The following is a 140908-nucleotide window of genomic DNA, read 5'->3' as shown; positions in this document are numbered from 1 at the left end:
CCATTTATATAAAGTTTTAAAACAGGCATACCGAAACAGTAGCTAAGTGGTAAAACTATTATCAAAAGCAAGTAAATTATTTTCATAAAAATCAAGATAGAGGCAAGAAGGAAAGATATTATGATAAGGAAGGGGCACATAAAGGAATTTAGGAGGCTGGCAATGGCCTATTTTTGACCTAGAGAATATATACATGGGTGCCTAATTTATAAGTATTTATTAAACTGTATGTGTTTCTTGGCTGAAAGCAGCAAATATGAGAAAGATGTTTACCTATGTTTTATTGACTATGCAAAGGCATTTGATTATGTGGATTGTAAAAAATTATGGATAGCATTACGAAGAATGGGAATTCTAGAGCACTCAATTGTGCTCATGTGGAAACTTTACATAGTCCAATGGGTAGTCACTCAAAGAGAACAAGGGGATACTGTGTGGTTTAAAATCAGGAAAGGTGTGCTTCAGGGTTGTGTCCTTTCACCATATTCATTTGATCTGTATGCTGAGGAAATAATCCAAGAAACTGGACTATATGAAGAAGAATGCAGCATCGGGAGTGGAGGAGGACTCATTAACAACCTGCGATGTGCAGATGACACATTGCTTGTTGAAAGTGAAGAGGACTTGAAGCACTTATTGAAGAAAATCAAACACTACAGGCTTCATTATGGATTACACCTTAACATTAAGAAAACAAAAATCCTCATAACTAGACCAATAACCAACATCATGATAAATGGAGAAAAGATTGAAGTTGTTAAGGGCTTCATTTTACTTGGATCCACAATCAACACCCCAGAAAGCAGCAGTGAAGAAATAAAACAACACATTGGGTTGAGCAAATCTGCTGCAAAAGGCCTCTTTAAAGTGTTAAAAAGCAAAGATGTCACTTTAAGGACTAAGGTGTACCTGACCCAAGCCATGGTGTTTTCAATCACCTCATATGCATACAAAACCTGGACAACAAAGAAGACCTATGGTAGTGTAGTGCTTAAGTGCTGTGACTGCTGATCAAAACGTCGGCAGTATCCCACTTTGAAATGTGGCGTCTGGGATCTTAAATGCTAACAAGCGGCCATCTAAGATGCATCAATTGGTCTCAACCCACCTGGATCAAAGGAGAATGAAGAACACCAAGGTCACATGATAACTAAGAGCCCAAGAGACAGAAAGGGCCACGTGAACCAGAGACCTACATCATCCTGAGACCAGAAGAACTAGATGGTGCCCAGCCACAACCGATGACTGCCCTGACAGGGAGCACAATAGAGAACCCCTGAGGGAGCAGGAGATCAGTGGGATGCAGACCCCAAATTCTCACAAAAAGACCATACTTAATGGTCTGACTGAGACTAGAGGAATCCCGGCGGTCATGGTCCCCAAACCTTCTGTTGGCCCAGGACAGGAACCATTCCCGAAGACAACTTATCAGACATGAAAGGGACTGGACAGTGGGTAGGAGAGAGATGCTCATGAAGAGTGAGCTATTTGTATCAGGTGGACAGTTGAGACTGTGTTGGCATCTCCTGTCTGGAGGGGGGATGGGAGGATAGAGAGAGTTGGAAGCTGGCAAAATTGTCACGAAAGGAGAGACTGGAAGGGCTGACTCATTAGGGGGAGAGCAAGTGGGAGTACGGAGTAAGGTGTATATAAACTTATATGTGACAGTTTGACTTGATTTGTAAACGTTCACTTGAAGCTCGAGAAAAGTTAATAAAAAAAAAAAAAGATCGGCAGTTTGAATCCACCAGGAGCTCCTTGGAAACCCTATGGGGCAGTTCTACTCTGCTTATAGGGTCGCTATGAGTTGGAATCGACTCGACGGCAAGGGGTTTTTTTTGTTTGTTTTTTAAGAAGAATTGATGCCTTTGAATTATGGTGTTGGCAAAGAATATTGAATATACCATGGACTGGCAGAAGAAAGAACAGTTCTGTGTTGGAAAAAGTACAGCCTTGCTCCTTAGAAATAAGGATGGCAAGACTTCATGTCACATACTTTGGATATGTTATCAGGGAGCACCAGTCCCTGGACAAGGACATCATGCTTGGTAAAGTAATAAAAACAAAATAAAACCATTACCATCGAGTCGATTTCAACTCATAGCAACCCTATAGGAAACAGTAGTGCTGCCCCACAGGGTTTCCAAGGACAGCCTGGTCGATTTGAACGGCCGACTTTTGGTTAGCAGCCATAGCTAACCAAGTAGTAGGTGAGCTAAAACAGGAAGATCCTCAACGATATGGACTGACACAGTGGCTGCAATGGTGGCCTCAACTGAGAGGAGGGCACAGGACCAGGCAGTGTTTCATTCTGTTGTGCATTAAGTCATTGTGAGTCAGAACCAACTCGATGGCACCTACCAAAAACAACAGCATATCACGAAAATGGCTCACATGGTTGTAGAGGCTGGAAAGTCCCAAGTTCATGGTCAGGCTGCAGGCTTCTTCTGACTCATGTAGCTGCAGGAGCTGGTGAAGACAAGATCAGCAGGTCAGACAGCAGGCCTCTGGCTCACAGGCTGCCAAGGTCGATGATCCCAAGATTGACAGTAACCTGCTATCTCAAGTCCCAAGAACCAGAGGTCAGATGAACAGGAGCCAGCTGCAGGATACAGAATAAGCCAAACCCTGCCAGCTTTGCCAGAAAGTCCATCTATATTATAATCCTTCAATTGATTGACTGCTCTGATCATTAAGGTTGTATGTCAACTTGGCTGGGCCATGATTCTCAGTGATTTGGCAGTTATGATGTAGTTTGGCAGTCGTATAATGATGTAATCACTTCCATTATGAGATCTGATATAATGCGAACACCTCCTTGATGGGATCTGCTGTGAATAGTCAATCGGTTGAAAGGGAGTTTCCTTGGGATGTGGCCTGCATCCAATATAGGTGGAATTTCTGGCAAACTCAGGGCTTTTGCTTGCTCTGGATCCTGCAGCTGGCTCCTGTTTGTCTGACCTCCAGTTCTCGGGACTTGAGCTAGCAGCTTACCTGTCATCTTGCCTGCTGATCTTGGGATTCATCATTCTCCGCAGCTTGAGAGCCAGGGGCCTGTTGTCTGACCTGCTGATCTTGGGTTTGCCAGCCCTGGCAGCTATGTGAGTCAAGATAAGCCTCCAGCCTGACCCAAGAACTTGGGACTTTCCAGACTCTATAACTGCGTGAGCCATTTCCCTGATATAAATCTCTACGTGCATATATTTATGCACTTTATGGGTTTTGCTTCTCTACAGAACCCAGCCTAAGACAGCTGCTCATAACATCTCATCATGGAGGTGATCACATCACCACATAGCTGCTAAAAACTACATCACCACCGCCAAGCCATTTGAGAATCATGGCCCAGCCAAGTTGACACACAACCTTAACCATCACAGTCCAACCCTTGTTACCTTGGCACCTGTACATATCTCTAAATAAAAACAATTATAAAGTCATACTTTTGCCTAACATGATACAACTAAAACACTTACAACCAAAAATGCAGTAGCCCTGTTTATATCTTGTATTTTACGAGTGAAGAAAACAAAAATATTTGATGCACACTGTTATGGGTTGAATTGTGTCCCCCAAAAATGTGCATCAACTTAGCTAGGCGATGATTTCCAGTGTTGTGTGATTGTCCACCATTTTGTCATCTGATGTGATTTTTCTACATGTTGTAAATCCTGATGATAATGAGGCCTGATTAGAGGCAGTTATGTTAATAAGGCAGGACTCAACTACAAGATTGGGTTGTGCCTTAAGTCAATCTCTTTTGAGATATAAAAGAAGGGAGTAAAGAGACACGGGGACTTCATACCACCAAGAAACAAGACCCAGGAGAATAACACCTCCTTTGGACCGGGGTCCCTGTGCTGAGAAGCTCCTTGACCAGGAAGATTGATGACAAGGACTTACCCCCAGAGCCAACAGAGAGAGAAAGCCTTCCTTTGGAGCTGGCACCCTGAATTCAGACTCCTAGCCTCCTAGACTGTGAGAGAATAAATTTCTCTGTGTTAAAGCCATCCACTTTGGTATTTCTATTATAGTGGCGTTAGATGACTAAGACACACACATACAAAGAAAAAACACAACAATTACAGTTCTCATTTCTACAACTGGTCACATGGTCATAATTGGTATTTAGAACTACCTTCTTCCATCACCCATTCCACATTCCCTTTACCCTCAGCAAGCACTTCAGCTGGTTGTGGTTCTTTGCCTGGTGGGTGACCCAAACCTTGATTTCTGAAGGTCTGCGCCATTAGTAGTCATGTTGGAATTGGATTGCTGTAGTTTTCCATTCACTTTAATCACAGGGCATGGTGGTACAAAGAGATGTCCTAAGGAATCTCCTGTATTCCATTTTCTTCTTTACCTCCATTATGTAATATCAATCCAATTTCCTCTTGGTAATCAGGATAAATCACACCAGCCAATACAGTAACACCCTTCCTTGCCTGTTGATCCGGAGGCATGAGGAGCCCAAAGTGGCCAGGTGGCATTCTTAACTTCCAGTTTGATGGGATCAGTGATGTGTCTCCTGGTGGGAGAATTCCCCCCTTTGGAACTAAGATTTCTAGACCTGTAGAGAATAGGGTTGTGGGAACAGGAAGATAACTTTTTTTTTAGTTGGTCACTAGGGGTAACAGTGAGTGGTGCCACTCGAATTTCCACTCCTTGATTCCTGGGAATGAATCCTGGCTATGAGAAAAATACCACTATATATTGGATGCCAGTTTAGAGCATATACAGCCTCCTGGAGAATGCTGCCTCAACCCTGCAAGGTATTGCTACCTAGCTGGCACTGTAATTGTGTTTTTAGAAGGCCATTCCATTGTTCTATCAAGTCAGCTGCTGTGAAATGAGTCTCTTGATCCAAGGCAATGCTGTGTGGGATACAATGACGGTGGATAAAGCATTATGTAAGTCCATGGATGGTAGTTTTGGCAGAAGCATCGAGTGCAGGGAAGGCAAATCCATATCCAGGGTGTCTATTCCAGTAAGAACAAAATGCTGCCCTTTCCATGATGGAAGTGGTCCAATGTACTCGACCTGCTACCAGGCTGCTGGCTGATCACCTCAAGGAATGGTGCCATATCAGGAACTCAGTGTTGGTCTCTGCTGCTGACAGATTGGTCACTCAGCAGTGGCTGCAGCCAAGTCATCCTTGGTGACTGGAAGTCCATGTTGCTGACCCCATGCATAACTTCCATCCCTGCCACAAGGGCCACTTTGTTCATGAGCCCATTGAGCAATGACAAGAGTGGCTGGGGAAAGAGGATGACTGGTTTCCACAAAACGTGCCATCCCTTCCACTTGATTGTTAAAATCCTCCTTTGCTGAGGTCACCCTTTGGTGAGCATTCACATGAGACACAAATGTCTTCATGTCTTTGGCCCAGTCATAGAGATCTATCCACATCCCTCTTCCCCATACCTCCTTGTCTCCAATTTTCCAATCATGTTTTTTCCAAGCCCCTGACCATCCAACCAAATCATTGGCCACAGCCCATGAATCAATAGACAGTCACACATCAGGCCATTTCTCCTTCCAAGCAAAGTGAACAACCAGGTGCACTGCTCGAAGTTCTGTCCATTGGGAGGATTTCCCTTCACTACTGTCCTTCAGGGAGATCCTGGAAAGGAGCTGTACTTCTGCTGCTGTCCACTTATAGGTGGTGCCTGCATATCACACAGAACCATCTGTAAACCAGGTACGAGTTTTCTCTTCCTCAGTGCAGTGTGATGATCACTTTTTTGTGGCTTTCTCACTATGGTCTTTTAACTCCCACCCAAGTGATTGGGTGGGAGGGTACAAGTATGGTAATTGTGGCCCACCAAGAGGATTGATCAGTTTTGCCATCCCTCTGGGCTTGAAATGAGCCATCCCAGAGATGGGAAAGAGAAGATCCCACACCACCAGGGAAGAACAGCCAAGAGTAGAGTGTATCCTTTGGACCTGGGATCCCTGCTCTGAAAATCTCCTGGAAACAGAAAACTGAGAGAGAGAGCTGTAAGACACTGGAGACAGAGAAACGGTGGCAGAGAAGTGGCAGCAGGAGAGACTAGCATGAGAGACCAGCAGGAGACAGTGTGGTGGACTTCCCTGCCCACAGAGCTAGAAAGCTGAGTGTCTTTGGGTAGGAGGCTTGATGGCAGAGTAGGGTATCTGCAGGAACTTATCAGCAGAGCTAAAAGAGCTTTGTAATACTTGCCTGAGTAGGGCAGAGGGCGAGGGCCAGGGAAAGGCCTGCCTGTGAGCATGGCTGAGAACAGCCTGTCCTGATGGAAGAACTGTATCCTGGGAATTCCTAAACCTGAGTTATAACCTTACTTCCCTAATAAACCCCATAATCATGAGTATAGTCTGTTAATTCTGTGTGGCCATTGCAATGAATTATCAAACCCAGCAGAGAAGTAGAGAGTGCTGTGGGAGGGACGGTTGGTGTGAGAATTGGCTAAGATGGTGGAGAGAGGAGGCATATCTGACCTCCACCTCATAGGAATCAGCCTTGTGCTGTTGGTCTTGAGTCTCTTTCCCTCTTGTGAAGTAAGAGAATGTCAGACTCCACCCCCATGCCATTTTTACACTCAGTCAAATGATTGTAAGGAACTCCCCAAGAGGCCATAGGTGCAGCCTGAGAGATGGAAGGTAATGTGACAGGAGTAGAGACCATGAGCATTTGGGCCACTTCCTCATGCAAATTACATTTGCCTTCAGGTCCTGCTCGGGCCCAATCTTGTATATACCACTTCCATTTAATGATAGAGTGCTGCTGTGCATGTTCAACTTTATGACTCTGTGAGTCAGACAAAACCCAGTTCATCATGGGCAGCTCAGGCTGCATGGTGACTTGATGGCCCATGGTTAAGCGTTCAGTTTCTACTAAGGCCCAGTAACAAGCCAAAAGCTGTTTCTCAAAAGGAGAGTAGTTATCTGCAGAGGATGGTAGGGCTTTGCTCCAAAATCCTAAGGGTCTACGCTGTGACTTGCCATTAGGGGTCTGCCAAAGACTCCAAACAGCATCTCTATCTGCCACTGACACTTCAAGCACCACTGAATCAGCCAGATCATATGGCCCAAGTGGCAGAGTGGCTTGCACAGCAGTCTGAGTCTGTTGTAGAACCTTCTCTCAGTCTGAGCCCCACTCAGAACTAGCAGCTTTTCAAGTCACTTAATAAATAGGACAGAGTAGCTCACCCAAATGAGGGATATGATGCCTCCAAAACCCAAAGATGCCCACCACACATTATGCTTCCTGTTTAGTTGTGGGACACAGCAGATGAAATAACTTATCCTTCACTTCAGAAGGAATATCTTGACATGCCCTACACCACTGGACCCCCAGAAATTTCAGTGAGGTGGAAGGCCCCTAAATTTTTGTCAGATTTATTTTCCAGCCTAGGGTCACTATGAATCAGAATCGACTCAATGGAAACTGGTTAGCACACAAATGTTTTACCAATAAGTCCAGAGTCATTGACACTTCTTCTTTACTAGGTCCAGTCCGCCTAGTGTCATCAGTGCAATGGACCAGCGTGATGTCTTGTGGAAGGCAAAGGCAATTGCAGACTAAATTACGACACAGGGCTGGAGAGTTGATATAGCTTTGAGGTAGCTCAGTAAAGGTGTATTGCTGGCCTTACCAGCTGAAGGCAAATGCTTCTGGTGGTCGTTCAAAGCAGGTATGGAGAAAAAGACATTACCCAGGTTAATAGCTATATATCAGGTGATCAAATAACAGGAGATGTATTAATTTGCCCAAGCTATGAAACCACATCTGGAACAGCAGCTGCAATGGGAGTCACCACCTGGTTAAGTTTTCTATAACCCAGTGTCATTCTCCAAGATCTGCCTATTTTTTGCACAGCCCAAATAGGTGAGTTGAATGGGGATGTGGTGGGAATCACCACCCCTGCACCCTTCAAGTCCTTGACGGTGGTGATAATCTCTGCAATCCCCCAGGAATGCAGTTTTGCTTTTGGTTTACTATTTTCCTGGGTAGGGGCAGTTCTAATGGCTTCCAGTTGGCTTTTCCCACCATAATAGCCCCTTTGCCACTTGTCAGGAATCTAATGTGGGGGTTCTGCCAGTTGCTGAGTATATCTATTCTAATTATACATTCTGGAACTGGGAAAATTACTACAGGATGAGTTCAGAGACCCACTGGACCCACCGTGAGCCAAACCCGGGCTAAGATTCCATTAATAATCTGACCTCCATACACCCCTACCCTGACTGGTGGGCCACAGTGATGTTTTGGGTCTCCTGGAATTAGTGTCAATTCAGAGCCAGAATCCAGTAATCACTGAAAAGTGTGACTATTTCCTTTTCCCCAGTGAGCAGTCACTCATAAAAGGCTGTAGATCCCTTTGGGAAAGCCTGGGGAAAAGATCAACAGTATAAATTTTTGGCAGCTTAGTGCGGTCCTTCTTCAAGGGGATTCGCCCTCCCCTTCATTCAAGGGATTGTGGGTCTGTACACCGGCTCAAGTCTGGGATCTGAATAAGGGACCAGGACTCTCTATTCTGGTGATTCAAGTTAGACTTCCCTTCACTTGACCTAGAATTCTTCCGCTTGTAGAGATCAATTAAATATTTAGTAGATTTCCAATCTATTTCACCCCTAGGGACACCATGACTAAGTAGCCATAAGTCCATACAAGTCAGACAGTTCTGATGACTGCTTCGACTGTGCTGTCCATGGCAGTAACCATGCCCACATTATCTTTATTTAGTGTTGCATTTGGCCCTTACCACCACAGGATCCAATCAGCCCCATCATAGTTAGGTGTCTTAATTTAGGGAGGGCAGTTCCCACTGTCAAATATGACTTACATAAAATAGCAATCACAGCAGTCTTCAAGGATGCTGGGGCTCCCTTCATGAATTTGACCCTCTGGTGTATCCTCTGGGCACTCCATGTGTGGGTCTGTGGGTCTAACCTGATAAATCCACTTTAACATGCCAATTTTGCTAAGCCTTTGGATCCTTCTACAGTATACCAAGGCAGGTCTGGCACGTCAACTTGATTTAGTGTGGGCCACCGCATAATTCATGCTTCCATGACCCAACCAGATAAACTATTAGATCCTTTCCTAACCTCTCAAGCTGAAACATTGAATGAATGATCTGTGCTTAGTGGGGCCATATCAATAAACTCAGACTAATAATTTTTTTTTTAATACAACTTTATGTTTCCACACCCTTAATAGCCATTCCCACACATATTCCCTAGGTTTCTGTTTGTACATGTTAGAAAATTCAAGCAGTTCTTTTGGAGTATAGAGAACCTCCTGCTGGGTCAAGCTTTGTAATTCACCTTTTGGTGTTCACTAGGATTTAAGTCTAGTTATAGGTCTAGAAGCAAAAATGGGTCGTGGGGATGTGTTCTGAGAACATTCAGCAATGTCTTGTAAGGCATCTACCTCAGGAGATGCCCCACGCAGTGAAGATGCCTCCCCAGGCTTCAGCTCAGACAAAAGGCCTTCAGACACAACTGGGTTAATCTCATCACATGGGGGTGAAGGGGCTAATGGTTTTACTCTCGAGGGTAGCTTAGCACACAAAGATGGAGTATTCTCTTCAGATTGGAGTGAGAGGGCTGGTTCTGTTTGCAGGAGTGACTTGACAGAATTTAGGGGCTCAGAGCCCACAGCTTCCTGATTATCTGCCCATATGTCCCCATCTCAAGTTTCAGGATCCCATTTCCTACCAATCAATGCCTTCGCTTTAACTTCAGACACCATTCAATGTTGGGAATTCAACTGACGTCGTAATTCAGACACTGTTACGATAAGATTCTGGGTGTGGCTTTTGGCAATATCAGCTCTGCTACTACAAGAAATAAGGCTTTCTTTCAAGGCACAAGTGGAAACTTTGAAGTCGTTTATATGGTGCTTGACCTATGACTCCGAAGCCCTGAGCTCATCTCTTTATTTCACCACTTTCTCTAGTGAAAGTAGGACCAACAAATCACCTTTATTATACTTCTCATTCTGACAAAATTGTAAAAAGGTATCAAACACGCCTTGCCTCTCACCAATACCTGATCTATTGGTGGTGATATTGTGGTTATTTCTATTGCCTTCTCATGCCATGGATTAGCAGTGCCCTCTTTATTACTGGAAGCAGAGTCGTTAACACCTTTCAAACTAACCAGACTCGAGAACTGTTATAGATTGAATTGTGTCCCCCCAAAAATGTGTGTCAACTTGGCTAGTTCATGATTCCCAGTATTGTGTAATTGTCCACCATTTTATCATCTGATATGATTTTCCTATGTGTTGTAAATCCTGTCTCTATGATGTTAATGAGGTAGGATTAGTGGCAGTTATGTTAATGAGGCAGGATTCAATCTACAAGATTAGGTTGTGTCTTGAGCCAACATCTTTTGAGATATAAAAGAAAAGTTAGAAGAGAGACAGAGGTACCTTATACCACCAAGAAATAAGAGCCAGGAGAATAGCATATTCTTTGACCCGGGTCGCTGCACTGAGAAGCTTCTCAACCAGAGAGATTGATGACAGCAACCTCCCCCCAGAGCCAACAGAGAAAGGAAGACTTCCCCTGGAACTGTCACTCTGAATTCAGGCTTCTAGCCTTCTAGACTCTGAAAGAATGAATTTCTCTTCATTAAAGCCATCCACTTGTGGTATTTCTGTTATAGCAGCACTAGATAACTAAGACAAGAACCAATTTAGAAAACACATCCTTGCACTTTTGTTTCTCTAGAACCACTCTTGGAACCAAAATGCCTTAGCTGGGTTCCCTAGAGAAGAAAAACCAGTGAAGCATATACATATACATATAGAGAGAGAGAGATAGAGAGAGATTTATATCAAAGAAATGGCTCACAAGATTGTAAAGGCTGGAAAGCTCCAAATCTGTGTGTCAGGCTTGAAGTTTTCCTGACTCACATAGCTGCAGGAGCCGGCAAACCCAAGATCAGCAGGTCAGACAGCAGGCCTCTGGCTCACAGGCTGTGGAGGCTGAAAAAGCCCAGGATCGACAGTAACCAGCTAGCTCAAGCCCCTAGAAATGGAGGTCAGATGAATAGGAGCCAGCTGCAGGTTCTAGAGTGGCAAAAGCCCACGAGCTTTGCCAGAAAGCCCACCTATATTGGATGCATGCTATACCCCAAGAAAACGCCCCCTTAACTGACTGGCTGCACATAACAGATCTCATCATGCAGGTAATTACATTATATCAGATCTCATCACGGAGGTGATTGCATTACAACAGATCTCACCAAGGAGGCGATCAGATCACCACAGAGCTGCAAAACTATATCACAACTGCCAGACCACTTGAGAATCATGGCCCAGCCAAGTTGCCACACAACCTCAACCACCACAATGATAAACAGAGAAAATACTGAAGCTGTCAAGGATTTCATTTTACTTGGATCCATAATCAACATCCATGGAAGCAGCAGTCAAGAAACCAAACACCGTATTGCATTGGGCAAGTTTGCTGCAGAAGACCTCTCTAAAATGTTAAAAAGCAAAGATGTTACTTTGAAGACTAAGGTACACCTGACCCAAGCCGTGGTATTTTCAATCTCCTCATATGCATCCAAAAGCTGGACAATGAATAAGGAGGACCAAAGAAGAATTGACACTTTTGAATTGTGGTGTTGGTGAAGAATATTGAATATACCATGGACTGCCAGAAGAACGAACACATCTGTCTTAGAGCAAGTACAACCAGAATGCTACTTAGAAGCAAGGATGGCTGTCTCACTTACTTTGGACACGTTATCAGGAGGGACCAATCCCCGGAGAAGGACATCATGCTTGGTCATGTAGAGGGTCAGCAAAAAAGAGGAAAACCCTCAATGAGAGGGACTGACACAATGGCTGTAGCAATGGGCTCAAACACAGCAACAATTGCAAGGATGGCGCAGGGCCAGGCAGTGTTTTGTTCTATTGTACATAGGGCCGCTATGAGTCAGAAAATGCTCAACTGCCCCTAACAACAACAACAACGACACGTGTATGTACATATATACATTACTATGTGTATGTTTTTAATTAAAAATCCATTGGTGAATACTTTCATACACTGCTGGTAGAAGTAAACAACAGTGTGTCCTCTTAGGGAGAAATTTGGAAATTTAAAGGTTTAAAATATGCATATGCAGAAATTCAGTGCCTGGAGGACTAAGAGTGCCGGGGAAACCCTGACCTAAACATCCTCTCTTCTTTCCCCTCAGGAAGATCCACATTATGAGCCTGGAAGAGAAAGGAAGCTGCCATTCCAATACCAAGCACAACGAGGAAAAAAGGGTGTAGGTAGGAAGCCCCTGAATTTAAACCTGGACCTCTGTATCCCTGATCAAATGCAATACTCAAAAAACAATTGCTCTTGTTGTGTGAGGTAATTCCAACTCACAGTGACCCCATGTGACAGAGTAGGGTTGCCTCATAAGGTTTCCTAGGTCGTAATCTTTAACAGGAGCAAATCACCAGGTCTTTTCTCCCATGGAGCAACTGGTAGGTTTGAACCGGCAACCTTTGCGTTAGCAGCATAGCACTTAACCATCGTACCACCAGGGCTCCTTCAAAAACAGTTTGTGTTTTCTAATAAGTAGGTTTCAATTCTGAGCTTTTAAGGCAGTGAGTCAAGTAATTACTTCTGGCCTGCCACCACCTGGCAGGACTGCGCCACTGCGCGTGGCCACCCTTTTACCGTGCCCCACCTCCGTTCCCCGCCCTCCTCACCTTTCCCAGCAGCTTCCACCCCTACACACCCGGCCACTGTTATGCCTGGAACCAGTGTAGGATAGCCCCTCAGTTCTGGGCTGAAGGCACTGGCTTGGAAATCCTCGATGTTTGCCACCAGAATGTTGTTTAGACCCCTTAAGTGATGTAAGTCCCAAAATAATTGTCCGGCCATTTAGAATCATTGGATATTAGGATCATGGTTAGCAGGTGATTGTGACTCCTGAAAACTAAAAGCTCTCAGACCCCTCCTCAGTCCTGTCAGAATTTCTAGGTTAAATCTGTATTTTTAACAAGGTCCCTGAGTAATTCTGACACAGTCAGGCTGGGTAAAAGCTGATTCAGTGTGCCTCTCCATAGCAAACTTTACATGAAAGCAATTAATGAAAAGAACTTCTGAAACACAGAGTTCATTAATGACAGGACCACGACTCGTGCCACATGGGAGAAGCTGCCTGAGAAAAGGAAACAGTCTAGGAAGATGGTGACCAGGGTGACTGAAGAAAAGTTTCTAGTAAGTAGAAGGGTCAGGAAAGCCATTCTGTATTTGACAGTAAAACCAGGAGCCAGGCAATCGATTTGAACCAGGGAATCTCTCAATCTATAGTCAAATGCTCTACCCCTGAGCCTAACACAGACTCCTCCTCAGCCTACTTCACCTATGTTGCCACACCCAGGGATTCCATACCAAGAAAAAACCCACTGCTGTCAAGTCGATTCCGACTCACAGTGACCCTACAAGACAGGGTAGAATTGTCCCATAAGGTTTCCAAGGAGCAGCTGGTGGATTCAAACTGCTGACATTTTGGTTAGCAGCTGAGCTCTTAACCACTATGCCACCAGGGCTCCAGGGATTCCATACCAAAAACAAAAAAACCTCCCATCGAGTCGATTTATAACAACTCTATAAGACAGAGTAGAACTGCCCCAGAGGGTTTCCAAGGAGTGGCTGGTGGATTCGAACAGCTGACCTTTTAGTTAGCAGCCAAACTCTTAAACACTGTGCCACCAGGGATTGCATAATACACTACAAATTCTATTAATTCTTACTCAGCCTACGAAGTAGGAGACTCACCACAAACTGACCCTCTTCTGGCCATGAATTCACCTTTCCACTCCCCAGAGATGCCTTACTTGCCTAATAGGCAGTTTTCCATCCTGCAGACCCAACCTGAACCCCAGCCTTCTCTCATCAGTAGCAGGTAGGGGCAGGGCAGAGGCAAGGTGTAGGAAGCATGGCTGTATTAGCGATTTCTGCAATAATGTTCCATGAAAAATCACCCCCAAATTCAGCTGCAACAACAATAAGCATTTGTTCTCATCCTCCTAAAAGTCAGCAGCTTAGATGCCCAACAGGCTGGGCTGGTGGCTGCTTCAAATCGTGAACCCATCTGGGCTGGGCTGTCTCTCTGGGTCAGGCTCAGGTCTGCTCCAGGTATAATCATTCTGGGGCCTAAGATGGGAGCATAGCAGCCAACTGGGGAAGCTTTTCTCATGGCAATGGCAGAAACGTAAAAGGCAAGCCCAGTTGTGCAGGTAGATTTCCTGCCTCTGCTTGAGCCACAGGTGCTAACATCCCACAGGTCGCAGAGGCCCCAGGCCAAGACCTGCGTCAAGGATGAGGGGTATATTCCATCTTTAATGGGAGAATCTGAATAGTTTCATGGCAAAGGACACAGATACAGGAATGGGTGAAAAACTGGGGCCAACAAGTCAATCTGACATGACCTTTCTCTCAGTCATGAGCATTCACGTCTCTCTCACATGCAACATATACTCACCTCTGTCCTAGGCCCCCAAAGCCTGACTCAATCAGAAAAAGTCCAGGATCTTGTGACCCACATTAAATCCAGCTGAGGCCCCTCTGGATCCAGAGACCTATGAACTAACAAGATGAATTATCTGCTCCTCGTTGTTGTGTTGTTAGGTGCCATCAAGGCGGTTCCAACTTATAGCGACCCCATGTACCACAGAACAAAACACTGCCCGGTCCTGCACCATGCTCACAATCGTATGCTTGAGCCCGTTGTTGCAGCTACTGTCAATCCATCCCCTTAAAAGTCTTCTTCTCTTTCGCTGACCCTCTACTTTACCAAGCATGATGTCCTTCTCCAGGGACTGATCCCTCCTGACAACATGTCCAAAGTATGTGAGACACAGTCTCGCCATCCTTGCTTCTGTGGAGCATTCTGGTTGTACTTTCTCCATGATAGATTTGTTCACTCTTTCAACAGTCCATGGTATATTTCAATATTCTTTGCCCACACAACAATTCCAATGTGTCAATTCTTCTTCAGTCTTCCTTATTCATTGTCCAGCTTTCTCATGCCTATGATGCAAATTGAAAACATCACGGCTTGGGTCAGGTGCACCTTAGTCTTCAAGGTGACATCTTTGCCTTTCAAACCTTTAAAGAGGTCTTTTGCAGTAGATTTGCCCAATGCAATGATTCTTTTGATTTCCTGACTGCTGCTTCCATGGGTGTTGATTGTGGATACAAGTAAAATGAAATCCTTGACGATTTCCATATTTTTACTGTTTATCATGATTTTTTTTTTTTATGATGTTGCTCATTGGTTCAGTTGTGAGGATTTTTGTTTTCTTTATGTTGAGGTGTAATCCATACTGAAAGGCTATGGTCTTTGAATTTCATCAGTAAGTTCTTCAAGTCCTCTTCACTTTCAGCAAGCAAGGTTGTGTCATCTGCATAACGCAAGTTGTTAATGAGTCTTCCTCCAATCCTGATGCCCGTTTTTCTTCATAAAGTCCAGCTTCTCAGATTATTTGCTCAGTATACAGGTTGTATAAGCATGGTGAAAAGATACAACCCTGAAGCACACCTTTCCTGACTTTAAACCACCGCACTACCTCCTTGTTCTGTCCAAATAAGTGCCTCTTGATCTATGTACAGGTTCCTCATGAGCACAGTTAAGTGTGTTTTAGGCTTTTGTTAGAGCAAGACTCCTTTCCAGATATTGATTTTTTTATCTGCCATCTTATCCACGATAATGCTGCATAACAAACTACTCCAGAACTCAGTGGCGCACATGATCAGCATTTATTCTCATGCTCATGATTCTGCAGGTTGAGTCCAGCCAGGGCTGGGCTGGGTGGCTCAGCCTCAAGCTACAGGTCTTACCAGCCTTGGCTTCTCACTGGGGGCTGGACTCAGGGTCAGTTCATGTGTGTCCATCCCAGACCCCCGGATGAAGGGGCGGCTGCTTATAGGATAAGCTCCCCTCATGGTGGTGGCGGAAGTGCCAAAGGGCAAGCCCATCTTGAGAGTAGGTTTCAGGCCTCTGCTTAAACCTTACCTGCTAATATCCCATTGGCCAAGGCAGTTCACGCTGTGAGCAGCTATCAATTGACTCAGCTGCAAATTTACCCTTCTATGCCTGCTCTGCCACAATGGAGTGGGTTCTGTAAGTGTTTCTCCTTTACAGGATCATGATGTTAGCCTTTGTCAGTAGAGGATTGTCTTAGTTATATAGTGTTGCTGTAACAGAAATACCACAAGTGGATGGCTTTAACGAACGGAAATTTATTCTCTTACAGTCTAGGTAGCTAGAAGTCTGCCTTCAGGGTGCCAGCTCCAGGGGAAGACTTTCTGTCTCTGTCAGCTCTGGGAAAAGGTCCTTGTCATCAATCTTCCCCAGTTGAAGAGCTTCTCAGCACAGGGACCCCAGGCCGAAAGGACATGCACCCCTGGCTCTGCTTTCTTGGTGGTATGAGGTCCCCATGTCTCTCTGCTCGCTTCTATTTTATATCTCAAAGGAGATTGACTCAAAATACAATCTAATCTTGTAGATTGAGTCCTGCCTCATTAACATAACTGCCTCTAACCCTGCCTCATTAACATAATAGAGGTAGGATTTACAACATACAGGAAAATCACATCAGATGACAAAATGGTGGACAATCACACCATACTGGAAGTCATGGCCTAACCAAGTTGACACACATTTTAGGGGGACACAATTCAATTAATGACAAGGGTGATGAAGGGACATTGCGGGGGGCGAGGAGTTTCCTCCTCTCAGTTCCTCTTCACGGTTTTGCTTTTCTTCCTGTTGCATGGTTGGTTGGGGGTGGGGGGAGGTGTACACCTCAGGCACAGGCACAGGCCCAGAGAGTGAAGCCTCTGGGTGACCTTGCAGCCCTACCAGGCTGGTGACCACCTTTGCATTGCCCCCTGGCGTGGACACTGTGTGCTACAGACCTCACACCACAGCAGCACCCACCTTCCCCTACATCCCCCTACCAGCCTCAGCTGACCTCACGCCAGACCACTCACCCCATGTAGACACTGCAGGCTCCAGGCCTCACACCTGCAAAGGGCTCACCCCTAGGGTATTCTTTGGAATTTTCTTTAATCCTTATAGTTACTACCCTTTCACAGCTTAATCATTCTCAATATTAAACTTCCCTAGTTTAAATTAGTGTGTGGCTTCTGACTCCTGATTGGTCCAGACTGATACCTATGGCCCAGCCCAGAGTAAAGGAGTTGGGGGACACACTCACCTCTAGGGGAGAAACTAAAGTCACAGCAAAAGGTACAGTTATGGGAGGGTGAAGAACCGGGGCCAAAAAGTCCATCTACCATACCTCAACATGCCAGATGGAGAAGTCACCTCAGAAAAGGGAAGTCTAGTAAGATGGTGATTAGGGTGACTGAAGACATTTCTATTAAGTAGGATGCTAGATCTGTATTTGGCAGCAAAACAGAAACAGAGAGCTAAGGGGGCACCTGAATTCGAACCAGGGACTGCTGGATCTGCAGTCAAATGCTCTACCCCTGAGCTACACCCGTTGTCCGGTAGGGGTTCCTCCTTAGCCTGTTTCACCTGTGTCGCCACACCCAGGAATTCCATACTGCACTGTAAACTCTATTCATTTCTTTTCAGCTTATGGAGGCCAGCCAACTCACTGTAAGCTGACCCATCTGTGGCCGTGAGTTTACTCTTCCATTCCTCAGAGACCCCTCACTTGTCTAATAGGCACTTTCCCACCCTGTAGCCCCAAGCTGAACTCCAGCCGCCCCTCCCATCACCAGCGCCTGAAGGCAGGGAAGCACCAGGTTTGAGAATAAGGTTTTACAGCTGGGACCCTCCCTGCACCTTCCTCTTCACCCTCCTCCCTCAGCACCATCTCCTCGGACCCACCCTGGCTGCCGGCTTGTCTCACATCACACTCTGCGCTCCTCTTCCCTCTTTCCCTGCTCTGGTCCGTTGCTTTAAGTGGTCTGCTAGGGGCTTGGCTGAATCCAGGAAAACAGCGCCGGAAAGGCTGCCTACATTTTGCATGCAGCACAGCAGAGGGAGACAGGACTGGGCATGAAGCTGGGCTGTTGGGGGCATGTGTGCAGAGCCGGGTTTTGCTCAGGTCTGACCCCGTGCTCCCACTCTCTCCGGAAATCCACACCAGCAACTCAGCCCAACCCTGTGGGTGCAGCTTTTCTTCCGAAAATCCATTAGCTAACTGGATTTTTAACTTTTTCTTCCTGGAGGCCAACTTTAAATTCTTGGAGAAAACTCACTGTAGTCTCATTTGTCCTAAAACCCATAGGAGGAAAAGGATTCCAGCCCTGAGCCTGAATGTGGACCCAGATATCTGGCTTGGGGTCTCAGTAGCAGTGCAGCTCTTTTTATGTGACGAGGGGGCCCAGCTGATGCTCAAAGCCTCAATCAACTAAAAAGGTAAGTGGTACTCCCTGTTGGTGCCCTCACCAAGCCCAAGGGTGGGGTCTGAGGTAAGAGGAAGGAGGTCTTAGAGAGAAAAGAGGCCGTGATCCAACCGGAAGGCCTGCCAGCTCCTTGGACTTGCAGAAGCAAAGAGTAGCTGGAGTCTCCGGTGTGGTGTTGAGAGTGAAGTGCTAACTGAGCAATGTTGAGGTCTGAGGAGGGGTAGCTCAGGAGTGGAGTACTTGACGGCAGATGACAAGGTCCTTGATTCAAATTCAGGCCCACCCTGTTTACCATCCACTTTCGCTCACAAAATATGGTGAGAAAGTAAAAACGAGTTCAGAGGGAGAAAACAAAACTCTGCTCAGATAACATCAGGCAGGAATAAAGCTACCCACAAAGTTAACAGTCAGTATTCCTCCAGAAATACTGCAGCTGTGAAACGGCCTAACAACCCCTTCTTCCAGAGACTGTCTCCTTACTCGTCGAGAATCTGTGTTCTCAGAAATCCTCGCGCTCAGGAATCTTGCTCATTGAGGTTGTTATCACTAAGGATGGAACCTCCCGTTCTTGCTTGGAGGAGCCAGAGAAACTGCTTCGATTTGCAACCTGTCTGCAAAACTTCAGAAAATGCTGGGCACAGCATTCTCTATCTAAGTTCGTAGTTTCCAAGGAAACTAGGTGAGGTCCACCTTGCAGTCCAGACCTGATGTCAATTCCTTTAGTGATCAGCTCTGCCTGGCTTTGAGCTTCATTTAATTTCACCTAAGCTCCACCCTTCCCCCAAATCCTATTGCTTTGTTTGATGAAACACTGGAGGGTTCCTTGGTGTGTGGGCTCCCTCATTGCAATCTGTTAATAAACATGAATTTGTCACAGGCTTCTTTAAGGGGATGGGTCTTAGGCTGACTAGGCTAGGGCAGTGATTCTACATTACCATCTCATCTTCTGCTGGCTTCACAAGATCGAATCTTTCTGCATACGGAGAGAAAGCAGAGCCCCAAGCCATCTTCTGGTCTCCTACTGCCATACTGCCAGCAAGGGCTCTGGGGACTTTGCCCCATTCACATTCAGCCTTCTGCTGGGATTTAACTTTTTGTTATTTTTTTCTTATTCTCTAAAAAAAAAAAAAAAAAAAAAAACTTCCCTCTAGCCTGTGTCTCCTTTTCCCCCTTCCTTTCATAGGTACTCTTCAAGAAGGTGAGATAGAGGTCAGCAAACTATGGCCTATGGGCTAAATCCAGCCAACTTACTGTGTTTACAAATACACCATTATTAGAACACAAGCTTACTCATTCATTAACTTACCGTCTGTGGCACAACAATGACAGAGATTTGTTGATCTGAAACTTTTGGGATGGGGTCCAGCCATGTTTGTCTTAACAAGTCCTCTGATGATTCCGATTCACCCTAAAATTGAGAGCCACCAGTCTAGAGTAGACCTCAGAGAACAAGCAGTGTGACTGTGGTCCGGCTTTAAATCCCAGTGCTCCCCACCAGCTATGGCTGTTACTGGCACTGGTGCGAGAATTGTAAACCCTTCTTGGGTGTGTCAGTACCTGAGTTTTCCTGCAAGTGGAGCAAAAGGAAGTAGATGTTTCACAAAATGGGCCTACTGATCTATAAGGACCTTGTTCCTTACCCCAGATTGTATCTGCATTTTAAGAAGTTCCCAGGATTATTCCTAAGTATGTGAAATATGAAGCCTGGACCAATGGACTGGCCACTGACTAATGGTGTTCCATATTAGCATTTCCATGTGGTACTTGAGCTGTGTGGCACACCCATGCTGTGCTAAGTCCAGTGTAGTACCCCAGATGGTCCTGAGCTGTGAAATTCTATTCCAATGGCTCCAGGTATCTAGCCTTTACATTTTTTTGAATTGATGAAAAATAGCAACAGAAGGAAGACAAGTCATTGGTTTGGTAACTTATCCCTGAACCCAAAGTCAGCAGGCATGGACTCAGGTCCTGGTCCTATCAATAAGGAGCTGTGGGTGCTCGAGCTGACCGTTAATCTTGAATTCTCTTTCAAATGCTTACTGTGAAGGGCAGAGTAGTGACTCTGAAGCCCCTTCCAGCTACAAGTGTCAGTGTCAGTGCTTTTCCAGAAAGAGCACAAGGCAACTACAGGGAAGGGAACCTGTGGCTTATTTTGCATCAGGAAGATAAAATTGTAGTGAGGCCAGCTTGGCAGCTTCCAGGAGGCCTGAGGTGAAGGAACATCTGGCAAAAATTTATAGGAAGGCTGGGTGTGGCTGCACAGGTAAAAGGTATTACTTAGGCTACTGCCTATGTCAGGGGGTATAGCTCAGGGGTAGAGCATTTGACTGCAGATCAAGAGGTCCCTGGTTCAAATCCAGGTGCCCCCTGCTTTCCTTGAACTTTTGGCCACTGGAGCTGGTACTGAACACTCAGCTCCTGTTGCCAACACTGAATCTCAGGATACTGGACCTTCTCACATTTGAGCAAGTGTGTTTAAGAACCCAGTCACTGAGCACCACAGCCCCAGAAGTTCCTTCAACTCTTTTTATTTCACTTAGCAAGGGTCTCGTTCTATAAAATCTGGTTTAGTTTTATCTTTTCTACTTGTTTTCATGCCAAGTCAGTATGCTGTTATATATTTAACAACTGGCTCTTCAAGGGGAAAAAGCCCTGCTTTGTAGCATTTTCCAATTTCCAAGATGTAAATAATCCCACCATGGCCAATTTCAAGCTAAAAACATGAGATCACTGGATATGAAGTTGGGCCAAGGCAGCTGCAGCACACCACTTCCCCTAATTGGTCTCCCGTATAGAGGCAGGGGCTCACTGAACCCTGCTGTATCCTCACAATGCTTACTGACATCAGAGCAGTGACTCTCACCCACCCTCCCACCAATGGAATCACTCATTCACTCCAGACACGGGAAAGACAGAGCTGAGAAGAGCCACCTATGGTATGCAAAACAGTTAAATAAAGTAATAATGATCAAGTGGGTGATAAGGATAGCTGAACCAAAAAAAAAAAAAAAAAAGGTGCTATTTTAAATGGAAAGACTTCTGTTACCAGTTACACTAATCTAAAACTCCTCTTACCTCCAAACACCTAGAAATGCAAGACAAAATATAACAAATACCATTTATAGGTCTAGTTGAGCTCTCATAGCATGAAGGCTATCTCTGGTGGAGGAAGAGGGCGAGAATGAATTAAAAACTGGAGAGGTAAATTTGTACTGACGTTGGGAATGCCCTTGATGGTGATGGTGAGATAACCTACATGCTTGAGTTTTAATACTCATGTAGGTACAGGAGATTGGGTCTTGGAACTGAGATCTCCCTCCTCCCATATAAAGGTAAAACTCTTAGTGAAAGAGTGAGCTAGAAAAATTGCATCCACCAGCACAAGAAGACAAGTGGCCTTTCTCTTTCCAGGAATCTCCCCTGAGAATTCATAACCACAGACCTACCCTTACATTTTCCAAAAAAAAGTCATTCCCATCAAGTTGATGCCAACTCATAGCGACCCAAGAGGACAAAGCAGAGCTGCCCCACAAGGTTTCCAAGGCTGTAATCTTTATGGAAGCAGACTGTCATATTTTTCTCCCTCAGGGCAGCTGGTGGGTTAGAACTGCCAACCTTTAGGGTATCAGCTGAGTGCTTAACCACTGCACAACCAGGGCTCCTTTTACACTTGCTAGGTTTTTGAATTTACAATACCTGCATGGTTCGGAAACTCCCCAAGCTGAAAAAATAACATAAAAACTGTGCCTAGGCTAACAATGATACTGCAGTATCCAGAAGACGCAAGCATAAACTCTGAAGGGCACACTCTCAAACCAGGCTGCACAGAATTCCCACTGAAAAAATTCTACCTAAGATGGGCTCACAATTCAAAACAACGAATGTGTGAGGAATCGGTCTACCATGAGTGAAAATCGGCAGATGAGATAAAAAATGTCAGATAACACAAAGGCCCAGTGTCAGTTAATTGGGGAAAAGATAGTTTTTTTAACAAATGGTGCTGGCATAACTGGATATCCATTTGCAAAAAAATGAAACAGGACCCATACCTCACACCATGCACAAAAACTAACTCCAAGTGGATCAAAGACCTAAACATAAAGACTAAAACGATAAAGATCATGGAAGAAAAAATAGGGACAACCTTAGGAGCCCTAATACAAGGCATAAACAGAATACAAAACATTACTAAAAATGACGAAGAGAAACCAGATAACTGGGAGCTCCTAAAAATCAAACACCTATGCTCATCTAAAGACTTCACCAAAAGAGTAAAAAGACCACCTACAGACTGGGAAAGAATTTTCAGCTACGACATCTCCGACCAGCGCCTGATCTCTAAAATCTATATGATTCTGTCAAAACTCAACCACAAAAAGACAAACAACCCCATCAAGAAGTGGGCAAAGGATATGAACACGCACTTCACTAAAGAAGATATTCAGGCAGCTAACAGATACATGAGAAAATGCTCTCGATCATTAGCCACTAGAGAAATGCAAATTAAAACTACGATGAGATTCCATCTCACTCCAACAGGGCTGGCATTAATCCAAAAAACACAAAATAATAAATGTTGGAGAGGCTGCGGAGAGATTGGAACTCTTATACACTGCTGGTGGGAATGTAAAATGGTACAACCACTTTGGAAATCTATCTGGCGTTATCTTAAACAGTTAGAAATTGAACTACCATACAACCCAGAAATCCCACTCCTCGGAATATACCCTAGAAAAATAAGAGCCTTCACACGAACAGATATATGCACACCCATGTTTATTGCAGCTCTGTTTACAATAGCAAAAAGCTGGAAGCAACCAGGGTGTCCATCACCGGCTGAATGGTTAAATAAATTGTGGTATATTTACACAATGGAATCCTACGCATCGATAAAGAACAGTGATGAATCTGTGAAACATTTCATAACACGGAGGAACCTGGAAGGCATTATGCTGAGTGAAATTAGTCAGAGGCAAAAGGACAAATATTGTATAAGACCACCATTATAATATCTTGAGAAATAGTATAAACTGAGAAGAACACATACTTTTGTAGTTATGAGGGGGGGAGGGAGGGAGGGTGGGAGAGGGTTATTTACTGATTAGTTAGTAGATAAGAACTATTTTAGGTGAAGGGAAGGGCAATACTCAATACACGGAAGGTCAGCTCAACTGGACTGGACCAAAAGCAAAGAAGTTTCCTGGATAAACGGAATGCTTCAAAGGTCAGCGGAGCAAGGGCGGGGGTTTGGGGACTATGGCTTAAGGAAACTTCTAAGTCAATTGGCAAAATAATACTATTATGAAAACATTCTGCATCCCACTTTGAAATGTGGCATCTGGGGTCTTAAATGCTAACAAGCGGCCATCTAGATGCATCAGTTGGTCTCAACCCACCTGGAGCAAAGGAGAATGAAGAACAAGCACACCAAGGTCACACGACAACTACGAGCCCAAGAGACAGAAAGGGCCACGTGAACCAGAGTCTTACATCGTCCTGAGACCAGAAGAACTAGATGGTGCCCGGCCACAACCGATGACTGCCCTGACAGGGAGCACAATAGAGAACCCCTGAGGGAGCAGGAGATCAGTGGGATGCAGACCCCAAATTCTCACAAAAAGACCAAACTTAATGGTCTGACTGAGACTACAGGAATCTCGGCGGTCATGGTCCCCAAACCTTCTGTTGGCCCAGGACAGGAACCATTCCCAGAGACAACTCATCAGACATGGAAGGGACTGGACAACGGGTTGGAGAGAGATGCTGATGAAGAGTTAGCTACTCTTATCAGGTGGACACTTGAGACCATGTTGGCATCTCCTGTCTGGAGGGGGGTTGGGAGGGTAGAGAGGTTTGGAAGCTGGCAAAATTGTCATGAAAGGAGAGACTGGAAGGGCTGACTCATTAGGGGGAGAGTAAGCGGGAGTATGGAGTAAGGTGTATATAAGCTTATATGTGACAGACTGACTTAATTTGTAAACGTTCACTTAAAGCTCAATAAAAATTATTAAAAAAAGGTCAGATAACAGAATTATCAGATACTATATAGTTAAAATTATTAAACATAAGTAATTAAAATGAGAACATGTGATTTTTAAAAAGATAAAGCAGATTCACAAATAGCTTCTAGAATAAGAATACGATAATTGAAACATAAAATTTATTTGATAGATTAAACAGCAGATGACATAAAGCTGAAGATTTAAAAGTGAAATAGAATATAAATCTTAAAAAATTACTTAGAATGAAGCACAAAGTCCAAAAAAAAAAAGTTTAAATATAAAGGAATGGTTAAAAGAGATGGAAAATGGAATAAAAGGGCCCAATTCATGTCAAATATAAATCCCACAAGGAGAAAGTATAATGGGGAAGAGGCAATATTAAAAGACATAATGGCTGAGAATTTTCCAGACTTGTACAAATGTACGCATTATACCTCAGATTTAGGAATCATGAGAACCAACAAAAATAAATAAAAATAATCCACAATGAGGCACATTATAGACAGAGATGATCTTAAAAGCCTGTGAAGACAAAACACAAATCGGGTACAAGAATCAGACCGACAGTAGACTTTAAGCAGCAACAATGAAAGTTGAAAGACAATGTAATAAAATATTAAAAGTGTGAAAGAAAATAACTATAACCTAGAATTGTCCATTCAGCTGAACTATCATCCAGGGAAGAGTTGACGCCTTTGAATTGTGGTGTTGGCGAAGAATACTGAATATACCATGGACTGCCAGAAGAATGAACAAATTTATCTTGGAAGAAGTACAACCAGAATGTCCTTTAGAAGCCAGGATGGCAAGACTGTGTCTCACATACTTTGGACATGTTGTCAGGAGGGATCAGTCCCTGGAGAAGGACATCAAGCTTGGTAGAGGATCAGTGAAAAGGAGGAAGACCCTCAACAAAATGAACTGACACAGTGGCTGCAACAATGGGCTCAAGCACAGCGACAACTGCCAGGATAGTGGAGGACCGGGCCGCGTTTCACTCTGCTTCGCACAGGGCTGCTGTGAGTTGGAACCTACTCCACGGCACCTCACAACATCATCATCCAGGACTGAGAACAAAGTAAGACATTTTCATATGAACAAAAGCATTCACTTTTAACACATCCTTGCTTAAAGAACTTTTAAAAGTTGTACTTCAGGAAGCACACTGAACGCAGAAGAGAAAGAGGGAAGAAGAGAATCACGGCCACAGACACTGGTGAGCGCCTCGGTGAACTTACAGAAGCATCACTATTACCAGCTGCCGCGGAGTCAGCTCTAACTCACGGTGATCTCATGTGCAATAAACAAAAACCGCTCAGTCCTGTGCCACCTTCATCATCACTGGCATGTCTAGGGCCATTGTCGGGGCTGTCGCGTCAGTCCACCTCACTGAGGGTTCCCTTCGTTTTCACTGACCTTCTACCAAACACAATGTCCTTTTCTAACAATTGGTCTTTCCAGATGACATGTCCAAAGTGAGCTCAGTCGCACCATTCTTGTTCCTAAGGCGCATTCTGGTTGTATTTCTTCTAAGACTGATTTGTTCGTTTTTCTGGCCGTTTCCATGGTATGTTCAATATTCTTCACCACCACCACAATTCAAATGCATCAATTCTTCCTCTGTCTTCCTTTATCATTGTCCAGCTTTCACATGCACATGGGGTGGCTGAAAAATATCATGGCTTGAGTCTGGCACACCTGAGTCATCAAAGCGATATCTTTGCTTTTTAAAACTTTAAAGAGGTCTTTTGCCGCAGATTTGCCCAATTCAACGAAGGGATCATTTGATTTCTTGACTGCTGCTTCCATGGGCATTTATTGTTGAGCCAAGCAGAATGAAATCATCAACAACTTTAATCTTTTTCTCCATTTATCATAATGTTGTTTATTGGTCCAGTTGTGAGGACTTTATTTTCTTCATGTTCAGGCATAATCCATACTGAAGGCTGTGGTCTTGGACCTTCATCAGTAAGTGCTTCAAGTCATCTTCACTTTCAGCAAGCAAGGTTGTATTATCTAAATGTCACAGGTTGTTAATCAGGCTTCCTCCAATCCTGATGCCAAGTTCTTCTGCATAGTCTGGCTTCTCAGATTATTTGTTCAGCGTACAGACTGAAGAAGTAAGGTGAAAGGATACAACCCTGACGCTCACCTTTTCGGATTTTAAAGCATGAAGGAAGTATCCACTTGTTCCGTTCGAAAGAACGCTTCTTGATCTATGTACAGGTACCACATGAGCACAATTAAGTGTTCTGGAATCCCCATTCTTCACAATGTTATCCATTATTTATTATGATACACACAGTAGAATGCTTACAAAGAGAAAAAGAAAAAAAAGCAAAACACTGGAAGCTATCTTTTTTAAAAGGCACTTAAAAAGACTCACACATTTGAAAATTAAAAAGTACTTTTAAATATCCTCATGATGGAAAAAGAAATCACAGTGAAAACTAGAAAATATTTTCACTTGGAGGAGCAGACAGCACAATTTACATTTACAGCAAGCTAGTTAACTCATTTGGGGAAACTGTAGCTGGCTACTTCACCCAAAGGTAACTAACAGAATAGCCAAATGGGCAAAAGCCGATTATGATGAAAGTGAAATAAATGAAAATCAATTTGCTGAACAAGCTAGTCATTGAATTATTGAGAACTTTAAAAAAAAAAATGTTCCATCTCCACTCCTACCTTTGTCCCTGTTCAAAACCACCAAATAAACACCTTAAACCTAACTAAGAACAGTTCTTCACAACCACATCACAATGCAGATGCAGGATGGTACAGGAACAGGGGAGGTTTGGGGGTGGGGAGAAGGCTGGAGGTCTCTCCATAATTTGGAGAAGTCCCCATTCAGCAAATTGTTTGACAAGTTGGTTGTCATGGATTGAACTGTGTCCCCAAAAAATATCTGCCACCTTGGCTAGATGATTCCTAGTACTGTGTAATTGTCCATCTGATGTGATTTTCCTAGGTGTTGTAAATCCTATCTCTAGGATGTTAATAAAATGGGATTAGTGGCAGTTAATCCACAATTTATGCCAATCTCTTTTGAGATATAAAAGAAGCAAGAGGAGAGACATGGTAACCTCATACTCCCAAGAAAGCAGCGCCAGGAGCTAAGCGTGTCCTTTGGACCCAGGGCTCCTGCATGGGGAAGCTCCTAGACTACAGGGAGATACATGACAAGGACCTTTCTCCAGAACCGAGAGCCTTACCTTAGAGCTGGTGCTCTGAATTTGGATTTCTAAGCCTCCTAAACTGTGAGAGAATAAATTTCTTTTTGTTAAAGCCATCAACTTGTGGTATTTCTGTTACAGCAGCACTAGATAACTAAGACACTGGTCATTTCATCGAGCTTGATGTTGATGAGTTGCTTTAGGCGCAGATGGCCCAGAGTCTACAAAGTGGCCCAAGCCTAGTCAGCAAGGGGGAGGTTGAGTCAGAGGAACCAAGCATGTTGAAATAAGTGTGTCTTTCTGCTATGTAAATACTGCTTTTTTTTTTCTTTTTAAGTTAAAGAACAGCAAAGTTTAGCGATCTTGGAACTGAGAGTGGTGTGTGGGCAGCAGCAGAGAGAAGGGACTTTACCGGGATGGAGACTTGAAGCAAGAAGATAGGACACCAGACCCGAAGCAAGCACAGGCAAGGACTTACCAAAAGTTACTATAATAGGAATGTTTATATCAGATGCTAAACTTTACATTTCTCTCTTCCAGGTCTTAAAGCCTTGTGATATCCTCAAACGCTCCTTCAGTCCGCTATACGCACATCTGTCTGGGTCAGCAGTGCCTCGGGGGTATGAAGGAAGGGGCAATGCCCGGGTGATGGAAAGTAGTCTCCCTCACACCTTTCCTTTGGGGGCCGCTCCAAAGGGTGTCAGTATGGTACCCTAGAGTTCCGGGGCTGACCAGCAAAGCGCTGGTAGGGCCCTGACATGCCAGAGGAGGAGGACCTCCGGGGTGCGGTGCGGAGACGCGAAGCAGGGCTCTCTCGGGGCAGGCGTCCACACTGAGGTTCAGAACTTGGCGCAGCGCTTATCCCGCCAGACCCCCGCTTCCTGCCGTCCAGACTCTGTATCCGCCTCCCACCGCGCCCACCTTCTCGGAGGGGTTCTAACAGGTGTCCCCTGCAGACAGGAAAGGGAGGCTTGTCCTGCTCGGGCGGGGTCCTCTGCCCGAGGCTCACCTGCCAACCGGCAACTCCCACAGCCCACCACCACCGACCCGCACCTGCGTGGAGGCGCACGTCTACTGGAGCGCCCTCAGCCGGCCAGAAGCTGTGGGGGCCACCGCAGGGCACAGAGCAGAAGTAACCACGCGCGGGCATGTGCAGGTAGGTGCTACGGGGAAAAGGCAGACCTGAGCGCGAGCGGGGAACACCCCACCCCACAGACGCCCCCACCCCCGGAACGCTCACCCCGGGGTGCCCCACCCCCGGGACACCCACGCCGAAGGGGCCACACGCTCTCGGTCCGAGCGTTCCCACCCTCACCGAGGCGCTGGAATATACTGAGACAAAAACGTGTGAGTGACTGCGTGCGTGAGGGAGGAAGGGGGCCGCGCAGCCGCAGGCTTGGGCGCCGCCCCCGCGCGGATAAACGCAGCTTCTGCGCGGCTGCGGAGTCACCGGGTCGAGTCTAATTAACCGGCCCGCGCGGTCGCGAAGCAGCCGCCAGGCCCCCGCCCCGCCCCTGGGGCTGTCGACGCCGAGCCCTCTGGGAGTTGTGGTTCATCTCCTCTTGGGCCGGCCCCGCCCCCGCCCAGTGCCCTGGGAGGGCGCCGCGGTGCCCTATGGGAGTTGTAGTCCTCCGCTCTCGGCCCCTCCCTGCTGCAAGAGGCTGGGTGGAGCCTTCTGGGAGGTGTAGTCCTCTGACCTTATCCCCGACCGCCGAGTTGGCGCCGCTGGGCCCCCTGAAAGGTGTTCCCCGCCCTAAGCCCACACCCACCCTTTACTCCGGCCCCTTTCTTTTCTTCCACCATTCTCCCCCATCCCCTCTTCCTGCCCTTGCCCCCCCACAAGCCCCGCCCCCTGTGCCGCGGTGCCTTCTGGGAGTTGCAGTTCCCCGCCCGCCTGGCCCGGGGCGCGGCGCGGGGCGGGCCCACCACTCCCTGGGATGCGGGACGCGGGGGCGGGGAGGAGGAGAAGGAGCTTCCGCCCATCACGCCGGAAGCTACATCCGCCGAGGAGTGGGCGGGAGGCCGAGCCCGGGCATGGCGCGCCAGGTGAGGCGGGGCCGGCGATCCCGGACGCGCGGAGGGACTGACGGGTGCTCTGCGGCGCGCAGCTCGTGGCCCCGAGACCCAGGCCCTCGGAAGGCCCCCGCCCCCCTTCCCACGCGCCGACAGCGATCCTTTTTCCTCTCCGGGTCCTTTCCCGGACTTACGCTTCGTCCTTCCCAATCACAAGTTCCCGGGCCGGGGACGGGGAGCAGCAGCGAAAGGGTGACCGAGTTTTCGTCTCCAGGGACCCGGGGTCAGCAGGGTGGCCCCGGGGGGTGTAGGGGGAACCAGCGGCAGTAGAGGGGCCCGGGGGCAGCGGGGGGGGGGCGGGGGACAAGGCCTGATAGACCGGAAGGGACCTGGAAAGGTGGGGGGCCTGTGGGCCCTTGCGGTTTTTGTGCCGGGATTAGAGGCAGAGCGGAGGGCGTTGGAGGGGTCAACATAGCAGCAGTGAGTTGAGCAGTTCTGGATCAGCCCAGATCAGCACTGGGGAGGGGGGCTGGAGGGCCCAGACCTCCATCCAGTGGGATTCCCCTCGCTCCCTCGCAGACTTTTCCCTTTTCCCACATTCCTGGGCAGAGGCAGACGGCCCGAATGCCAGCCCTGGCCTCCGTCAGCCCATGGGCGTTTTATAAGAGCTGTGTCCCAGAACCCTGGTGGTGTAGTGGTTAAGTGCTGCAGCTGCTAACCAAAGGGTCAGCAGTTCAAACCTGCCAGACGTTCCTTGCAAACTCTATGGGGAAGTATTACTCTGTACTGTAGGGTCGCTATGAGTCGGAATGGACTCGACGGCACTGGGTTTGGTTTTTTGGTTTGTGTCCCAGAATAGTTGTCAGGGTGCCCAGAGGCCAGGGACCTGGAAGTCATCTCTCAGGATGCTTGAGGGAACTGAGTACGTTTAGCCTGGAGTTGAAGACCTGAGACGGGGGGGCTTGGGGGGGATGGATGGATGAAGGTGAAGGAGCCTGTCCTGTGCCTCAAGGATGAGGGTCTGTGGACAGGTGTGGCCACAGTCACACGTTGAGGCTCTCACTGTGTCCCTGTTTGTGCTGACATTACCTGTGTACTCCTTGTGATACCCCTAGGAGACAGGTGGTCAGAAGCCCCCGTGGGTTCAGAGGCTTGGCCAGGGCACCTGAATCCAGGACTTCACCCTGAGCTCTCCCCAGCCTGAGTGCTGAGAACCTCCTAACCGCAGACTGGGCTAGCGGACGACCAGTGGCTGGGGTGGCGAGGTACCCTAGAACCAAGGCATTCAACTAAAAATTGAGAAATATCACAGAGGTGGCACAGGACTTCGTGTTGGGTGGGAGCAGCACCAAAGGTCTGCTGCAGTGGCTCCTTTGGGTTCTGGTTCTGTGGCCTGGGAAGCCCAGGACCAACCTTGTCAGGAGCCATGGGGTTCTCATTTCCAGAACGCCTAAAGTCAACAACCTAAAGCGTGCCAGAATCACTGGGAAGTCTGAAAATACAGATTCCTGGGCTCGGACATCCTGGGAGCACACCAGACTTGATATTGATTTACTAGATCTCCAGCAGGACAGGAAACCAGCGCTGAGCAGCTTTTCAGCTGAGGACAGACAACATTTGTCCCCAATTTACTGAAAAAGGAGCTCTGGTGGCATAGTGGTTAAGAGCTCTACCACTAACCAAAAGGTCAGCAGTTCAAATTCACCAGCTGCTCTGTGGAAACCCTACAGGGCAGTTCTGCTCTGTTCTCTAGAATTGCTGTGAGCTAGAGTCACCTTGATGGCAACGGGTCTGGTTTTGGTTTTTTACTGAAGAAAGTGCTGCCTGCTGCAGACCCCTCGTTAAAGGTAGCTCTTCATGGAGAATAAAGCTTGGTTGTGCTGGGTTCTTGCTCCCCACCCCCTGCCCAAGGCCAGGAATATCCTGCCTAGAGGTGGTTGTGGGGGCATTTCTGTGTACTCAGGACCCCCTTCCATTACCATCTTTAAACAACTGTTAGATTTGCAGTTTTTACTAAAGGGTTACTGGGAATGGTAATGTTTGTTGCAAATACCTCTGTGATCCATTCCTGCAGACTTGACTTGGTAAAAAAAAAAATTTTTAAAGCTGGTGTTTAATGGCTCACTTGTAGTCACAGCCACACGCAGTGTGAGGACACCAAACCTCAGTTTGAGGCCTGAGTCTCACGCATGGCTCAGAGGTGGAGATGGGAAGAACAACGTAGAAATACTACTGCTTGATTCTTGATGTTTTATATTCGCTGTAAAGCATGGATTTTTTTTTTTTTTTTTGTCTTTCTTACCAGTGTTGTTTGTAAACTTACTTTTTAAGCCATGGTGCTAGGGCTTCAGGTCTTTGTATTTTCAAAGGGGACTTTGCTTGTGAACGCTGATGAGTCTCTGCCCTGGCGAATCTAGGGCTGGCTGGGGTCCCAGGCTGCCGGGCGCACAGGGCTGTCTCCTGCAGACCCCTGCCACCCCCTCTCTGCTCCTCCCACCCCAGCCTCTCCCAGCGGGTCCCCAGGTAGAGGGGATGGAGCCAGCCGACCCCGAGCTGTGCCCGCAGGTTCGCATAACTTTCAAGGACGTGGCTGTGCGGTTCTCACAGGATGAGTGGCGGCTCCTGGAGGAGGGACAGAGGGTCTTCTACCAAGATGTGATGCAGGAGAACTACTCAGCGCTGGCCTCGCTGGGTAAGGGCCAAGGTGCTGGGCAGGGTGGCCCCTCACAGTCCACACACACCGCGTGGCCCCAGCCCCAGGAAGTAGCTGGGAGACTGCATTCTAGGTCCTTAGTGTGTCCGTCTACAGTGGATGCTGCGCGGAGGCTGCTCTGAGGGCTCCAGGCTGAGCAGGCAGCTGCGCTGTCTTCTAGGTCGTGGGGGTCATGAGCGCATTCGGTGAGGGCGAAGCTCAGAGTTGACAGACTCGCCAAATTCTAAGCAGGAAGATCTCGGGTCTGACAGCGCGCTGATCTGAGCCTGGGTTATCACACTTGCACCTCCGTGTAATGTGCGTACCACGTGTAATGCATGCACCGTATGCAACATGTGTGGCACGTGTAACATGTATACCATGTGTTAACACGTAAAATGTGTTGTACATGCAATGTGTGTTATGTGCAACGTGTGTCATCTGTAACATGTCACATATGACATACTACATGTAACGTGGAGTGTAAATAGTATGTGTTACATGTCTCTCGTAAATTATATAACATGCCACGTGTAATGTTACATGTGACAGTGCACCACGTAATGTGTGCCACATGTAACACGTCTCGTAATATATGTGCCACGTGTAATGTGTTACATGTAACATGTTTCGTAATGTGTGTGCCATGTGTAATGTGTGTAATGTGTTACACGTAACACGTGCACCACATGATGTGTGCCACATGCAACACGTGATGTGTGTTATGTGTAATGTGTGCAATGTGTTACATGTAATACATGCTCTACATGTGTTATGTGCAATGCGTGTTGTCTGTAACATGTCACGTGACATCACGTGATATGGGTAACGTGTGATGTAAGTAGTATGTGTGTTACGTGGAACTCACGCTGTATATAACACATAACATGTAACACATGTAATGTGTTACACGTAACATTTGTACCATGTGCGTGCCACATGGAGCACATGTCATGTGTGTGCCACATGGGTGTAATGTGTTACACCTAACATGTGCACCACATAATGTGTGCCACGTGTAACACGTCTCTTGTATGCCATGTATAATGTGTGTAACGTGAATGTGTGCCACGTGTAACACGTCTCTTGTATGCCATGTATAATGTGTGTAACATACACGTAACACGTGTCTCATGTAATGTGTGCGCTGTGTGCAATGTGTTACACGTAACACATGCAGCACATAATGTGTGCCACATGTAACACGTCTCATGTAATGTGTGCCACGTGTAACGTGCACACGTGTCGTATGCACCATATGTCGCATGAAGTGCATGTAACGTGTGTTCCGTGTAGCATTGTGCCACATGTCACATGGGCCCTGTGGCACCTGCATGGGCCTGGTGGGAGGGAGGTGGGGACCAGCTTCCACTCCCAGGGTGACAGTCCCCTCATTCCTCATCCAGGAGCTGCTGAGCTGCTCCCACTGTCTGCTTTCCTGTCACCTACGGAGCCAGAAGGAACCATGGGGGGTGGGAGCCATGCTGATGAGGAGCAGGAGTCCCATGGCCAGGGAGGCTCCTCAGGTAAGTCATCTGCAGAGGCACATCCCTTTGGGTGTCACAGCCTCCTATGTGGTCCTCAGCCGTCTGGCTCCTCGGTGACACTATGACCACGATCCTGCTTGACCCAGCCTTTCCACCTTGCCCCGCTGCACCCACAGCCCCTCCAGTACTCACCACACACCCCTCCCCACTGGGAGCCCATTACAGTGCCGTCTGTTTCACTGAGAAGTGCCGGAGGAGCCCAGGGTCGCCTTGGAAAGCATCCTTGGCCTCAGGTTCACCTGCCACCAGCCCATAGCTCATCTCCTGGCTGCCTGTGCAGAGCAGCCCCCCACATGGTGCCCTTCCCCCAAGCCAACACGCAGGCCTACAGTAGGGGGCATGACAGTGGACGAGGGCCCCGCAACCTGGGGTGGGGGCATGGAGGAGGCAGCCCGCCCTTCCCCCTCCACCACCACCACCCCCACTTACCCTGGCCAAGCCCCCGACGGGTCCCATCTCAAGGGACAGCAGCTCCTCCCTGGCTGCTCCTGCATCAGGGGCCTCCGTGAGGGGCTGGACAGGTGCGGGGCCTGATGGTGAGCCTGCTGTTCTGCAGGAGGAGTGACAAGGTGCAGTCTACCCCTGTCCGCCCTGGTACAGCTGGTGAAGGAGATCCCAGAGTTCCTCTTCCGGGAAGTCCCAGGCACTGACAGCCCCGAGGGTGGCAAGGCCAGTGTGGACAGCGTGCGGGCGAGCCCAGCAGGTGAGTCAGTCAGCGCCACTGTTTCTGTTCTGAAGGTCATGTTTTCTTGATGTTAAGAAGCGGAAGTACAGTTGGAGTGAGTGAGGTTTTACTTCTTTCACTTGTCAGCGTGGAGGACTTAGGGTTGGTCTCCTGGTCATGCAGCCTTCTGGCTGTGCGTGTAGTCTTTGAAACTTTGCTGTTGTCAGCATCTCCACGAGCCTGACTCACTGAGCCAAACTCCAAGCTGGGCTGGGGGGAGGGCCCCAGGAGATGTGGACGGGACAGCCTGTGGGTACCATTAGACCAGAGGAAGCAGGAGAGGATCTTAACCATCGCTCCACAGGGTGGGCCTGGGACAAGCCCTTGGGAGCTGGCCTACCACATGCCCACAGTCGCGGACATTGGGAGCTAGAGGGGCCTGTCCCATGTTGGGGGCTAGACTCGGGTCAGCTTCCCAGGGTCACTCATCTTTTCCTGCAGCAGAACCTCCTGGCGGACCAGGGTCTACAGGGAAGGAAAGCCTGGGGGTCCTGGGCAGCAAACCCTGGGTGCCCTTGTGCAGCCCCAACAGGGGGCAGAGCCACTGGAGCCAGGAGAGGGAGGCCCTGGAGCCAGGTGAGCATACTTGTAGGGGGCGTGGGAGAGAACACCCTGAACCCACCCCTAGCAGGGCTGCTCAGCTCAGGATAGACAAGCACTCTGAGTCAGGAAAGGGGGGCGAGGAGGATGTGAGGTGTGTTTCCCAGAGCCCCTGTCTGCTCTCACCAGGCCCCAGGGCCGAGTTCACAGTGAAAAGTGACTGTAGAGAATTCTCCAGAAGCTTTGGATGGTTTGCACCATGTAGAACCTGTTCCCAGTCACAGTGCAGTTCATGTAGACTGATAACCAAGCAAAACCCAGGTGGACAGAAATCCATCATGGAAGTGTGGAGCCACTCACGGGTCAAAGAGGGAACCAAGGATGTTAGAAACGCTTAGAGCAGAACGAGAAGGAAACGCCATCTCAGTGGGAGCAGCAGTAGCACACAAAGGGAAAGTCGCATTCCGATCACAGCACTGACAAATAGGGAGCAGGGTCTCATCATCATTTAAATGCACATCCACACCCAGGCTTATAGGGTGCCATACCAAAGTCAATCGAGTTCAGGTTTTTAAGGGGGTAGCATAATTATGAGGGTACAAGAACTGCTGCTTCAGTTCTCTTTGGCCAGAGCTCACCCCATGTAACACCCAAAAGCCCCAAACCAGACAAATCTAAGATTGCACAGTGTGGCTCAATGGGGTGTGGCCACATACCTACGCTCGTGTTGTAAACAGGAAAGCATTAGTCTGGGTACATCCAGTGGGGATTTGCCGTTTTGTTACACGTTAAAATAAGGTCTAGGCCCCAGGAGCTCAGATTGAATTCTTAGGGACCGCTGACGTTCTTAACTGGTGTTGCTGAGGCTTGGATGTGCTGAATCAGAGTTGTACCCCCCAGCCATCCCCACCCCCCCTAATACTGCACTAAGCCATCCTCAGCCGTCCCCATGCCCCCCAGGACTGTGCTGACCTCGCCCCACATGCCCCAGGACTGCACTGACCTCCCCCGACATACCCCAGGACTGTGCTGAGACGGCCCTATGGCCCCAGGACTGCTCTGAGCCAGTCCTATGGCCCCCAGGACTGTGCCGACCTCACCCCTCACGCCCCAGGACTTCGCTGACCTCATCCCACACACCCTACAGGACTGCACTGACCTCACCCCACATGCCCCAGGACTGTGCTGGCCTCGCCTGACACACCCCAGGATTGTGCTGAGCTGGCCCCATGGCCCCAGGACTGCTCTGAGCCAGTCCCATGGCCCCCAGGACTGTACTGACCTTGCCCCACATGCCCCAGGACTGCACTGACCTCACCCCACATGCCCTACAGGACTTTCTGCTGGGAGCAGCCCCCTGCAGGGCCTCATCGACTGCCTGAGAGAAATCCTCGTGCCAGGCCCCCAGCATCCCAAAGTGCCCCCAAGCAGACTGCGCCCCCACCCCACCCTGAGCAGTTGGAGGCTCACCCGGCTAGAGCCAGCACCCAGGAGGCCCGCCCCAGAAGGTGAGTCCCAGACCTGTCAGGTCAGGGCTCCCAAAGCCCCTGAGAGGCTCTTGTTGCCTCTTGCAGACTGGCCTGCTTCAGAATGTATTCCTGAAAGACAGTCACCACCGTGGCAGTGTTCCAGGTCTTAGCATCATCTCTGAAGCCTGGTGGCTTTCTTAAGGAGAAAAAAACATAGCTAGCTAGAGAAAGAATGCTCAGAATCAGAGAAGGGTGCTTTCTCTATTTTGTCCAGGTTTGTTATGTGCTCTTTACTCTTCTCCATGTGGGGGCTCTGGGGAGAAAGCTGTGGACTTGGTGTGTCTGTTGACACTAGGTGACATGGTGTGGGAGGCAGGCCTGGCTCCCAGGCCGGACACTGACCAGCTGGGCAGATGCTGAGGGACTTTGTCAGACGGGGTTAGGGTCCCCACCTCCTGGGCTGCTGTGAGGGTTAAGTACAGTAAAGTTTGTAAAAGCTCCACTGGAGACAGGGCCCCTCACACCCAGGGCCCATTAAGGTCCCTGGGAGCTAGGAGGAGCAACTGATCGGCCTCGAGAGGGCACTGCTATATCTTTTTCCTCGTTTTCCCATGCACTTCTGGGAGGTACGTAGACAGGCATTTTTAGTCAAGCGCGAACCAGGCAGTGGCTGGTGCAGGACTGAATGAGTTGCTCGAAGACCGAAGTTCCAGATTCTGGCCCTGCTGAAACGGCTTGCTGTTGGAGTTTGTTGCAAGGCTGGGACAGGGGGGTCCCAGATGATGGCTTGTCCCTTTTTCCTCAGTGAAGGTGGAGGCAGCTCCAGGGGCCTGCGCCCTCCAGGGTCAGCTGGGCCACCTAAAGGAGACTCCAGGGGCCTCAGGAACAGGGCAGCCACCGCAGCAGGAAGAGCCAATGGCCTGGGAACAAGGTTCTGGAGGTAAAGGCCACGGGGACCCTGCGGCCCTCCTGCTTAGAGGGAGCTGAGCATGGGCACAGACAGCGGCCATGCTGCCGCACATCAGTCAGCCACCAGATGAGGCCTCCAGGCCTCCCCACGGGGCTTGGACCATTGCAGACCTCTCCCCTCTGCCATGGTCCTGGGTTCCCCACCCACCCCGGAACTGCCCCCCAGCCCTTTCATCCTGTCCAAGAGTCCTCTGCTCTCCACTCATCCTGGAGGGTGCAGGACCCTGGAGCTGCCTCCAGGGATCCATGACTTGGGAAAAGACTGGGGTCTGCTCCCACTGACTGGACTCACAGACCCTCCCCTGGTGGGACCCACACTCCCTGGACAGGTTCTGCTTCCGCAGAGGGAGAGGACAGCCCCCTGTCGTCCTTCCCTGTCAGTTCTTCTTCCATGTCAGCCACTCCCCCAACCCCACCCCCTCCAGGCCCCTGCCCTGTGGCCCTGACATCCTAAGGACGTTTGCTCCCAAAAAGCAGGTACTCAGATATGGTGTCTCCTTCCCGCCCCCTCAGGCCTGCAGGTGCAGCTCTTTCAGCCTCTCTGTGAGGCTGAGAGCAGGTCAGAGCCCCCCAGAGGAGGGTGTCTTGCCTGGTGATCCCTGCAGAAGGCCCGCTGGGGCAACCCACCTGGGTGAGCCGGGGCACTGACAGATCCCTCTTGTTCCAGCCAGCAGGGCCTCAAGCTCCCCTCTGGAAGCCCTAGAGGCCTGTCTGAAGGGCATTCCTCTGAGTGTGTCATCACCCCCCGAGCCATCCACCGCCCCTTGGTCTTGGAGCCCCCAGCAAGGACCCCCGGGGTCTCCAAAGCCCAAGCTGAGGCCCCACGAATTACACAGCACAGGTAAGCTGTGGGGTCAAGGTGGCATTGGTCCCTTGTGAACAGTTGGGGGATGTGCCAAGTACAGTGGCCACACTTCTCCTTTTGCCAGGTGTTCTGAGGTCCAAGAGCCCTGCCTGGGGCCCAGGTGTGCCCCCACCCCCAGACAGTTCTCAGCTTGGCACCTCCTCCCTTAAAAGCCTAGTCCCTTGGATCTTACCAGGCGAGCTGGGGTTTCAGTGGGTTAGCTCAGCACTAGCTTTCACCACAGACAGCAGTGAGGGGAGATTGGTGGTTGGTGCTTTGCCCCGCCAGCCTGCGGGGTTTCCATGATACCAACACGGCTGTCTTCCCACAGAGATGACCATGGGGCCTCTTCTTCCTCTGGGCCTGCAGGGTCCTGTCAGAGACCACCCTGCCTGCCACCCAATCCTCTGTGGCAGCGCTGACAGTTCCTCCTCGCCCAGCAGCACTGATGGGGACCTGGATTTCCGGAGTCCTGAGGGAAGCCAGAGGCACCGCCCCAGAAGAGGTGAGCTGGGCTGGCTCAGGTGGTTCGGCGTGGGAAAAGCTGGCCCTTGTTCCTCCCTGCTTCCCTGGTCAGCGCCCAGACCTGGAAGCGGATTGAGTAGGGCAGAAGCAGGAGCAGATGCAGGAATTGTTCAGGAGGTGAGGGATTGGGGGCAGAGGATATCGTCCAACCTCCCTTAGAAGGGTAAGGAGGGATCTCTTTTAGTGTCCAGTTCTTCCCTGTCCCAACCACAGAGAAGAGTGTCTGCACCCTCACTGCCCTCCAGCTTCAAAAAACGTGACACAGTCCAAGTAAAAGCATCTTAGGGACTGGGGACCTCACATCTGCCCTCAGGGAACTGCTGGTGACCTTACGTTGGCCCTTGGGGGCTGTAGGTGGCCTTGAGTCTTCCTCAGAGAGGCTGTTACGACTTCGCATCTGCCTTCAGGGGCCTGCAGGTGACCTCACGTCTGCCCTCATGAGGCCTGCAGGTGACCTCGCATTTCCCCTCGGGGACCTGTAGGTGACCTCACATCTCCCCTCAGGAGCCTGCAGGTGACCTCACGTCTGCCCTCAGGGGGCCTGTAGGTTACCTAGTGTCTGCCCTCAGGCGGCCTGCAGGTGACCTCACGTCTGCCCGCAGGGGGCCTGTAAGTGACCTCAAGTCTGCCCTCAGGCAGTTTGTAAGTGACCTCGAGTCTGCCCTCAGGCGGTCTGTAAGTGACCTCGAGTCTGCCCTCAGGCGGCCTGCAGGTGACCTCACGTCTGCCCGCAGGGGGCCTGTAAGTGACCTCAAGTCTGCCCTCAGGCAGTTTGTAAGTGACCTTGAGCCTGCCCTCAGGCGGTCTGTAAGTGACCTCAAGTCTGCCCTCAGGCAGTCTGTAAGTGACCTCGAGTCTGCCCTCAGGCAGTCTGTAAGTGACCTTGAGCCTGCCCTCAGGCGGTCTGTAAGTGACCTCGAGTCTGCCCTCAGGCGGTCTGTAAGTGACCTCGAGTCTGCCCTCAGGCGGTCTGTAAGTGACCTCGAGTCTGCCCTCAGGCGGTCTGCAGGTGACGTCACGTCTGCCTTCAGGGTCTATAGGTGACCTCATGTCTGCCCTCAGGGGCCTATAGGTGACCTTGAGTCCTCCCTCAGAGAGGCCGTCAGTGACCTTGTGTCTGCCCTCAGTCCTGAGCAATTGTTTATCGCAGTTTGTGGTAGAGCTCTCTGGAGTCATGTGGGACTGTCATGGCCCTTCTTGGCTGCCTTTTTTTCCCCCATCCAGTGCTTAAGAGCTACAGCTGCTAACTAAAAAGTCAGCAGTTTGAATCCACCCACTGCTCCGTGGAAACTATGGGACAGTTCTTCTCTGTGCTGTAGGATCACTATGAGTTGGAATCGACTCAGCGGCAGTGGGTTTGGTTTTGGCCTGGCCTGGCCTGGCCTGCAGACCCCTGACCTCCTTGATGAATATGAGTCCTGGACCTAGACTCAGCAGGTCCCGTACCCCAGGCAGCCAATTCCTTGTGTCCCACTAGTGTTTAGTCCCCATGGGTGTGGGACTTTCCCCCCAAATGCAAATGACTTTTCTTTCTACCTCGTACCTTTCAATGGGTAATATAATCACTTGAAGGAGTCCTGGTGGCGCAGTGGTTAAGTGCTAGGCTGCTAACCAAAAGGTCAGCAGTTCAAACCCAGCAGCCACTGACCTTTTGGTTATCCCCTCGCTCAGGGCAGCATCTGTGCAGCCATTTCAGTCTCACGTCCAGCCATGACCTGATCTTGACATCTCTGTGTTTTGTCTTCGTGATGTGCTGATAGCAGCCACCTGGCATTTTTTGTATGGAGTAGGCACTTCTTTTTAATGTGTCCTCTGTGGGTAGACTTTGCTTTCTAAGGAAGGTAGGCTATGGGAGATGGCACCCTAGTTTTTGGAAGCTTCTGGCCCAGCACCCAGCTTCCTCTGTGCACCAGCATTTGGCAGTGTCCCCTGAGGACACCTCCAGTTCCCACTTGGCCATAGAGCCACACGAGGCAGCCAGAGGGTCTGGTGCTTTCTCGTTTCCCTCCCACTGCCTGGACCTGAAATCACCTGACGACTTCAGGAAAGGAAACAGTATATCACTCATCCAGGAGGGGCCTTTGCGTCTAAACTTTTAGTCCCCCTAGTTCTTTTTCTTCTGTTAGAGGTGCAGACTTTGTGATTTGTGTGTGTTTTCTTGTTGTTGCCACCTCGGTGCTGCCTACATGGCCTGCTTCGTCCCACCAGCATGTGGGTCCTGTTTTTGGTGACAGTCCTTAAAGGTGAAGGAGACTGTGTGCACTCCACCCTGAGACCTTACTGTGGGCTGGTGGGGGTATCACCATCAGAGGAGGTAGCTGAGCACGGCCAAGAAGGCGTCTGTGTACTCACTGGTGCAGGAAGATCCATGCAGAGTCTGGACAGGTCCTAGGTCAGCATACCTAGGCCAGCCAGGCAGGGCTGCCCTAGAACAGGGTGCCACGGGATGCTCAGTGGCCCAGACATGGCCCTCAGGGCTGCAGATTCTGACACTGGGACTGAGCAAGCTTGACCTTTCCAGGAAGCCCACTGGGAAGCTCCCTGCCCCAAGGCCTGGAAAGACACCACAGAGAGAGGCCACAGCCCACTTGCCCTTGGCCCTCAGGTGCAGAGCCCAGGACCCGGACAGCACCCGAGGAAGGTAAGCTGCAGCCGCACAGGCATCTGGGACCAGACACTGCTTCCTGGCGGCTGTGGACTCAGTCCCACATTTCAGGGTTAGCGATGGGATGGAGACAGACCTGGTGCCATGCAGCCCCAGAGCTCAGATACCTGTGCCCAGTGATGGGTAAAGCCCGGTGGAGCTCCCAGCCCTCCAGTCCTGAGCCAGCTGTGTCCCTGTGAGCCCTGGCCTTGCCAGCTGAATGCCTGGTATCTGGGCATAGACCCACTGTGGGACCCCCAGGAAACTAGACAGCAGGGTCTGCTGGGAGACTACAGGCTCTGGGGATGCCTGAGGTCCTAGAGTCCAGCCAACTCAGGCAGCAGGGGGAGCAGTGCTCCCATGGCTCTTGATCGACCTCACCCCCTACCCCCTGCCATCGGGGGCCCAGAGAGGAGGGCCCCAGCCAGGTGGGGGCAGCCCTGCCCTCCAAGCCTCCTGGCATTTTCCCTCCAGTTAAAACTCTGGAAGAGGAAACTGGCCCCCTTTCTGCTCCTCCATCTCATAGTCTCCTCCTAGCCCGCTAGCTAGAGCTCCTCTGAAGGTAGAAGACAGATCAAAACGAAAGTGCTGAAGGAGAGGAAAAGGACACCGTTGCTGTTGTCCACGGGGCTCCTCTGGGCACGGATTGGCTGTTTTTCCGGCTGTGACTGGGGAGGGCCACAGTCTAATCGCCAGGAGAGCTCTGGCCTGTGTTTGCCAAAACAACCAATATGACAGCTTTTCAACCAAACACAGTGTTTAACACGCCCCCAGGCCAGAACAGCCCTCTGGAGCGTGCAGCGACTGTGGTGGGCTGTGGGCAGGCACTGGAGGAGTGGTGGCCGATGCCCAGGACCCAGGCCTGGCTGGCGCCCGATTCCCAGGGGCCTCAGGTTTTCCGGCAGTTCCCCAGTGACTTCCAGAGGGGTTGGGCATCTGGCCAGGGCTGCCCACAATCAGAGTGGGACCATCAAGGTCATTGCGGAGCTGAGAGGGGTGGCACTTAGAGCCCCTCCTGACTGTCGGATGGCAGAGGCTCTGGGTTCTTGTTTCCCAGTGGTGTTCGCCAAGCCCTCCCCGCTGCACTGCCTGGAGAACTCTCTGGAGGGCATGCTGCCCGCGCAGCCCCTGTGCTTCACCTGCTTGGCCAGCCCCAGCCCCAGCCCCAGCCTCAGCAGCTCAGAAGGAGAAGACCAGAGGCTGGAGCCCGAACCAGGACCCCTGCGTCTCCAGGGTGAGCTCACGGGAGGGGGAGGTGGGTACCGGACACAGGACCCTTACGTCTCCAGGTGAGCTCACAGGAGTGGGGTACAGGACACAGGACACTTACGTCTCCAGGGTGAGCTCATGGTGGGGGGATGTAGGACACAGGACCCCCATGTCTCCAGGATGAGCTCACAGTGGGGTGGTAGGAGGTACAGGACATAGGACCCCCATGTCTCCAGGGTGAGCTCACGGAAGGGGGGTATGGGACACAGCACTCTCACATCTCCAGGGTGAGCTCATGGGGCAGGAGGGGGTACAGGACACAGGACCCCTGCGTCTCCAGGGTGAGCTTACAGGGCAGGGAGGCGGGTACGGGTACAGGACACAGGACCCCTGAATCTCCAGGGTAAGCTCATGGGGCGGGGAGGGGGTACAGGACACAGGACCCCTGCGTCTCCAGCGTGAGCTCATAGTGTGGGGGGTGCAGTACACAGGACCCCCATATCTCCAGGGTGAACTCACAGCAGGGGATGCAGGACACAGGACCCCTACATCTCCTGGGTAAGCTCATCCTGGTGTCCCCCCCTCCAGCCACAGGAGCAGCAGCTGTGGGAAGGCCCAAAGGACAGCCCGGGGACTACAGAAACCTGGCGCAGGGAGTTGGGCGGAGATGTCTGTGCAGGGTCCATGCAGGGAGCTCAGGGTCTCCTCGGGGTCATAGGACCCGCCTCTCTGTTGGAGGACACACGGGACAAGGAGACAGAGCCTGGCTGTACTCTGGGCAGGCTGGAAGTCCTGTGTCTGGCTTTCTGGCCCACCTGTCACTTGTATTGACTACTGCAGAGCATCCTCTAGACCTCTTCTCAGTGTCTCAGGGGTGCATGTGTCCGAGAGCTCCCTTAGAGCCCCCTGAGGAGTGTCCAGGGAATACTTGTGTTAAAAATGCATGCAATAAGCTTCCCTAAACGTGTGGATGTGAGATTGCCTCCTGAAAGGCCTTTGCCTTGGAGGCAGTTCCATCAGAAAGCTGGGGAAACCACCCACCACTTGAGGCCACCCCACCCCTCACCCCGAGTTCCACGCTCCAAGCAGGATTTGCTGCAGCCGGGAAAAACCAGAAGGAAGGCAGGAGGCACCCCCCGTTGCCAGGGGAGAGACATGAGAATAGAGCCCTCGGGCCTGCTGGTGCCACAGCAGCACTGAGGAGGTGGGGTCGGTGGGGTTAATGGCAGTGGTGAGGAGGGGCAGCTCAGTCTCCCTCTATAGCCCAGCCGCCAGTCACACACCTTGGTCTCGGCCTAGCACAGACCAGGTTGCTCCATGTCTTGTCTGCCTTGGGAGCCCAGCAGGGCAGCAAGGCAGGTGGATGGGACCTAGGAAAGTCCCAGCAAGAGGGCTTCCAGTCAGGTGTTTACCTGCTGTCCCTATCTTGTCGCCCGAGACAAGCAGAGGCACGATGCAGGGCTGCAGGGACTGTAGGAGTCACTAAGCCAGTGGCACGCTCAGCAGTCTGTTCACACCTCACCCACAGGCTGCACCCCTCAGGACCAGAAGGGCAACCACCTCACGTCTCATCTGCAGCCTTTAAAGTTGAAAGTTTGATTTCCACCTTTCAGGCCGTGTCATTGCATCCGCACGTCAGAATGGCTCTGGCAGGTGCTCCATGTCCATGTCCAAGACTCGAATTCACACCTCCCTGCCCACTGCAGGGCCGTCTGCGCCTCTGCGTGCTGCCCGTCGGCTCGAGGGGAGGCCTGGGCCCTGCCAGCCTGCTGGACCCACCCCTGGATCCGGGGCCTGGAGACTCAGGGGCCTGGAGCCTGGACACAGCAGCCCACCTGTCACAGGTGAGGTGGTAGCAGGGTGCACCTTGCCAGAGATCTCTGGGGAGAGAAACAGTCCTCACTGCCGACAAGCTCCGAGCAGTCCTCCTCTGGTTCCAGCCAGCTCTGAGGGGGGATTCCTCACCACAGCCTTGCCTGAGTCACCACCCCTGGCTCCTGCCACCTGCACCCAGCCACCGTGCCCCTGCACAGACCTCCAGCAGGAGCTGCGCAGGCTTGGTGCTGCCCTCTCAGGGAAGCTGGACTGGCTTGCCACCACCCTGGCCAGCCTGTCGAGAGACATGGCTGCTGTGAAGGACCAGGTGAATCAGGTCAGGCGGCATCTGCAGGGCCGCAAGCTGAAGGGCTGGGCTTCCTGGCTGAGGCCTGGTGCTCACAGGTGCCCACCCTACCGGAGACTCACAGGTCCCGCCAGGCCCAGACCCAAGCTGCTGCGGGGGCTGGGAGACGGTGGCTCTGCAGGGTCCCCCATGGGGAAGCGGCCTCCTCCAGACACACCACCAGCTTTAGCCATACCTTCAGGACCCACCTGTGGCTGTGCAGTCAGAATCGTGCAGTCCCCCAAGAGCCCCTACCCATCTCCAGTGCCTGGCTCGGTGTCCTCCCCAACCAGCCCACCTCCTGAGGCCATTGCAGAGGTGGGACCCCCGTCTGCCATAGCTGCACCAGCCACCATCCTAACTTGGCCCATGGACACAGGGGAAGCCCAGGGGACTGTGCCCAAGGGGCCCTGGGGAGGCGGGCGTAGAGACCCAAGGTGGGGGGCCCTAAGTTCCTCCCCAGTCCTGCTGAGAATGCTCCCATCGCCCCCACCACCCCCAGGGGGGGCACCCTGCCCCTCCATCCCAGCACCCACGGTCCCCTTCTCGTTGCCCTTCTGAAGCCCTTTGCCCTGACTGGCCTGGACCCTCAGGATGGTGTTTGCTCAGGGAGGATATTGTGGGATGGGGGTCCTCAGCCATGCCTCTGTCTCTCCTGGCTCAGGTTCAATGAAATGTTGCTGACCTTTCCCTGATCTTCCCACTGGCCCTGCCAAATCTACAGGGTGTGTGTGTGTGCTGTGCTGTGTACAGTAAATACGTGTGGGTGTATATGAGGGTATGTGCAGTGCATATATCCATGTGTGTGACGGATATGTGTGCACATTTGTGCTCTGTTGTGTGCAGTGTCTGTGCATATGTATGTGAGGGTATGTGTGTGTGAGGGCTATGTGTGCTGTGTTTGCAGTACGTATGTGTGTGCATGTGTGCAGTGTATACATGTATGTATATGTGTGAGGGGTGTGCAAGTGTGTACGTGTGTGCAGTGTGCTCTGCATATGTGTGTATATGAAGGTGTGCGTGTGGTGTGTGTATAGGTGAGGGCTTTGTATGCATGTGTGTGTGTGCTGTGTTATGTGTGCACACCCCATGTACACACATGGCTCTGTGTAGCTGTGGATGTACAACCACCTCTTTCCATCCCCCCATCCTGCTCTCAGAGCACTGTGGTTTGGGTCTTGCCCTCTGGGAGGAAATGCCAACAGACTACTGGGGCAGAACGCTAACCCTTGGTCTATGCTGGACTAACCCTTGTGGATTCAAGAATTAACAGCAAAGGCCCATGGCTCCTATAGAAGGGGATGATGGGCTCTGACCAGTTACCACATTACCACTTAGGCAAGCATGGTATTCCAGGAGGGCCTGGGCTGCCCCTGTCCTCATGGGAGGAGAAGGCCTGAGCCAGACACACCACCAGCGTGACCACTGCCTCCGGGTCACGTCCTCCCACCCTGAGTTCCCAAAATCTCTCATCAAGTGAGGCAGCTTCAGGGCCCAGGGAGGAAAGGTCCTCCGTGGGTTCTCCCAAAGCTGCTGTCGGGGAGCAGAGGATTGGCTGCCAGTGGTGCAGCTTGGGGAGTGTGGGCTCCTCCCCTTGAAGACACCTGGGCAGCTATGGCTGCTGGGCCAAGCTTCCCACAGCAAACAAGGCCCAAGAGGCTGGCACCTGGCATGGGGGCTCCATGCAGCGCCCCTTCCTCTTGGGGTGCCTCAGGGAGGAGCGGGCTACAGGCCTAGAGCCCAGGAAGGTGGCTCGAGGTGGACAAGCTGCTCCAGAAAGGGGTGGGGAAGCATGCTGAGGATAAGAATGACCCTGAAATGACTCGTGGGACTGATGCCCATCTGATCACAGCAGGGTGCTGCTTGAAATAGAGTAGACAAAGTCTCAAAGCCTCCACTGCGGAGATCCCACAAAGACTGACCATGGATGAGGAAGCAAAGTGAGGCACGTTCAGAGCTGACAGAGCCAGGGCCAGCCTGGTGGAGGGGATGGAGACAGGACCCACAGGTACAGTGCGAGTGGCGGTCTATCCTCATCCTCTCTCCCTCCTGTCTTCCCCCCTATGCTCAGCAGAGGATAGGCCCACCATGGACCTTGGTATCGCACTGGGGGAATTTGTCTTTACAAATGTTAGCCATCGCACAAATCCTATGGAGGGGCGTAAATGAACAGACGGCTCAGAGAACATTGACTTCCTCACAGTCATGCGGCCATTCAGTGTCAGAGCCAGGACTGGAGCTCATCTCTGCACCCTGCACTTTGCACAGAGCCTTTCACAACTGTTAACTGAAAACCTTGTAGAACCAACGATTTGGTGAAAAATCCTGGGTGTCATCTACAACTTAACATCTCTCTTTCATCCATTCTACAGGGCTACAGGGCTGTTTTAAGGAAGAAAGTAGTTGGTTACTTTGACATAAGAAGAGGGGCCTTTTGAACTAGAGACTGAGGTTGAGTGGGGGGAGGCGGTGGGCAGAGAAGGCCTCAGCTCTCCACACTCAAGCCCAGGGGCAACCGAGAACCTTCCCTCCCTCTCCTTGAGCTTCAGGGAGGCCTGAAAACTCCCCTGCTGTATGCCACCCACCAGGGACCACCTGTAAACAGAAAAAGCAACATCCACTTCAGCACATCATTATAGGGACAAGCTCCCCCAGACCTCTGTTGCCGGGAACACCCTTGAGGGGCCCAGTGGGAGGGAGACCTATGGAGGAGGGCTGTGGTGCCCCAGGAAGCCATTGCCTCCTGAAGGAGCCTGGCATGGGGAAGGTCAGACTTTGGCCTTTTTGTGTCCTTGTGTTTAGCTGTGGCTCCTAGAAACAGTAGTTGGTGCATTTTATCTTCTAATCCAGCTTGACAAATTTCATTCTTGGAGCCCTTAATGGAGTGTCCCACATCATGTAATTAAGATAAAATTAGGTTTTAATACTCCACTTGTGTGTTTTATGTCAGTCCCATGTGTTCTGAGGCTTTTTCCTCCATTCCTGCCATCTTTTGTATTGACAGTGTGTTTTTTTAATCATCCTATTCTTTCTACTAGCCTCGAAATTTAAAGAACTAAATGGAGAAACATCCAGATTTGCAATCATATTTGGGAGATATTCATATAGCTTTCTTAGAAAGTGTTGGGACAGGAAAACTAAATCAGGAAGGATAGAAAAGATCTGAATATGCCAGTTAGCAAAATTGATCTGATTGATAAAGATATAGAACATTGCACCATAGGACTGCAGAATATACATTATTTTCAAGCATACATGAACTTTATGAAAACAGACCATGTACAAGCCCCAGAGCAACTTTAAGCAAATTTAAACGTATTGAAATTATAGTCTGTTCTCTGTTCATACTTTAGCTTGTCAGCTAGAAATTTAAAAATTCTTAACATACTAAAAATAAGAATTATGCTGCTTGATAACCTGTGTCAATGGATAAATCATAATGGAAATTAGAAAAAAATTGATCTAAGAAAGTATCAAAACTTCTAGGATAAAACTCAGTTCTTAGAAATTTATAGGCATAAACCAGTATGTGGAAACAAAGCCTGAGAAGGCACAGGAGTTAAAATAGGATACCTGTAAAGGTAAGAGGCAAAATAGCATGCAATTATAGGTATTATCAATAAAACCAAAAAGTCTTTAACAAAACAATAACATTTCCTAGCCTGTGGTGAAATTCACCAAAAAAAGGGCACAAATAACCAATTTCAGGGATTAAAAAGGTGACATCACTACAGATGCTGCAGACTAGGAAGACGACCAGGTGATACAAGCAATGTCTCCAAAAACTTGGAAGTTCAAGTAAAATATAAAGTTCCTACAAGAACATAACACAAAATAGATGCAAGAAGAAATAGAAAACCTGAACACTCCCATGCAGTTGAAAGAAAATTGCATCTGTGAACAGACATCTTCCTACGAAGGAAACTACAGGCCCAGAGTCTTCACTGCTAAATTCTACCTCACATTTAAGGAGAAAATGATGCACAAGCTATTCCAGAGAGCACAAAATATGGAATGCTCTCATAACCTTGGTACTGAAACTTGAGGACAGTATGAGAAAAGAAAACCATACGTTCATCTTGAACAGTGTATGTGGAAGTAAAATAGCAAGTGACCCAGCAATATATAAAAAGAATCAAACATCATGGCCACTATGGGTTTATCTGAGAGGTCCAAAGATGATTTAACATTTGAAAATCACCAGTGGTAAACACAGTAGCAAGGAGGAAAAATCGGGGCAGTCATCCTAACAGATGCAGAAAGAGTCAATGTTCACAGATACTCTGAGAAAGGAAATTCCCTTAATTTGATAATGATTAAACCCAAAACCCATTGCTGTGGAGTGGATTCCAACTGCTAGCGACTCTATAACAGGAGAACTGCCCCAGAGTTTCCAAGGAGCGCCTGGTGGATTTGAACCGCCGACCTTTTGGATACCAACAGTAGCACTTAACCACTACACCACCAGGTTTTCCTGGTAAGGATTATCTACCCCTAAAGGAGCTTATAGCAAACAATGCTTAAAGGTAACATGTTGAAGTCTTTCCTCAGATCAGGAACAGGACGAGGAGGCCCACCCACTCTCAGTATGATTCTGCGCTGTAGTTGATGGGCTAGCTAGGGTGGTAAGGCAAGAAAACAGCAATAAAAGGTGTGAGGAACTGCAAGGAGCAAAAATGACAGGTGAGGTGACGACTATACACAGAAAATCTGTGGAGAAACTAAGATAGTTTATAAGGTAACTACAAAACTAGTACACCAAAACGAGTTGTATTTGCATATATCAACAACTAGGATTTGAACTGACAACTTTTTGCTTAGCAGCCAAATGCTTAACCACTGCACCACAAGGCCTCCAGCGGAAAATAAAAATTAAAGTTTTATTTATGGTAACAAAAAATTCAAGAATCTAGGGATAAATCCACAGGAGAAAATTGCTGAGCACTTTTTATGATTTCCTCCATTCCTCACTCCTCATTAACAGCATGAAAAAAGCAGCTGCCGTCCGTCGGCGTAGGTATGAATTAGCACTATGTTACCCTCCTTCAGCAAATGAGGAAACAAGCACAGATTAAGACCTTGCTCAAGGTCACACAGCTAGTGGGTGACAGAGTCATTCTTTGGCTGGTGTAGTCAGCAAGAATCACTGAAAGCTGGACCTTTAAACAAGATTTGCTGAGCTGGGGCAATTCAGGGAGGAGAAATAAATTTTGGTTTATTTTTTAAACGACTAACCTGCAACGTGTATTCATATGTTAATTTGTTGGTGTCTGGCGAGAGGTCAGACGTGTCCAAAGGAGAGGTTCTGTGACCAGCTCCAGGGACTGTGGGGAGGGAGGGGTCGTGGACTCCCTGAAATGCAAACCTGCTTCTCGGCACATTTTCCCGGGGAGAAATTAAAACCCCTTAACAAAGCGAACAGTAGCCCATATGGGAGCCGCCGGTCTGGGGAATTCACAAGGCCCCTCCCGCCGGGACGTGCTTGCGTCCCTTTCCACGCCTTCACCGGTGATCGCTCTCCCCCACGCCAGCCTGTGGCTGCGTTTTCCCTCGTGAGGCTGACTGCGAGCCCAGAGCGGATGTGGAGTAGCCGCCACTAAAAGCTACGTGTTACAATAAGGCTGTTAAAATAGGGCAAATGTAATTATGTGGCCCCCACCAGGCAGCTAACCCGGGTAGCTGGATTCAGGCGGCAGAGGAGAAAACGGGTGCCTGCTGTACCCAGTCTGTGGTTTATGCTTCTGGTGTTACCACCACCTCCTCAAAGCACAGCTCTGGAAAGGTGGTGTCTGAGGCACAAGGCACACTAGTAGGGACGTGTTTTGAGGTGGACAGGCCGTTAGAGGCCCTTTTCCCCACCGCGCGATTTAGCAAGAGCTGCCTTCCAGAACCCCCACGTGTCTGTCAGTTTGTCCTACTGTGGGGGCTTGCATGTTGCTGTGATGCTGGAAGCTATGCCATCGGTATTCAGATACCAGCAGGGTGACCCATGGAGGACAGGTTTCAGCTGAACTTCCAGACTAAGACAGGCTAGGAAGAAGGACCCGGCAGTCTACTTCTGAAAAACATTAGCCAGTGAAAACCTTATGAATAGCAGGGGAACATTGTCTGATACAGTGCTGGAAGATGAGCCCCCCAGGTTGGACGGCACTCAAAAGATGACTGGAAAAGAGCTGCCTCCTCAAAGTAGGGTCGACCTTAATGACGTTCATGGAGTAAAGCTTTTGGGACCTTCATTCGCTGATGTGGCACGACTCAAAATGAGAAGAAACAGCTGCAAACATCCATTAATGATCGGAACCTGGAATATATGAAGTATGAATCTAGGAAATCTGGAAATGGTTAAAAATGAAACGGAAGGCATAAACATCGATATCTTAGGCATTAGTGAGCTGAAATGGACTGGTATTGGCCATTTTGAATCGGACAATCATATAGTGTACTATGCTGGGAATGACAACTTGAAGAGGAATGGTGTTGCATTCATCGTCAAAAAGAACATTTCAAGATCTATCCTGAAGTACAATGCTGTCAGTGATACAATAATATCCATATGCCTACAAGGAAGACCAGTTAATACGATTGCTATTCAAATTTACGCACCAACCACTACGGCCAAAGATGAAGAAATGGAAGAGTTTTTATCAGCTGCTGCAGTCTGAAATTGATCAAACATGCAATCAAGATGCATTGATAATTATTGGCGATTGGAATGAGAAGGTTGGAAACGAAGAAGGATCAGTAGTTGGAAAATACGGCCTTGGTGATAGAAACAATGCCGGAGATAGACTGATAGAATTTTTCAAGACCAACGACTTCTTCATTGCAAATACCTTCTTTCACCAACATAAACGGCGACTATACACATGGACCTCGCCAGATGGAACACACAGAAATCAAATTGACTACATCTGTGGAAAGAGGCAATGGAAAAGCTCAATATCATCAGTCAGAACAAGGCCAGGGGCCAACTGTGGAACAAACCACCAATTGCTCATATGCAAATTCAAGCTGAAACTGAAGAAAATCAGAGCAAGTCCACGAGAGCCCAAGTATGACCTTAAGTATATCCCACCTGAATTTAGAGACCATCTGAAGAATAGATTTGACTCATTGAACACTGGTGACCGAAGACCAGACGAGTTGTGGAAGGACATCATACATGAAGAAAGCAAGAGGTCATTGAAAAGGCAGGAAAGAAAAGACCAAGATGGATGTCAGAGGAGACTCTGAAACTTGCTCTCGAACGTCGAGCAGCTAAGCAAAAGGAAGAATTGATGAAGTAAAAGAACTGAACAGAAAACTTCAAAGGGCGTCTCGAGAAGACAAAGTAAAGTATTATAACGATATGTGCAAAGAGCTTGAGATGGAAAACCAAAAGGGAAGAAGACGCTCGGCGTTTCTCAAGCTGAAAGAACTGAAGAAAAAATTCAAGCCTCAAGTTGCAATAGTGAAGGATTCCATGGGGAAAATATTAAATGACGCAGGAAGCATCCAAAGAAGATGGAAGGAATACACAGAGTCATTATACCAAAAAGAATTAGTCGATGTTCAACCATTTAAAGAGGTGTCACACGATCAGGAACCGACGGTACTGAAGGAAGAAGTCCAAGCTGCTCTGAAGGCATTGGTGAAAAACAAGGCTCCAGGAATTGATGGAATATCAATTGAGATGTTTCAACAAAGAGATGCAGCGCTGGAGATGCTCACTCGCCTATGCCAAGAAATATGGAAGACAGCTTCCTGGCCAACTGACTGGAAGAGATCCATGTTTATGCCTATTCCCAAGGTGATTCAACAAAATGTGGAAATTATAGAAAAATATCATTAATATAACACTCCAGCAAAATATTGCTGAGGATCATTCAAAAACAGCTGCAGCAGAATATCGACAGGGAACTTCCAGAAATTCAGGCCGGTTTCAGAAGAGGACATGGAACCAGGGTTATCATTGCTGATGTCAGATGGATCCTGGCTGAAAGCAGAGAATACCAGAAGGATGTTTACCTGTGTTTTTTTTGACCATGCAAAGGCATTCGGCTGTGTGGATCATAACAAATTATAGATAACATTGCAAAGAATGGGAATTCCAGAACACTTAGTTGTGCTCATGAGGAAACTTTACATAGCTCCAGAGAAGTTTGTTCAGACAGAACAAGGGGATACTGATTGGTTTAAAGTCAGGAAAGGTGTGCGTCAGGGTTGTATGCTTTCACCATACCTATTCAATCTGTATGCTGACCAAAAAATCTGAGAAACTGGACTATATGAAGAAGAAGGGGGCATCAAGATTGGAGGAAGACTCATTAACAACCTGCATTATGCAGATGACACAACCTGGCTTGCTGGAAGTGAAGAGGACTTGAAGCACTTACTAATGAAGATCAAAGCCCACAGCCTTCAATATGGATTGCACCTCAACATAAAGAAAACCAAAATCCTCACAACTGGACCAATGAGCAACATCATGGTAAACAGAGAAAACATTGAAGTTGTCAAGGATTTCATTTTACTTGAATCCACAATCAACAGCCATGGAAGCAGCAGTGAAGAAATCAAGAGATACATTGCATTGGGTAAATGTGTTGCAAAGGACCTCTTTAAAGTGTCAAAGAGCAAATATGTCACCTTGAAGACTAAGGTGCACCTCACCCAAGCCATGGTGTTTTCAATTGCAACATACGCATGTGAAAGCTGGACAAGGAATAAGGAAGACCGAATAAGAATTGACGCCTTTGAATTGTGGTGTTGGGGAAGAATATTGAATATACCATGGACTGCCAGAAGAACGAACAAATCTGTCTTGGGAGAAGTACAACCAGAATGCTCCTTAGTAGCAAGGATGGCGAGACTGCGTCCTACATACTTTGGACATGTTGTCAGGAGGGATCAGTCTCTGGAGAAGGACATCATGCTTGGCAGAGTACAGGGTCAGCGGAAAAGAGGAAGACCCTCAAGGAGGCGGAGTGACACAGTGGCTGCAACAATGAGCTCAAGCGTAACAAGGCTTGTAAGGACGGCGCAGGACCCGGCAGTGTTTCCTTCTGTTGTGCGTAGGGTCCCTATGAGTCCGAACCAGCTGGAGGGCACCTAACAACAACAGCAGCCTTCCGGAAGTTTCCGCCGGCCGGAGGAGACTGGTGCGTGTAACACCGCCTTTTCTCACCCTCAGCGTGCGTATCTGAGAGCAGATGACACCCCCAAATCGCAGGGGCCTCGGGAGCCGAACAAGAGCTGGGCTCTGGGATCTGGTCTGAGGGCACTCCAGCTTCCGGGAGCTACTGGAGGCCCTGATGGGTGGCCTTCGGCAGGGCCCTCAGAAAGGAGACCCGCCCCACGGGCAGGGCGGGAGGAGGGCTCGAAGGAGGTGGATGGTCTGCGCCTGAAGGGCAGGTGACAGGAAAGGTGGGGTGGACCCCTCGCGGGGTGAGGCGGTGGGGATGACCATGCGTGTGAGGGCGACGAAAACAAGATCCCTGATGGAAGGGAGGTTGTACCCAGGAGGCTTGGGAAATAGGTATAAAAGGTTTGTTGGGCCACCTGCAGAGAGGGCTGGATTATAGCGACAAGGACCATTTACTGAGGGCCAGTTCCGTGCGCCTGAGGAGAGCAGGGAGGCCCCCGGTGGATGGAGGAGACACGCACTTGGCCAGTGCTGTCGTAGTATAGTATCTGCGTGGCGATGCTGAGGGTCTGGACATGGATAGAACGGAGGTCCTGCCTGGGACAAGCGAAAGAAAGGCCAGGTTGGCAACAGGCACTGAGATGTGAGGAGAGGCAGGTGGAGGCTGCACAGGGACTCGGAGGGCGGTGCCGGGTCACTCCAGGTGGGTGCAAGACTTTGGAGAAAAGGAGTCTGAGGGCGCCCTGCTCTGCAGAAAGCTGGCTTCATCCGCCGGGAAACGCAGCCCTTGTGCGAGGACGCTGAGGGCACGGGCGAGGCCTCGGAGTCTCCCTAGAGCTCCCGGGAAGGTGAGCAATCCCAGCGGGAGACGGGGCTCCGCGCTGAGCCGGATCCTGCCCGGGAGCCCCGGGCCAGTGCTTCAGGAGGGCGGTGCACGGTTGCGGACCGCAGCCCCTTGACACTGTCGGAGGGGGTGCCACGAAAATGACCCCAGGGTCCACAATGTAGGCGACGGGCTGGCGGCGCCGTCGGGGGAGGGCCCACCAAGACCGTGGCGGCACTAGGGCTGGTGTTGCCGGCCACCCAGTGCGGTAACTAGGTACCTAGTCGCCCCACCACACACACATCGCCCACCAGTCCCGGCTGCGGCTGGGCCCCGGCGCCCACCTTTGGGCACGGCCTCCGCCTGGAAGACCGGAGGAGCTTGCGATAGCGGGGCGGGAGGGGCGGCTGTGGGGATGGGGCAGGGCCGGGCCACTCTGCCCACCAGGGGGGTTCACCGGCCGGCGGAGGCACTGGGTGACACCGACCCTAGTGAGCCACTGCCCGGGGCCTGGCTTCACAGGTCTGAAATGGAATCCAGTTTGCTATGCCCCGAACGACGTTACCCAAGAGCCTTCTGTAAGCACATCGCATCTATCCAAGTCCTGACTGGCCGGGAACTTCCCCGGACGGAGGCGGCCTGATCGCAGGCCTGAAGACTGCCCTTCGAAGGGCTGGCTGGAAAACTCTGTTTCCCAAAAACCTTCAATCAAACCTTCTGTGTCTCTAGGACCCCCCTGTCCCCTCCCCTCTATTGCTGCTTCTCGGGCTTGTAAAGCTCTCCTATCTTTCCCTGAACAGCCACCATCAGGATAGAACAGAATGGCAGCTGTTTACAGCATGAATTGCCACTGGGGTCTTTCACTCTCCCTTGTCTCTGGGTCAATAAGTCAGTGAGGAGATTCTTTCCCCTGGTGGGGAGATGGTCCCCCAGGCCCTTCGAATCACATCCCCAGACAGCAGCTCCCCTTACCATGAGCATGTGTAGAGACCTCACCACAACTCCAGGGGAGACACTGCAGAAAGAACTTGCACTATGGGATACCAACACCTACCAGCAGCCGCTTCCCCCACCCCCACCCCCCACCCCAGATCCTGCCAGAGTTCTCCCCAATCTCACACCAGCTCTCAGAACCCTTCTGGCAGCTCTCTGCAGACCCACTTATCCTCAGAGGCAAAGCCACCCTTCCCCTCTGTCGTGCACTGAATTGTGTCCCCCGAAATATGCATCAACTCGGTTAGGCCATGATTCCCAGTATTGCGTGGTTGTCCTCCGTTTTGTGATTTTCCTATGTGTTATAAATCATAATCTCTGCCTGTGGTTAAAGAGGATTAGGGTGGGACTTAACACCCTTGCTAAGGTCACATCCCTGACCCAATGTAAAGGGAGTTTCCCTGGGGTGTGACCTGTGCCACCTTTTCTCTTACAAGAGATAAAATGGAGGCAAGCAGAGAGTTGGGGACATTATACCCCCAAGAAAGCAGCGCTGGGAGCAGAGAACATCCTTTGGACCCTGTGAGGAGAACCTCCTAGTCCAGGGCAAGACTGATGACAAGAACCTTCCTCCAGGGCCGATAGCGAGAGCTGACGCCCTGAATTTGGACTTGTAGCTTTCTCTTTGTTAAAGCCATCCACTTGTGGTATTTCTGTTACAGCAGCACTAGATGACTAAGATACCCTCCATCTTACCTCTTTTCACCAATAGATGCTAGCTCACGAGTGCACTCACACACATGATAGAAACACAAGGAACGGTCATGTTTGCTGAAAGGAAGCTCAGGTCTCGGATGCTTTTACAACTCCCAAAATTCTGCCGTGCATTTGTTTACTGTCATGTCAAAGCAATTTACCACTGCAGAAGTAAGAACATGTGAATAAAATAGTGTAGAATAAAGTAGCACGAAACAAAGGTTTTGTTATAACTTTTCACTTGTTTGAACAATGCTGTGCACCCCGTCCCTCCCAGTGTGAGTGCAAGTGCTCTATGGAGCCCAGGCTCCTCCACAGCCTGGAAGGCAGCGCTGCCCCCGCCCCACCCACCTCCCCTGCTCCAGCTACAGCCTCAATTACAGTGTTTCAGCCCTCCCCTGCGGGCACGTGGGCAGAGGCAGGGAACTTCCAGGCAATTTTCCAATATGGGACCCAGAGGTGGGCCCAGGTCCTTCGCAGACGCCCCCCACCTGTTATGCTCATGTGTCCTAAAACAACTCCTCCCAGCTTCCACCCTTTGGCCGGACGGCCTCTCCCCTCCTGTGCCTCCTGCATGCTCTGTCTGCATCCACCTACCCTACTGGGACATCACAGAGAATATTTACTACGAAACAGCTTCAGCCTGCCCGACGTTTCCCAGATATTAAATGTTAGGGCTGAACCTGCCCCTCTTCGACTCCTGCACCCTGCCTCAGGTGGGTCCCTACCTCACAGTCCTCAAGTCCACAGCCCTCCTCCCTACCCTTTACCCCCAGCCCTGCACATGCAGTGGCCTGGGGGCTCTGGAGACTCCGCCTTCTCTCCCACCTGGTGTTATAAGGGCTTGTGCTCAGGGCTCCATCATTTACTTCCAGCGTCCCAGCCATGCTTTACCAGCTGCTTGCCCCAGATCTGCTCTGTAAATACCTTGAGGGCACGATAAACTCCCTACCACTATTGACCAGGCTGGTAGATTTTAAAGTTCCACCAGTGTCAAGAGGATGAACCCAGTGTTGGGAGAGCCTGGTGTACCACTGAACCCTCCCGACTGTGGGTGAGCAGGGGAGCAGGCAGCTTTCTCTGCCCAGCAGTTCTTGCCTTCCTAACCTGGAGGCGAAAGGGAGGAGGCACAGAAGGTTAACCTTCCAGAAGTTCCCTTCCTCTTACTAGTCATGTCATAGGCAGTTCCCCAAAGCTGGGATTAGGTATCAATGCTCAAGACTCCCCACTCCAGTTCCATCCCCTCCAAACCCCTCTCTATAATTTAGTTTCCCAAGTGTGGTGTTACTTAGATGGACAATTAGGGCGTTGGAAGTACTGGGATATCTTCCAATGCAAAGTAACACACTGCTGTGTCCTCAATGTAAAAGAAACCACCCTGGCTCAACCTCCCCTCTTCCTCCAACCAAAGAGCCAGCAACAACTTCTGAACTGAACTCATAGTGAGAACAGATTCCTGCTCATTGGGGTTCCCTGTTTTGGGGTCAGCCAAACCATGGGGACAGGCTGGGAGCTGGAAGCATCTCTGTTAACTGCTACTCTGCTCTGACCACTGGGCTCCAACCACTGGGCTCCTGGCTCTGGCTGGGGTACAGCAGCCGAGGTCTTCGTTGTCTCCACCAGAACCACCAGGACCACGCTTCAGTTAGGGTTTCCAGGCTTGAGCATTTAGACAGTTGGAGGCTAGAGGACCAGAACAGGTTAGTGGTGGAGGTGGGAGCTGGGGGCCCAGGAAAAGGACCATGAGGAGGACAACGTGTTCGCCAGACACAAGTGACTCACCTGAGTCTATGGGCATGGAAAATTCTAGAAAACGATAGCAATGGGATAGCAGTCCCTCAGCTTGTCCTTTGAGAAGGAGAACGCTGGGAGGCTAGGGGTGGGGGGACAAGAAGAAAGGCTAGGCTGACAGAGTGGGTTTGGGCCCATGATAAACCCATTGCCATCAAGTTGATCCCGACTCATGGCGGCCCTACATAGGTACCATGAAATAGTTATAACTCGCTCTCATAACCCAGGGGAAGCTGGTATGTGCACACTGGTGATAAATGAATTTGGTCCACATCCCCCTCCAATGCTAGAATTTGGGTCCGTAGGATGGAGAGGAGTTTTCTGAACTGTTGGGAGCCACAGGGATGTGGAGATCATCCCCAGGCTCCCAACACAGCTGCCCCTCAGCTATCCCAGTATGCCCCCAGTAAGCAGAGGGTCACCGGCTGGAGGAACAAATAAAAAAAATGTTGGTGGGGGAGCAGTGGATACTCAAGCCCTGTCTGTCCCACTCCACACTCAGCCCCACCCTCTCCTCTAAGTTTGCTCTGTTCCCGAAAATCTCCCTTTTCCAAGCTTCTTTTGCCTTTAGAGCCCATAGGATGCCACCTAGCACTCAAGCTCTCTATTTCCTGGTGGTCAGTATTTCATCCCCAGCCAGCTGAATGTTCCATTTCACATGAGCAGAGGTCTGTCTCCTTCACTGTTTCTATTACAGGACTGGGCACAGACTAGGCACTGTCTGCTCATTGGCCACGTAAATCTTTTTTGGAACAAGATTGGATTAAAACAGAGAAATTTTAACTAATAAAATACACCTTCTCCTCACTTATTGAATGTCTTGTTATCCAACATTTCCCATTTACCACTGTTTTTTTTTAGGCTTGGTTCTCCAAAGAAACAAAACAGTGAAGCATGTATATATACATAGAGAGAGAGATTTATGTCAATGAAATGGCTTACGCAGTTGTAGAGGCTGGAAAGCCCAAGTCTGTGGATCAAGCTGAAGGGTTCTCCTGACTCATGTAGCTACAGGGGCTGAAGAACACAAGATTGGCAGTAAGTCGCAGGCTGTTGGCTCACAGGCTGCAAAGGCTGATGAATCCCAAGATTGGCAGGTAAGCTGATAGCTCAAGTCCCAAGAACTGGAGGTCAGATAAACAGAAGCCAGATACAGGATCCAGAGCAAGCAAAAACTCACAAGCTTTGCCACAAAGTCCACGTATATTGAATGCAGGCCACACCTCCAAGGAAACTCTCTCAACTGGTTGGCTGCTCATATTAGATCTTATCATGGATGTAATTACATCATATCAGATCTCATTATGGAAGTGATTACATCATTGCATAACTGCCAAACTACATCATAACTGCCAAACCACTGAGAATCATGGCCCAGCCAAGTTGACACATAACCGTAACCCTGACAGCCCACCCCTTGTCAGTGTGGTACCTGTACACATCTCCCTAAACCATGCACAGTTTCTAAATGAAGACAATTATAAAGCCATACTTGTGCCTAACATGATACAATTAACACATGTACAACCAAAAACATACTAGCCCTATTTTTATATCTTATATTTTATAAGTGAAGAAAACAAAAATATTTAATGCACACATACAAGGAAGAAACACTCATAACAATTACAGTCTTCATTTCTACAACTGGTTACAAGTTCATAGCTGGTATTTAGAACTATCTTCCACCACAACCCATTCCATATTCTCTTTACCTTTTAACAAGCACCTCAGCTAGTCATGGTTCTTTACCTGGTGGGGTGAGCCAAACCTTCATTCTTGAAGGGCCTGAGCCATTAGTAGTCATGTCAGAATTGGGTTACTGCAGTTTTCTATTGACTTTAAACACAAGGCATAGTAGTACCAAGAGACATGCTAAGGGATCTCTTGTATTCCAAACATACTTTTCTTTACCTCCATTATGTAATATCAATCCGATTTCCTCTTGGTAATCAGGATCAATCATACCAACCAACACAGTAACTCCCTCGTTTGCTTGTGGATCCAGAGGCACGAGGAGCCCAAAGTGGCTGGGTGGCATTCTTAACTTCCAGTTCAATGGAATCAGTGATGTGTCTCCTGGTAAGCACTCTGCCCTTTGGAACTAAGACCTCTAGACCCTCAGATCATAGGGTCACAGAGACAGGAAGCAAAAGTTTTGTCAGTGGGTCACTAGGGGTAATGGTGAGTGGCGCCACTCAAATTTCCACCCCTTGATTCCTGGACCCATGAATCCGGATGTCTTACTTATCTAGTGCTACCATAACAGAAATACCCCAAGTGGATGGCTTTGACAAAGATAAATTTATTTCCTCACGGTATAGTAGGATGAAGGTCTGAATTCAAGGTGTCAGCTCCAAGGGAAGGTTTTCTCTGTCGGCTCTGGAGGAATGTCCTTGTCCTCAATCTTCCCATGGTCAAGGAGCTTCTCAGGAACAGGAACCTCAGGTCCAAAGGATGCCCTCTGCTACTGGTGCTGCTTTCTTGGTGGTATGAGGTCCCCAACTCTCTGCTTGCTTCTCTTTCCTTTTATCTCTTAAGAGATAAAAGGCCGTGCAGGCCACACCCCAGGAAACTCCCTTCACATTGGATCAGGTTGGTGACCTGAGTAAGGGTGGTGTTACAATCCCACCCTAATCTTCTTAATATAAAATTACAATCACAAAACGGAGGACAACCACACAATACTGGGAATCATGGCCTAACCAAGTTGATATACACATTTTTGGGGGGACAGAATTTAATCCATGACACCTGGCTACGGGAGAAATAGCACCGTATATTGGACGCTGGTTTAGAGCATATAGAGCCTCCTGGAGAACATCGTTTCAACCCTGCAAGGTATCACCACCTAGCTGGCACTGTAACTGTGTCTTTAGAAGGCCATTCCATCTCTCTATCAAACCAGCTGCTTTAGGATGATGGGGAACATGGTAAGACCAGTGAATTCCATGAGCATGGGCCCACTGCTGCTCTTCATTTGCTATGAAGTGAGACCCTTGATCTAAGGTGATGCTGTGTGGGATACCATCACGGTGGATGAGGTATTTTATAAGTCCACAGAAGGTAGTTTGGGCGGAACTATTGAGTGTAGGGAAAGTAAATCCATATCCAGAGAAGTGTCTATTCCAGTAAGAAAAAAATGCTGCCCTTACTGTAATGGCTGTAGTCCAGAAATGGGTTGTAGTGCTTCCACTGTCCATTTTCCAGTGGTGCCTGCATATTGCGCAGAAATTATGTAAACCAGGCACAAATTTTCTCTTCCATGGTCATCTGATCATAAGGAACTCCTCATGAGGCCATAGGGGCAGGCTGGGAGAGGACAGATAATGTGAGAGGAGTGGGGACCATGGGCATTTGGGCCACTTCCTCATGTAACTTACTTGTGCCTTCAGATCCTGCTTAGGCCTGATTTTGTATATACCACTTCCATTTAATGATGGAGTGCTGCTGTGCATGTTCAACTTTGTGACTCTGTGGGTCAGAAAACACCCAGTTCATGACGGGCAGCTCAGGCTGCATGGTGACTTGGTGGCCCATGGTTAAGCATTCAGTCTCTACTAAGGCCCAGTAACAAGCCAAAAGCTGTTTCTCTAAAGGACAGTAGTTGTTTGCAAAGGATGTCAGGGCTTTGCTCTCAAATCCTAAGGGTCTGTGCTGTGATTCACCAATAGGGGCCTGCTAAAGACTCCAAACAGCATCTCTATCTGCCACTGACACTTCAAGCACCATTGACAATCAGCCAAATCATAGGGCCCAAGTGGCAGAGTGGCTGGCACAGCAGCCTGAACCCATTGCAGAGACTTCTCATGGTCTGGGCCCCTCTCAAAACTAGCAGCTTTTTGAGTCACTTGATAAATAGGCCAGAGTAGCATGCCCAGACAAGGGATATGATGCCGCCAAAATCCAAAGAGGCCCACCAGGCATTATACCTACTTTTTAGTTGTGGGAGGAGCCAGATGCAACAACATATCCCTCACTTTAGAAGGAATATATTGACATCCCCCACACCACTGGACCTCTAGAAAGCTTACTGAGATGGAAGGCCCCTGGCTTTCAGCTGGATTAATTTTCCACCCTCCAGCACACAAAGAATGTAAGGATGGCACAGGACCAGGCAGTTGTACATAGGGTCGCTATGAGTCGGAACCAACTTGACAGCACCTAACAACAACAACAGCATACAAATGTTTTACCAATAAGTCCAGAGTCATTGGCATTTCTTCATTATTAGGTCCAATCAGCATAATGTCATTAATGTAATGAACCGGTGTGACATCTTCTGAAAGGGAAAGGCAATTAAGGTCCCTGCAGACTAAATTATGACATAGGGCTGGAGCGTTGCTATACCCCTGAGATAGGACAGCGAAGGTGTATTGTTGGCCTTGCCAGCTGAAGGCAAACTGCTTCTGATGGTCCTTCAAAACAGGTATGGAGAAGAAAAGCATTGGCCAGATCAATAGCTGCATATCAGGTATCAGGAGACGCATTAATTTGCTCAAGCAATGAAACCACATTAGGAACAGCAGCTGCAATTGTAGTCACCACGTGGTTATGTTTTTGATAATTCACTGTCATTTTCCAAGGCTCATCTATTTTTTGCGCAGGCCAAATAGGCAAGTTGAATGGGGGTGGGATGGGAATCATCGCACCTGCATCCTTCAAGTCCTTGATGGTAGCAGTAATCTTTGTGTCTGAGTCATCTAGTGCTGCTATAACAGAAATACCACTAGTGGATGGCTTTAACAAAGAGAAACTTTCTCACAGTCTAGTAGGCTAGAAGTCCAAATTCAGGGCATCAGCTCCACGGTAAGGCTTTTTCTCTCTGTTGGCTCTGGAGGAAGGTCCTTGTCATCAATCTTTCCCTGGTCTAGGAACTTCTCCACACAGGAGCCCCAGGTCTGAAGGACATGCTCTGCTCCTGGCACTGCTTTCCCCCCACTGTCTGCTCATTTCCCTTTCCTTTTATCTCTTGTAAGATAAAAGGTGATGCAGGGCACACCCAAGGGAAACTCCCTTTACATTGGATCAGGGATGTGACTTGAGCAAGGCTGTTATATCCCAGCCTAACCCTCTTTAACATAATCTAATCTTGCCTCAACCACAGGCAGAGATTAGGATTTGTAACACATAGGGAAGTCACATCAGATGACAAAACGGTAGACAATCATACAATACTGGGAATCATGACCTAGCCAAGTTGGCAGACATTTCGGGGGGGACACAATTCAATCCACTACACCCTGCAATCCCTCCAGGAAAGTGGTGTTGCTTTTGGTTTACTATTTTCCTAGGTAGGTGCTGTTCTAATGGCTTCCACATGGCTTTTCCTACCATAATAGCCCTTATTTCACTTGTCAGGGATACAATGTGAGGGTTCTACCAGTTGCTGAGTGTATCTATTCCAGAACTATGCATTCCAGAGCTGGGAAAATCACTACAGGATAAGCTCAGGGACCCACTCTGAGCTGAATTTGAACTAAGACTCCATTAACAATCTGACCTCCACATGGCCCCATTCTGACCGGTGGGTCACAGTGACATTTTGGGTCTCCTGGAATTAGTTTCAGTTCAGAGCCAGTATCCAGTAATCCCCAAAAAGCCTGATTATTTCCTTTTCCCCAGTGAACAGTCACTCTTCTAAAAGGCTGTAGATCCCTTTGGGGAAGGTTGGGAGAAAAATGAACAGTGTAAATTTTTGGCAACATAGTAGGATCATTCCTCAAGCAGACCCGGCCTTCCCTTCGTTCCGGGTCTTCTGGGTCTGTGAACGGGCTTGAGTCTGGGATTGGATTGAGGGTCTGTGACTGTCTATTCTGGCAATTCTAGTTAGATTGCCATTCACTTGACCCAGGATTCTCCTTGTCCAGATCAAGTAAATATTTAGTAGATTTTCAATTTCACTCCTAGGTACAAGTAGCCAACACCATAAGTCCATATGAGGCAGGCTATTCTGATTACTGCTTTGACTCTGCTGTTCATTACAGGAACCACATTCAGTTTGTCAATTGAATGCCGCCACTTGGCCCCTGTCACCACGGGCTCCAAGGAGCCCCATTGTAGTTAGGTGTTTTAATTCAGTTAGGGCAGTTCCCACCGTCAAATCTGACGTACGTAAAATGGCAATCATAGCAGTCTTCAAGGATGCTGCGGCTCCCTTCACAAATGTGTTCCTCACTTTTGCTGTAATACGTGTGTCCTCTGGGCACTCCATGTATGGGTCTGTGGGTCTAAACTGATAAATCCACTGTAACATGACAATTACCCTAGATCCTTGGATACCTTCTTCTACAGTATACCTAGTCAGGTCTGGCACTTCAACTTGATTTAGTGTAGGCCACTGCATAGTCCATGCTTCAGTGAACCAACCAAATAAACTAGGAGATCCTTTCCTAACCTCTTAAGTTGAAACAACGAATAAACAATCTGTGCTTAGTTGCCCCGTATCAATAAAGTCAGATTGATCTAACTTTATGTTCCTTGCACCATTATCCCACACCCTTAATAGCCATTTCCACACGTATTCCCCAGGTTTCTGTTTGTACATATTAGAAAACTCAAGCAGTCTTTTGGAGTGTAGCATACCTCCTCCTGGATCATGCTTTGTACTTCACTTTTTGGGGCTCACTGGGCCGTAAGTCTAGTTATAGGTCTAGAAACAAAAATGGATGGTGGGGGATGTGTTCTGAGAACATTCAGCAATGTCATGGAAGGCATCTGTCTCAGGCAATCCTCCAGGCAGTGACACAGATGCCTCCCCAGGCAACAGCTCAGACAAAGGCTCTTCAGACGCAACTGGGTTAATCTTATCAGTTGGGGATTTAGAGACTATTGGTTTTACTGGGGAGGGTGGTTTAGCACACAAAGATGGAGTAATCTCTTCAGATGGTAGTGAGAAGGCTGGTTCTGTTGGCAGGGGTGATTCAATGAAATTTAGGGGCTCAGTATCCTCAGCTTCCTGATTATCTGCCCATATGAACCCATCTCAAGTTTCAGGATCCCATTTCTTCCCAATCAATGCCCTCACTTTAACTTCAGACACCTCTTGAGGTTGGAAATTCAGTTGGCCTTGTAATTCAGCCACTCTTACAATAAGACTCTGGGTTTGGTTTTTGACAATATCAACTTTGTTACAACAAGAAATAAGGTTTTCTTTCAAGGCACAAGTGCAAATTTGAGGTCATTTATACAGCACTTGAGCTATGAATCTGAAGCCCTGAACTCATCTGTTTATTTCACCACTTTATCTAACGAAAGTAGGCCCAACCAACCAGCTTCATTATACTTCTCATTCTGAAAAAATCATAGAAAGTTATCAAACATGCAATCACCCAGAGCCTTGAATTTCACCAATACCTGACCTGTCGGTGGTGATATTTTGTGTATTTTCATTGCCACCTCACACCATGCATCAGCAGTGCCCTCTTTACTACGGGAAGCTAGTCATCAACATCTTTAAGACTAACCAGGCTTGAGAATCAATTTAAAAACTCATCCTTTCGGTTTTGTTTCTCAAGAACTACCCTTGGTACCAAAATGTCTTAGACTGGGTTCTCTAGAGAAGCAAAACCAGTGAAGTGTGTATGTATATAGAAAGATTTGTATCAAGGAAACAGCTCACACAGTTGTAGAGGCTGATAAGTCCCAAGTCTGTGAGTCAGGCTGCAGGCTTCTTCAGACTCACATAGCCGCAGGGGCTGACGAACACAAGATCGGCAGTAAGCTGGCAAGCAGCTGGCTCACGGGTTGTGGAGGCTGATGAATCCCAAGATTGGCAAATAAGTCTCTAGCTCAAGTGCCGAGAACTGGAGGTCGGATGAAAAGGACCCAGATTCAGGATCCAGAGCAAGCAAAACCCACAAGTTTTGCTAGAAAGTCTACATATATCCCATATATGCCACATCCCCAAGAAAACTCCCTTTCAACTGATGGGCTGCTCATAGCAGATCTCATCATGGAGATAATTAAATCATATCAGATCTCATTATGGAAGCGATCACATCATTACATAACTGCCAAACTACATCATAACTGCCAAACCACTGAGAATCACGGCCCAGACAAATTGGCACACAACCTTAACCATGACAACAATAGTAAAAAATTTCCTGTCAGAGGATTTTTCGTATTAACAATGTACAACTGGCAGTAACAAACACCAAGGTGCTAGGTTAACATCAAGGTTAAGGCTATGTGTCCGCTTGGCTGGGTCATGATTCTCAGTGGCTTGGAATTTATGTAATGATGTAATTTGGCAGTTATGTAATGATGTAATCAACCTCCATTTTTGTGATCTGATGTTGTTGTCCTCCATTTTCCCATAACACCGATTATGCGTAATGACCTGGTCTTTGGAACCTAATCATGTCTTTAAGTGAGGAGAAGTTGCATTTCTTTTCTATATACTGTTATTGTTAGCTGCTATTGAGTTGCCCTGACTCATGGTGACCCCTTGCACAATGGAAAAAAATGCTGCCTGGTCCTGCACCATCCTCATGATCAGTTGTTGATCGAACCAATGTAATCCATAGGGTTTTCATTTGCAGATTTTGGAAGTAGATTGCCAGGCTTTTCTTCCTCTTCCATCTTAGTCTGGAAGTTCCATGGAAACCTGTTCAGCATCACAGCAACACACAAGGCTCCACTTACAGACAGAAGGGTGGTGGCTGCACATAAGGTGCATTGAACCCTGGTCTCTGGCATTGTTGTTGTTAGGTGCAGTTGGGTCAGTTCCAACTCATAGTGACCCTATGTACAACAGAACAAAAGACTGCCTGGTCCTGCACCATCCTCACAATCATTGTTACGTTTGAGCCCATTGTTGCAGCCACTATGTCAATCCATGTCCTTGAGAGTCTTCCTCTTTTTCGCTGACCCTATACTTTTCCAAGTATGATGTCCTTCTTTAGGGACTGATCCTTCCTGATAACATGGCTAAAGTCTCACCATTCTTGCTTCTAAGGAGCATTCTGGCTGTACTTTTTCCAAAACAGATTTATTCATTCTTTTGACAGTCCATGGTAGAGTCAATATTTTTTGCTGACACCACAAATCAAAGGCATCAATTCTTCTTCGGTCTTCCTTTCTCATGCATGTGAGGTGATTGAAAACATCATGGCTTGGGTCAGGCACACCTTAGTCCTCAAGGTGAGACATCTTTGCTTTTCAACACCCTAAAGAGGTCTTTTGCAGCAGATTTGCCCAATGTAATGTGTTGTTTGATTTCTTGACTGCTGCTTCCATGGCTGTTGATTGTCGATTCAAGTAAAATGAAATCCTTGACAACTTCAATCTTTTCTCTGTTTATCATGATGTTGCTTATTGGTCCATTTGTGAGGATTTTTGTTTTCTTTATGTTGAGGTGTAATCCATACTGAAGGCTGTGGTCTCTGATCTTCATCAGTAAGTGCTTCAAGTCCTCTTCACTTTAAGCAAGCAAGATTGTGTCACCTGTATAATGCAGGTTGTTAATGAGTCTTCATCTAATCCTGATGCTCCATTCTTCTCATATAGTCCAGCTTTTTGGATTAATTTGCTCAGCATACAGATTGAATAGGTATGGTCAGAGGATACAACCCTGACGCACACCTTTCCTGACGTTAAACCACGTAGTATCCCCTTGTTCTGTTCGAACAACTGTCTCTTAATCTATGTAAAGGTTCCTCATGAACACAATTAAGTGACCTGGAATTCCCATTCTTTGAAATGTTATCCATAATTTGTTAGGATCAACACAGTCAAATACCTTTGCATAGTCAATAAAACACAGGCAAACATCTCTGGTATTCTTTGCTTTCAGCCAGGGTCCATCTGACATTAGCAATGATATCCCTGGTTCCATGCCCTCTTTCAATCCAGTTTGAACTTCTGGCAGTTCCCTGTCGATGTACTGCTGCAGCCACTTTTAAACGGTCTTTAGCAAAATTTTACTTGTGTGTGATATTAATGTTATCGTTCGATAATTTTCACATTCTGTTGGATCACCTTTCTTTAGAATAGGCATAAATATGGATGTCTTCCAGTCCGTTGGCCAGGTAGCTGCCTCCCAAATTTCTTGGCCTAGACGAATGAGCGCTTCCAGTGCTGCATCCGTTTGTTGAGGCCATGCAGGTCTCCAGCAGGGAAGGTGAGAATTTTACCACTGAACCACCACTCCCCCTTTCTGTATATGGAAATACGGGTAGTCCCAGACTTATAACATATTTTAGTTATGATGAACCACACTTACGACAGCTTTTTTTTTTTTTTAACATCTTGTTGTTAGTAATATGTACTACATAAAATGTTGCAGCTTATAATTTGGTTAAGTGCTGCAGCTGCTAACCAAAAGGTCAGCAGTTTGAATTGCCAGGCGCTCCTTGGGAACTTTATGGGGTAGTTCTACTCTGTCCTATAGGGTCGGTAATGAGTTGGAATCGACTCGATGGCAGTGGGTTTGGTTTTGATTTTTTATAATTTGCTGATGTTACCATTCTCAGATGCTCACTGGCAGATGTTCAATATTATGATTTACTGTTCATAACACTGCCATACAGCAGGCAATGATGAAAAGTTAAAAAAAAAAAGTATTTGACTTGCATCAGAACCGACTCACAACAGAGTTGTTAGAACAGAGCCCCGTTGTAAGTTGGGGACTACCTGTAGTAAATCCGTGCGTTACTTTTCAGAGCATTTTCACACACTAGTGTGTGGTTCTAAAATAAAACTTTTGGTGCTTTGCCAGATGGCAGTACCTGGGTGGTGTTGGGGGTGCGTACTTGCAGTACAGTGGATTGCTATTGTATAGCCTTTCTAGTCATGGTCTTGTAGCTCGTACGAGATAATTAGGTGAGACTATGCAAATAGAGTGCTTGTGGCTCACCAAGGGGATTGGACAGTTTTGCTAATGCAAATAAGGTACATGGGACCCTTGTAGGCGATTGGTCAGTTTTGCCATCCCACTAAGCTTAAAGGGAGCCAATTCCAGAGGTTGGAGGGGGACCTCACTATCATCAAGAAGAAGAGTCGGGAGTGGAGTTTGTCTTTTGGACCCAGGTCTCTGCACTGAGAACCTACTAGAGCCAGGAAACAGGGAGAGCTGTAATTCTGTAGGCAATAGCAGCATGAGACAGCAGGAACCAGGAGACTGGTGCAAGACAGCACAGTGGCTTCCCGGCCCACAGAGAGAGATGAGTGCCTTCAGGGAGGAGGCTTGCTGGTGGAGTGGGGTGCCTCCAGGCACTTGTTAGCAGAGCTAGGCTTGCCAACCCCTGGAGCTAGAGAGCTGAATGCCTTTAGGCTTCCTGGTGGAGCGGAGTGCCTTCAGGCACTTATCTGTGGAGCCAAAGACCTTTGTAACACTTGCCAGAGCAAGGGCTGAGGTCAAGAGGAAGGACCCAGGTTGAGAGTGAGGGCCCAGCAGCAGCAGCCAAGAAGAAGCCATCCTGATTGATGAACTATCTCTTGAGTTGTTCCTGTTACTTCCAAGTTGATTATAATCCTGAATTGTAACCAATCAAACCCCATAGTTGCATGTTCTGTGATTCTGTGCGACCATTGCAATGAATTACCAAACCCAGCATAGAAGTAGAGGGTGCTGTGGGAGGTATGGCTGGTGTCAGAACTGGCAAAAAGGTTGGAGAGAGGAGGTGTGTCTGACCTCCATCTTACCAGAATCAGCCTTGGGCTGAGGCTGACGATTCTCCTCCCCTCTGGTGAAGTTAGACTAGGTCTGATGCCACACCATTTTACAGTATCGATCTCAGCATTTGCTTGAGCCTGGAGCTCCTGCTTGGGAGTGGCTGTGAGGAGCACCAGTCTTTCACTGCAGACACGTGTCATTTTTTGATCAGTGACTCCTGTTGTGACTACCACCCTATTTTCACATCAAACGACTTTTGACTACTTGAAAAAAGGTCAAGGAACAGAGATGTACCTTGTAGAGAATATTCAGGAAAATATGAAGTCCTGGAAATATCTTCCTAATGCTGTGAGCTCTAAAAGCTGTTCTTCCACGAGAACTCCAGGATGTTTGGAGAAAAAGCATTGGTACGGACAACATGAATGTTGTTTTGATGTGTTTGATTTTAAAGTTCTGTGAGATTACTTTTTAAGCTGAAATCACAACTCAGTGCCTAAGTGGCCAGGCAGGTAACTTCAGAGAGTGGAGCAGCTCCAGCCTAGAGGGGCCAGCTCATGTTAGCCTGGCCACTTGTGCCACACCATCCAGTTTCTTGCCCAACAAGCTGGAAGCCCAGATTTTTATGTGAAATATCCAGATATTTAAAATCTTGCTGGGGCCAAACAAAATGACTCCTGCTTTGTAGCCACGCTGATACATGAGCCTGGACTCAGCTGCTCATTCGGTCATCAAACTTAAGAACCCAGGCCCACCTTCTCCTCCTCCCTAGCCTGGCAGCAAAGAGGCTTCCTTGCCCGCACCTGTGTCTAGGTCTCAAGTTCTTCTAGCTTCTCTGTGCTGCCGTTTTTCTGATTCGCCGTTGCCATCTGAATTCTGCCCCAGCTGGCTGGCACTGCTCGAACCAACACTGCAGTGAGCGCGTTGCTGCAGAGGGTGTGGTTGTCCTTAGCGTGCCTTCAGCTGCTGACGTCATCCTCCTCCCTAAAACAGTATTTCCTTCACTCCCTTGTCACCTCTTCTGCCCTTCCAGGCTCTTTTCCAGGCTTCTCTCTATGCCATCTTGCAGTGCAGTGAATTACTTAATATGGCCATTCTAGTCATAGGTTTTGTAATTCCCAAAAAATGACTGGGTGAGGGCTAAGTAAATGAAGTGCCTGCGGCCCACCATGGGGATTGGCTAGCTTGCTAATAATGTAGATAAGGTGCATGGTAGCAGAACCAGGAGACTGGCAGGAGATGGCATATTGGGCTTCCCAGCCCATGGGGCGAGAAAGTTGAGCACCTTCAGGCAGGAGGCTTACTAGCTGAGTGGGATGCCTCCAGGCACTTATTGGCAGAGCTAAAAGAGCTTCGTAACACTTGCCCAAGCAGGGTAGAGGCCAGGCTGGCCCAAGAGCCCCAAGAGGCCCAAGAAGCCAAGGGTTGAGAGGCTGAGGGCAGGGAAAGTCCTGCCTGTGGGCACAGCTGAAAAGAGACTGTCCTGATTGAAGAACTGTACATTGAGCATTCCTGATCCTGAATTGTAACTTGTTATTTCCCTGATAAACCCCATAACTGTATGGTCTGTGCATTCTGTGTGGTCATTGCAACAAATTATCAAACCCAGCAGAGAAGTAGAGCGTGCTGTGGAAAGGATGGCTGGTGTAGGAATTGGTAAAAAAAAAAAAAAGTTGTAGACAGGATGTATGTCTGATCTCCGCCTCACAGGAATCAGTCTGGAGCTGTTGATCTTGATTCTCTTTTCCGCTTCTGAGGTTAGAGAAGGCCAGACTACACCTCTGCCACACCATTTTTACACACCTTCTAAATGCTGGAGTTCCTCAAGGCCCTACCGTAGGCCCCTTCTTTTCTCACCCCACACTCACTTCTTGGAGGAGATCATTCACAATCCCATTGCTTCAGAAACACATGTTGACTGTTCTCAGTTCTCTCTTCAGCCCAGGCCTACCATGGGCCCTGCACCATAGGGCTACTTCCTGTGCATGGGCCACACTGGTTCAACTGGGCCAAGACTGCTCCCCCTCACCAGCTTCCCACCCGTGCACCTATCTCAGAGGATACCACTGCCCCTCCCTCTGGATACTGACCCCTCACATCAAGTCCTCTATCACCTGCCCTTCAGGGTCTCTGGAATACATCCACTTCTCTCTATCTCCTCTGAGACAACATGGCCTCAGGTCACCACCACCTGTCCCCAGGACCATGGACCTGCAAGCCTCCCCTCTCCATTCTCCACGAGGTAGCCAGAGGCCACAGCCATCTTTCTAAAGGCACAGAAGCAAACCTACCACACTGCTTCCCTGCCGAATTTCTCTGTGGTTTCCCACTGCCTGAAGGCAAGCTCTAAATTCCTTAGCTGCACTAGCACCCGTGGCTGTGTCGTCAGCTCAGACCCCATGTGTGTGCAAGTAGAACTGTGCTCCACAGGGTTTTTAATGGCTGATTTTTCAGAAGTAGGTCACCAGGCTTTTCTTCCAAGGTGCTTCTGGGTGATTTGATCTTTTGGTTACCAGCCAAGTTTGTAACTGCTTGTATTACCAGGGACTCCCAAAACTCTTCAGCATGTGCTAACCCAAACAACCCAGTGCCATCGAGTCGATTCCAACCCATAGCGACCCTATAGGATAGAGTAGAACTGCCCCATAGTTTCCAAGGAGCGCCTGGTGGATTTGAACTGCCGACCCTCGGGCTAGCAGCTGTAGCACTTAACCACTACACCACCAGGGTTTCCTCAGCATGTGCTAAGGCCTCCCCAAATTCCCTCTTGTCTCTAGGCCACTCCTGCACCTGGCCTCAGGGCCATTGCAGACCCAATCTGCCCTGATCTCAGCCTCCATTGGGCTTCTTGTTCCTTGGGTCTTAAGCTAGGAGTTCCTTCATCTACAAGCCTCCCTCCACCTTTCCCAAACAGGTGCTTGCCCTCACCCCACTCCTCCAGGCCCTCGGGGCCTGCCCGCCACAGCTGGTTCAGTGTGCACTCTGCAAGGGCAGGGTCCTGCCTGTCTGTCTCTCTGTCACAAAGCAGGCGCCCAGAACTACTTTCTAGGGTCGTTTTTGGTGATTATGATGTTGGAAATGGGAAAGGCCTTAGATCTCATCAAGACCAGCCCTCTGGTGGTACTAGGGAGAAAATAGAGGCCCAGGGAAATGAGGCCTCAGTTATCCATCCCACCTGAGGGGAGGAGGCTCACACTCAAGCCTTGTCACCCAGGTCCAATAGGCTGGTCACTGCCCAATGGCCAACCCCAGCTTTCCCACCTGCCAAGGCAGAGAAAGTCACTGACTTCTGACCATCTGTCAGAGAGTGTGTTGTTGGGAAGTGTGATGTGAAGGCGACCTCCCTCCACCATTAAATGCATTTCATCGTCCTCAAGCTGCCAGGCAGGTGGCAGTGGCATCCGTGGCGGTGGGAGACAGAGTCATGTGCGGTGGAGAGGAGGGACTTCCTCCCTGACCAATCTAACAGCTCAGGACCGTCTGATTTTACCTTTAATAAACCTTAAATACATAGATAACCATTTTCCCGCCCCCTGTTGATGGGGGCTGGGAGGAGATAAGAAGCAGACAAAAGAAGTACCAGTCCACCCCAGCAGGAGAGGCCAGGAAAGGGTCTGCCTTCTGAAAGGCTCTCTGGGTGGTGGGTCTTCCAAGAGGCCTGAGCTGTTCCCAGCAATGTTAACCCTTACGTTGTCCTTGTCACAGAATGCCAGAAGCGGGTGTCCCTTCCAGACGCTCCCCTCCCCAGGCAAGACAGGCTTCAGAGCGAGGTTTCTAGACCTGTGTGCAAACATGGCGGGGGGGGGGGGCCGGGGAGGATGTCTGGGAAAGAAAGAGGCTCAGAAGAAGAGGGAGGGCTGCGCCCCTTCCTTGGCAGTGGGCCAGGCCGGGGCAGCGTCGGAGGCCGCGTGGATGGCCTCCACAGAGTGTACTCGCTGGTGCCGAACCAGGTGTGTCTTGCGGCTAAAGCTTTTGCCGCACTGTGCGCAGGAGAAAGGGCGGGAGCCCGTGTGGATGGCCTGGTGGCGGACCAGATTGGTTTTGGAGCTGAAGCTGCGAGCACAGATGGCGCAGGAGTGGGGCCGGCTGCCCGTGTGCACTGCCTGGTGGCGGACCAGGTGCGACTTGCGGCTGAAGCGGCGGCCGCATTGCCCGCAGGCGAAGGGCCTGGCGCCGCTGTGGGCCCTGGCGTGCGCCGCCAGATTGGGCCGCGAGCCGAAGATGCGTCCGCACTGCTCGCAGGCGAAGGGCCGCTCGCCCGTGTGCACTCGCAGGTGCCGCGCCAGGTGCTGCCCGTGGGCAAAGTCGCGCCCGCAGTTCGGGCAGGAGAAGGGCCGCTCACAGGCCAAGGGCACCGGGTCGGAGGCGGGGTCCGCGGGGGTGCGCTCTCGACGGTGCGGACACTGGTGCGCAGCGAGACTCTTGCAGCCGAAGCTGAAGGCGCAGTCTGAGCCCGAGAGGGGCCGGGGGGCGAGCAGGGTCGGGGACTGAGCCTCGTGCACCCGCTGGTGCCGCGCCAGGTGCTGCCGATGCGTGAAGCTGCGGGAGCAGCGCGCGCACGGGTAGGGCCGCTCCCCGGTGTGGATGCGCTGGTGGCGGATCAGGTGCGTCTTCTTGCGGAAGCGCTTATCGCACTCCGCGCAGGGAAAGGGCCGCTCCCCCGTGTGCGTCTTCTGGTGCGCGCCCAGGTGGATCTTCTGGCTGAAGCGCTTACCGCACTCGGAACACGGGTAGGGCCGCTCACCCGTGTGCGTGCGGAGGTGGCGGGTCAGGTGCGCCTTCTTAGTGAAGCGCTTGCCGCACTCGGAACACGGGAAGGGCCGCTCCCCGCCGTGGCTGCGCTGGTGCAGCAGCAGGTGCGCGCGCTGAGCGAAGCTGCGGCCGCAGTCAGAGCAGGCTCGTGGGCCTTCGCCGCGGTGCAGCCGCAGATGCAGCCTCAAGGTCACCCGATCCCGGAAGCGCCGCTCGCACTCTCCGCAGCCAAAGGGCTTCTCAGGGTCCCAGGCCCACCTGGACAGAGCAAACCCATCCGGCGTCCCTGGCTCCAGCTTACACGTGGTGGCCAGAGGTCCCAGATCGGGTGCGGGGAGAGAGCTGGGGAGGAAGGACAGATGCTCAGGCCATTCGACCTCCGCTTTGGCCTCCTGATCCTCATCCTCCACCTTCACCTTCCGAACCATCCACTGGTCCCCTGAAGAGGCACAAGGAGAGCAGTTTAAAAGGACCGGTGCCCCTGCCCACCCAGCCTGGGCTCCCGGAGGACTGCAAGGCGCCCGGGCATAACCAAACCGGAGGTCCTCCCTCAGCTGTCTTTCACTGCAGCCTGTGACCCTGGTGAGCACTCCAGGCCCTTCCAGGGCTGACAGGCTCCCAGATGGGGCACCTGGATGTTGCTCAGGCTCAGCCTTCAGGCTCCCCTCCTGGGTCACATCCCCCTTGTGGGTGCCTGGCCCACCTTTCCAGCCTACTCCTTCTAGAAGCACAGCATTTCAGGCACCTGGCGAAGCCCACAGATGGCTGCAGCTCCAGCGGGTTCAACATCAAGACTTAGAGCTTCCCAACCTTCCCCAGGGACTTCACCATTAGGGCTGAGTCTCACCTGGAGGTCCTCCTAGCTCTTCCTCCAGGCAGCCCCCAGGTCCCTTAAACAACCCCCTGCTGCTGCTCCTTTCATTCCAGCTTCTACAGCCAGGTGGGAAATTCCAGTTTAGGAGAAGGAGTTCTTATTTACAGGGCTTGGGGAACCAGTGAAGGTTCTCCTGACACACCTGGCTCTGGAGAAACAGAAAGGCCCCAGGGTAGGTTTCGGTGGCTTGGCTCAAGGAGCTCAGCCCCACTCTACCCCCCTACCTCTGCCCCCTTCTGACTCTGCAATGGCCCAGCCAACAGGAAAGAGCTCAGAGCCCAGCATCCAGTGTCCACCTGGAACTCCCTTCTGACATTACCCAGCAGAAGGGAGTCACTTCACCTCTTTGAGCTGCGTTTCCTAGTTTGTTTAGGTGTAAAAGTTGGACTACAGTCTCAGTTCCTAAGCCTGGTATCTCATCGTAACCTCCTGGGAAACGTCTACAAAATGTTTCTTTGGGGCCGGACCCACAAGTCTGTTCTCTCTTTTAAGCTCCCAGAGTGATTGCTGTTTGAGAACCATCGAGCATAATGATCTGAGTTTCTGTTGGCCATAAATGTCCATGACAGGCCTGAGCCTTGACTGCATTACACGGGGACATCACAATTAGATCTGCTCCAAACAACTGTCCACTTGTCATTTTATTATTCATGGTGGTTAGTTGTTGTTAGTTGCCAATGAGTCGATTCCAGCTCATGACAATCCCAAGCGTGCAGAGTAAAACTGCTCCACAGGGTTTTCAAGGTTGTAACCTTTCAGAAGCAGATCACCTGGTCTGCCTTCGAGATGCCCCTGGGTGGATTCCAACTGCTAATTTTTCTTCTAGTAGTCGAATGCATAACCATTTGTGCCACCCAAGGACTCTTTATCTTTCTCTCTCAGAGCGGTTGGAGGGTTGAAACCACCAACCTTTCAGTTAGCAACCAAGTGCTTACCCACTGTCCCACCAGGGCTCCTTAGTATCTGTATTTTTAAAAAACCAAACCAAACTCATTGCCATTAAGTCGATTCCAACTCATAGCGACCCTACAGGAAAGAGTAGAGCTGCCCCATAGGGTTTCCAGGGGTCAGCTAGTGGATTCAAACTGCTGACTTTCCAGTTAGCAGCCAAGCTCTTAACCACTGTGCCAACAGAGTATATACTATATATCGTTCTGTTGTACATAGGGTTGCTATGAATCAACTCGAAGGCAACTAACAACAACAATATACATATAGGAGCTCTGGTGGCGCAATGATTAAGCACTCGGGTGCTAATTAAAAGGCCAGAGGTTCAAACCTATCAGCAGCTCTGTGGGAGAAAAGACCTGGCGATCTGCTCCCATAAAGATTACAGACTAGGAAACCCTGTGGGTTTGTTCTACCCTGTTCTACAGGGTCACTACGAGTCAAATCGACTTGATGGCATGCAACCACATATTCTATAACATCGCCATATCATGGTGTTGTTAGGTGCTGTCAAGTCGGTTCTAACTCATAGTGACCCTACGTACAACAGAATGAAACACTGCCCGGTGCTGCACCATTCTTACAATCATTGCTATGTTTGAGCCCATTGTTGCAGCCAATGCCATAATTCAAAGGCACCAATTTTTCTTCGGTCTTCCTTATTCATTGTGTTCAGCTCTCACATGCATATGAGGTGGTTGAAAACACCCTGGCTTGGGTCAGGCACACCTTAGTCCTCAAGGTGACATCTTTGCTTTTCAACACTTCAAAGAGATCTTCTGCAGAAGATTGGCCCAATGGAATATGTTGTTTAACTTCTTAACTGCTGCTTCCGTGGGTGTTCATTGTGGATCCAAGTAAAATGAGATCCTCGACAATTTCAATCTTTTCTCCATTTATCATGTTGTTGCTTATTGGTCCAGTTGTGAGGATTTTTGTTTTCTTTATGTTGAGGTGTAATACATACTGAAGGCTGTGGTCTTTGATCTTCATCAATAAGTGCTTCAAGTCCCCTTCACTTTCAGCAAGAGAGGTTGTGTCATCTGCATCACGCGGGTTGTTAATAAGTCTTCCTCCAGTCCTGATGCCCCATTCTTCTTCATATAGTCCCGCTTCTCAGATTATTTGTTCAGAACACATATATGTATAGCTTATACTGTCTATGCATCATACTATAATACTATACTGTTTTATTTTCATTGTGCCACTCTTCCACTCAAAAACATCAATGTTGTTGTTAGCTGCCATCAAGTCAGCCCTTGACTGGTGGTGACACTAAGCGCAATGGGACTGTTGTGATTCATAGGTTTTCACTGGCCGATATTCAGAAGCAGATCACCTGGTGTCAGGGATTGAATTGTGTCCCCCAAAAATATCAGTCAACTTGATTCCCAGTATTGAGTGATTGTCCACCATTTTTTCATCAGATGTGATTTTCCTCTGTGTTGTAAATCTTATCTCTATGATGTTAATAAGGCAGAAATAGAAGCAGTTATGTTAATGAGACAGGGAGTCTCTTACTGTGTCACTTTCTGTTAGCACTTTACACTTGTGACAGGCCTCTATTGTTACTGGTTCTTTAATTCTTTGTCCTAATGCATATTAGTGTCATCAAAACTAGATTTTAGCTTCTGGACCTTGTGTTCTATTTCTTTAAGTGTCCAACAAAAGTAAGATTTGCCACCATTTTTTGTCAACTACAGATGAAACACTTGACTGCACCACTTGTCACAAACCTTCACAAGCACCATGAGGTAAGCAAACTGAGGCTCCCAAAGGTAAGGTAGCCTATGGCAGATAGCTCAGCTAGTAGGTGGGAAACAAGGGTCTATACCAGGTCTGGGTGAAGCTGGAGTCCACCTCTTCCCACTATAGCCAGCACACTCTGTACATAAACCTGTTGCCATCAAGTCAAATTCTGACTCATGATGACCCTATAGGACAGGGTAGAAGTGCTGTGACCTTTTCAGAAGTGAACTGCCACATTGCTCTACCACGGAGACCTTTTGGTTAGCAGCCAACCATTTAACCACTGCACCACCAGGGCATAGGAGCGTACATTAAAAAAACACACCAAAAAACCATTGCCATCGAGTGGATTCCAACTAGTAGCAACCCTGCAGGACAGAGCAGAACTGCTCCATAGGGTTTCCAAGGCGTGGTTGGTAGATTCTTGCCGACCTTTTGGTTAGCAGCCAAATGCTTAACCACTGCACCACCAGGGCCCCGAGGAGGAACTAGATAAGGGCTGTTGACTAAAATGACACCAATCAGGCAAACAGTGATAGGGATGGTGGTGAAGGAAGGAAGTGATGGTCAGGCTGAGATGAGGGAATCAACTGTTTGGTACCTGGATGTGGGTGTGATAGGTCCAGACAGCAGATGTGGAGTACCTGGGTGTAGAAATGTGGGATCTGGGCAAGAGGGCATGTCTGGGGAGAGACAGCGGAAGGTTATCAGTGCCATTTATCTTCCTGGAAATCGTGATTCCTGTAGTCAATAAGCATGTTGATAAAGATGGGGTGGGAATAAGGGGGGAAATTCAGATTACAGAGATTCTTTGGTGGTCCCTGCCTCTCTGATTCCCATTGTCTAGGAATCTATGCTCCCTTGGGAGTGGAGCTGAACAGCAGGAGGAGGAGCCTGAAGGGAGCAGTTCTTCTGTTGCTGGGCTCCTGACTCCACCTGGTACAGGGAGTGGGGAAACTCACCTAGGCAGGAACCCTCAGACTCAGCCTTCGGTGGTGGTGGTGGTGGTGGGGCCGCCCACCCTCCTCCACAGGGAGTCTCTCCTTGTTCTGTGTGAGCAGCCCGATCGGCCCTGGGAGCCTTGTGCCCTGGCAGAGAATAGGATACCTCAAGGACTGAGAGCCATCGTATCTGGATTGGAGGTGGGGCCTTCCCCACCAGCCAGGATCTGCCCCCATCACACCTGCAGGCTATACCCCACTGACCAGCTGGCCTCAGGCTCCCAGGCAGGGAGGCTCCCGAGGCTGTGCAGGCAGAAGAACTTCTGAAGTGTGTGTGACGGAGAAGCAGGGAAGAGCCCCTGAGGCTTACCCAAGGCTCCAGAGGGCTGGCAACCCCCAGCCCCAAGGCTATCACAGAGGCTGACAGAAGCAGAATGAGGCACCTCCTGCTTGGGTGATCCACTCTGTAGCTCTATGCTGGGAGCCTTTCTCTCAGTATCTGCTGGGCTGCCTCCCTCACCCCTCCAAACCTGGTCACAGCTCACCTCCCCAGGGGGCCCACCTCCCCAAGGGGCCCACCCACCTGAAGCCCACTCTTACTACCCTGTGTAGCAGTAAAATGTTCCTGCCTTTCAGGGCAGCTCAGGTCCTCCCCTGCCTTAACTACTCCTGCCCCTGCCCTAGCACTTACTCTCTAACAGGATTTATCAGTTATTTTACATCTGTGCTTTGCTTACTGTCTCCCTCACTAGCATGAAGCTCCTCAAAGGCAAGGATCTTTGCTTATTTGGTCACTGAAATGTTCCAGACACCTAGAACTGCACGTAGTGAGTGCTCAGATATTTGGCAAAGGAAGGAAGACTCCTCCCACCTACTTACCTGAGCAGGTACCCAGCCCTCTGTCTTCCCTGGCAGGGGACATCTGCTCCTGGGCACCACAGGACCCTTCCCCAGACTCACTCTGGGTGGCTGTTGCTGGCTGTCCCATGGAAAACCCTGTTACAGGTGGAAGGAGGGGTCCAGGTGAAGCCCCCCACCCCCATGCAGAATCGGGATCAGGGATGGGGTCTTCTCCTCTCACCCCACCCAAGAGCCTTCCCAGCCTACTCCAGAAGGACAGTGTCCCCAGCAGCATGGACAAGGGACAGCTCAAGTTCCCTAGCAGCCAGCCAGGTGTCAGCCAGTCCCCAGAATCCCGGGCAGGAGAAGGGAGAGGCACCTGGTAAGAAACACACCCACACATACCCCCCACATCCACACAGAAGGGCGAGGTGCGTGGTGAGAACCACACACATGCACACACACATGCATACTCACACGCACAGAAGGGAAAGGTCCCCACTGAGAACCACTCACACGTGTGTGCACACACATGTGAGCGTACTCACACACAAGAAGGGAGAGATCCCCCGTGAGAAACACACACTTGCATGCACAGACACACATACACATATTCGCATGCACAGAAGGAAAAGGTGCCCGGTGAGAACCACACACACATACACACACACACAGAAGGGAAAGGTACCCAGTGAGAACCACGCACACATGCACACTCACACACACATACAGAAGGGAAAGGTGCCCAGTGAGAACCACACACACATACACACACTCACAAACACACACATACAGTAGGGAAAGGTGCCCGGTGAGAACCACGCACACACACACACACACAGAAGGGAAAGGTGCCCGGTGAGAGCCACGCACACATGCACACTCACACACACATACAGAAAGGAAAGGTGCCCAGTGAGAACCACACACACATACACACACTCACAAACACACACATACAGTAGGGAAAGGTGCCCCATGAGAACCACACACACATACACACTCATGCACACACAGAAGGGAGATGTGTCTGGTGAAAACCCCACACACATGCACACTCACACACACATAGAAGGGAGAGGTGTCTGGTGGAAACCACACACACATGCACACTCACACACACACAGAAGGGAGAGATGTCTGGTGAGAACCACACACATGCACACTCACACACAGAGAAGGGAAAGGTGCCCAGTGAGAACCACACACACGTGCACACTCATGCACACACACAGAAGGGAAAGGTGCCCAGTGAGAGCCACATACATGTGCATGCACACACACATACATGTGCATGCACACACACATACATGTGCACACACACACAGAAGGGAGGGGCACCCAGTGAGAACCACACACACACACTCACACACACAGAAGGGAAAGGTGTCTAGTGAAAACCATGCACACTCACACACACACACAGAAGGGAAAGGTGCCCGGTGAGAACCACACTCACGCACACACACACAGCAGGGAAAGGTGCCTGGTGAGAACCACACAAACATACACACTCTCACACACACAGAAGGGTGAGGTGTCTGGTGAAAACCACACACACATGCACACTCACACACACATATAGAAGGGAGAGGTGTCTGGTGAAAACCATGCACACTCACACACACACACAGAAGGGAAAGGTGCCCAGTGAGAGCCACACTCACGCACACACACAGAAGGGAAAGGTGCCCAGTGAGAACAACACTCACACACACACACAGAAGGGAAAGGTGCCCAGTGAGAACAACACTCACACACACACACAGAAGGGAGAGGTGTCTGGTGAAAACCACACACACGTGCACTCACACACACATATAGAAGGGAGAGGTGTCTGGTGAAAACCATGCACACTCACACACACACACAGAAGGGAAAGGTGCCCGGTGAGAACCACACTCATGCACACACACAGAAGGGAAAGGTGCCCGGTGAGAACAACACTCACGCACACACACAGAAGGGAAAGGTGCCCGGTGAGAACAACACTCACGCACACACACAGAAGGGAAAGGTGCCCGGTGAGAACCACACTCACGCACACACACAGAAGGGAAAGGTGCCCGGTGAGAACCACACTTACGCACACACACAGAAGGGAAAGGTGCCCGGTGAGAACAACACTCACGCACACACACAGAAGGGAAAGGTGCCCGGTGAGAACAACACTCACACACACACACAGAAGGGAAAGGTGCCCGGTGAGAACAACACACACACACACACACACAGAAGGGAAAGGTGCCCGGTGAGAGCAACACTCACACACACACACAGAAGGGAAAGGTGCCCGGTGAGAACAACACTCACACACACACACACACAGAGCAGGGAAAGGTGCCTGGTGAGAACCACACAAACATACACACTCACACACACACAGAAGGGAGAGGTGTCTGGTGAAGACCACACACACACACATATAGAAGGGAGAGGTGTCTGGTGAAAACCATTCACACTCACACACACACACAGAAGGGAAAGGTGCCTGGTGAGAACCACACAAACATACACACTCACACACACACAGAAGGGAGAGGTGTCTGGTGAAAACCACACACACATGCACACTCACACACACATATAGAAGGGAGAGGTGTCTGGTGAAAACCATGCACACTCACACACACACACAGAAGGGAAAGGTGCCCAGTGAGAGCCACACTCACGCACACACACAGAAGGGAAAGGTGCCCAGTGAGAACAACACTCACACACACACACAGAAGGGAAAGGTGCCCAGTGAGAACAACACTCACACACACACACAGAAGGGAGAGGTGTCTGGTGAAAACCACACACACGTGCACTCACACACACATATAGAAGGGAGAGGTGTCTGGTGAAAACCATGCACACTCACACACACACACAGAAGGGAAAGGTGCCCGGTGAGAACCACACTCATGCACACACACACAGCAGGGAAAGGTGCCTGGTGAGAACCACACAAACATACACACTCTCACACACACAGAAGGGTGAGGTGTCTGGTGAAAACCACACACACATGCACACTCACACACACATATAGAAGGGAGAGGTGTCTGGTGAAAACCATGCACACTCACACACACACACAGAAGGGAAAGGTGCCCAGTGAGAGCCACACTCACGCACACACACAGAAGGGAAAGGTGCCCAGTGAGAACAACACTCACACACACACACAGAAGGGAAAGGTGCCCAGTGAGAACAACACTCACACACACACACAGAAGGGAGAGGTGTCTGGTGAAAACCACACACACGTGCACTCACACACACATATAGAAGGGAGAGGTGTCTGGTGAAAACCATGCACACTCACACACACACACAGAAGGGAAAGGTGCCCGGTGAGAACCACACTCATGCACACACACACAGCAGGGAAAGGTGCCTGGTGAGAACCACACAAACATACACACTCTCACACACACAGAAGGGTGAGGTGTCTGGTGAAAACCACACACACATGCACACTCACACACACATATAGAAGGGAGAGGTGTCTGGTGAAAACCATGCACACTCACACACACACACAGAAGGGAAAGGTGCCCAGTGAGAGCCACACTCACGCACACACACAGAAGGGAAAGGTGCCCAGTGAGAACAACACTCACACACACACACAGAAGGGAAAGGTGCCCAGTGAGAACAACACTCACACACACACACAGAAGGGAGAGGTGTCTGGTGAAAACCACACACACGTGCACTCACACACACATATAGAAGGGAGAGGTGTCTGGTGAAAACCATGCACACTCACACACACACACAGAAGGGAAAGGTGCCCGGTGAGAACCACACTCATGCACACACACACAGCAGGGAAAGGTGCCTGGTGAGAACCACACAAACATACACACTCTCACACACACAGAAGGGTGAGGTGTCTGGTGAAAACCACACACACATGCACACTCACACACACATATAGAAGGGAGAGGTGTCTGGTGAAAACCATGCACACTCACACACACACACAGAAGGGAAAGGTGCCCAGTGAGAGCCACACTCACGCACACACACAGAAGGGAAAGGTGCCCAGTGAGAACAACACTCACACACACACACAGAAGGGAAAGGTGCCCAGTGAGAACAACACTCACACACACACACAGAAGGGAGAGGTGTCTGGTGAAAACCACACACACGTGCACTCACACACACATATAGAAGGGAGAGGTGTCTGGTGAAAACCATGCACACTCACACACACACACAGAAGGGAAAGGTGCCCGGTGAGAACCACACTCACACACACACACAGAAGGGAAAGGTGCCCGGTGAGAACCACACTCATGCACACACACAGAAGGGAAAGGTGCCCGGTGAGAACAACACTCACACACACACACAGAAGGGAAAGGTGCCCGGTGAGAACCACACTCACGCACACACACAGAAGGGAAAGGTGCCCGGTGAGAACCACACTCACGCACACACACAGAAGGGAAAGGTGCCCGGTGAGAACAACACTCACGCACACACACAGAAGGGAAAGGTGCCCGGTGAGAGCAACACTCACACACACACACAGAAGGGAAAGGTGCCCGGTGAGAACAACACACACACACACACACACAGAAGGGAAAGGTGCCCGGTGAGAGCAACACTCACACACACACACAGAAGGGAAAGGTGCCCGGTGAGAACAACACTCACACACACACACACACAGAGCAGGGAAAGGTGCCTGGTGAGAACCACACAAACATACACACTCACACACACACAGAAGGGAGAGGTGTCTGGTGAAGACCACACACACACACATATAGAAGGGAGAGGTGTCTGGTGAAAACCATTCACACTCACACACACACACAGAAGGGAAAGGTGCCTGGTGAGAACCACACAAACATACACACTCACACACACACAGAAGGGAGAGGTGTCTGGTGAAAACCACACACACATGCACACTCACACACACATATAGAAGGGAGAGGTGTCTGGTGAAAACCATGCACACTCACACACACACACAGAAGGGAAAGGTGCCCAGTGAGAGCCACACTCACGCACACACACAGAAGGGAAAGGTGCCCAGTGAGAACAACACTCACACACACACACAGAAGGGAAAGGTGCCCAGTGAGAACAACACTCACACACACACACAGAAGGGAGAGGTGTCTGGTGAAAACCACACACACGTGCACTCACACACACATATAGAAGGGAGAGGTGTCTGGTGAAAACCATGCACACTCACACACACACACAGAAGGGAAAGGTGCCCGGTGAGAACCACACTCATGCACACACACACAGCAGGGAAAGGTGCCTGGTGAGAACCACACAAACATACACACTCTCACACACACAGAAGGGTGAGGTGTCTGGTGAAAACCACACACACATGCACACTCACACACACATATAGAAGGGAGAGGTGTCTGGTGAAAACCATGCACACTCACACACACACACAGAAGGGAAAGGTGCCCAGTGAGAGCCACACTCACGCACACACACAGAAGGGAAAGGTGCCCAGTGAGAACAACACTCACACACACACACAGAAGGGAAAGGTGCCCAGTGAGAACAACACTCACACACACACACAGAAGGGAGAGGTGTCTGGTGAAAACCACACACACGTGCACTCACACACACATATAGAAGGGAGAGGTGTCTGGTGAAAACCATGCACACTCACACACACACACAGAAGGGAAAGGTGCCCGGTGAGAACCACACTCATGCACACACACACAGCAGGGAAAGGTGCCTGGTGAGAACCACACAAACATACACACTCTCACACACACAGAAGGGTGAGGTGTCTGGTGAAAACCACACACACATGCACACTCACACACACATATAGAAGGGAGAGGTGTCTGGTGAAAACCATGCACACTCACACACACACACAGAAGGGAAAGGTGCCCAGTGAGAGCCACACTCACGCACACACACAGAAGGGAAAGGTGCCCAGTGAGAACAACACTCACACACACACACAGAAGGGAAAGGTGCCCAGTGAGAACAACACTCACACACACACACAGAAGGGAGAGGTGTCTGGTGAAAACCACACACACGTGCACTCACACACACATATAGAAGGGAGAGGTGTCTGGTGAAAACCATGCACACTCACACACACACACAGAAGGGAAAGGTGCCCGGTGAGAACCACACTCACACACACACACAGAAGGGAAAGGTGCCCGGTGAGAACCACACTCATGCACACACACAGAAGGGAAAGGTGCCCGGTGAGAACAACACTCACACACACACACAGAAGGGAAAGGTGCCCGGTGAGAACCACACTCACGCACACACACAGAAGGGAAAGGTGCCCGGTGAGAACCACACTCACGCACACACACAGAAGGGAAAGGTGCCCGGTGAGAACAACACTCACGCACACACACAGAAGGGAAAGGTGCCCGGTGAGAGCAACACTCACACACACACACACAGAAGGGAAAGGTGCCCGGTGAGAACAACACACACACACACACACACAGAAGGGAAAGGTGCCCGGTGAGAGCAACACTCACACACACACACAGAAGGGAAAGGTGCCCGGTGAGAACAACACTCACACACACACACACACAGAGCAGGGAAAGGTGCCTGGTGAGAACCACACAAACATACACACTCACACACACACAGAAGGGAGAGGTGTCTGGTGAAGACCACACACACACACATATAGAAGGGAGAGGTGTCTGGTGAAAACCATTCACACTCACACACACACACAGAAGGGAAAGGTGCCTGGTGAGAACCACACAAACATACACACTCACACACACACAGAAGGGAGAGGTGTCTGGTGAAAACCACACACACATGCACACTCACACACACATATAGAAGGGAGAGGTGTCTGGTGAAAACCATGCACACTCACACACACACACAGAAGGGAAAGGTGCCCAGTGAGAGCCACACTCACGCACACACACAGAAGGGAAAGGTGCCCAGTGAGAACAACACTCACACACACACACAGAAGGGAAAGGTGCCCAGTGAGAACAACACTCACACACACACACAGAAGGGAGAGGTGTCTGGTGAAAACCACACACACGTGCACTCACACACACATATAGAAGGGAGAGGTGTCTGGTGAAAACCATGCACACTCACACACACACACAGAAGGGAAAGGTGCCCGGTGAGAACCACACTCATGCACACACACACAGCAGGGAAAGGTGCCTGGTGAGAACCACACAAACATACACACTCTCACACACACAGAAGGGTGAGGTGTCTGGTGAAAACCACACACACATGCACACTCACACACACATATAGAAGGGAGAGGTGTCTGGTGAAAACCATGCACACTCACACACACACACAGAAGGGAAAGGTGCCCAGTGAGAGCCACACTCACGCACACACACAGAAGGGAAAGGTGCCCAGTGAGAACAACACTCACACACACACACAGAAGGGAAAGGTGCCCAGTGAGAACAACACTCACACACACACACAGAAGGGAGAGGTGTCTGGTGAAAACCACACACACGTGCACTCACACACACATATAGAAGGGAGAGGTGTCTGGTGAAAACCATGCACACTCACACACACACACAGAAGGGAAAGGTGCCCGGTGAGAACCACACTCATGCACACACACACAGCAGGGAAAGGTGCCTGGTGAGAACCACACAAACATACACACTCTCACACACACAGAAGGGTGAGGTGTCTGGTGAAAACCACACACACATGCACACTCACACACACATATAGAAGGGAGAGGTGTCTGGTGAAAACCATGCACACTCACACACACACACAGAAGGGAAAGGTGCCCAGTGAGAGCCACACTCACGCACACACACAGAAGGGAAAGGTGCCCAGTGAGAACAACACTCACACACACACACAGAAGGGAAAGGTGCCCAGTGAGAACAACACTCACACACACACACAGAAGGGAGAGGTGTCTGGTGAAAACCACACACACGTGCACTCACACACACATATAGAAGGGAGAGGTGTCTGGTGAAAACCATGCACACTCACACACACACACAGAAGGGAAAGGTGCCCGGTGAGAACCACACTCACACACACACACAGAAGGGAAAGGTGCCCGGTGAGAACCACACTCATGCACACACACAGAAGGGAAAGGTGCCCGGTGAGAACAACACTCACACACACACACAGAAGGGAAAGGTGCCCGGTGAGAACCACACTCACGCACACACACAGAAGGGAAAGGTGCCCGGTGAGAACCACACTCACGCACACACACAGAAGGGAAAGGTGCCCGGTGAGAACAACACTCACGCACACACACAGAAGGGAAAGGTGCCCGGTGAGAGCAACACTCACACACACACACAGAAGGGAAAGGTGCCCGGTGAGAACAACACACACACACACACACACAGAAGGGAAAGGTGCCCGGTGAGAGCAACACTCACACACACACACAGAAGGGAAAGGTGCCCGGTGAGAACAACACTCACACACACACACACACAGAGCAGGGAAAGGTGCCTGGTGAGAACCACACAAACATACACACTCACACACACACAGAAGGGAGAGGTGTCTGGTGAAGACCACACACACACACATATAGAAGGGAGAGGTGTCTGGTGAAAACCATTCACACTCACACACACACACAGAAGGGAAAGGTGCCTGGTGAGAACCACACAAACATACACACTCACACACACACAGAAGGGAGAGGTGTCTGGTGAAAACCACACACACATGCACACTCACACACACATATAGAAGGGAGAGGTGTCTGGTGAAAACCATGCACACTCACACACACACACAGAAGGGAAAGGTGCCCAGTGAGAGCCACACTCACGCACACACACAGAAGGGAAAGGTGCCCAGTGAGAACAACACTCACACACACACACAGAAGGGAAAGGTGCCCAGTGAGAACAACACTCACACACACACACAGAAGGGAGAGGTGTCTGGTGAAAACCACACACACGTGCACTCACACACACATATAGAAGGGAGAGGTGTCTGGTGAAAACCATGCACACTCACACACACACACAGAAGGGAAAGGTGCCCGGTGAGAACCACACTCATGCACACACACAGAAGGGAAAGGTGCCCGGTGAGAACAACACTCACACACACACACAGAAGGGAAAGGTGCCCAGTGAGAACAACACTCACACACACACACAGAAGGGAAAGGTGCCCGGTGAGAACCACACTCACGCACACACACAGAAGGGAAAGGTGCCCGGTGAGAACCACACTCACGCACACACACAGAAGGGAAAGGTGCCCGGTGAGAACAACACTCACGCACACACACAGAAGGGAAAGGTGCCCGGTGAGAACAACACTCACACACACACACAGAAGGGAAAGGTGCCCGGTGAGAACAACACACACACACACACACACAGAAGGGAAAGGTGCCCGGTGAGAGCAACACTCACACACACACACAGAAGGGAAAGGTGCCCGGTGAGAACAACACTCACACACACACACACAGCAGGGAAAGGTGCCCGGTGAGAACCACACAAACATACACACTCACACACACACAGAAGGGAGAGGTGTCTGGTGAAAACCATTCACACTCACACACACACACAGAAGGGAAAGGTGCCTGGTGAGAACCACACAAACATACACACTCACACACACACAGAAGGGAGAGGTGTCTGGTGAAAACCACACACACATGCACACTCACACACACATATAGAAGGGAGAGGTGTCTGGTGAAAACCATGCACACTCACACACACACACAGAAGGGAAAGGTGCCCGGTGAGAACCACACACATGTGCATGCACACACACACAGAAGGGAGGGGCACCCAGTGAGAACCACACACATGTTCGCACAATCCAGACTTATGCCAGGTCTAAGGTGTCCGGAAGGCCTCTGGGCTCCCCTTCTGCTGGCTGCTGAGTTGTGGGAAGGCAGAAAGCTGGGCAGCCCCGTCCTTGCACCCCAGATCTCTGACTCAGGCTCACCCAGGGGGCTGAGGGCCTCAGAGGGCTGTCTCATGGTGGCCGGGCAACTCCTTCCAGGGACAGCCAAGCCTGGGGAAGAGATACTGGTATTCGGTCTTCCCAGGACACAGCCCAAAGGCGGTGTCCCCAGGTACACAGGAGGGAAATGAGGAGGAGTGGATTCAGAAATCGAAGAGACCTCTGAAGGTGGCCAAGGAGAAGCCCTGAAGTCGTTGGTGTGGTCCCATTGCCCCCCGCCCCCGTGTCTTTGTTTGGAGAAGTCCAGGAACCCATAGATTCTCTGGGGAGAAGGGGCTTCATCTTCCAGGCCCTCCAGGAGCTGAAGAAACAGGGTCCAGCAAGAAGCAGGGGATGTGGGGTCACCATTGGGCAACTTGTGGGGAAGGCCAGGAGGGGGGTCCCCGCTGAGGGTGGGAAATGACTTTTCTGCCTCAAACCACCCCTCCCCCAGGGCTCTCCCCCAGCCGGGGCTGCTGCCTTCCCCTGCGCCTCTCCCCGGCCCGCTCCCATTGCCCCGCCCCCCCAGCAGGCTCCCCCATCCCGTCTCTCCAGCAGCCGCCCCTCAGCGGGTCCCCTCTCCCGCAGCTAACTGCCCTCCCAACCCCCTGCCCCGCCCCGCGGCCCCGCCCAGCTGCTGGCGCCCCCTCCCTGGCCGCCCCCCAGCCGCCGCCTCCCTTGACCCCTCTCTCCAGGCAGTCTCGCTGGCAGCGCTCCCGCCTCCCTCCCCTCCCCGGGCTCTGGGCCGCCTTCCCTTCTTCCCCCCTCCTGGCTCTCCCTTCCCTCCCCCTCCCTTCCTCTCTCCTCCTCTTTTCCTTCCTCCCCTCCCTCCCCCTCGCTGCCTTTCTCCCCCACTCTGCTCTCCCCTCCTCCCCTCTCCGGTTTCCTTCCTTCTCCTTGGCTCTGCTCCTCTCGGTTCCCTCCCCCTCCCCGTCCCCTCCCCTCCCCCATGTCTTCCCCCTCCCCCCGAAGCCCGGCTGCGGCTCCCTTCCCCCCTGCCTCCCCAGCAGGCTCCGACTTCCCCTCCCCCTCCCTTCGTCCCCTCCCCCCTCAGTCTGCTCCCCCAAGCTGCCCCCTTGTTCCCTTGTCCCCAGCCGGGGGTGTAAAGCTCCCCGCTCGTTCTAGACCCCCTCTCGGGCCTTGTTCTCCGGCCCCTGCCTCGTCTGGAAACCCCTTTCTCCTCCCCACACCTTCCCCATTTCTGCTCTCCACTGACTTCCTCCCCTCCCCGCCAAGTTTTCTTCAGGACCAGACCCCTCCCCTCCCACCTCCCGCCTCCGTTTGTCCTCAGCCCCTCAGCGCGGAGATTCACCACCTGCCTGGGAGCCCCCAGCCCTGCCCCGGGGCTCACCTGTCGCCAGCGCGCCCCACTCCCGCCCGGCCCAACCGCCCCACCCCCGCGGCCCCGCGTTTCCTTCCCTTCGCCCTCGCTCCCCTCCTCCCCCCTCTCGTGAGACCCCTCTACTTCTCCTCGCGACCCTCCCTCTCCTTTCTGCAGACTGTCCCCTGCCTCCTCCCCCAGCCCCGCCCCGCCCCAGCCCCTGCGCTCCCCCGCGCCCGCTCCGGCCCGGTGCCCCTCGGCTCCCAGCGCCCTACCCAGGCTGTCACGGCGGAGCGGACAGGCGTGCGGTGTCAGGGGGCGCGGAGCCGTCTGCATCCCAGAGGCCCTGGCCCCACCTGGCCGGACGTCCGCGTCTCCCGCGGGACCCAGGCGCCAGGCCTCCCTCCCCGCGGTGCCTGCTCGCCACGCTGCTCGGGTGCTGACTCCAGGCACAGCCGACGGACTGACAGCTCCGAAACTTCGCGGGAGGGAGAGGAAAAGACGGGAGGGGCCGAGGAAGCGGGAGGGGTGGTGGGGAGGGCGGGTCTCCGGGACCGGATCGCCGAGGGCGGAGCGGGCGAGGTCGGCAGGTGACCCCTAGATGGACGACGCCCACGAGTGGGTGCTGGAGCCGGGAGCTGGGGGGCTGGAGCGCGGGGGTGGGGAGGGAAGCCGGGAGGAGGGTCGGGGCTGCGAGGGAGGGAGGGGTCCAGGCACCGCGAGGAGGAGCCTGGTAGAGGTGGAGGGCGGGCAGAGGGACGGGGGAGAGGGGGGGACGCAATCTGCGCGAGGGTCAGCGTCGCGGGCTTTGAATGGCGTGCGCCCGTCTAGGTGTCCTCGCCATAGGTCCCAGAAACCCCCGCCCTCCGCCCGTATCACCGCTGGACCCCCACTCAGACCCGCACCCCCTGCCTGGACTCCGGCACCCGATCTGGGAGCGGGCGGGGGAGCGGGGCCCGATGCTCTGTGGCCGGGAAGGGCGTGGGGCCCTTGTGTGGCGAGGGGTTGGAGCCAGGTGCCCTGGACAAGCCGGGCTGGAGAGGGAGGCCCCGAGTCCGGATGGAGTCGGCTGGGCTCTGGGAGGAGGCTCTGTGGGTGCGGTCGGGAGGGACTGCGGAGGGGGCTCTCGGGACCGGGAGGAGGGTCGGGAGAGGTCCCCTGGCTCGAATTTGGTTCCTCAGGGGACTCCGGGTTCGCCATCCCCAGGGTAACGCGGTTTCTGTCCGGTCCTGCGTCCAGGCAGGGAATGAGGTGCGGGACCCAGATCAGGGAGGGAGGCTCGCAGATGGCCCTGAGGGTGACCAACGCCTCTGGGCACTACCCCATTTTAAGCGTGTGGACACCGGGGCAGTCAGGGTGAAAGGCCGACAGAAGCCGCCTTGAAGGCACCTGGCAGGTGCTCAGCCGGTGGTGGCTGATGGTCAGGGCTGGGGTAGGAGGCCAAGTTCACCGCCCCCCCCCCCGTGATTGGCGGGGTCTGGGGGCAGATGAGTCATTGTGTGTGTGGGGTGAACTCCTGTGTGCAGATGTGGGCCCTGTGATGGGAGTGTGAACACATGTGAGGGCATGGGGGGAGCGTGTCAGGAGGAGAGGCTGCAAGAGGGTGTGTGTACAAGGGACTGTTTTCCAGGGAGTGTGTGTGAGTGAGCTGGTGTGTGTGAGGGAATGGGTGTGAGTGTCCAACTGTGAGTGTGTATGAGGGAGTGTTGTGAGGTGGCATTGCAGGGGCTTATTTGAGGAAATTGTTCAGGCATAAGTGCAAGGGAGCATTAAGATGTATGTTGTGTAAGGGAGTGTGTGCAGGTGTGAATACATACAAGGGAGTGTGTGCAGGTGTGAATATATACAAAGATGTGTGCAGATCTGAATATATACAAAGGAGTGTGTGCAGGTGTGAATATATACAACAGTGTGCTTGCAGGTCTGAACATATACAAGGGAGTGTGTGCGGGTGTGACTATATACAAGGGCGTGTGTTCGGGTGTGAATATATACAAGGGCGTGTGTGCAGGTGTGACCATGGTAAGGGAGTGTGTGTGAGAGAATGAGGAGTATGGGTGTTTGTATGAGGGAACAGATGTGAGTGTGCAAGGGAATATGTGAAAGCGTGGATATTGTGCGTAGATGTGAGCATGTGTGAGGGAGTATGTGTGGGTGTGAGCATGTGTAAGTGTGAACATGTGTGAGGGAGCATGTGCAGGTGTGAGTGTAGGGGGAATGTGTACAGGTGTTAGGGTGTAAGGTGTGAACATGTGCAAGGGAGCATGTTCAAGCAAGTGTTTGTGGGTGTAAGCATGTGCAAGGCAGCACGTGGGGAGATCGTGTGGCAGTGTGCATAGGTGACAGCCGAGGAGTGACTGTGGTCCCAGCCCAGGGCAGACCCTTCTCCAGGATGCTCCAGGGAGGCAGACCCTGAGGGGCTCACCTGGAGGGGGTGGGCCAGGGCAATGGTGGGCTCAGGAGAGGAAGACCCAGCCCGGCTTTGGGCTGCCTGTGGGGTGGTGAGACATGTCTTTGGGATGAGGGTTGGCGGAACCTGAGGCCCAGGTCACATTCCAGCCTGGTGTCCTTGTAGCTTGGCAGCGCCTGGTAACCGCCTGGTAACCGGATGTAACCAGGATGTCCTCATGGAGCCTGTGTTGCCCCCTCCCCACCGGATGCTGGGATTATCCCATCCGGCTCAGGGCTCAGCCATGGCCTCTGAAGGTCCCTCTGCTCCCACCTCACCACCCCAGGCACCTCTCTGGAGGCTTCTTCTATTCCCCAGCCCAGGCTCCTGGCTCTGGGTCCCGAGAGACCCTCTGTGGAGGTTGGAGCCTCCAGAGGAAAGCACCCATAGCCCACCTGTCCCTGCACAATAGCAGCCTGGCTCCTTTCCAGAACGCTGGCAGGAAAGGGGGTAGGAGGAGGCCAGAGAAAGGGAAGGGGAGGGCATCATAATGTCAAAACTTTAGGGCTGGACCCCCATGACTTGTAACCCTTCTGTGGGGCCTCAGCCTTCTTGAGAATCTAATAAAAACTATGAACTGTTTCAAAACATTGTATGCACACACAGCTTAAAAGTATTAGGGTGCCCTGAGTCCCCTGCATGTGTTACTGGAAGGTAGGGAAACTGAGGCTCAGGAGGGTGGTGACTCTTAGAGCCTCAGGGTCTGGCCTTGGCCTGGCACTCGCCCTCCTTTCTCTCTCTCTCTCACACACACACACACACACACACTCTCCCGGAAGGGCAGGATGGGGCTGCCTCCAGTGTGAGGGCCCCTGAGAGGGTTGTGGGCAGGTCCAATCTGGTTCCCGGCAGATGGTGCCAGGGGCATGCGACTGGGATAAAGCCTTCCAGCCTGAGGGCCCAGCTCGCTGCCCACCTCAGACTGACAGACTGACCACTGGACAGAGGACCTGGGTGTGCAGGCGGGGCAGTGGCCTTGCCCTCCCGAGGCCCAAGCCTCACTTACCCCCCTCATCCTCAGAGGGCAGGGGCACCATGCTGCTCCTGGCCCTGCTCTTCATGGTGGCCTGGGCACTGGCTGGCGGGTAAGCACCCCACCCCAGGCCCTCCAGCCCCCCTTCCCCAATGTTAACCCCCTCCTCAGTTAAGCACCCCCTCCTGAGATGGGACCCAGGATGGGGTAGGTGGGACAGCAAGCCCATCCCCGCAGGCGGTGGTGTGAGCAGACTGAAACTGTCTGGGTGGAGGAGTTGGTGACACCCCGCCAGGAGGACCTGGTGCCCTGTGCCAGCCTCTACCACCACCTCCGGCTGGGCTGGCTCCTGGGCCCGCCTCCAAGGACAAATGGCCGGCTCACCTCCGACCTCAGGCTCTGTCCCATCTACAGGTGAGTGGAGCACAGGCCCTGGGCTGTCTGAGGGAAGGAGCGGAGTGGGCCAGTGCCTCAAACGTGGGGCCCAGAGCAGGGGGGTGTTGTGCTGCTCCCTGGGTCTGCCATGGACCGAGGAGCTGGAATCAGGAATTGCCAGCAAGGCAGAGCAGGAGACTTGAGGGATCATCTTATCCAGACTTCTCAAGAGAATCAGGGCCAAATTAGGGTCAGAGGAGTAGAGTAGTGACCAAACCACACAGCCTTCCTTGTGGCTTCTGGGCTGGCTCTAACATCTCTTCTTCTCTGCCTGCTCCATGGCCCAGGCCCCCAGAAACCCGGCCCGCTGCCCGGACTCGTACTGTGAGGGCTTGCTGCCCAGGCTGGGGGGGTGCCCACTGCTCCCTGGGTAAGCTTAGCTGCGGGATCCTGGGTGGGGAGTCCACCCAGACCTGGGGTTTCCTGGAGCTGCCAGGCTGCACCCACCCCATGCCTGAGTCACCAACCTCTTCTCCAGCCACCACTGTCCTCGAAGGATCCAGCCCCAGTGGCCACTGCTTTGCCACAGGGCAGTGCCAGCTGTGGGCAGGTGTGGTCCATGCACCAGCAGCAAGCCTGGAGGAGTGCTGTGCCCAGGTCTGGGGGCACAGCTGGCAGGATGGAAGCTCCCAGGCCTGCATCCACTGCTCCCATCAGCCCCCCCAAGGTGGGTGCAGACCCTGTGCCTGCTCCACCCGCCCCAAGGCCCTCCTGGGGCACCCACTGTGTCCCCTGCCCACCAAGGAGCCTACACCCCCTCTTGCACCCACTCGAGAGAGGCCTGGTAGCCCCACTCATGCTCCCACCCCACAGTCAGATGCTCACAGTGGTGCCCTTCCTTAGGCAGCACCCCCACCCTAGCGACCCTGCAGCCACTGGCAGGGGCTGTGGGCCAGCTCTGGAGCCAGCGCCAGCGCCCCTTGGCCACCTGTGCCACCTGGTCTGGCTTCCACTACCGCACCTTTGACGGGCGTCACTTCCACTTCCTGGGCCGATGCACCTACCTGCTGGCGGGTGCTGCTGACTCCAGCTGGGCCGTCCACCTGCTGCCTGGGGGGCACTGCTCCCAGCCTGGGCACTGCCAGCTGGTGAGGGAAGGAGACTGGGTGGACATTGAGGGGGCTGGGTGTGGAGAGGGATCACGTTGACCCCTTCCTGCACATCTCCTGAGGTCCGGGTGACAATGGGGCCAGAGGAGGCACTGATTCAGGGTGGCAACGTCTCTGTGAATGGGGTGCTGATCTCCAAAGAGGAGTCCTGGATGCTCCATGGTAAGGGAGTGTGGGAGTCAGGGGAGGGCGCCTCGGGATGGAGGCCACTGCCCCCCACCTATCACCTCACTGCGCGACTGGGCAACTCTCTCTACCCAGCCTCTCTGACCCTGTTTCCCCCTGCTGCGCATTTGGTGCGGCCAATTCTGCCTCACGGGGACTTCTTGAGGAAGTGCCTTTGATAATGGGTGGGAAGTTTCTAGTACCAGAACCATATTCCTGGTTGGGACTCATAGGGTAAGGTAGGATCAGCAGGTACATGTGTGAGTGTGTGTGTGTGAAGTTATGGTGTGTGTGTGGTGTGAAAGTGTGTGAGGTTGTGTGTGTGTGTGAGTGCATACATGTGAGTGTGTGCATGTGTGAGGTTGTGATGGGTGTGTGAGAGAGTATGTGAGGTTGTCTATGATGGGTGTGTGTGAGGTTGTCTGTGGTGTGTGTGTGAGGTTTTCTGTGGTGTGTGTGTGAGAGGGTGTGTGTGAGGTTGTGTGTGTGCGAGGTTGTCTGTGGTGTGTGTGTGAGAGGGTGTGTGTGAGGTTGTCTTTGGGGTGTGTGTGAGAGGGTGTGTGTGAGGTCGTCTGTGGTGTACATGTGTAAGGTTGTGTTGTGTGTGAGAAGGTATGTGTGAGGTTGTGGTGTGTGTGTGAGAGGTGTGTGAGTTTGTCTCTGGTGTATATGTGTGTGTGTGAGAGTGTGTGTGTAAGGTTGTCTGTGTTGTGTGTGTGAGAGGGTGTGTGCGAGGTTGTCTGTGGTGTGTGTGAGGTTGTGGTATGTGTGTGAGAGGGTGTGTGTGAGGTTGTCTGTGGTGTGCGTGTGTAAGGTTGTGTTGTGTGTGTGAGAAGGTATGTGTGAGGTTGTCTGCAGTGTGTGTGTGAGGTTGTCTACGGTGTGTGTGTGAGGTTGTCTGTGGTGTGTGTGTGAGGTTGTCTGTGGTGTGTGTGTGAGGTTGTCTGTGGTGTGTGTGTGAGAGGGTGTGTGTGAGTTTGTCTCTGGTGTATATGTGTGTGTGTGAGGGTATGTGTAAGGTTGTGTTGTGCGTGTGAGAGGGTGTGTGTGAGGTTGTCTGTGGTGTGTGTGTGAGGGTGTGTGTGAGGTTGTCTGTGGTGTGTGTGTGTGAGAGGGTGTGTGTGAGGTTGTCTGTGGTATGTGTGTGTGTTGTCTGTGGTGTGTGTGTGAGAAGGTGTGTGTGATTTGTCTCTGGTGTCTATGTGTGTGTGTGTGAGGGTGTGTGTGTGAGTGTGTGTGTGAAGATGTATGTGTAAGGTATGTCGAGTGTGTGAGGTAGTATGTGTGAGAGTGTATTTGTGTATGTGGGACTGTGAGTGTTTATGAGGTTGTGCGTGTGCGTGTGTGCGTGCGGGTGTGTGTCATCGCTGACTTGTATTTTACTCTGTCCATGAGCTTCTCAAAGAGCGCTGTGAGGGGATAGACTCTGCTTTAGTCTTAAGTGCTGAGAGCACTAGGGCTCTGAGGGCTCCGTTCCTTCTCTCTGCCCCCTGGTAGGATGGGATGGAATGGGGGGTGGTCTGCCAATGAGGTGCGAGACCTTCTTCCGGCAGGGATGAGCCTGCAGTGGCAGGGAGACTGGCTGGTGCTGTCAGGGGATCTGGGGGCCATCGTGAGGCTGGATGGGGCTGGCTCTGTGTCCATCTCCCTGGATCCTGGGCTCCGCGGGCAGACGCAAGGCCTGTGTGGGCTCTACAATGACCAGCCGGAGGGTGAGTGAGTGCAGTGTGGGTGGGGCTGGCATGGAGGCCCAGGTGGACAGATCCCAGACCCAGCACCCTGCCTCACTGCCTGTCCTCAGATGACTTTTTGGAGCCAGGTGGGAGGATGGCTGTGCTAGCTGCCACCTTTGGGAATTCCTGGAGGCTCCCCGACTCTGAGGTGAGGCAGAACCCCACCCTCAATCTCAGACCTGGATCCCCAGCTCCCGCACCCTAAGCCTCTGCTCCCCTAGGTTCGCATGGACCAGTCTCTGCCAGCCCATGGGGAGAGAGGCAGGGTCCCCAACTGCTTCTATGAATCAGGGTTGGGGGGAAGGGGAAAAGATGGGGAAGAGACAAACGAGCTCGTTGTCTGACCCCTGATGCGGGCTGATTGGGACTCTTTGCCCTCCCCTGCCCCCCCTGGGGGCCACATTGCTGCCTGCTCACCTGGGGTGTCTGGGACGCCCCGACGGGTATGTGAAGGTTGGTCATCTGCTTGATGCCCTGGTGCCTGCCCCCAATTGTTCCCAGCCTGGGTGTGTGGACGCCCCGGAGGCTGCTCCAGTCTGCAAGAGGCCCCCGGGGGGTGTGGAAGAGGCATCCCGGCTGCTGGCTGAGGCCCAGGATGTGTGCCACCTGCTCCTGGGCAGTCCTTTCAGAGAGTGCCACATTCAGGTATGAGACAGGAGGGTGAGGGAGCCAGTGGGATGGAAAGGCCTCACCCTGATGATGCTGTGTGTGACCTGGTCACTCTATCCCCTGGAGAGAAACAGCCATAAGTCCTGGTGTGACAGAGTCAGGGCCAGTGGGAGGCTCTTGGGGCCAGAGGCAAGGCATGTGCCCTCTCGCTTTGTACCAGGTGGCCCCCACCGGGTACCATGAGGCTTGTCTCTTCGCCTACTGTGCCGGGGCAGCAGACGGCAAGCAGGCGGGGCGGCGGGAGGCCGTGTGTGCCACCCTGGCAAACTATGCCCAGCACTGTGCCCAGGAGGGCATCCACATCCACTGGAGGAAGCCTGGCTTCTGTGGTATCGTCAGGCCCTTATTCCACAACCACCTCTCCTTGCCCACTTCTTGAGGGCATGGCCACCCCCAGCACCATCCCTGTGACCCCCACCCTCTCAGGCTAGCCCAGTGGTGGCCCCAGGAGGAGGTGGGTGAAGGTGGTTGCAGGTGAACACAGGTGGGCACAGGTGGGTAGAAGTAGGAGGAGGTGGATGCAGGTGGACACAAGTGGGTGAAGGTGGAAGGTGGGCAGAGATGGGAGGTCTTACGTTCCCCTACCCCACCCCTGCCTGTCCACTGAATGCCTGTGTCCTGGGGGAGAGTCCCCCAGCCTCACTCCCCCCTATCCACAGAGCGCCTGTGCCCTGGGGGCCAGCTCTACTCGGACTGCGTGTCCTCCTGCCCACCCAGCTGCTCGGCCGTTGGCGAGGGCGGGGAACGGTCCTGCCGGGAGGAGTGTGTGAGCAGCTGCGAGTGTCCGCCTGGCCTGTACTGGGATGGCACCCTCTGTGTGCCACCTGCCCAATGCCCCTGCTACCACCGGCGCCAGCGCTATGCCCCAGGGGACACCGTGTACCAGTTGTGCAACCCTTGGTGGGTCCCAGGCTTGGCCTGACCTGGGGTGGGGGGCACAGCTCCCCTCCTCAAACTACCTCCCCAACCTGGTGCCTCCCTCACAAGCCATTTCTGACCTCCCATGGCCTAGGCGATGACCCTTGTGCCCTCCACCAGATGCCTTCAGCTTGTCTGGTGTGGCCTGGTGGGGATGGGGAACAGGGCCATGGGTGGGTGGGCTGGGGCCAGGCTGGTACAAGGGTGCCCTCCACTGTGTGACTGCAGTGTGTGCCAGGATGGCCGCTGGCACTGTGCCCAGGCCCAGTGCCCGGCTCAGTGCTCTGTGGGAGCCGATGGACACTACCTCACCTTTGATGGACGGGGCTTCTCCTTCCGGGGCAGCAGAGGCTGCCGCTATGGCCTGGTGCAGGTGAGCAGAGGGCAGTGGGAGTGTATGCATGGGGGGCAGGTGACACCCCACAGAGCAAGGCTCCATGGTCAGGCCTCAGTCAGGGCCACCACAGACCTCTCCATCTCTGTCCCACCCCCATCTGCCCTCCTTCTCTGTCCAGGACCACGTGAAGGGGCAGCTGCTGATTGAGCTGGAGCATGGGGCCTGTGAGTCTGGGAGCTGCCTCCACGCCATCTTGGCCTCTCTGCAGGGGGCCCACATCCAGCTCAGCGACTCAGGTAACCTTGCTGTACCTCCCCCACGTCCACTGGGCTCCTGCCGACAGCCATCAGCCTCAGGGGTGCAGTTTGGGCCCAGGTGGCCTCTGGCACCACCCCTGTCCCCAGCCCTGTCCCCAGCTCCCTGTGTCTCTGAGCTGAACCCCAGATCCCTTTGCACAGAGCTCACAGCCTCAGCTCCCCCTCCAGTCTCTGAAGCAGACAGTTCTGTGGGGAGTCTGAGGCACCTTCTGCCTTCTCTCCAGGGGAAGGGAAGATACCACTAGGAGAGGTGCTAGGTGCCTCCCAGCACAACCAGCACCACACACAGGAGGCACGCCATATCCCTACCCCTGGGTCTGTCCCTGGTCACTCGGCCCAGCTCCCCCTGCTTTCAGACTGCATAGGGGAAGATAGAGGCAAAATGGGTGCGGAGGTGGTCTTGGGGCTGGGGGAGCTCACTAGGCCTGGTGACCTCGGGGACCTCCCATTCCAGGCGCTGTCCTGGTGGATGGGCAGGAGGTGGCCGTGCCCTGGCATGGTGCTGGGAACCTCAGCATCACCCGAGCCTCCTACAGCTTCCTGTTGCTGCGCTGGCCCGGGGCCCAGGTCCTCTGGGGTGTGTCTGACCCTGCAGCCTACATCACTCTGGAGCCCCACTATGCCTACCAGGTATGCTGGGAGGGGTGAGTGGCGGCCAGCCTAGGGGTCAGGTCTGACCGCCACACCCACTTGCCCCAGGTGCAGGGTCTGTGTGGCACCTTTACCTGGAACCAGCAAGATGACTTCCTGACCCCTGCTGGGGATGTGGAGACCAGTGTAGCTGCCTTCACCAGCAAGTTCCAGGTGGCAGGCGAGGGGAGGTGCCCCCCTGGGGACGCAGCACTACTGCATCCATGCAGCACCCACACCCAGCGCCGCCCCTTCGCGGAGGCAGCCTGCGCCGCCCTGCACAACCCAGCCTTCCAGGTAGCAGGGTAGTGCTCCTGCGTTTGTACGGGGACCTTGCCTGCCCGACCTACCTTTTTAATCATTTGGGAACTCAGGGAGCGTGGCGTCACAGGGAGGGGCAGTGGGGATCAAGGGCATGGGGGTCTGTGGAGGGGGAGCCAACCCATTTCTCCGCCCCCAGAAGTGCCATGGGCTAGTGGACAGGGAGCCATACTGGCTGCGCTGCCTGGCAGCTGTGTGTGGCTGCACTTTGGGCGAGGATTGCCTGTGCCCCCTGCTCTCAGCCTATGCCCACCGCTGTGCCCAGGAGGGCGCCCTGCAGTCCTGGAGGAGCCAGACCCTCTGCCGTGAGTGCTTCTCCGCCCAACTACAGCTCCCTCACCTGGCCCCCTTTCAGTAAAGTCTCTGGAGGACCTCCACCTGTGCAGATTGTGGGCTGCCTTCCTGTGGGGGGGGGTCCCCGGGGTGGCAAAGCTGGCCATGCCATGCCCTGACCTGTCTGTGTGCCATGCCCTGACCTGTCTGCATCCCCTGCCCAGCTGTCACATGTCCTGGTGGCCAGGAGCACCAGGAGTGTGCCCCAGCATGCGGCCGAAACTGCGGGGAGCCTGAGAACTGTGTGGGGCTGGGCGGTTGCGTGCCTGGGTGTAACTGCCCCCCAGGGCTGCTGTGGGACCCCGCAGGCCAGTGTGTGCCCCCCAGCCTGTGCCCTTGCCAGCTGGGAGCCCACCGCCATGCCCCTGGCAGCACCACTATGAAGGACTGCAGCCGCTGGTGAGGGTCTCTGCCTCTGGGTGGAGGGAAGAATTGGGGTGAAGGGGGGGGAGCTGCAAGAAAGGGGTCAGGCTGTGTTGCTCTGGGACCTCAGCATGAGCTCAGGGATGACAGTCACACTTTCAGGTCCTAGACGAACTTTCATACACACTCCTTAGATGTGGTGAAGTGGGGAGTGGGAGAGTCGATCCACTCTACAGAGCAGGAACTTTACTGGTGAGGGACTGAGCCAGACCCTGGAGCTCCTGAGGTGTGGCCCAGGCTCTGCTGAAGGCGTTACAGACTCAGGCCTGGGGTGGGTGAGGGCTATGGTGAATGCCCTTTGCTGGGCTGGGCATGGGGTGTTGGATACCTCCACCACTCCTGGAGCTGGAGAAGGGCCCTTTGGAGCCAAGGAAGGAAGAGGGACCGTCAGGGCAGGATCCCACTCAGCATCAGGGGACCTGGATGCCTGGGCTTGTGAGGCTCCCCCACATCAGACCTGACCCTGACCACTCTGACCTCCACAGCATCTGCCAGAAAAGAGGCCTCTGGAATTGCACAGCGCACCGCTGCCCCCCGCAGCAGGCATTCTGTCCCCGTGGGCTCATCCACGTCCCTGGCACCTGCCTGCTCACCTGTGACAGCCCCAGTGCCAACCACACCTGCCCCATGGGCAGCCCTGCAGGCTGTGTCTGCCCCCCGGGCACCGTGCTGCTGGTGAGGTTGGAGAGGAACCACATGGGGCTGCCCCCAGCTTCTGCCTGGCAGCCCCTTCAGCTCTCTCTCCCCCACCTCCACTCAGGACGAGCAGTGTGTGCCCACTGAGCGCTGCCCCTGCCGCCACAGCGGGCGGTGGTACCCGCCCAATGCCACCATCCAGGAAGACTGCAATGTCTGGTACACCCAAGCCCTGTGCCCTGAAGCCCTGTGACCTGTGACCCTACCTCCCAAAGTGTCATTCTCCTGAACCCCATCTTTCCCTTGGAAGAGGCTGGAGTGGTAGGAGGCATCCGGTCTGGGCAGCGAATGTGTTGGAGCCCTGGTGGGGCCAGTGGGAACCCTCCAAATCCTGGACACAGCCCAGGCCTGTCCTTGCTGACACTGCCTCTTTCCCTCCTCGCCCACAGCGTGTGCCAGGGCCGGCAGTGGCACTGCACGGGTCATCAGTGTGGGGGTCACTGCCAGGCCTCAGGCGCCCCTCACTATGTCACATTTGATGGGCTGGCGATAACCTTCCCTGGGGCCTGCGAGTACCTGCTGGTGCGGGAGGCTGCTGGCCGTTTCTCTGTGTCAGCCCAAAACCTGCCCTGTGGGGCCAGTGGCCTTGTCTGCACCAAGGCGCTGAGTCTGCAGCTGGAGGGCACCATCATACATCTGCTCCGAGGTGGCCGTGGTCCCAGAGGGTGGGCGTGGCTGGGCAGGCACAACCACAGTGCCCTTCCCTGGCCTTGGGGACCCAGATTCTGGAAGACTCCAAGAAACCGAGACCCCAAGGGGGCCCGTAGTTTGCCTGGGCTTCTGTAGCTCAAGAAGCAAAAGAAAGGCTCAGCAGAGGCTAGGGAGAGCCTTGGGGGTCTGGGTGTGCCCCTCCGCCCTTGATGCCACTTCCTCCTCCACAGGCCGGGCCGTGACAGTGAACGGGGTGCCCATCTCACCCCCCAAGATTTACACAGGCCTTGGGCTGAGCCTGCGTTACTCTGGCCTCTTCCTGGTGCTCAGGACTTGCCTGGGCCTCAGCCTGCTCTGAGATGGAGGTCAGGCCCCAGCAACCCCATCGACCCTCCCCTTGTTCCAGCACCTTGGGCTTGAGTGTTGGCCCCGACTCCCAACACCTGGCCAACTGTCTTCTGGCGGCCTCAGGGCTGGGGTGGGGGTCCCAGCAAGGCTGGCCCAGACCCTGCCTCTTCCCCTACCTCAGCCAGAGCTCCACCTGCCCTCAATCACACTCAGCTGGAGTTCCCAAGTTGTGTTTTTATAATTGTAAACGTTTTCCTTCATTGTGAAAACAATACCTGCTCACCAAAGAAACTTTTAGAATATACCAAATTTGAGAAAGAAGTGAAAATAAATCTCCTAACATCCCACCACCCAAACAGCAGTTGGCATTTTGGAAAAAATTGTGACAGAAATTAAGGGAAATGGCACAACCCTCATAAGGGCAGAGTGTGGGGAGGCCTGGGGCTGACTTTGTCCTGTCTTTGTCCTGAGTCCCCAAGACTGACTGCTTTCGGAATCTGACCACCTGGCTATAGCTAGGAGAGTAGGTGCCCACTTCTCCCCTGACCCCCAAAACACAGTTCTCCTCACTCATCACCCTGACGCCCGCAGAAAAGAGGGATCCGCCGCCAGTCTTAGGAGTATGGCTGCAGATGTGACAGCCCGCCCAGAGAAGGCCCAGGGCCGCTTCCCCAAATGCAGCCCTGCCACCTTCCGCTCCAGGCACCCGGGTGTTGGTGCACTTGCCCCCGCAGTTCCGCGGCCGCGTGGCGGGGCTGTGCGGAAACTTTGATGGAGATGCCAGCAACGACCTGAGCAGCCGCCAGGGAGTCCTGGAGCCCACGGCGGAGCTGGCCGCCCATTCCTGGCGCCTCCAGCCCCTCTGCCCAGAGCCCGGAGACATGCCGCATCCCTGCACCGTGAGGGACAACGGCAGCGGGCCAGGGACTGGGGCGGGGTGGGGGGGAGTTTCAGGGGCTCCCAGGAGCTAGGGGGCCGCTGGCTGTGCAGAGAAGCAAAGAACAACTGTGCCCCGCTCCCTGCAGGTGAATGCCCACCGCGCTGACTGGGCCCGGGCGCGCTGCGGGGTACTGCTGCATGCTGTCTTCGCAGCGTGCCACGCCGAGGTGCCTCCGCAGACGCACTACGAGCGGTGCTTGCACGAAGCCTGCGGGTGAGGAAGGGGCATCCAGCGGCCGGAGGGGATGGGGGCGGGGCTTGGACTGGGAGCTGAACCTGGGAGCCGAGGCCTGCCGGGTGGAGAGGGTGTGGGGCGTGTTCTGGGGGGTGCTGGAGCGGGTCGGGTCGGGCGGGGGCTGGGGCTGGGCTAGAGCAGGTGTCTAGGGAGCGCAGGGCTTCCTGAGCTAAGCCCCTCTCCCTCCAGCTGCGACTCTGGGGGCGACTGTGAGTGTCTCTGCTCGGCCATCGCCACCTACGCGGATGAGTGCGCTCGGCACGGACATCGCCTGCGCTGGCGCAGCCAGGAGCTCTGCCGTGAGTGCCGCCCACCTGCTCAGCTCCTGTAGCGCTTCTTTCGCCAAGTCTGCTACCACGTGCCACACACTTTACAGATAAACAAAACATGCAAAATGGCTGCCCCTGTGGAATTTGCATGTTACACATGGCCTGAGGGAGTTTCAGGGAGGGTCTGCGCTAGGTACCCCCATTGCAGGGACTGCACAGACGTCGCCTTGTGCTGGCTCCCCGGTGCCCTGACGCTCTGTGACCCAGGCCTCTTTCCCCCTAGCTGTGCAGTGCGAAGGGGGCCAGCTGTATGATGCCTGTGGCCCCACGTGTCCCCCCACCTGCCGTGACCAGGCTCCTGAGCCCAGGTGGCACTGCCAGGTGGCTGCCTGCGTGGAGGGCTGCTTCTGCCCCGAGGGAACCCTGCTGCACAGTGTGGAGATCGGGAGGGGCAAGGAGAGGGGCGGCTCAAGTGGGAGAGGGCCCAGGCCACAGTGCCAGCCTGGGTGGCAGCCTGCACGGTTTTGCTTTGAGCCCTGCCCTCTGTGACCACAGGCGAGACCTGCCTGGAGCCCGCCTCCTGCCCCTGCGAGTGGGGGGGCAGCTTCTTCCCACCGGGGGCTGTGCTGCAGAAGGACTGCGGGAACTGGTGAGTGGGGGTGCCTCAGGAGGAGCCCTCTGCCCACGGGCCCAACCCAGTGCTGACCCCCAGACGCCATGTGCTCAGCACGTGCCAGGACAGTCAGTGGCACTGCGGAAGTGGCAGTCCTCACTGTGAGGAGCCAGTGCCCAGCTGTGCAGAGGGAGAGGTCCCATGCCAGGAGAGTGGGTGCTGTGTGCCCCATGGGTGGCTCTGTGACAACCAAGACGACTGTGGTGATGGCTCCGATGAGGAGGGTGAGTGATGCAGCCTGTCCCTGTACAGTGCCCAAGTTTATTGGAGAGAAACCATCTGTCAGAAGTCAGGATTTGTGGGATTGGGCAGACGGGTAGGACATTCTGGCCTTTCCCGGTATGGGGACCTATCAGACCCTGCATCAGGGCTCTGAGTTCACCTGCTTGTCCCATGTCAGGCTGTGCCACCCCAGGCTGTGGGGAGGGGCAGTTCTCCTGCAGCTCTGGAGGATGCCTGCCTATGGCTCTGCGCTGTGATGGGCAGCACGACTGTGTGGACGGGGCAGATGAGAAGGGCTGCCCGTGCCCCCAGGAATCTCTGGCCTGTGCAGATGGGCAGTGCTTGCCCATGGCGCTGCTCTGCGATGGGCACCCCGACTGTCCAGACGCCACCGACGAGGAATCCTGTCTGGGTATGTCTTCTAGCCCTGGCTGCAGTCTGCCAACAGTGCTGGCTTCCCTTCTTCGCCAGCTTGGTCTATGGCCTGCGGAAGCTGTGAGTGGGGCACCCCACACAGTGCCCAGAAAGCATCTCCTCCCTGGCTGCAGGGCGGACGAACTGCACCTCTGGAGAGGTGTCCTGCACAGATGACAGCTGCGTGGGTGCCTTCCAGCTGTGTGACGGGGTCTGGGACTGCCCGGACAGGGCGGATGAGGGGCCCAGGCACTGCCCCCTCCCCTCTCTGCCCACGCCTCCTGCTGGGTCCCTGGAGACTGCACCAACTCCCCCGAGCGATATCGGACCTGGTAAGTGTTCTGCAGAGGGTGGCGCTAGGGGGCTGGGAGCCAGGAGGACGGAAGAGCGTCCTGGTGGGAAGTGTTTTGGGGTGGGTACTCTGGGGGTGGGCAGGGGCAGAGAAAGAACGAATGGAGGGGCCTGAAGGACATGGAGCGTCCCGTGCCCTCCCCTAAGCTGCGGGGGTCAACTGGGAATTCCTGGGCGAGGGAAGAGCTTCTGGAAGACCAACAGGGCAACAGAGTGCGGGAGCCGCAGAGTCGGGAGGGAAGACGTGGGTGCCGAGGCCAGCGGGACGCGGGAGCTCAGAGGTGGGGCGGGACCGGCCGAGGCCTGCAGCCCCCGGGCAGGGTCCGAGTTGGGTCGCTGCAGCCCTGCCCTGCGGACCCGCCGAGTTTGCTTGCGGAAGCGGTGAGTGTGTCCCGCGGGGCTGGCGCTGCGACCGAGACGAGGACTGCGCAGACGGCAGCGACGAGCGCGACTGCGGTGAGCCCCCGGCCGGCCCACCGCACTGTCCCGAGACCTCCGCCCCGCCCGCTCCGCCCCGCCCATCGCGCGCTGCCCCAGCCCCCAGTGCAGACCACCTCCCCACCCCACCCCACGCCCCGTCCGTGCGCACACCCAGCTAGAGCGCCGACCTACGCCCCCAGCTCAGGCCCTGCCCACGGAGACCCAACCCCGCCCACCGCGCAGACCCCGCCCCCAGTTCGGAGCCCGTTCCCGGCGCTGACCTCTGCCCCCGGTATAGACCTTAGTCCTAGCACTGACCCTGCTCCTCGCAGTCTTCGTCTTCTGCCTGTTCTTCCCTCCCGCTCTTTGTCCTCTGGGTGGGCGCAGGCGAGCTAGGGAGTGACTCAGATCCGGGGGCCTCAGTCTGCGCTTTGATCTTTTAAATGAAATTCCAGTTGAAAACTTTGGCCCTCCTTCCAGAGCCCGGAGAGAGAGGAGCAGGCTCTTGGCTTTGCCCACACTTGGGCAGTCATGGACAAGAGGGTGGGCAGTGGCACGGTGGGCACGTAGCTGCCCCCAGTTCCTCCCCTTCTAGACAGTCCCTGAGTCCTGTCCTCCTCCCCAGGGGGCTGTGGTCCCACCTCCTCTGCCCAGGCCTCCTTGCCCCCACGGGCCTCCGAAAGGCCTCCCCTGCCAGCCCCTCGGCCGATATGGGGCGGAGGCATCCCAGGACACCTCTTGCTGCCCACAGGACCCACCCAGCTGCCCCCATGTCCTGGCCTCTTCCCCTGTGGCTTGGCTCCGGAACTATGCCTGCCCCCAGATCGGGTTTGCGACGGGACCCAGGACTGTCCCCAGGCCGAGGACGAGCTGGGCTGTGGTGGGACCCTGTTCCTGCGGAGGCGGAGTTGGGAGGGCTGGACAGCCCGTGGTGCCTGTACTGCCCACTCCCCACCTAACTGCCTTTTCTCCCCTTGCTCCCCAGAGGGGCTTCTAGCCCTGGGAGGCCCCAACAGGACAGGGGTCCCATGCCCTGAGTACTCCTGCCCAGACGGTGCCTGTATCGGATTCCAGCTGGTGAGGCCTCAGCAGTGGGTGCAGTAGGCGGGTTGTAGACTGACTATAGGACCCTGACCCCGCCCCCCCCACCCAGGTGTGTGATGGGCGGCCAGACTGTGAATTGTCAGGGGGCACAGGGCCCTCCCCAGAAGAGCAGGGTTGTGGGAGCTGGGGCCCCTGGAGCCCATGGGCAGCGTGCAGCCAGACGTGCGGGCCTGGGGTGCAGGGCCGGAGTCGCCACTGCTCCCCTGCTAGCCCCCTGGTGCTGCAGCACTGCCCCGGCACAGAGCACCAGTCTCAGGCCTGCTTCTTTGCAGCCTGCCCAGGTGAGCGGCCTGGGGCACCTGGGGGGGGGGGCGGCCCTAGGAAGATGGGCGGCCTGGAGAAGGGGCCTGGAAAGGGTGCTTGGAGGGAAGGGGGCCTGGAGGAGAAGGGCCTGGAGAAACAGGGCCTGGAGAGAGAGGACCTGGAGAGGAGGGTCTTAGAGGGAGAGGCAAAGGAGGCCAGGGTCCCTCAGCCCTGCTGCCCGCCCACCGCCCGCCTCGTCCTTCCAGTGGATGGGGAGTGGAACCCCTGGTCGGCCTGGTCGCCCTGCCTCGAGCCCTGTGGGGGCACCACAACCCGGCAGCGAGGGTGCCGCCCACCCCAGAATGGGGGAAGGAGCTGTGCCACGCTGCCTGGTGGCCCTCATAGCACCCGCGAGACCAGTGAGTGCTGGGGCGGGGGCAGAGAGTGTGTGTACAGGCTGTGCAGGCTGAGAGGTGGAGGCAGCTGTGTGTGTACAGGCTGCAGGGTGGGAGATGGGGGGAGTGGGGGACCTGTCTTGGGTGACCCATTCCAGATTCTGCTCAGAGCCCTGCACTCAGGATGGCTGTCCCAATGCCACCTGCCCTGGGGAGCTGGTGCTCTGGACCCTGCACCCCCTGCGACTTGACGTGCGAGGACGTCTCCAGCCAGGCCTCATGCCCCACTGACCAGCCCTGCTGCCCAGGTGAAACCCGGCCAGGAGTAGCAGCAGGGCTGGCTGTGGGTGGTGCTTGGGGACAGGAGCCTCACCCTGGGCCTCCCCAGGCTGCTGGTGCCCCAAGGGGCAGTTGCTGGGCAGCGAAGGGCAGTGTGTGTGGCCCTGGCACTGCCCCTGCCTTGTGGACGGCACCCGCTACTGGCCTGGCCAACGCATTGAGGCCAACTGCCAGCTCTGCATCTGCCAAGATGGGCGGCCCCGGCGCTGCCGGCCCAACCCGCACTGCAGTGGTGAGCCCCTTGGCCCTTCCCTGGGGTCATGGCCCCCTCCTAGACCACCTGGCCAGGCATCCTCCCCTCCTCCAGGCCATGACCCTGACTCCAGGTACTCTGCCTTGGTGGCCCCAGCACCTGACCTTTGGCCTTCCCTCAGTGGACTGTGGCTGGTCGTCCTGGTCCCCCTGGGCTGAGTGTCTGGGCCCCTGTGGGAGTCACAGCATCCAGTGGGCCTTTCGAAGCCCCAACAATCCCCACTTCTCCGGCCGTGGCAGTCAGTGCCGGGACATTCACCGCAAGGCCCGAAGGTACTGTTCCCACCTGCAGGGACCCAAGCCTCACCACCAGCCCCCAGATAGGGAGCTTCTTTCTGGGTTTTCACCCACACCTGGGCCTGATGCCCGCAACATCTTTGGGGAGCCCACCTTCTCCTACTTCAGTTTAATGCCTCTGGGCCCAAGTGGAGGGTAGAGGGAGCCCACAGATGCAGTGATGGTGGCAGAGACCAGGGACAAATATGGGGCAGGTGTGGTTCCCTGCCTGTGCCCTGGCATACCTGCGTGATGCTCGTCAGAGCCATAGCAGCATCTGCCACCCAGGCCACTAGGACTGGCTTCACTGAATGGGGGAGTTGTGCAGATAGCCCCTCTTTTGGACCAATTTCATTTCTTGGGGGGCAGGTGTGGGATGGGGTTATAGAGTGACTCTTCGTAAGCCCCTCAGTCCCTGACAGAGTCCTGGATATGGGGGAGCAGTGCTTGGGCAAGCCTGCTCACCAGGCCAGGACCCTTCCCAGATGCCAGACGGAGCCCTGTGCAGAGTGTGGATGGCAGGGTCAGGCTTTTCGCGCTGGGCAACGCTGGCGTGGGGGCCCGTGTGAGGTGTGCCAGTGTCTGCACAACCGCACCGTGCACTGCTCCCTTTACTGCCCCCTGGGCAGCTGCCCCCAGGTAAGGGGTGGGCCATGGCAGGGGTGCAGGGGGGGCCACAGGCCTGCCGGGCTCAGGACACACTCCTGACTCCTGGGCCCACAGGGCTGGTTCCTGGTGGAGGGAGTGGGAGCGGCGTGCTGCCACTGCATCCTGTCCGGTGAGTGGGTCTAGGGGATGGCAGAGGAGCCCCAAAGGGAGGAGGACGGGGGACTGAGAGGGAGCAGGAGGGGAGCATTGGGGGTTCTGAGGGCCAGTGCCCCAGACTCAGGGAGGCAAGGAATGGGCCCCCCAGTGGGAGTGGTTCTGGTTGAGCAGCCATGTGGATGTCCTACTTCGCTGCCCCCAGGCACTCTGCCCTCTGGTTCTCCTGGGGCTCCCCTGTCCCCCTCAGAGCAGACAAGGCATTGCTGGACTTTCTCAAGAGCATCTTTACTGGAAACTGAGTTATCGTTGAAGCAGGAAAAGGCTCAAAAATGGATGTATTTATGGGCCTGAAAGTGCACCCCCAGGCCACAATTCCTTCCCCTCACCCCTCTCTGCTGAGATTAGGACAGACCAACATAGACCATGGTGCAAGTTGCTGACTACACAAGAGCATGGCAGTTTTCCTTCTCCAAACCCCAGGCCCACTGTGCTTCCACCCAGAGGCTCGCAGACCTGCCCTATTAGTCTCACAGCCATGGATCAGGGAGGCAGCTGCTTGGGTCCAGCCCTGAGGTGGCTTCAGACAGGCAGTTTTCTTCTGTTCTCTAAATGTTCAATGAGACTGAAAACCCCAACTCACACTAGGGAGGAGGGGGCTTTCCTGCTGGGGGTTGTTCTCAGGCCCCCGCCCCCCAAAGTCATGGGACAGGAAGTGCTCCAAGAAGTGGGGGAGCCCATCTGTGTCTCCCCACACAGGAGAGAACCAGACAGCCCACCCCATGGCCACTCCGGCCCCTGCTCCTGCCCCCAGCCCCCAGATTGGACCCCCTCTGGCCACCTACCTTCTGCCTCCACCAGGAGGTAAGGGGATATGCTGTTGGCCCGGGAGAGAGACTGCCCAGCCCTGGAGAGGAAGCAGGACAGCTGGGTCTGTCCCTTGTGTTGGTGGGGGAGTGGGCGCCCTGCCAGTATGGACTCTAGCCATTCTTCAGTTGCTTTCCCACCTCTACCCTTGGACCCTCCTTCTGTCCTGGGCTAAGGTCAGCTGTTTGGGGCCCTCAAATCCCCAGCTTCCCCTATGGTTCCTGACTGTTCAACAGGCTCTGCCCCTACTCAGCCCCTCCCTTTCCTGCACCCAGACCCCTGCTATTCCCCCATGGGGATCCTGCATGCTGTGTCCCAGCTGTCGGAGCACCCGGCCTGGGCTGCCTCTCTGGGGGCTCCCACCGAGGGAAGCCACGGGGAGGCCCACCCTGGGCCACACACCCCACCCACCTTACTGCAGCTGGACCTGAGGCAGCCCAGGAACCTCACTGGTCAGTGCAGGCGGGGTAGGGGCCAGACGGTGGGTGGGGACAGGGGAGCAGACTGCTCCCTCAGCTCTGACCCTGCCCTGCCTCCCAGGCCTCCTTGTGCAGGCCACCGGGGATGGCTCCAGCTTCTCACTGCAGTTCAGCAGCGACGGCCTCCAATGGCACGAAGACGGTGAACTCCTGCGTGGCCCTCTGCTCCCACCCCAGGTACCGCCTGTGGAGGCCCTCACGCCCCTGGGAGCCCACAGTCCTTGGAGGGTTTGGGGCCTCTGTCAGGTGCGGGGAGTGGGTGGGTGATGTCGGGTTAGCGTGGAGGGAGCCCGGGAGGCCCCTGAGCCCCTGGGGTTTGCACTCTAACTGGGCAGAAGGCCTCAGGAAGCAATCTGAGCCAGGCCTGGACACTCCTTGTCCCCTTGGGGAGTTTGGCAGGACCAGAAGCCCGCAGCCACCAGAGGCCCAGAAGGCTGGTGCTAGGGCAAGAGCTCTGGGGACTTGCAGGGTGGGGCCAGTCGGGGGCTTGGGTGGGTGGAGGGAGGAGACCCGAAAAGCAGGGTTCGGTTCAGCCAGCGACAGCCCTATACCTGCAGGCCTCCCCTGGGAGCTGGGACGGCCTGAGCCCAGCGGTGCAGATCTTTGGCCGGATGGTGCAGGCTCGGTACGTGCGGGTCCGGTTCCGGGGTCCCCACGACAGCGCCTTTCTGAGGGTGGAGCTGCTGGGCTGTAGGCCAGGTACCGACATGGAGCGGGGCGGGGGGGAGGTTCCGGAGTGGTTGTGAGCCAGGTAGGGATGGGGCTGGGCAGAGCTGTGAGCCAGGTAGAGGCGGGGCTGGGGAGTTCAGGTGGGGCTGTAGCTAGTTATAGGTGGGGCTAGGAGACCCGGAGCAGGGGGACCAGTTGGGGCGGGCAGGAGCCTTCACAGTCCCGCTCCCCACCCCAGCATCCTCGCCAAGGGCCTCCCCTTGCCCGGGAGCTGTGCCCCGCTGTGCCAGCAGTGAGTGTGCCTGGAGTGGGGCTGCTTGTGATGGCACGGAGGACTGTGCAGATGGCTCCAATGAAGAGGGCTGCGAACTTCTGTCCACCCGCGCCAGCAGGTCTGCGAGTTGCCCCCACCGCTCGCACTCTTAGCTGAGGAAGGAGCCCTCTGGGCGCACACTGCCTGCACCCCAAGGCGCCCTGGTCCTGCATGCACATTCCATACCTTTGTTGAGGGTCTAGAGACCAAGGGCTCCGAGTCTCATCCTGGGCCAGCAGCTTCAGCATCACCTGTAGCTTGCCGAAAATTAAGATTCTCGGGCTCCACCCCCACCTGCCAAAGCAGGGCTCTGTGGGTGGGACTCAGCAGACTGGTGATTCTGATAGCCCTGGAGAACCCCTCCTGAACGCTCCTCCCCAGGGCTCAGCTGGGAGAACACTGACCTCCTGCCTGGTGGGGGCTCTGAGCCTGGGGGAGCCCTAGAGCGCTCTTGGTTCTTTCCCTTCCCAGGGTGCATCCCGCAGCGAGGACCCCAGGCCCCTCCTCCACCCAGCCCCTGCAGCTGGTCACGCAGCATGGGGAGGTGAGCGAGACAGGGGGAGGCCCAGGCAGATACGGAGTGGGGGCCACCAGCATCACCACCTCCGCTCTGCCCCAGCCCCCTGCATGAACCCCCCCTTCACTTGTCCTTGTTCACGGGTATGCTGAGCCTCTTGGGGCCCAGAGAAGGGAGGTGCACTGGTCTGGAAGGTTTGGGAGACAAGAGGCCCACCCTGGGCATAGGGTCATGCCCACAGACACCAGTACATGGGCACTGGGGGGAGGGGCTTCCTGAGGGGGAGGGCTAGGCTTGAGGGACGGGGGCCTGTAGGTGAAGAAGAGCGGATAGGGAATGAACAAAGCATCCAGCACATACGTGAGCGTGAGTGTGCATGAAAGTGAGTGAGTCGAGTGTGTGTGTGTTAGTGTGTGAATGTGAATGAGTGAATGTGTATGTGAGGATGTCTATGTGAATGGGTATGGATGTATGTCAGCAAGCATGCGTGCCTGTGTGAGGGTGTGTGTGTGTCTGAGCGAGTGTCTCTGAATGTGTGAACAATGAGGATGTATGTGAATGAACCCAGTCCCTGGCTCAGCTCTGCCCTGGGCTTGGGAAGGAGCAGGTGGATGAGGGAGAGGGACGGGGGGAGGGTGCAGGGGGCGGCCGACATGGGAGGCACCCATCTGGGCAGAGTCCTCTCCTCTCACAGAGTCTGGCAGGGACTGAGCTCTGGCACCCCGAGCAAGGGTCCCCAGAACCCCCGACAGGTATGTGCGCTGGCTCCAGGCCTCCTTCCCAAGCCCCATCCCTGTCCACAAGTCTGAGCTTCTGGTCCTCTGACCTGTGACCTCCTCCTGCGGCGAGGTGCGCCACCCAGGAAGGAGTCAAGGAGTCACCTCTTGTGGGAGGGGACCCCATGGTCCTCACCCTGCCCTTGTGCCCACGGAGAAGAGGCCAGCGGGTCCTCTCCCAGCCTCCAAATCTCCTCATCCGAGTTCTGGAGAGTCCATGCCACCAGTGGCCACCACCCCCACACCCCAGCCAGAGGTCAGGATACTGCAACCAGATATGGTAGCTGTTACGGGGCGCTCTCCCCACGAGATGGCTACAGTGGCCCCCACCGGTAAGATTTCATAGCCTTGTGCCTGCACAGCCTGTTTGATCCCAACAGGGACCCTGTGGGGGCAGCCCCAGAGGGTCCCCTTACAGACCAGGGGTGGCCTTGGGGGATCCGTTTCCCTCATAGGCCAGGGGCAGGCTTCAAGGGTTCCCTTAGAGAAGAGGAGCCGCCCCCGGGAGGGGTGTTAGTTCTGCTCCAGACCACATGGCCCAGGACTGGGTTATTGGTGGGACCAGGCCAGGTTCTAGGTGGGGTGGGAGTGGCACCCGCCGACCATGCAGTGGTGCCCACAGGCCCAAGTGTGTGCCCAGGGCCCTTCCTGCCCACACAGTGTGGCCCAGGGCAGGTGGGCTGCATAGTGCTGGGCTGCGTGGAGCCTGAGCAGCTGTGCGATGGGCAGGAAGAGTGTCTGGATGGCTCTGATGAGTGGTGCTGTGGTGAACAAGGCAGGTGTCTATTGTATGCTGTGGTGCCAGAGGGTCTTAGGCTTGGGGAGTCACTAGTACCCACTTCTGGCTCCATGGGAAGGGCCTGGAGAGGCTTCAGGTGGCAGAGAGTAGAGAGATAAGAGCTGGGAAAACAACAGGGGTGTGTGTTTGGGGGACAGTGAAGAGGGGGTGGGATAGGCCATCTGTCTATCCATCTGTCCATCCACCCATTAATCTGTCCATCTGTCCATCCATCTATTCTTCCATACGTCCATCCATTAATCTGTCCATCAGTCAACCCATTCATTCATTAATCTATCCACCCATTCATCCATCCCTCCATCCATTCATCTGTCTGTCCATCCACCAATCCATCATCCATTTATCCATCCATTCATTAATCTGTCCATCCATCCATTAACCTGTCCATCATCTGTCCATCCATCTACCTATCTGTCCATCCATTCAACTGTCCATCCATCCATTAATCTGTTCGTTCATCTGCCCATTAGTCCATCTATCTGTCCTTACATCTGACTGACCATCCGTCCGTCCATCCGTCCGTCCGTCCGTCCGTCCGTCCGTCCGTCCGTCCGTCCGTCCGTCCATCCATCCATCCAGTGAAAGAAGAATGCTGTGCTCAAGGCCCATGGCATAGTCTTCCAATCAGGAAAAATCAAAGGAAGGGCCAGGGCACGAGAAGTCGACTGCTCTTATGGCCACTCCAGCCTCTCTGACACCCCAAGGGCCTTTGACCTGCAGAGAGACTACGTAAGAGGCTGTATGCTCTCTGCCTTAAGCAGGGGGAAGCCGGGCAGCACTCAGCATTGCAGTAGGGAGGCCAGGCCACGGGTCAGCTCGCTATATCCCTCTGAGCCTGGGGTGGAGGAGCCCGCCTGTCCCCCAGCCAGGAATAACAACTCCTTCTCCCTTGCCCCCCGGGCAGCGAGCACTGTGCCCTTCTTGGTGTCCACAATAGCCCTGCCTGGGCTGCCAGCCACCTGCTCTCCACAACAGCTGCACTGTGGTAGTGGGGAATGCCTTCCTGCCCCACGGCGCTGTGACCTGCGGCCGGATTGCCAGGACGGCTCTGATGAGCGTGACTGTGGTATACACACAGACCCCAGGGCCTGCCTGCCACTGGCTGCCCTAGCGCTAACCTGACCCCTGACCCTGACCCCTGACTTATGCTATCCTGCCCTGCAGTGGACTGTGTGCTGGCACCCTGGTCTGGCTGGAGCAGCTGCAGCCAAAGCTGTGGACCTGGCCTTGCCGTCCAGCACCGGCAGCCGCTTCGGCCTCCCCTGCCTGGGGGCAGCTGCCCACTTGACCGAGTCCGAAGTCGGTGCTGCTTCCTTCGGGCCTGCCCAGGTGGGCCAGCCCCAGCCCTCTCCAGTGACAGGGCCCTGCACTCCCTTGGGGATCCCAGGACGTCAGGAGTGCAGTTCCTCCTGCTGTCACAGCCAGTGGCCAGCAAAGGCCATCAGGATCCTCTGCCCGGCCCCTCCTTCTGCCCAAGTGGCCCTGGGTGGAGCCTGTACCCTGGGAACTATAGCAATCCGCCTCAGAAGGTGCTCTAAGGATACAAGTATGAGATAGGTGCAGGTGTGCAGCTAGTCTCTACGGGCCCAAGGACCATCCCCACCCGGGCTTTGCATGGCAGCAAGGGGTTTTCCACCTTGGGGTGGCTCTTCAGCCCAAATCTCATGTCCTAGTTTTAGCCTGGTGGGGCTGTTTCACTTCCACTCCCAGCCGCCAGGGGTGCCCTGCGCCACAATTTCCATGGCCCCAGATCCTCCCAGGGACCTAGAGGCGCACTGATCTTCCCTGGGCACATACTACCTGTGGGAAGTTCCCTAGGAAAAAGAACTCTGGAATTCCCCCTGAGTGCTGCCTTGCTGGCACCACCCAGCCAGGGCCTAGGGGCAGTGTCCTCTCTGGCTGCCCACCTGCTCTTCCATTCCAGCAAAGTCCTGTCTCCTGGTTTCCACCTGGAGACCTCCTGGTTCCTCTGCATTCTTCCTTCCCTGCAGTGGCTGGGGCATGGGCTGTGTGGGAGGCCTGGGGGCCCTGCAGCGTTTCCTGTGGGGGTGGCCATCAGAGTCGAAAGAGGAGCTGTAAGGACCCCCCACCCAAGAACAGTGGTGCCCCTTGCCCAGGGCTCTCCCAGGAGAGTGCACCCTGCAACTTGCAGCCCTGTGGAGGTGGTACCGGTAAGAGGCTGGGGGCTGGGCTGGGGGGGGCATCCAAGGAGGAAGTCTGTAGGGTGGGCAGTTGGGGTAGTCCCTTTGCCTCTCGTGCCCCACCCCCCCAACCTGGTGCTGTGTCCCCCAGACTGTGGCCTGGGCCGCGTACATGTGAGTGCTGAGCTGTGCCATAAGGGGCTGGTGCCCTTGTGCCCACCCTCCTGCCTGGACCCTGAGGCCAACAGAAGTTGCAGTGGGCACTGTCTGGAGGGTGAGGCTGACCAGCAAGGGGGGACCATGGATAGAACACTAGGGGGAGCAGGGGACACTAATGGAACTTGTCCCCCGCCTTCCCTCCTCACCTGGAGCTGAGTACCACCAACCCCCAGGATGCCGCTGCCCACCTGGGCTGCTCCTGCACTACGAGAACTGCCTACCCCTCTCCCAGTGCCCTTGCCTTGTGGGTAAGGAGCTGAAGCCCCCGGGTGAGCGCTTTCTGCTGGACAACTGCAGCTGGTGGTGAGGGCACACCCTGCCCACTAGCACACCCTCGGCAGAGGCAGTCTGGGGAGGCTGTGAGGCCTTGGAGTTCTGGGTGGGCCTTCGACCTGGTCTCCAGTCTCCAAGCCTGACCTCATTCCGTCCCCTACCCTCTGCAGCGTCTGTGAGGAGGGGGCTCTGCGATGTGAATCGAGGAGCTGTCCTGTGCCTTGTGGCTGGTCAGCCTGGTCCCCCTGGGGCCCCTGTGACCGCTCTTGTGGCTCTGGAGTGAGGGCCAGGTTCAGGTGTGTATGGGCAGAGAGGGAGGGAAAGAGAGAGGTTGGGGATTGAGGAGTAAGCAAGGGAAGGGGACAGTGGAGGAGTCTAGCCATGCAGGCAGGTCTGAGGGGCAGGGGTAGCTGGGGCATGGAGGGCAGAGGAGGCAGGGGTGGGGTTGGGAAACAGGAGCATGGGTTCCCATGCTGCCTTTCCCCAGGTCTCCCTCCAACCCTCCAGCCACCGCTGGGGGTGTTCCGTGCGAAGGGGACAGCCAGGAACTGCAGGCCTGCCACACGGGGTGTGGGACAGGTATAGCTATGGCAGGGGCAGGGAAGAAGGCGGGGGTAGGGGGGAGTGGGGGACGTAAGTGGGGCCTCCACCCCTTCCCTTCCATTTTCTTTCAAACCAAACTCAGGAACCCGGGGGACTGGACCACGCTGATCGTCCCAGTCAGGAAGCGGGAGTCAGGGTGGCCTCCCCAGTCTGGAGATGCAGGCCTAGAGCTGGCCTCAGTAGAATGGGCTTTGACGTGGTGAAGGGGGAGGGCGGAGGCCTGGCGCAGGTGCGTGACTCCTCCCACCTAGAGAGGCGGGGCCGCAGCGTGGGGCAGTGGTGGAGAATCCTGGAGCTGGAGCAGGGGGCACGCATGGGCCCACGGGGTGTGTGTGCCGGGGAAGACTTGCAGATGAACTGAAGGCGTGCCCTTGGTGACTGAGGATAGTGTTTGGAAGCGTCTAGATATGAGGACAGACAGTGGGCATGTCGGATTGGACTAGCCAGCAAGGCCTGTGGACTGAAGTGTGGAGAGAGCGTGGGAACAGGCCCAGAGCTGGGGTGGGAATCTCAGTGAGTGGAGTGGGAGCAGAGACTGCTGTGAGCCTCCCCAGTACCATGCTTCGTCCTCATTAGCACTTCCCTGACCCCTGGCTTCCCAGATCTTATCCTGCGATCTCTGGTTCCCCAATACTCAGCCCAGCCAGGGCCCCGCTGCAATAGGCCTGTCCCTCCCACCACCCCCCTCCAGAGGTACTGGGCTGGACGTCCTGGACGCTGTGGTCGCCCTGCAATCGGAGCTGCCTTACCCCTGGGGGGGGCCCGGGGTGGCGACGTCGTTCCCGACTCTGCTCCAGTCCCGGGCACGCCTCCTGCACCGGAGAGGGCACTCAGGAGGAGCCCTGCAGCCCCCCTATGTGTCCAGGTGTGCCTCTGTCGGTCCCGTGCAGCACTGGTGGGGAGAGAATGACCCCTGGGGCGGTTCTGTACACGTGGGGAGGGACTGGAGTGGGCCTGGCCTTTGTGCTTAAGCTTCCCTCCCCCAGCCGTCCCCGGGACAGCCAGTCCAGGTTAAGGGGCAGCCTAAAGGAATGTTTAAGACCATTTTGGGGCTCTGAGAATCCAGGCAAGGCCCCAGCTCTCGGCCCGCCGGCCCCACGGCGCTTTCCCCTGCCCCCTCCCTGATAGTACCAAGCGCCTGGGGTCCGTGGGTTCCCTGGTCGGCTTGCTCAGTTCCCTGTGACGGAGGCATCCAGACACGTGGGCGCAGCTGTTCTGGCCCAGCCCCCCGGGGACCCAGAGTGCCGGGGACCCCACAGCCAGACCCGGGACTGCAACACGCAGCCCTGCACAGGTATCGGCGCCTCCTGGCCCTCAGGCTGACTCCTCCATCCTTCCCACTGTGGTGTCAGCACCCTCACCCCACCCCGCCCCCCAAGCCTAACTTGCCTTCCTGCGTGCCCAGCCCCCTCCTCAATCCCCCCCGCTGCTGAGGCCCGCTCGGTGTGCCCCCCCAGCTCAGTGCCCGGAGCACATGGTGTTCCGCTCGGAGGAGCAGTGCCGCCAGGAGGGCGGGCCGTGCCCTCGGCTGTGCGTGGCGCAGAGCTCCGGGGTGGAGTGCACGGGCTCCTGCGTCCCCGGCTGCGCCTGCCCGCCTGGCCTCTTGCTGCACGCCGCGCGCTGCCTTCCCCGAGGCCAGTGTCCCTGCCAGTGGCATGGGCGGCTCTACCTGCCCGGAGCAGTGGCTCGACTGGACTCCTGCAACAACTGGTAGGACGGGGAGGGGTGAAGGCGAGGGAGAGGAGGGAGGGGGCGGGCACGGGGGAGGCGGGCGGGCATCGACCCCTTCCCCAGACCACGTGCGTGTACTCCGCCCTCCTCCAGCAGATGGGGAGGGGTGCCAGCCCCGGAATACTCGGGGAATGGGATCCCGTCTACCCCTTTGAGGAATCATCGTGCCCTCCACTTACGGAAACACGGTCTCAGATGGATGAGACCCTTTATGATGGGGCTTCTAGTCTGTCCTCCCGGTGCTCTCTTCCTTGTTCCTGAATGTCATTCCCCACCTGCTCGGAAACCTTGAAGCACCCTTCGCAGGAGCCCAGGAGCCGATACCCGGCGGGCCCAGCAGAGGGCGCCAGCCCTTCCCTGCTTTCCCCCTTCCTTCCGCCTTCTTGCCCTTTCCTCTTCTTTCTCTTCCTCCTTCCCCTTCTTTCCATCTTACTCCTCTTTCCTTCTTTTTCTCCTTCCCTTTTCTTTTCCCTCCCTTGATCCCTCCGCAACTCTTCTTCTTCTTCTTTTTTTTTTTTTTATCTTCCTCCCTCTCTCTGCCCCTGGCCTTCTTTTTTAGATTCTTTTGCTGGGGACCCCATGTATTTGACAAATAGGCTTGAAAGCATTTATTGGGGAAACCTTGAAGTGAGGAAAGTACCCGTCCTCCTTCCTAGGGTCTACTCTTCCTCCACCACTCCTAGGAGTCCCTCTAGGACATTTCCAAACAGTGTCTGATAAGCACAAATGGGATAAAAACTGTGAAAGTGGTACCATGGGAAGCTGAGGACAGGAGGGGAGCTCCTTATGTGGCCACCGGGAGCTCAGCTTCTTGGAAACTTGGAGGGGTTTTCAGGTCCCCAGGAGTAGAGGTTGTTTGTGCCAGGCTGGGCCAGGGCTCATGGGTGCTCTCTCCACAGCACCTGTGTCTCTGGAGACATGGAGTGCACCTCCGAGCCCTGTCCAGGTAAGCCGCTTGGGCCAGGGAGTAGTGGTAGATCAGCAGAGACCATGGGACAAAGATTCCGTTGGAGACGAGATCCTGGGCTGTGTTGGTGGCCCACAGGGGTGCATCTCAGTGGGCCTTGAGCTAGTATCTGGGGGACCACCTGATGGTTGCACACATACACCCCTCCCCTCGGCAGTGGCCTGTGGCTGGAGTCCCTGGACCCTGTGGACTGTCTGCAGTCGAAGCTGCAACGTGGGCATTCGGCGGCGCTTCCGGGCAGGCACTGCCCCCCCAGCTGCCTTTAGGGGTGCTGAGTGCAAGGGCCCCAATATGGAGGCTGAGTTCTGCAGCCTGTGGCCCTGTCAGGGTGAGAGCAGACACCCAGGGCCTGAGACTGCCTTAAGGACCCTCCAAAGAGAAGCTAAGAATAGTCCAGCCCTCCACCTCAGGACCCCATGGGCTTCCCCGAGAGATGGCCCCAACAGAACCCTGAGTGTTCACCCCCCAGAGCCCCTCCCCAGAGTCCAGCCTAGGAGCCCAGGGAGCCCCTGAGTAGTGTGAGGTAACTGGGTTGGTATGGGATCTGAGGGGAGAAGGGAGGAGGGTCCTGGCCTGCAATGACCTGGGCCCTCCCCCAGGGCCAGGTGGGAAGTGGGGGCCCTGGTCTCCGTGCTCTGTGCCCTGCGGCGGTGGCTACAGGAATCGCACCCAGGGCAGTAGTCCCCACAGCCCTGTTGATTTCTTTACCTGTAGCCTGCAGCCCTGTGCAGGTGAGGTTGCCCTTGGGACCCACCTGCTCCCAGAACCCCTGCCCAGCCCAGGGCCCGAGGCACTGCCTACCTCTTCCTGCCCCTATCACCCCAGGGACTCCTCCCCAGCTCTGGGCAGTGGCACCCAGAACTGATGGCTCTCCAGAAGGGAGCCAATAGGGCTGGTAATTTCTGTATCCCCAGGGCCAGTGCTTGGCGTGTGTCCTGGGGACAAGCAGTGGCTGGATTGTGCCCTGGGCCCTGCCTCCTGCGCAGAACTCAGTGCCCCAGGAGGGGCTAATGGGACCTGCCGTCCTGGATGCTACTGCCTGCCTGGGACACTCCTGCTGGTGAGTGCCCTTCCCTGCCATCACAGCAGGCCTCCTTGTGACCTGGGCAGAGCAGGGCCAGGGGCCTGGGGTTCGGAACAGGGACCCTGAGAGCTGAGGAAGGCATGGACTTGGAGCAGCTTGTTCTGCAGGGAAGAGGTAGCCCTGGCCAGTTTCATGCCCCGGGCCCTGGGCTCTTGGTTGCAAGGTTGTGGTGCCTGCTCCACCTATCTGTGCTCTATGTGAGCACCTGTTGTATGCACCGTGTGGCGCGAGGCTGCACTGTGGGGGCACAGGCCACGTTGTCAGGAAGTCTGCAGGCCAGGCACCCCTGAGAAGAAGGCAGAACTATGGGGTGGATGAGAGGCATGTTCCCAGGATGGGTGAGGGCAGGTGAGTCATGGGGGCACCCAGAATAGGGGGCTCTGGCCTGGCCCACAGAGAGTAAGGGGCCCAGGGAGATGCCTGGCCTGGGGGTATGGGAAGCAAAAGGCCGGGTGGAAACTGAGCTCTGTGTCCAGGCAGGGCGTTTCCACGCTCAGTCTAAATTTATAACTGTGGGTGTGGCCAGGGAGAGTTCTCAACGCTGCTATGGCTATCACTCTTCCTGTGCACGTGGCCTGTTTTTATTTTCTTGATGAAATGTGACTGTTTTTGCACCTTTGCAGCACAATTGCACATTTCACAATTTTCTTAGCTGATCTCAGCTCGCTCATCTGGGCTGCAGCCTGTTAGTACAAGGTGTGGGATGAGGGGTCAGGCCGCCTGGGCCCACCTAGGAGCCTGACGGCGACCGTGGGTCTGCCGTTGCAGAACAACGTGTGTGTGCCCACCCGCGACTGCCCCTGTGCCCACGAGGGGCGCCTGCATGACCCCGGCAGCTCCGTGCTCCGCCGCTGCGAGAACTGGTGAGACACCCCAGCGGCCTTGGCCCCAGCCCCTTCCCTCCCGGACCACCACCCTCGTCTTCCAGCTCCTGCGTGTCGGGTAGGATCACCGACTGCACGTCGCGGCCCTGCGCGGAAGGTGAGGAAAGGGACCCTCAACGCCTGCGGCCCCTCCCTCCTGCCTCCTTTCCTCCCCAGGGGCGGCAGCAGTGGGCTTGGCTGGGCGGGAGGGAGCCTAGCAGGGGGCAGGGCGGGCTGCGGAGGCTGTGTCCGTCGGTCCGTCACGCTCCGGTCTGTGCGCCCCGCAGCCCCGCCAGCTTGGTCGCCCTGGACCCCCTGGAGCGAATGCTCCGCCTCCTGCGGCCCCGCCCGGCGCCACCGGCACCGCTTCTGCCCCGGTGTCCGAGGCGCGGCGCTGTCCCCTGCGCTGAGCCCGCCAGGGCCTCCCTGCCCGGGCCCCGAGGCCGAGGAGGAGCCCTGCTTACTGTCAGCCTGCGACCGTGAGTGCCCGCCCCGCCTGCGGAGCCCGCGCTACCCGGCCCGGCCCCCGCCCTCCGGGCTGAGCCGACCCCGCCCTGCCTGGACTCCCCCCCCGCCCGCGGCTCAGCCCAGCCCCCACCGTTTCTCTGTGTCCCCCAGGAGCTGGGGGCTGGGGTCTGTGGGGCCCCTGGTCCCGCTGTAGCCGGAGCTGTGGCGGAGGCCTGCGGAGCCGGGCCCGCGTCTGCGACCGACCCCCGCCGCAGGGCCTGGGGGACTACTGCGAGGGGCCTGGGGCGCAGGCGGAAGTCTGCAGAGCCCTTCCGTGCCCAGGTACCTGCGCGAGTAGGAGAGGGAGAGGGCCAGGGCCTGGGAGAATGGAAGGGAGACACGCCCGCAGCCTGGCCTGTCCATTCCTAGTGACCAACTGCACAGCCATCCAAGGGGCCGAGTACAGCCCCTGTGGCCCCCCCGGCCCTCGCACCTATGACGACCTGGCGGTGAGTCTCACCCTCCCCTCTACCTGGCCTCTGATCCTGGAGGGTCACTCTGCAGGGACTGCTGGGCCGTCTGTGCCTCATGGTCTCCTGCCTGGGGCTAGGGGTCCCGAATGCCTTCGGTTAGCCCACCATGCATCTGCTCCCTTTTCCAAAGAAGAGAGCACCTGTGTCCTAAGAGTCAGTGACAGCTGGAGTCGGCCTCACTGGGCAGCCATCATCTTCATTACATCGAATGTTTGCAAATTAAACATTTTATTACAAAATCAGCATAAACACAGGAAGGGGGGAAATGCTCTTAAACACCACGAGCATTTAGATACATGAAGTTTGACTCTTTGCAGTTATGCGTGCATGCGTGTGTGTGTGCATGTGTGTGCCTGCGTGCATGGGTGTCTGCAGGTGTGTGCCTGTGTGCACGGGTGTGTGCAGATGTGTGCCTGTGCGCATGGGTGTGTGTGCAGGTGTGTGCCTGTGTGCATGAGTGTGTGCTTGTATGTGTACATGTGTGGGTGTGTATACATGCATACATGCATGTGAATATCACTCAGACATTTACCTGGCACCTACTCCTACACCACGGATACAGTGGCAGCAATACTTGACTGGGTCCCTCCCCTGTAGAGTTACACAAATGGAAAACCCTTCAACATGGAGAGCATGATGGAGCTCTAACACCAGGAGGAGGGGGTGTCTAAGGGAAGCCCCGAGTGCTCTGGGCAATAGCGAGAGAGGATGGCAGGAGTGAACCTGGGCACACCTGGGGCTTGTGTGTCACAACCTGCTGCAGGCTCTTCCCAGAGCCCCTCTTCAAGCCTGCTGGCTCCAAACCCTGAAGGGAGGGTGCTTCGGTACCCACTGTGTGCACAGCTCTAGGAATTGTGGTTTACCTGGGGCACCTGTGGTCTTGAGTCATCCCCACCAGGGAGGCTCGAGGAGTGCCCAGTTTCACTGCCCCTCCCCGCGGACTTGGCACAAGGTCCCAAGGTCCCAAGGTCCGTGCAGTGAGCCATCCCCTCCTGAGTTCAGGACACTTTTGAGGAATGTGCCCTACCCTCCTGCCCCTGGTGGCCCTGTGGCTCTGCTAACCTGGCCTGTGGCTTGTTTTCTGCTGACCAGAGCCCCTTCCTGTCCCCCAGCTCTGCATGTGGCACTGCCAACCAGGCTGTTACTGCCCCCCGGGCCAGGTACTGAGTGCAGATGGGGCCGCCTGTGTGCGGCCAGGCCACTGTGGTTGCCTGGACCTGCTGACTGGGGAGCGGTACCGCCCGGGCACTCAGCTGGCCCGGCCTGATAGCTGCAACCATTGGTGAAGCTGGTGTGAACATGGCCCTCACGTCACTGTGCCCCTGACCTCCTCCCGGTACCGGGCAGATGCAGGGCAAGCCTGTAACCTTCTCTGATGGAAGAACTGAGAGTGCCAGGGAACCTCAGGGCTGGGCTCTGTACAGGAGAGGGTGGGCAGGGCAGTGGGTGTGGTTTCTCCCCACCATCTGGACCACACGTTGGGCAGCATCCCAAAGTCCACACACTGGGGGTCTGCCAGTGAGCTAGACAGGGAGCAGACTCCAGAGATGAGGGAGGAGAAGGGAGCCCAGGAGGGGGGCACAAGAGATTAGGTGGAACTAATCTGCTTTCTCTTCCTTCCTGGGTCTGCACCCCTGGCCAGCACCTGCTTGGAGGGGAAACTGAACTGCACAGATCTTCCCTGCCCAGGTAGTGCCCAGCCTGCAGGGGTGAGGGGAGGAGCTGGAGGTGTGACCTGTGCCCTAGTGCCTGCCTGTCTCCCTCTGCAGTGCCTGGGGGCTGGTGCCCATGGTCAGAGTGGACGCCATGTTCACTGCCCTGCCGGGGCCAGAGGAGGGCCCGCTCCAGGGCCTGCGCCTGCCCCTCCCCTCAACGTGGGGGGACTCCATGCCCAGGGGAGACAGGGGCCCAGCAACAGCTGGAGGCCTGCCCCAGCCCCGAACCATGCCCAGGTGTGATGTTGCCCCAGGCCCCAAATGCCTGCTCTGACCCCTGCTTCCTGTACCTCCCGGCCTGCCTGAGGAAGACAATTCCTCTTCCTGACCCAGAGGATGGAGCCTGGAGCCTGTGGGGGAAGTGGTCCCCCTGTGACACTTGCCTGGGGCAGTTCTACCGGAGCCGGGTGTGCATCAGATTCCCCAGTCCAGAGGGAAGCAGGCCCTGCCCCGGGGCCCACAGGCAGAGCCGTCCCTGCGAGGACAATAGCTCACAGTGCACAGGTAGGCGCTCTGGGCAGGATCTGGGGGCTGTTCCCTGGGTTTGCCCTTGCTCAGCCTTTGGCAGAGTGGCTTGTTGGGACCGGCTATCACTAGTGCTAGGGGTCAGCACCTGTCTCTGCTTCCCTCCTGCTTCAGACTGCAGGGGTGGCCAGGGCCTGGTCCCCTGTGGGCTGCCCTGTCCCCGGTCTTGCCAGGACCTATCCCCAGGGAGCGAGTGCCAGCCAGGCTCCACTGGCTGCTGGCCCAGCTGTGGGTGCCCCCCAGGCCAGCTAGTCCAGGATGGGCTCTGTGTGCCCCCTGCCCTCTGCCGCTGCCAGTACCAGCCTGGAGCCATGGGTCAGTATCCTCCTGCTTTGCCCAGCACTCCACCCTGACTCTCTGCTCTTCTACCTGGGAGCCCAGAGGTGGCTTGGGAACTGCAGGGAGGGTGGTCCTCCAGGCCAAGTGGCCCCTGTGTCCCATGGACTGGCCCAGGGTGGAGGGGGCTATAGAGAGAAGGGCAGGAGAGGGGAGGCTGGGTTCTCTGGTGTCCCCACCCCCACCTGCCCCTCAGGTATTCCTGAGAACCAGAGCCAGTCAGCAGGGCCTGGGCTCAGCTCCTGGGAGAGTCTGGAGCCTGGAGAGGTGGTGACCGGGCCATGTGATATCTGGTGAGCCCAGGAGCAGGAGGGGTGGCCAGGGGCTAAGGCGGAATGCTCTCCTGAACTCCGCCCTTGTCCCTAGCACCTGTGTGGCTGGCATTCTGCAGTGCCAGGAGGTGCCCAGCTGCTCCGGCCCTGGGGCATGGGAGGCATGGGGCCCCTGGGAGGACTGCAGTGCATCATGCGGTGGAGGGGAGCAGCTGCGAGTCCGGCGCTGCGCCCGCCCTCCCTGCCCGGGGCCTGCCCGCCAGAGCCGCACTTGTCATAGCCAGGTGTGCAAAGGTGAGCATCCGCCCAGGCAGATGGGGGCCCTGGGAGGATGACGTCAGCCTTGTGTGGGGGGTGGCCTTGTCCTGGGGGCTGAGCCCTGGGCGGGTGGTGTCGGCATGACTGAGGGGGGTTGGCGGGTGGGCATGGTATTGGGCACTGAAGTGATGACGTTGTCTTCAGAGGCTGGGTGTTCAGCTGGGCGTCTGTACCGGGAGTGCAGGACCGGCGAGGCCTGCCCCTTCTCCTGTGCCCATGTCACACAGCAGATGGGCTGCTACTCCGAAGGTTGTGAGGAGGGGTGTCACTGCCCCCTGGGCACCTTCCAGCACCGCTTGGCATGTGTACAGGTCAGCCCACCCCCCACACCAGGCCTTCCCTTCCCAACCCCTAAAGGCTGTGGTCTGCACTCCAAGGCGAGTCACCCCTCAGCTCTGCAGCCAGGCTGCCCCTAGACACCCACCCCTCACTCAGAGCACCCAGCACGGAGGCCTGTGGATGCAGCCTTCTCAGATACCCTGGGTCTCGGGGAATAGGCTACCTGCCCTCATGGATGCTGCCTGTCTCCTGCCAGGCCCCAAAGCCCCCTCTGTGTCCTTTGTCTTGTGCTCTCAGGTCTTGACTGCAGAGCTGTGGGTCTTCACTACCCCCCTTCCCATCCATGACCTTGGGGAAGCTTCCCCACACCTTTGCCCCTCCTAGCCCCAGGCCCCTCATTCTCTCGGCTATGGGATTCTCATGGCAGGTGCGATTCCTGGTCCCATTCTAAAGCGGCTTCCACTCATGTGGCTACCCCCGCCCCTGGCCAGAGGTGCAGATGTCATGGCCAGAGGGAACCTGAGTGGCCATCTGGTCCAGCCTCCTTGTCCTAGAGCCAATGCTGTGTCCCAGAGAGGGGAGGAGGTACCAGAGAGTGAGAAGCTCAGCCGGGAGCAAACTGGGGCACCAACTCCTGGGGGAGCTCTTTCCCCTTCTCATTCTTAGGGGGTGCTCTTCCTCCCACCCCCCCCCCCCCCCGCCACTAGGAGGGTGCTCTCCTCTCTTCCCAACTCTTAGGGAGTGCTCTCCCCCTTCCTGGCATTAGGGGGCACTCTCTCCCCTCCCCATTTCTAGGTGGCGCTCTCCCCATTCCCGACACTGGGGGGCGGGGTGCTTTCTCCATTTCCTGGCTTCTGGGGGGCTCTCTCCCCCTTTCCAGGAGGCCTGGCGATGCGGTGGTTAAGTGCTCCGCTGTTAACCGAAAGGTTGGTGGTTTGAACCCACCAGCACGAGAAAAATGTGGTAGTCTGCTTCCGTAAAAGATTTCAGGCTTGGAAACCCTATGGGCAGTTCTACCCTGTCCTATAGGGTCTCTATGAGTCGGATTGACACAACAGCAACGGGTTTGCTTTGGTTTTGTCCTCTTTCCACACCCTTAGGGGGCGCTCTCTCCCCTTCCCAACACCTAAGAAACTCCACCTTCTGAAACCAGGGCGCGCTCGCTCTTTTCTCCATCTCTAGGGGTCGTTCTCCCCTCCCACACCTCGCCAGGTTCCCGTTCCTGTAGGGTCCCTGGGACTCCCGTCCTAGTGAGGGCTGTGTGCAGGAGAACTGGCCGCCGACGGAGCCAAACCCACAGGATACAAACCTCTGTGTCCACGCCCAGAGTTTGGACTGTCAGGGAGAGTCCCTGAGATGCGCTCCTGGGTCCTCACAGTTCCTGCCCCGCCCATCCCCAGCCTGCTTAGAGTTGGGCATGAACACGGGTTGAGGGCCTGCCTGGGCTGACAGCACCTTTCCCCCTTCCCCCCAGGAGTGCCCCTGCGTGCTGACCGCACTGCTGCTGCAGGAACTGCGGGCCCTCAGCCTGGACCCTGGGACTTGGCCACCCATTTTGGGAGGGGGGGTCGACCTTTGGGGCCTGGAGATGAGCTGGGCTCGGGGCAGACCCTTCACGCGGGTTGCAGCAACTGGTGAGGGGACACCGGGGCTAGGCTGGGAAGGGTGAGCGGGGCGGGGAGGGGGGGACACCTGCTTGGTTTCCCTGCCCCTGACCACTCGCCGCCTCCCCAGCTCCTGTGCACACGGGAAGCTGTCCTGTTCCCTGGAGGACTGCGCCGCGGCCGGCGGCTTCGGCCCCTGGAGCGCGTGGGGCCGGTGCTCGCGCTCCTGCGGCGGCCTGGGGACCCGCAGCCGCAGCCGCCAGTGTATGCGCCTTGCGCCCTTCGGTGGTGGCCAGGCCTGCCTGGGGCCGCGCCAGGACCTCGAGCCCTGCCCCAGCCCGGACTGCCCCGGTGAGGGGCGCGGGGGAGGGGCGGAGGGAGGAGACCCTGCTGATCTCTGGCGGCTGAGCCCGCCTGGGGAGGCCTCGCTCTGTGCTCGCAGTCTCTGATTTCTCAGTCGCTGCCCCAGCCCTGTCTTCCGCTCACCCCCTAGCTCCGAGCTCTTCCCTGAGGGCACGCATGCGTATGTGTGGGTCCAGCTCTGGGGAGTCCTGCAAGGGAAACACAACCGTGCCCTGGGTGACCAGGGAGGAGGGAATTCCCCTAGCAGGCAGCTCTGAGAGGCTGTGAGGAGGAGGCTGCACCCGAAGATCCAGGAGAGAGGGAGGAGCTCTGACAAGCCCTGGAGGGGAGAGAAGGCTTGGCTGCTGCAGGACCAAGGGACAAAGGGGATGGTCAGGAAGTACTGCGCGGTGTTGACTCGCGGAGGCTTGGGAACGTTTCTGAGCAGGGTTTTCCCTCGGCACAGGGGCTGAAGAGTCCACAGTGGAGCCAGTGACAGGTCTCCCAGGTAGCGCCGGACTCCGAGGTCTTGGGACCCTGCCAGCCTCTTCCACCCTGGCCCTGGACTCCCTGAGCGCCCTGCCCCCCGCATTGCATCCTCCCCCTGGCGCTGCTTCTGGGGCGGTGGGAGCCTGGGGCTGACTCATCAGGAGGGACCCCACCCCCGCAGGCGCCTGGGGCCCGTGGTCCCCGTGGTCTCCCTGCTCCCGCACCTGTACGGACCCAGCCCGCCCTGCGTGGCGCCATCGCACCCGTCTCTGCTTGGCCAACTGCACCAGCGCGGACTCCACCCAGGAGCGGCCGTGCAACCTGCCCTCCTGCACAGGTGCGCCCCAGCGTGATCTCTGACCCAACGACTGACCCCTAATGTGCACACTGATTTCCAATCCGTCCGTCTGACCACACATCAGTAGCTGGCTCCAGACCCTCGGTCCTCTGCCCATCCCAACCATAAGCGGCATGTGTTGAACACGCTCCCATGAGATCCCGCCCTGTGATTCTGGGATTTCTGACCCCATAAAAAAAGGGAAAACAGGTCCAGCAGCCAAAGCCACACACCCCGCCCCGTATCAGACCCCGACTGGACCCGGAGGAGGGGGCTGCACCCGACAGGGACGGGTGAGGAGAGGCTGCTGCAGCTCCGCCTCCTTCGTAGAGCTGCCCCTGTGCCGCGGCCCCGGCTGCGCCGCCTGGAACTGCTCCTGGAGGGCCTGGGCTCCCTGGGAGCCGTGCTCTCGTAGCTGCGGGGCGGGTCAGCAGCGCCGCCTGCGGGCGTACCGGCCCCCGGGGCCCGGCGGGCATTGGTGCCCCGACATCCTCTCAGCCTACGAGGAACGCCGTTTCTGTAACTTGCGAGCTTGCCCAGGTGAGCCCGGTGGCCCTCCCCAGCCGCTCACCTGTGTGGATAGAGCAGCCACGCCCCCCAGCTCCCGAGCCACGCCCCTTAGGTGCAGTCTCCTTCTCCCGCAGTGTCGGGGGGCTGGTCCCGCTGGAGCCCCTGGTCCTGGTGTGACCGGAGCTGCGGTGGGGGCCGATCCCTGAGAAGCCGCAGCTGCTCTAGTCCCCCGCCCAAGAACGGGGGTGCTCCCTGTGTCGGGGAGCGGTACCACACTCGGCCCTGCAACCCCATGCCCTGCGGTACGTAGCGACAACCCGTGCCTCTACCGGCAGGGCTCTCCGCCCTCATCCAGCCTCCCGGCGCCATAGACCTGGGTGGGGACGGGCTGCTGACTCCCTGGCCAGTCAAGAAGGCAGAGGCGCCTGGGTTGAACAGCTGGGGCTGCTGTGGGCCCAGAGGTTCACTGCCCCTTCTACCCTGCTGTTCCCTGCCGCCCCCTCCCGACTCCCTCCTCCCCGACCTGAGTCTCCCCCAAAGCCCGGAATGGACCCGATTCCGTTTCTTCCCACCCGCGTTCCTGAGGCAGCAGTCTGGGTCTCAGAGGGAAGTGTGCCTGTTACCACCACGGATACCACGAGCTCTGCTGAGCCCCCTCCTGCCAGCTCCTCCCCTCACTGTCCTTCCTTCCTTTTGGGGCCCCAACACCTCCATGAGGAAATCTCCTTTGAGGTGCACGCGCCCCATCTCAGGCCTCCTCAGTCCCTCCTGGTGCCAACACTGGGAAACACAGGCCTCAGCTCCCTGGAGGGAGGGTGGGACACAGGCAGGGGGCTTTGGGCCCTGGCTAACCCCACTGACCTGTCCTCACCGGCTCAGAAGGGGACTGCCCAGCTGGTATGGAGATGGTCAGCTGTGCCAGCCGCTGCCCTCGCACATGCTCAGACCTGCAGGAAGGGGCCGTGTGCCAGGACGATGAGAGCTGCCAGGGCGGCTGCCGCTGCCCGGAGGGTAGGCGTGACATGTGGGGGTGCTGGGAAGGCGGGCCCGGGGTCAGCACCAGCTCCCTACCCACCCCGACCCCTTCCCAAGCAGGATCCCTGGAGCAGGGTGGTGGCTGTGTGCCCATCCGCCACTGCGAGTGCACAGATGCCCAGGGGCACATTTGGGCTCCGGGCAGCCGGCGCCAGGAGGCCTGTAGCAACTGCACGTGCCAGGGAGGCCGGCTCTCCTGCACAGCCCGGTCCTGCCCACCACCCACCCACTGTGCCTGGAGCCAGTGGTCAGCCTGGAGTCCCTGCAGCCGCTCTTGTGGGCCTGGAGGGCAGCAGAGTCGCTTCCGGTGCAGGGCTGGGCAGGCTGGGGCCCCCTCCCCACCATCTCCTTCCCTTGTTAGAGCCCCTCCCTGTTCTGCTTCCCTGGGTGACAGCATCCACCCTGTGCCCAGTCCAGCCTTTCTTCCCCGAACCCCCTCCCCACCTGTGCTGGGCTTCCTGCTGGGGTGGGTGGGGGTCCTGGCCTTTCACCTCCCTACCTGGCTGTCAGGTCCTCCACATCGGGCTCCTGGGCCCCCAAGTGCCGGGAAGAGCAGTCACAGAGCCAGACCTGCCTGCAGCCTCCCTGCCCACCCCTGTGTATGCAGGGCACCCGCATCCGCACCCTGGGGGACAGCTGGCTGCAGGGGGAGTGTGAGCTCTGGTGAGTGAGGGGTGAGGCACTGGGAGGGTGAAGCCACCCCCACAACTCTGAACCTGGGCCTTCTCCCTCAGCTCCTGCACCCCAGAGGGCATGATGTGTGAGGATGCCAGGTGTGCAGGTCAGAGATGTCAACCCCTTCCAACCCAAGCAGACCCAGGGCCCTGGGCCTTTGCTCCCTTGCACTCTCTGATGGAAGCCCTGTCCTCCCACAGTGCCCAAGGCCTGGATGCCATGGTCCTCGTGGTCCAGCTGCCCAGTTTCCTGTGGAGGTGGAAGCCAAGTCTGAACCCGGGTCTGCAAGACCCTGGCCTCTCTCCCCAGAGGAGTGCCATGCTTAGGCTCAGACTCCCAGACTCAGCCCTGTGGGCAGCAGCCCTGCCCAGGGCTGCCTGAGGCCTGCTCCTGGGGGCCATGGGGGCTCTGCTCCCGAAGCTGTGGCCTTGGACTGGCCTTCCGATCTGGGTCCTGCCCCTGCCCAATGTCTGAGCCAGACCCTACCTGCAATGTCACCTTCCTGCACCTGGACACCCGAGCCTGCTACCCCGGGCCCTGTCCAGGTGAGTGTGCCCAGGAGCGGAGCCCCACTTCCCCATCCTGGGAGTATTCAGGAAGAAATGTGGACCTTCCCAGCCCCAGACCATACCCCTCCCCCATAGTATGGGTTGCCCCTTTCCTCTTCTCCCTGCCCCTCCCCTTTGAGACCCTACTGGAAGAGTGAGGGTGGGAGGGGGCCCAGCTGGGGTTCTTCTGATTTCCTGGTCCCTCTTGCCCTTTTCCTGTGTGAGGTCTTGGCTAGGGCTGGGGCCAAGGCCCAGAGATTGGATAGGAAGCGGAGGAGAAAAGGAAGGGGAAGACTGGAGAGGCCAGAAGGGGCGTTAGATGGTCTCTGGCTGACCCCTGTCCTCCGACTCTAGAGGCATGCGTTTGGAGCAGCTGGAGCAGCTGGACAAGGTGCTCCTGCCAAGTCCGGGTGCAGCAGCGTTACAGACACCAGGGGCCGGTGCCCGGGGGCGGGGAGGGCACACTCTGCACGCGCCTCGACGGCCACTTCCGGCCCTGCCCCGCCAGCAACTGCTCTGGTGAGGTCCCACAACAAGAGGCTAGGAGGTGCTCTAAGGCAGACCTCCAGGCCCACCGAGACCCCCAAGGTGGCTGCCACTGCCACCCTGACCTCTGCCCCCTACAGCCTTGACCTCTGCTCTCTGCACTCCTGACCTCTGCCCTCACCTCCCTGGGCTACTCCCCTCTTCCCACCTGTCTCAGTTTCTCCCGCAGGGCAGTGGGTGCTGCCTGCCTCTTGTTTGGGTGCCCTCTCATCTCAGCTCCCATTACCCTGCCATGCCCTGCCCTCTGGCCCCCCAGGTCCCTTCTCCCTATGCTTCCTGGCTCTCTGTTGGACACTCCCAGATGAGCTCAGCAGGGGCTGGGTGGGCACTATGTGGGGGTCTCTGGCTGCCCCACCTCTTATCTTCCCACCCACCCTCAGAGGACAGCTGCTCACCTCCCTTTAAGTTCCGAGTCTGTGGCTCCCCCTGTGCTGGGCTCTGTGCCACCCATCTGCAGGGGCAGCTCTGCCAGGACCTGCCTCCCTGCCAGCCCGGCTGCTACTGCCCTGAGGTGAGGGGGTTGGGGCGCCTCACCCTGCTCAGCAGCATGAGACGCCACTTGGAGAAGGGGGGACACAGCCCTTTCACCCTCCTTCCACAGGGGCTGCTGGAGCAGGCAGGGGCCTGCGTCCCCCCAGAGCGGTGCCACTGCCTGCATATCCCCGGAGGGGCTGCTGGGCTGGCCCTGGCCCCTGGGGGCCGCCTGTGGCTAGGCTGTAAGGAGTGGTGAGTGAAGGGGAATGAGAGGGCTGGGAGGACAGGGGCCAGGGGCAGCTGTGGGCAATTGCCATGGGCCTGCAGCTGTCTCAGCTGCTTGGAGGCCCACACTCCGAGCCTCTCCATTTCCACCATTGCCGGCCCACTGCCTTGCCTCTCACCCACAGCGAGTGCCAGCACGGGGAGCTGCGGTGCACTGGCGAGGGTTGCCGAGGTAACAGGGGCCTGGGGACACCCAGGAATGGTGCTGAGATACTCGGCCACAAAGGCGAGGCACCCTGTCCCGCCCACCCACCTGCTGGAGCCACCTGTGCTGGGGAAAGACTCTGCACATCCCCCACATGTGGCCCTTCCTAGGTCTTCTGCCTCTGAGCAGCTGGTCTGAGTGGACGCCCTGTGGGCCCTGCCTGCCCCCCAGTGCCCTGGCCCCGGCCTCTAGGATCGCCCTCCAGGGCCACTGGCTCCAGGACCTAGCCCGCCTCCCCCCCACCTTGGCCTCCCTGCTGGCTTCGGAGCAGCACCGGTACCGCCTCTGTTTGGACCCTGAGACGGGGCACCCCTGGGCTGGGGACCCTCAACTCTGCACTGCACCCCTCAGCCAGCAGCGTCTCTGTCCTGATCCTCAGGCCTGCCAGGGTAATGGGCTGGGGGACGGAGAAGGGGACTAGGGTTGATTTTAGTGATCTGGAGGTTATCTGCCTTGCTACCCTGTCTGCTCTAGGGCTCTGGGGCTCACTGGACTGGATCCAGCAGCAGTGAGAAATCAGAAGAGGGGGCCCAGGGCTGCAGCAGGGAAGGTAGGAACAGTGGTCCCTGGGGACTGATCTCCATTTTGTCTCCCTCAGACCTGTGCCAGTGGGGTCCTTGGGGCCCCTGGAGCCCCTGCCAGCTGCCCTGCAGTGGGGGATTCCGGCTGCGCTGGAGAGAGGCAGGGGGCACCCCTAAAGGAGGCTGCCGGGGGCCCTGGGCTCAGACCGAGGGATGCAACCGGGCCCCCTGCCCAGGTACTGCATCCATCCTGAGGAGGAGATGGCCTGTGCACTGCCCTGGCTGCTGCAGAGGGGAGGGTGCTATCCCTGGGCTGAGAACCCCCACAGACCATGCCTACCTCCCCAGGGGCAAGCTGTGCAGCCCGGGGTGCTGAATTCAGCCCAGGCTGTGCCAACCAGTGCCCAAGAAGCTGTGCTGACCTCTGGGACCAAGTGGAGTGCCTGCAAGGGCCCTGCCACCCAGGTAAGCCCCACCCCAGCTCTGGGTAGGGAGCATGGGGCTCCTGGGCAGGTCCCAGGGCACTGAGATTGAGGGGAGCTAATACCTCTGGGCTGAGGGTTGTTGAGGGAGAGTGGGTCCCCACGTCACTTTCCAGCATGGCCCAACCCTGTGTGCACTTGGTTAGCTGTGTTCATTGAAACACCCCAGACAGGAAGACAGGGCCAGGCCCTTTGTGGTGCAAGGAGCCCAATCACAGGGCTACGGCTTTCCTACGGTAGATGGTGGGGAAACCCATGGCAGGAGCCAACCCAAGTCCAGGGTCTTCTTTGCCTCCACCCCCAGGCTGCTGCTGCCCCCCCAGCCAGCTGGTTCAAGATGGGCACTGTGTGCCCATCTCTTCCTGCCAATGTGGACTCCCTGGCCACAATGCCTCTTGGGAGCTGTCCCCAGCCAAGGTCCTGCAGCTGGGCTGCCAAAACTGGTACTGCAGTCACTGGTGCTGGGCTGGGGGCCAGGGCCAGGGGGCTGGAGGAAGGGGCATGAGGCTGGGGCAAGGGGAAGGGTGCAGGAGCCACTTGTGGGTGTGGCACTTTGGATGGGAGGCTGGGTCCATTCGTGGGCAGGGGGCAGGGGCAGGGCCAGGGTTCGTAGACATGGCAGGCAGAGTTGCGGGTACTGACTGAGCTCGAGCTTATCTCCACCCCGCCCCATGCAGCACCTGTGTCAATGGGTCCCTGGCATGCCTACCCCGTGAGTGCCCCGTCCTTGGCCCTTGGTCAACCTGGAGCGACTGCTCCTCGCCCTGTGGTGGGGGCACCATGGAGCGGCACCGGAGTTGCAAGGGGGAACCCTGGGGGCCACTGTGCCTGGCCCAGGACATGGAGCAGCGGCGAGAATGTAACCTTTGGCCCTGCCCTGGTAAGTGTCTGCCTTCCTCTGCTCAGCTGGCCTTCCCCAAGCCCCGCACTAGGGCACTGTGCACCCTGCTGGGTCCTTCAGAGGCAGAGAAGGCATAGCCAGCTCTCTTAGCACTCACCGGAGAACAGTTAGAGACGAAAGCTGGTGTCTGGATCACACATGGGATGTGCAACAGGTGGACAGAATTGGTCAGGGGAGACCTGGATGGGCCCTGGTAGTATTTGGGTGGAGCTGAGGGCGATGCTTAAGATGGTGGGGACCAAGGAGGCATCGTAGAGGGAGAATGGTGGGTGGCACGGTGAAAGCTAAAGCCAGGACAGACCTGATGGTGGGGTCTTCTCTGGCAGAGTGCCCCCCAGGGGAGGTGTGGCAGGCAGTGGCCCCCAGGGAGCTCAGGCCCTGTGAGCCAACGTGCCAGGAGGTGGATGCCACAGAAGCTTCATGGAGCAACTGCAGCAAGGGGCAGGTGGGCTGTGTGTGCCAGCATGGGCGCTTTCGCAGTCAGGCAGGCCTCTGCGTCCCAGCAGACAGCTGCGAGTGCTGGCACCGTGGACGTTCCCACCCGGTGAGATGCCTCCCTCCCCTGAGTTTGTGTTCTACTCCTGGGGATCCTCCCACAACTTCCTGAGCCTGTAGCAGCCTGGGCCCAGCCATCAACCTGGACAGCTTCCCTGGGCCTGGCTTGGACATGCTGGCTCTGGCATCAAGGGCCCATCCCCCCGAAGCTCTTGTGAGCCCACTGTGGCCCTGGCCATGGGCCTGGTGGGGCCCCCAGGTTGGGTCTGGGGATAGGGGACTGTTACAGAAAAGTGCTGGTGGGAGCAGTCAAGAGGAGTGTCCCCACTCTCTCCAGCCTGGATCTGAGTGGCAGGAGGCCTGTGAGAGCTGCCGCTGCATTGCTGGGAGAAGCATCTGTACCCAGCACTGCCCCCTGCTCACCTGTGCCCAGGTACCACCTGCATCCATGCTGCCCTCCCCACATGGCTTCAGGCTCCTTCCTGGCCTGGACATGGTGCCCTCCTGAGTGGGTTCCTCCTGAGTGGGTTGGGCCTACTCCCACAGGGCGAGGTGAAGGCCCAGGAGACAGGGAGCTGCTGCCCCGCCTGCCGACAGCCAACACTGGGTATGGGGAGCCTGGGACACCTCCTGCTTGCCCCTCCTTGGTCTGGGCCCTTCTCCCAACCTGTGCCCACGCCCATCCAGGGGGTCTTTCAGCCACGCTCACATGGGATCAGGAGCATGGAGACTCCCCTGCCCCATGCTCCCTGTACCACACCTGCCCTCCCCAATCTCCTGCCTCACTTACCTGCACCCTGCCTCCTCCACAGAGGGGCGGACAGTCTCCTGCCAGCGCCTCACAGAGCTGCGCAACCTCACCAAGGGTGCCTGCCACCTGGACCAGGTGGAAGTGAGCTATTGCAGCGGGTACTGCCCATCCAGCACCAACGTCATCCTTGAGGTGAGCCAGACTGCACTGCGGCGGGAACACCACTCCCGCCTGGCCCCTGCGCAGGCTGCCCCCAAACAACCAGGTCACCTGCAGAGCTAAGCTTAGACCCTGAAACTAGACCCCTGGCACAGTGAGTGCAGGCTCCAAAGGGCAGAAACTTACAAATAGGACTGCCTAGACACGTGCATGAACGTGTCCCTGGGGCCACCAGTCCTGAGTCGGTTCTCTCCCATGTGATCTTAGGGCCGGTTATCTGCAGGTAGGTCTGGTCCTTCCGACCTGACCTTGGGGTGGAGGGTGTGTCCACCCCTGTTGCTCATGTGGGTGGGGGCTACAGGAGGCGGTGGGCATCTTGGAGGGTGGGGTGGGGGATCCCCCTTTCCACCAGGCGGCCCCGCTCTCGCCCAGGAGCCCTACCTGCAAAGCCAGTGTGAATGCTGTAGCTACCGCCTGGACCCGGACAGCCCGGTGCGTGTCCTGAGGCTGCACTGTCCGGGTGGCCGAGCCGAGCCCGCGGTGCTGCCGGCTATCCTCAGCTGCCACTGTAGTGCCTGCCCGGGTAAGGGGGCAGGTGGCGGGGTGGGGCCTGGGGGACTGGGCGGGGTGGTGGGCGTGGGGGTGGGGGGTGGGGCTGTCCTGGTGCCTCCTGGCAGCTCAGCAGGTACTTTCCTCCTGCCTTTGCCTCCTGGGGTCACGCAGCCTCTGCCGCTAGCCCTTCTCCCTTCATTTGCCCCCCCCCCCCCGCAGGAGGTGATTTCTCAAAACGCTGAAAGCACCCTGTGGGCGCATACATACCAGTGGTAGGCTCTGAGCGCCCCCATACCTACCTACAGGGACCCGTGTCCTGGCACTAACATACCCAAATAAAGTACACTGGTAGCAAGTCCTCATGGTGTCTCCTTCCTGGGGCCCATAGGGAAGGGGTGAGGGTGGATCTGAGCCTGGCCTGGACCTGCACTGGCCACCTGGACAAGTCACTTCCCATCTCTGACGAGTTCCATTGTGTTCCACATCCCCACTTACTTCAGTCTCCAGGAGGCCAAGCCTTCCACCATCCTCACCAACATAGTCACTCCCATCCTGCTTGTGAAACCCTGAGTCTTTCCCAGGTTCTCTAGGCCCTCCCACTGGGCTGATGAACCTACTGATTTGCTATCAGTAAACCTTGCTTTATTGCCAACATCTCCACAAGCTTCTTCCACCACCAGGTTGTAACTGAAACTTGGTTATTCTGTCCCCCAAAGTCTTTCCTTCACCCGGAAATGGATATTTCCCCACATCCCACCTCAGGACCAGGAAGGGGAAACTTGTCTCTATGATGCTGATGCTGACCGTTTCTGCTGGGCCAGTTCCCACTCCTCCTCCTGTGTGCTCCTGCCATCCAGCACAGGGTGTACCACCCTCTCCCACTCCCAATGGCCACCTGGCCACTCTCCATCCTCCAAAGAAGGTTCAGCTCAGGGCTAACTGTCTAATTACACCACCACACATAGAAGAAAATCATAGTCTGTATTTGCTTCTGTACAGTACCACTGCATTCTGCACATAAATATACCCACTAATCATAGAAAGTTACGGATAACATTATGAAGAATAGGAATTCCTGAACACTTAATTGTGCTCATGAGAAACCTATACATAGACCAAGAAGCACTCATTCAAACAGAACAAGGGGATAATTCGTGGTTTAAGATCAGGAAAGGCGTGTGTCAGGGTTATATCCTTTCACCATACTAATTAATCTGTATGCTGAGCAAATAATCGGAGAAGCTGGACTATATGAAGAAGAAAGGGTATCAGGATTGGAGAAAGACCCATTAACAACCTGTGATATGCAGACGACATAACCTTGCTTGCTGAAAGCGAAGAGGACGTGAAACACTTTCTGATGAAGGTCAAAGACTACAACCTTCAGTATGGATTATACCTCAATAAAAGAAAACAAAAATCCTCATAACTGTGAGCCAGGGCCAAGATGGTGGAGTAGCCAGATGCTAAAGGTGATCCCTCTTACAACAAAAACCCCCCAAAACAAGTGAAATGATTATATACATGACAAGCTAGGAGGCCTGAACATCAAAGGCAAAGTTAGGAAATTGAACTGAGCAGCAGGGGGAGGGAGAGATGGTTCAGATGCAGGGAGGAGTTGCTGGACCTGACTTGGCAGGAACCAGCACCCCTCAAGCATGATCCCCTGGAGCAACTGTGGCAGGGCAGGTGGTAGCATTTGGAAAGCAGTTTCTGCAATGAGACAGTGAGCCACACAGTCTACTCATACCTCTGGAACAAAAGAAGAACAGCACTCTTAGCAAAAGCTAAGTACTTGTGTTAATTTTACCGCCTGCCCAGCCCCCAAGCCGGCTTCAGTGGCTATCGATTTCCCTGGGCCTGAGATAGGTTCTGCTGCACATCCTGAGCCATTCTCCTGGCCTTGGAGAAGAAACAAATTAATAATTGGGGGAAAAGATAATCTGCCAGCTCCGCTAAGCTGAGGAAACAACTCCGGTCCAGGCACAAATGGTCCACAGACTTTGAATACCTTTCACCCCTGCATGGGCCTGTGTGGGCCCATTTCAGGAGATTAGGCTCATGTATGTGCTTGAGATCTGATTTCAACTGTTTCAGCTGCACAGTGGAGAGGTGGGTTTTTGATGTATGACACCACTTTGCTGATTAAACAGGGTTCTCACCTACCCACAACACACGCCTGAGGCCTGGTGGCTCCACCCATGTCACCTAGCCACCCACGACGTGGGTCCAAGGATAAATAGTGCCTCCTAGTCCTTACAACCAAAAGCACTGAGTGCCCATGGTTTGGCTGCAGAACCCACCCACCTGTGTGCTCTAGGGCACAGGGACACGCTTTACTCACAGACACTCAGGAGATGGTTGTCAGCCCCCTGCCTTGTTCAGAGCATGATCCCCCTACTGCAACCAGATACCTCTGCTTACACCAATCACCCCTCTAAAACTGTAGGACAGAGCCAGTACACTACACTTGACGACCAACTACATGGACAACTGAGCTGAATCCATACAAGAAAATGAATGGA

At 54.3% G+C, this 140908-nt stretch overlaps 3 protein-coding genes and 1 non-coding gene across 18 annotated transcripts; 3 read left to right on the top strand and 1 right to left on the bottom strand.

The window, feature by feature from the left end:
- The first annotated feature begins 20692 nt into the window (after positions 1–20692).
- On the top strand, positions 20693–20764 carry TRNAC-GCA (transfer RNA cysteine (anticodon GCA)). The gene has a single exon. It is a non-coding gene; the product is annotated as a tRNA-Cys (tRNA).
- Positions 20765–29538: 8774 nt separating this feature from the next.
- On the top strand, positions 29539–54143 carry KRBA1 (KRAB-A domain containing 1). 15 transcript variants are annotated; one of them, XM_049894410.1, is made up of 13 exons: positions 29560–29838; positions 32152–32278; positions 33685–33804; positions 34382–34528; positions 34991–35125; positions 36424–36597; positions 37369–37498; positions 38195–38368; positions 38741–38876; positions 41418–41537; positions 42598–42774; positions 44363–44593; positions 46766–54143. In XM_049894410.1, exons 1-13 carry the CDS (start codon positions 29608–29610, stop codon positions 46775–46777), a joined length of 1914 nt encoding a protein of 637 aa, XP_049750367.1. In that variant the 5' UTR covers positions 29560–29607; the 3' UTR covers positions 46778–54143. The 15 variants fall into 15 exon arrangements, with proteins under 15 accessions (XP_049750356.1, XP_049750367.1, XP_049750366.1 ...); XM_049894409.1 differs by having other exon boundaries at positions 46763–54143; XM_049894408.1 differs by having other exon boundaries at positions 29563–29838; positions 37364–37498; positions 38703–38876.
- A 19239-nt stretch (positions 54144–73382) lies between these two features.
- On the bottom strand, positions 73383–94831 carry ZNF467 (zinc finger protein 467). Its single transcript, XM_049894542.1, has 9 exons — positions 94801–94831; positions 92667–92772; positions 92251–92434; positions 91621–91942; positions 90028–90096; positions 80098–80214; positions 79240–79365; positions 78879–78960; positions 73383–75048 (listed from the first exon to the last, which is right to left on the bottom strand). The coding sequence occupies exons 1-9, from the start codon at positions 94829–94831 to the stop codon at positions 73794–73796; spliced, it is 2292 nt and encodes a 763-aa protein (XP_049750499.1). The 3' UTR covers positions 73383–73793.
- On the top strand, positions 94830–138734 carry LOC126082095 (SCO-spondin-like). The gene is given in 104 exon segments (XM_049894541.1): positions 94830–94879; positions 95005–95181; positions 95490–95572; positions 95681–95869; positions 96046–96290; positions 96374–96473; positions 98030–98188; positions 98278–98357; positions 98711–98854; positions 99039–99207; positions 99538–99778; positions 100025–100169; positions 100312–100429; positions 100905–101080; positions 101150–101377; positions 101541–101706; positions 101899–102133; positions 102643–102832; positions 102918–103012; positions 103243–103499; positions 103735–103869; positions 104555–104751; positions 104878–105005; positions 105216–105325; positions 105579–105728; positions 105851–105944; positions 106023–106192; positions 106369–106602; positions 106739–106936; positions 107298–107411; positions 108127–108255; positions 108361–108452; positions 108529–108760; positions 108989–109141; positions 109287–109342; positions 109344–109425; positions 109485–109688; positions 109831–109981; positions 110470–110623; positions 110708–110762; positions 111506–111610; positions 111889–112065; positions 112154–112269; positions 112650–112791; positions 113000–113153; positions 113546–113618; positions 114286–114343; positions 114550–114699; positions 114990–115133; positions 116032–116232; positions 116331–116495; positions 117158–117337; positions 117459–117581; positions 117700–117829; positions 117970–118095; positions 118287–118378; positions 119094–119267; positions 119531–119628; positions 119630–119696; positions 119860–120112; positions 121033–121079; positions 121258–121428; positions 121700–121831; positions 122015–122160; positions 122953–123047; positions 123113–123165; positions 123335–123526; positions 123666–123836; positions 123924–124003; positions 125140–125309; positions 125670–125716; positions 125797–125979; positions 126076–126246; positions 126382–126582; positions 126800–126896; positions 126970–127169; positions 127338–127504; positions 128947–128987; positions 129035–129106; positions 129207–129427; positions 129885–129926; positions 130089–130244; positions 130575–130784; positions 130889–131056; positions 131634–131765; positions 131850–132096; positions 132300–132452; positions 132524–132570; positions 132665–133009; positions 133367–133531; positions 133939–134069; positions 134160–134284; positions 134443–134489; positions 134633–134911; positions 135121–135279; positions 135392–135508; positions 135830–135968; positions 136203–136405; positions 136753–136970; positions 137259–137354; positions 137468–137528; positions 137734–137864; positions 138264–138414; positions 138603–138734. Coding segments are annotated over 104 exon segments (15015 nt in total). The 3' UTR covers positions 138626–138734.
- Positions 138735–140908: the final 2174 nt, after the last annotated feature.

The sequence above is a fragment of the Elephas maximus genome, chromosome 8, assembly GCF_024166365.1.
Source record: "Elephas maximus indicus isolate mEleMax1 chromosome 8, mEleMax1 primary haplotype, whole genome shotgun sequence".
NCBI lineage: Eukaryota > Metazoa > Chordata > Mammalia > Proboscidea > Elephantidae > Elephas > Elephas maximus.
The sequence above is the reverse complement of the archived record's forward strand: the minus strand, read 5'-3'. Positions and strand labels throughout refer to the sequence as shown.

What these genes read in the sequence shown, in the direction of transcription:
- ZNF467 (XM_049894542.1), bottom strand. Translation starts at nt 94,831, where the DNA reads ATGGTGCCCCTGCCCTCTGAGGATGAGGGGG. An exon ending in GTCCACACGCTTAAAATGGG is followed by an intron (nt 92,435 to 92,666) that starts GTAGTGCCCAGA and finishes CCGCACCCACAG; the next exon opens with AGCCTCCTCCCAGAGCCCAG. An exon ending in CCTATCACACCCACATCCAG is followed by an intron (nt 75,049 to 78,878) that starts GTACCAAACAGT and finishes CTTCCTCCCCAG; the next exon opens with CTCTCTCCCCGCACCCGATC.
- KRBA1 (XM_049894395.1), top strand. Translation starts at nt 29,608, where the DNA reads ATGGCGCGCCAGGTGAGGCGGGGCCGGCGATCCCGGACGCGCGGAGGG. An exon ending in CTGGGAACAAGGTTCTGGAG is followed by an intron (nt 37,499 to 38,194) that starts GTAAAGGCCACG and finishes CTCTTGTTCCAG; the next exon opens with CCAGCAGGGCCTCAAGCTCC. An exon ending in AGGACCCCTGCGTCTCCAGG is followed by an intron (nt 42,775 to 44,362) that starts GTGAGCTCACGG and finishes TCCACCTTTCAG; the next exon opens with GCCGTGTCATTGCATCCGCA.